This window comes from Leptopilina heterotoma, unplaced genomic scaffold (genome assembly GCF_015476425.1).
Source record: "Leptopilina heterotoma isolate Lh14 unplaced genomic scaffold, ASM1547642v1 Lhet_159, whole genome shotgun sequence".
NCBI classification, from domain to species: domain Eukaryota; kingdom Metazoa; phylum Arthropoda; class Insecta; order Hymenoptera; family Figitidae; genus Leptopilina; species Leptopilina heterotoma.
In genome coordinates this window covers 239498-383676 of record NW_025110873.1, presented here as the reverse complement: position 1 = coordinate 383676, position 144179 = coordinate 239498, and the positions used below count along the sequence as shown (strand labels likewise).

The 144179-nt window shown below is 27.1% G+C and overlaps 2 protein-coding genes across 5 annotated transcripts; both read right to left on the bottom strand.

Moving 5' to 3' along the window:
* Positions 1-47157: 47157 nt before the first annotated feature.
* On the bottom strand, positions 47158-63020 carry LOC122498764 (venom metalloproteinase 3-like). The gene is made up of 8 exons (XM_043606676.1): positions 62895-63020; positions 62644-62795; positions 62381-62430; positions 61492-61630; positions 61133-61279; positions 60792-60921; positions 60583-60696; positions 47158-47319 (listed from the first exon to the last, which is right to left on the bottom strand). Exons 1-8 carry the CDS (start codon positions 63018-63020, stop codon positions 47158-47160), a joined length of 1020 nt encoding a protein of 339 aa, XP_043462611.1.
* Positions 63021-68672: 5652 nt separating this feature from the next.
* Positions 68673-102480, bottom strand: LOC122498756 (A disintegrin and metalloproteinase with thrombospondin motifs 16-like). 4 transcript variants are annotated; one of them, XM_043606663.1, is made up of 16 exons: positions 102425-102478; positions 95462-95532; positions 93710-93921; positions 93375-93464; positions 90013-90214; positions 89357-89486; positions 86671-86800; positions 86129-86271; positions 85722-85774; positions 81150-81276; positions 77818-77982; positions 77110-77236; positions 74727-74831; positions 74435-74583; positions 72918-73321; positions 68673-69702 (listed from the first exon to the last, which is right to left on the bottom strand). In XM_043606663.1, the coding sequence occupies exons 2-16, from the start codon at positions 95466-95468 to the stop codon at positions 69566-69568; spliced, it is 2181 nt and encodes a 726-aa protein (XP_043462598.1). In that variant the 5' UTR covers positions 95469-95532; positions 102425-102478; the 3' UTR covers positions 68673-69565. The 4 variants fall into 4 exon arrangements, with proteins under 4 accessions (XP_043462598.1, XP_043462599.1, XP_043462597.1 ...); XM_043606664.1 differs by lacking the exon at positions 85722-85774 and adding an exon at positions 83056-83111 and having other exon boundaries at positions 72924-73321; XM_043606662.1 differs by lacking the exon at positions 85722-85774 and adding an exon at positions 83056-83111 and having other exon boundaries at positions 102425-102477.
* Between the last annotated feature and the right edge of the window lie 41699 nt (positions 102481-144179).

Genomic DNA, 144179 nt, shown 5'->3' with positions numbered 1-144179 from the left:
TCCACTTTCTACCTTCCACTTCCGCTTTCCACTCTCACTTCCCACATTCACTTCCTATTTCCACTTTCCTCTACCACTTCCCACCTTCCACTTTCTACTCCCACTTTCCACTCTCACTTCCCACATTCACTTCTAATTCCACTTTCTACTCCTACTTTCCACTCTCACTTCCCACATTCACTTCTATTTCCACTATCACTTCCCACATTCACATCATATTTCCACTTTACACTTTCTACTACCACTTTCCACTCCCACATTCACATTCCACTTTCTACCTTCCACTTCCGCTTTCCACTCTCACTTCCCACATTCACTTCCTATTTCCACTTTCCTCTACCACTTCCCACCTTCCACTTTCTACTCCCACTTTCCACTCTCACTTCCCACATTCACTTCTAATTCCACTTTCTACTCCTACTTTCCACTTTCACTTCCCACATTCACTTCTATTTCCACTATCACTTCCCACATTCACATCATATTTCCACTTTACACTTTCTACTACCACTTTCCACTCCCACTTCCCACATTCACATCCCACCTTCCACTTTCTACCTTCCATTTCCGCATTCCACTCTGTCTTCCCCCACATTCACTTCCTATTTCCACATTCCACTACCACTTTCCACATTCACATCCCACCTTCCACTTTCTACCTTCTATTTCCGCATTCCACTCTGTCTTCCCACATTCACTTCCTATTTCCATTTTCCACTACCACTTCCCACTCGTACTTTACAGATTCAGATCCCAACTTCCATTTTCCACTCCCACTTCCAACATTCACATCCAACCTTCCACTTTCTACTTCCACTTTTCTCACCTACTTTAAACTCTCACTTCACACTTTCCACCTTCCACTCCCATTTCCCACTCTTACTTCCCATATTCACTTCCTATTTCCACTTCCAACTCTAACATACCACATTCACTTCATAGTTGCCACTTCCCACTTTCGCTTTCCACCTTCCACTTTCTAATTCCCACTCGTACTTACCACATTCACATCCCTCACTTTCCCCTCTCACTTTTCATATTCACTACCTATTTCCACTTTTGACTACCACTTCCAACGCTAACCTCCCACATACACTTCATAGTTTCAACTTCCCACTACCACTTCCCACTCGTACTTTCCACATTTAGATCCCAACTTCCACTGTCATTTTCCATTCGAACTTTCCACATTCACATCCAACCGTCCACTTTCTACTCCCACTTTTCACTCCTACTTCAAACTCTCACTTCAAACTTTATACTCTCACTTCCCATATTCACTTCCTATTTCCACTTCCCGCTCCCCACATTCACGTCCCAATGTACATTTTCCACTATCACTTCCTACATTCACGTCCCAATGTACATTTTCCACTATCACTTCCTACATTCACTTTCTACTTTCCACTTCCCACTCTCACTATCCACTACACCTTCCAACCTTACACTTTACACTGTTACTTCTCACTTTCTCCTCCTAATGATGGAAAAGTTAAAAGTTGGAATAGGAAGTAAGCGTGGGAGTTGGAAGTGTAAGTTGGGATGTGAATGTGGAAAGTGAGAGTGGGAAGTGGGAGTGTAAAGTGGAAGGTGGAAAGTAAAAAATGGAAGGTGGGAAGCGGTAGTGGAAAGTGGAGGTGGGAAGTGTAAGTTGGGATGTGAATGTGGAAAGTGAGAATGGAAAGTTGAAAAGTGGAAGGTGGGAAGTGAAAGTAGAAAGTGAATGTGGACAGTGAGTGTGGAAAGTGGGAAAGTTACAGAATTGACCCCCTGGAATATAAACACTCCACCACTGCCACCTATGGGAGTTCCACCTTTAGTTGCATTATCGTAAAACCTTCCACCAACGACGTTAAATGAATTCCACACGTTACCTCCTTAATGTCATTCTCAACTCCTAATACTCATGAAATTGAATTATACAACAAATAAAATTTAATAAAAAACCACCTTCCGTCAGGCGTCATATATCAAGTTATGAATCATCATTTTGTCTCGCATTTATGTGTGAGGACCATTTCTCTCAACAAAGTACTAAAACATCCGCAAAAGTAACTATTATGGATAAATCTAGTTCGCAGTATTCTTTTTTTTTATGGACTGCTTGTCGAAAGGACGAAACACCATTACTTCAATGTGAAATTGTTTCTCGCGTGTCCAAGAAAAATAAAGTCGATATCACTCTCTTAGTGGCAAAAGAAGAAAAAAAGAAAAGGTTTATTACCGATATTAAATTGTGACCTAGCCCATCCGGAATCTTAAGCTTTAGACCATTTCGAATTGGACCAGATGGTTCCCCCTTGTTTTTCTCTGATAAAAGGTATAAAGCTCAATTTCCAAGAAAAAGAGACACAAAAAGGGAGAAAAAAAAATCCGTACCACACGGAAGACAATGAGAAAGGAGGGAGAGAGAGAGAGAGGGGTCGATTTGATGGGCACTATGGGGAGTATGAGAGAGAGTAGGTTTGTACCCTTTTAGCTGTTAGGCCACCAAAGGGATCAACCACAGAAGATGCAATAAAATGAAATTAGCAAAGCTCTTCCACACCCTGAGATCGCGAACTCAAGGGAACGTTGTTGAACAAAAAGAAAAAAAAAGGAAAATAAATAAAGGAAAAGGTCCCCAAGGTACAAAGGGTAAGACCGTCCTTGACTTGGCACATCGTTTGATTAAGATTCAAACTACTATTGCCATTCTCAAGCATCGAAGTACTTTGAAATGACCCCTACCACTGGCTATACTACCCAGCATTAAGTCCCAAGTCGTAGAATGAACTTACTCTGCTTTTTTTTGTCTACTTTCAAAACATGCTATTGACATCGTAAATGCTACTACTCACATTTTCGCCTCCTAAAGGGAATTACATTTCCCGACTTAAATACTTCGATTCGTTTCCTTTCATGACCCGTCATGACCCCAATTTCTTTTTTTCAACTCTCAAGTCTAATTAATTTAAAATCGATTACCGTCATCTCATGGAATATAAATAATAATTACTGATAAAAAGATTTATCAGCCTGATGCAAATTAAATGTAAAGGGGGGTTTTTTTTTGTTGGAATGATCCGGTCATCGGGCAGAAAGTAACCTTTCGCAATGGGCGCGCTGAACAACGCTTTGCACTTACGGTTGGTTTCGATTAAAGTCATTTCAGAGAGGGGGCCGACGCGACCAAACGGACCATCGCGAAAAGGTCGAAATAAGAGTGAGGCAAAAAAAAAAAAAAACTTCCACTATGCTACTTTCATACGTTTACTTCGACAAAAATTGCTTTTCAAAATCTTATATACTCGAGAAACTGGATTTTTCTATTACACCATATTTTCACACCCTTACTCCGCAAAAAAATCAAATGACTTTTTATCACATTACATTCAATGTTAGTTGGATAACTTTAAGATTCTATCACAGATATAAGCAGTCTCGAAAATACGTGTGCCTGTTTACTTTTCGAAAAAGGGAGAAATTTCATCTGATATCCAATATTGTAATGCAATAAAGGTGAATGAATGTAATTTTAATTTAAGGTTATGTTCTTGTTTCAAATACAGTTGCGCAGTTTCTTAATGGCGAAAAAATGAATTTAAATTAATATTTTATAATTAAATGTTGTATAAAAGGAAATTTTGTTTCAATTTGATGGTTTTAATCCCGCTGATGACGAGTGCCACCTTCGGGAGTAAGAAATCCCAGAAGATGACAATTAGTCAAATAGATAAGAAATTGCATTCCATTTGCTGATTCTAATTCCGTTGATGCTAATTGTCACCTTAAAAAAAATGTAGATGATAATAAGCATCAAGAGAATTTTAATTATTACTTTTTTTTGGTATCAACTTAAGAATCGGAGTCCTACTTCCACTGATGGAGATTATAATCTTCGGGTGTAAAAACTCCTGAAGTTGACGGAAAAAAATCTTTGGGGGTACTTAACATCTACAAAGGACTGTAGTCCCAATGTTAACTTGGAAGTAAATTTAAAAGCAAATATCTACTTTCTAGAGAAAACACCACACTACATAGAGAAATATCATCGATTTATCAAGTCCCGAAGGTGTCAATTGGCATCAACTAAATTCTCATTACTTACCAGCATAAAAATTTTCCCAATCGCAATTAATTATTTCCTAATAAAAAATATTCCCGCTATGAAAAAACCTTTTATAGATTCTGTCTCCTACTTTTTTTTTTAATCCCGTCTTCCTCAAACGATACAAATGAGCTGGCAATTTTCTCAGACCTTGTAGATGGCTGAGGCATTTTACAATATCGTGGCAGACGCGATAAGTGTAGACAAGACCTGAGATTAATTCGATTACAATCTTTTCTTCTCTTTCTATTTTCGAAACGAGACATTTCCTCCCTCTCTCACTCTCTTGTCTTTTCCTTTTCATTGTTGCTTGATACTTGGAAGGCGGTATACCTCTTACCATTTCATATCCAACCCAAGGAGAGAGAGAGAGAGAGAGAGAGAGACTCTCTCAGACATAGAAGGCAATAGATACATATATAGCAGCAAAGTGGAGTGCTTTCTATGTAAATCGAAAACATTTAACGTTCCTCAACGGTTATTTAAAAGCAAATACCCATGGCCTCCCGTCCGTTTATATTCGCCTTTCCATACACTAACCGATACGTATGATACCCGTTAAAAATAATACACCTAAAATTAGCCATACCATTTATTCTATACATATCGTTTTTCTCTATCGTCTCCTTTATCGCAAAATCCTGAAATTCATTTTGTTATATCGCAAGTGATAGAATGTTCTCAAAAGAGAAAAATTAAATTAACAAAATGTAGGATATCCCAGTTGTCATCGATAGAAATTTTTGGATGAATCATGGCAAGAGAAAATAAACCGCAAATGGTGCCCCCCTCCCCCCTACCGTCTCGATATCATAGAAGTATGAAAAAAAGGGATATAGGATTAGAATGAATCCAAAAAGAACGAGCATAATTTAATTTGTTCATTTGCCGGAAGCCCTCGAACCACACTCCTCCCTACGGTTAATTAATAAAAGTAATCGAATGAAATGCTCTGTAGCAGTGCCGGCATAGCATAGGCATTGGCTGCCAGCGGCAGGTGAGCAGCTGCTCTGAGTGGATTAAAGTGAGGTAATCAACGCAAATTGATAATCCTACTTTCAAGCTTCGTACTAACCCTCCTTCCAATGGGCTTTTCTCGAATCCTCCCACTCGACCATCGGTAGGAACGTGAAAGCTGCAAACTACTCCATGATATAAGTTTTCTCCCTTAGCCGCTTTCTTCTTCCAATCTGATATTTTCTTTTCTTTTTCTACTTCTTATTTTTTTTTCTCTTTTCTTCTTTTTTCTGCCTCTTCTTCTACTTTTTCCCACTACTTTCACCTTTTTTTTTTAAATCATGTACTTTTTCCAACACTGCTTTTAAACTTTCAACATCGAAAACGATCGTCTTCGCACTAAATCCCACTACGTTTTGTGATCCAGGTTTGAATTTCTTTCGATCTCAACTAACGAGCGTTTCTATCGATTTTTCGGGTCCCTGGAGTCTAACCTGAAGGTGGGGTTTTGTACAAGAAGGATGATTCGAGGGCATTTGGTTCTGTTTGATACTTCATCATGATACCTTGGATTCCGCACTCAAAGGTTGTGTGGGGTTAGTAGAATAAAAAAGAAAATATAAAATAATAAATTTAAAAAACTGGTGACCCACTGAAACCCGTAACCCTTTCCTTGAAAATCTGTAAAGATACGATTCCGTAGGTGCCAACTGTCACCTTCGGAAGTTTTACTACGTAAATACTATCCCGGACCCAGAATTCTAGAATCGATGGTGATTTGAACAATAAACGAACCACAGAATTGTGTTTTGGTTTACTAACCCAAGAATTCATCATCACTAAATTAGTATTTGATGTGAGGTATAAAAATGATGATTGAATATAGAAACCCAAAGATGAAGGGGTCGAATGAGAAGTTGGAAAGGGTTGTGCCAGTGAGAGACGAGGGGAAGAAAGGGTGTCAAGAGTAGATGGGGAAAAGGCACGTGTAACTTAAGAGAACCACATGTTGCCTCGTTTATGTTCTACCTCCATATCACTCACAGTTTCTCTCTTTCTCTTCTCTCCTCCATTTTCCTCCATCACTGTCCTTTATTTCTCTTCATGTTGTGCTGTATAATTTTCTCCCTCTCTCTTTCTCTTTCCATAAATTCTTATATACACACATTCGTATAGCTGTCTCTCTTTCTTTTTCCACTTGTACATTAGTTCTCTTGCCGAGCCAACTTAGTAGAGCAGTGATGCAGTAATGCAACAACGCCAGCAATGACAGGCAAAGAGATTGGTATGTCAAGTCGTTTCCAGAAGAGCTTCATCTCTTCCTCTTTTACTCACTTCTACCACCCACAAATTACTTTCTTCTCGTGTTAACTATTTTACCCCTGAGCCCTTGGATTTTAGCTTGAGCATTCCACTATACTATTCTGATTTTTCAAAAAAAAGTTTTTGCTTCTCCCCTCTCAAAAACTTTTTAATATTTTGAAAATACCACTTATATTCAAGTATTTCTCAATTTCTAAAATGTATCAAGTAGTTTTTTCGTTTTAATTAGTATTTCGCATTAACGTTAAATGTACACATTATGGGTGAAAATTTTAACAGCAGAATATAAATCTTGGTTGAAATTGATGATGCAATCGATTTTTAGGCTCGGGGAAAATTTACAAATTGGTATTTCCATGTGAATTAACGTTTTCCAAAGCCGCGCCATTACGTTCAAACCATCGGTCCACGGCAACATACTTGAATATAGTTCACTAACGGCGTAAGCACCGTGGTGTTTCCAGTTTAGGTAACCGGATTAGTGCAAACCGATTCTGATCCTAGTCCATTACCAACTCAAATATAACCACTAAAATCCTCGTACCACGCAGATTTGCCTCACCATAATTTAACGGATGAAAAACTTCTATCCGTGAGTAGAGTAGATATCTTTTGAGAAAAAAAAACGATTTTCTTTCTGTATAATTTCATTCTGTGCCAATTTGAATTATCTTCTTTTAGCAAAAAAAGCTGCTAAACATTTAAATTTTTTTTAATCGCGAGCCATAGTTTTATTTAAAAACGTTTTTCTTTTTAAAGGGGCAGTCACGAGATGTGCCCACAATATGAATTTTCAAAAACTAACGTCAGATTCGTAATCAGTGAACCAAAAAACCCCCTTCGAAAAATTTACAAGCGAATTGCATCAGGTTTTCAAAAAGTCGTCCGCCATATTGAATCCGCCATTTTGAATTTTGATAATCTGAGTTTAGATTCGTAATCAGCGGTCCGAAAACCCTCGAGTAACAAGAATGTCTTCCTTTACCTAATTTGCATATCTACTCTTTTCATAAAAGAAAATAATCAGTATTATTTTATTAAATAAATGTATTTTTAAATGTTGTTAATATTGAGGTTTTAAAAAAATATACAAACAAAAGAGTATCTGAGAGACTTTTGTTTACATCACGTGCGGCAGTGTGTTAACATTCGAGTGAGAACAAAAGAGACCCAAATATAGCAGGTCATAACCGGTGAAAATTGAAATTCAGAAATATAATATTATTGGGAAAATACATTTTGAACTCAGCAGTTTAAATTTGTGAATCGTCCTGTTAACATGAACATAAATTCTCTCGATGAAAATAAATTCATGTCGTGTGTGTGTGTGGACGCACGTTGAAATTTCACATTAGCTTGCGCTATGTCGATAAATACACACATTGTCGTAAACATAAAATTTTTCCAAACGCGACACATTCGCGTCACACGTGTCGCAAAAATGTTTTCCTGGAATTAAAAATTTAATAATCAAAATTGTTTTTCAAAATTCAATATTGTAACTTTATCTTCGGGAGTTCTCTTTTTTAAAATCTAACATTTGTATTCTAACTTCTAGTCCCAACTCACGCATGAATTCATCGAAATCTTGTTCAGGTTCTTATTTCAAATTCTAATAATGTATGGAACCTTTTTTGGTTTTACTGCAAAATTAGAGAAAACTAGAGGTAAAAAAAATTTTACCCCCACGGTTGCCTTGTGAATATTGATGAATTTATAATTACTTGATCGTTGTTCCTCTTTCGCCTCTTGATTATATATCTATATAGAGGGAAACTTTTCCTTTTTTCGGGGGAGGGGGAGGATTTTAACTCGTACCGTTGTCTTTATACCTACACGACGATCCTGATTCGAAGGGACTAGGAAAGTTTTGAACATTATTCGTGAATGTTTTACGGAAGTGTCCCGGAACCATTACAAATTTTGCAATTGATGTTCGCAAAGTTCGAACTTCCGTAGGGAGCTGATGATAGGTAACGAGCTGGCAGAAGAGCGAGAAGGAGAGCAAATTTGCATAGAGCGCGTCCTAGCTGTGCTTTTCCCATTGTCACAGACAAGCGTCGCGACGCCTCGTGTTACCCAAGACATAAAAAGTGGACGACGAGTAATTTTAACGCTCATGCCTAAACCTCTTATTGGGAGTCAATTTTCAAAAAAATTATTAAGGGACATTTTTTAAAAAAGAGTAACTGTTAGATTGAAATTAAATGATTTATTTGAATCCTTTACAATTAGAATCAGAGAGAAAGAGTAGATCCAGATGTCTTCAGGAACACTGAAAGAAGTTAGAAGCAAAGTTAAATTATTGAATTCCAGACGGTATTAATGAAACCAATTTACACTTTAATATTAATTTTTCTTACTGATTGGGGTACTAATTGCTAATTTGAAGAATCAATCGAGAATTAAATTGGGGACAGAATTAAAAGTATTAGTTACTTAGCTTTTAAAACTATTCTTAGAGTTTTAGACCCAACAAGCGATACCTCCTTCAGTGTAAGAACTGAGAAATGACGTTGTCTAGCGGAAACAGAGAATGCAGTAGATTTTCCTCCAATTGTTTTCAGGATATCTAAATATCTAATAAAAGAAAATAACATTTCTTTCTGAAAAATAAATAATCACAATCATATAAAGAAAAATGTAATTTTTCCCTTCCTTATTAAAAACAGAATGGTTCAATTCATTTCGAAAAAGGATTTTTATTTGTACTTCGACGGAAAGCAATATTAAAATGAATGTTGCAGAAGTTGCAAGAAATAGGGGAACGAAAGCAGAGATATTAATAAAAAAAAAAATTTTTTTGGCATCGAGGGAAACAATAATAAAAAAAGAAAGCAACAGCAGAAGAAGAAGAAGAAGAAGAAGAAGAAATTCTATTTCGAAGTAGATATTCGCGTACCAATGTCGTATGCACATGGCATCAGTGGTGGGAGAGCGACATTTTCATTGGGGTTATGAAACTTTTGCATCATACACTCTCGTCGCGTCGCACCGCCTCTCTCGCATCTCATCTTGAGGCGTGGGCTTGATGCCAAGTGGGTGCTCCTATAACGGCTGTAACCTTAGTTTGTCTTTTAGTGGCTTTACAGGAGTCTCGTGCGAGTTTGCCCAAGTTACGCATGCAGTTATAATTGGTCTACACTCCCAACCATAATGCTCCACAATTGCCCCTAGCTTCTGTGAATTCTCACCCATAATGCCACAGACGTGAAATGATGGAAGCGGTTTTCTGGTGCATATAAAGTAAGGTTATCTCGCGATGCAAGGTACTTCTCCGAAGGAACTTTATGAAAACTATCGTCATGAGAACGTTAACGACAAGAGCGTTAAGGTCCCTTGCTTTAAAATCTGCCAGATGTCAAACTTTTTAACTACCCCTTTCAACATTCACATATATTTTCAGAAAATTTCACATCTAATCATAAATCTACTTTACAACTTCTTTTTTTTTTTTTTTGATGCAAAAACAAAATTTTACATAAAAAAAAATTTGTTTAAATGAAAAACCGTGAAAGGGGTTTGTTAAGTCAAGTCGATGGGAATGAACTCCCGACGAGGGGATATAACAAAATACTCGAGTTTTCGATTACAGGGGAATAAGAATCTGGAGTGAGAAAGCAAATAGAAAAGAAGAAAGATTGCGAATGAGATGAAGAAAGGAAGGGAGACAGAAAGAGAGATCGAAGGTGCCTCCTGAGGTTATGCGGATGTAGACGGTCTCACCATTCAGTTGCATTCTCCATTGGTCCACGGAATCAAGATTAATGGTTGAGACGCGTGTCCCTGTGGGTCTCAAGAAAGGAAAGTCACAGAAATCGCACTTGCATTCTGAAGAGTAGAGAGAACCGACGTAATGTCGTGCATACTTCCTTTTTTGAAAACGACTTTCAAGCCGTTGTAAGCAAAAGTATGTTCTCTCTCGGTTCCTCGAACTCTCAATGTATGCAGACACATCGTCAACGTTCATCCATCTAAACGAGGAAAATGTATCTTTCACTGATAACGTCTTCACCTACGAAAACGAGAAGTTCAAAAAGCCCCCTATAAAATGATAGCAATGCTTTTTTCCAATATGCTGATAAATTGCCATTTGACGTCTCGTTAAAATACAAAAAAAAAAGGAGAACCATGAAAAGGAAAAATTTTCCACATATTCTTGTTGGAATATTGCCAAAAAAAAACTAAATCTGTTTTCTGCTCACGACTTCTTTTTCTATTCTCTTGTGTAATGGCGGATTTTTATTTTACTTTTCGGAGTTGAATATTTTTATTTTGAATTTTATTTTTATTACGAAAAGAGGGAAGAAATCCTTAGTTTGCTAAAGATTAATGTTTAAATTCTCATCAGTCTATCCTACCAAAGATTAGGAAAACGCGAATTGTCCATTTTAGCAATCCTTTTCTATTGAATTTTCTTCCTCTTTATTAATTTTTGAATCTGCATTAACCCCATCTGAATTAGATTTCGATGTTTTCTGCGTGTTTGGATCTTTTTCTTTATGCTCAACCATTTTTGTTTTCTAAAGACGTTCTAAAGATAATTTGAAGGAAAAATTAGTCATTGATTTTCAGAATTGTAGTTTGCATATGTCTAAAGTGAGAAACATGGTCCAGTGATCGATTAGGAATTCAGAATATCTTATCAGAAATGCATTCCACAGAAACAAGTACACCTGGTCGCTCATCTCACCCCTTACTTATTTTTTTTTTACTTCTCTTACTCTAGCGGCCCTTCAACGTTATTACGTTGATTTATGGCGAAATTCGAATAGCGTCGTGTCTCGAAACGTATTAACGACGTGCCTCTGCTCCAAGGAGACGAGTGCTGCATATCGAGACGAAGCGACGCTACTACCGACATTACTATTCGGTGCGACCAAGTTAAAATGGCGTTAGTATGGCTCGACGTGAAAATAAGAGAACCTCGTAATTTCGCTTATTACACCAGTTCGTTATTTATTTAGGAACGATATTTCAAGTGAACGACTCCCGCACGCGCCGTCTCTTCCTATATTTGCATTTTCCCGCCACTGCCTCTGCAAAAAAAAAGAAAAGAAAGAGAGAGAGAAAGTTACCATCTCTCCTACTCAAGGAAGATGGTTGGAAAGGGGTTTTGAGGCAGATGCAAAGTTATAGATGCAACAAAGACAGAAAAAAGGAGCAGGGAGTAAATTGGAAGAGGGGGAGAAAGTGAGTGGTGTGGACGAGAGAGAAAAAGGGCTGAAAACGAGAAAGACTGGAGGAGAGGAGAACTAGAAGAAAAGTCGGAAGGCGAAGGACGAAACGATAGCGCCTTCTGGTGTCCAAGAGGGACAGCTGGAGGGTTGATTTAGTAGCATTTTCCCGGGAATGCTCGTGCGATAATTCAGGAGGACGCGCGGCGAATACTTACCACCCACTTCTTACCTTCAAGCTTCCTTTACCTTCTCAGTCTTCTCTTTTCTTTTATTTTCCCTCTCCTTCTTCCTCAACACAACTCACCCTTCTCCACTGCTATTATTTTTCTTTCGCGCTCGCTTTGCATTTTCTTAGGGCAAAATAAGGTCTCCTACCAAGCAAGAGTTTTTTTTACTGCCATTTTATTACCAGATACCTGCGACCCTTGGAGGTTAGGCGAGTTTACTTCTCTCAGGGATGTAAACTTTTCACCTCGTGACTGCTCCAGTTTTTTTTCTGGATATTTTAAGAGTAACGTGAGGGTTGTAATCTCTTGATGATTTGTAGATGATGTCTGAAAAAATACTTCTTCAAGTGATCATAAAAAAGGAAAAATATATTTCCGTATGCTGTGGATAAAATAGTTTTGCAAATCTAAATTTACTAGGTATGTTCTTGTTGGGAAAAAAAAACCTTAGAAAGATTGCCATTTCGTAGAAGTTGAGAAAGGATTAAAGTTGTAAGTTTAGAGGTGGGAAAAGAGAAGTAAAACTAAATGTGTGGGTGAGATAGATCAGAAACAGGTGGATCATTTGAAATGCGATAGCCAACGGTTACAATCGTTCTCTCATGTAAATATAACATCTCGACACAATTTTACTTGAAAAGCTTGCACACTTTGATGCCGGAAACTGGCCGGGTTTTACAAACCCACAAAGTAATCCTCTTAAAACCGAGCTTCCAATGGTAGTTGAACGTTTGACTGGTCTTCTAGTCAGCAAACCAACGTAAGCCATACATTTCTCCGCAAAACAGTATTCCCTCCACACAGAGGATATACACACACACACAAAAAACCACTTCAAAACTTTTTAATACTGTACCCATTTTCAAAGCTAATTACAAAAAAAGCTAACATACTGTCTCATTCAGACTTTCAAAATTGTATAATAAATCTAAAATCTTATTTTATAACAATACTTCACTTTATAACAATTTCAAATTAATAATAATTTGAAGTATAAAAGATTTGTCTAATCAAGTGAGCGGAAACTTTTTTAATCTCCATGAGAAACTTGATACATTTGTAAAAAAGTTTGGTTATCTTTTCAAAAAAATGTAAACTTTAATCAACATTTTTCTTTTCCAGAGCTTTAATTCAGTTTGTGAAGTGCTACTGAATATAAAACGTTAAACATTTTAAAATTATATTAAATCCATTATTCTACTATTATTATTATTAGAATGTCTCTAATTATTAAAAACTAATTAAGACACAGTATTTGACAACCGACTAAAGGAACTTTCGGCAAAACTCAACTATAATTATTAAACCAATATTAAGATTCCCGAAACTTTAGTTTTGCAAGAAAAAAAAATAGAGAACCCAGAGTTTCAAACTTGATTACTATTTGATTAGTATGCCAATCAGTGATAAAATTTTCTCTCGAAGAAAAGATTTGAATTTCTTAAATGAACAATTGAAAATTTGTTTCAGTAAAGCGGAAGTTAACTCAGAGTTTGCATGCATATTGTATCGTTTGCACAAAGTTAAAATGATCCTTATTATTATATAATACGCTATTCAGACAGCTTTTACAGGACTATAAAGTTAGTGGAATGCTTAATAAGCTACTTGATGGACACAAAAGCACTTCTCCGTCTGAAATCCAAGTTATGCGCGCTATAATTAATAATCTTCCCATTGCTAGAGAGTGAAAATTTATTTTCATCTTTTGTTTGTCTCGAAAATTCCCAGTCTAGTATTATATTTATTTCACCAGCCTAACGTTAGTTTTTTTTATTTTCATCTTGTGGAGAATAGTTTTTCCAGAAAGTGAGCACATGCCTTGACATCATGTCATGAAAAAAAAACGAAATGCGAATACAAAAAAGTTAAACTGGTCAAAAATTAAAAACATCTAGAATTGAAGAGATGTAGAATCTGGAGGCAGAAAAGAAATTATTTCCAAAAAGGGCTAAAGACACCAGTAATTATTTACAACTAAATTCCCTTGTATTCTTGTTGTTCTAACTAGTTCGATCCTTTGGCGCGTGTGGCATCCGAGAGTTAAGGCTTCGATCAAAGGTTGGCATTGTCAACCGAAAGCTATTATGCCCCTCTCCCCTTCTCCACGACAATGAACGACTTGTTGATCGGATACTGATGACAAAGTTTTCTACATAGTTTAGACTTGTATTTTAATTGACAAACATAATTTTTAATTTTTTTTCCAAAAAAAACTTTTAAATAACTGGAGAATTAAATTTTCAAGGTAGAAGTTCAATTTTATTTACGATCTATAAAGAAAATTGTTTAAATTAATAAAATAAAAAGCAAAACTTCTTCGTTTCTTTAAAGATAAAGTTAAAGCAATATTGTTTTGCATAATATGCAGCTTGTGGAGTTGAAAATTTTTTTTCCTGACACCACTGCGCATAGCATCGCAGTGCTGAATATCATTTATTAACGCCTGGTGTTTTGTCGCAGTTGAACAGGACGTGCCACGCTGCTGTAATGAGAACAAAACCTGCTCATGATATTACTACGAATCTCAATTTTATTTTCTCATAAATTTTCATTTCCAGTTTTATATACAAAACGCTTTTTGACACAAGTGAGTAAAAATGCTGCTGGGTTAAAATCAACTTGAATGGGGAATAAATTTTATTTCAAAGAATAGGAGGTGAATTTTTTTTGCAAAAGTACTTCTAGAAGTAGATTAGAAGTTTCTTTTTCTACACTATTTTTTTTTAATAATATATTCTATTGATTGAAAATTAATTTAAACAGAATTTTAGGATTCAGTTTCGGTAGAATTAAAATTTTAGAGTAATTTCATGTTAGTTTAGAGTAGTAGTAGTGTAGGGAGAAAATAAATATTTTAAATTTATAATTGTCTATTTTGTGAATTTGCGAACATTCCTGCTGAAGATGATAATTATCATGGAATGAGAAAACAACTTTGTCAATTTATCAAGAGACACTTAGTTCGTGAAAATTTAATAAAGCCTTTTCGTGTTACTTGATAAAGAACGGCAGTTATTGATCATTATTTTACTGTTCTGCACTTGAATTTTTCTCAATTACTTCGAAAACAAGAGGGGAATAACTGTTTCGAAATAAAAGTTAACAAATGTTTTAATTTTACAACAAAGGTCATACTTCGAACTTTTACATTCCTAAAAACCTTTTAAATTCTAAAAGTAATTTCTAAATTATTTGGATTATCGGATTGAAATAAATTTGAAATGAAAGGCACAATTAATGTAGCGATGATTGTTTTTTTTCGTTCAATTGTTTCCATTTTGTGAATTGTGGGGAGAAGAGGGAAGAAAAATTGAAAAATATTTTTTTTTCAATGCACTAGACTGAAACAGATTTGGATTATACAATTTTGGCCTGGCTGGCGATTGTTTGACATGAAACGATGGGTGACTATGTCTGACGCTCGCTAGCGACGTCTGACGGCTGAACAGATGTCATTTGGCCAACGTCCAAGTAGTGTTCAGTTTCGAGTTTGCTTTGGAATTTGGATTCCAACGGGACGAAGCGACAAATTTACACAGATCTTTTTTTTCATTTCCCCCTCTTTTATTTTTTTTTGCAACTTTTCTTTATACCTTACTCTAAAATACTCTTTTTTCATCAAACGTTTTCAATTTGAATAGTTGTAAGATAAATTTTTGAAAAAAGAAATAGATGGGAGAATATGTTTCAAAAAAATATGTTTTCGGAAATAGTAGAATAATGGTCTTAATATAATTTCTCAAAAGATTTGTATATATCTGGATTAAAAGTTGTTATGATACAGTTGGACTTAAATTAGAAAAAGTCCTCACGCAGATATTTGTTGCAAAAAATATATTTTCGGCTGAAATAGTAGAATAATGGTTTTAATATAATTTCTCAAAAGATCTTCATTTGTAAATCTGGATTAAGAGTTGTTTTTTAAACTCGCACTCACGATCATGTGGTTGCTGTGCCACAGGCGTCTTACAAATGAGACGTGGAGTAAGTTTCAATTATTTCTTCTTCTTTTATCTAAGTAGGAAAAAAACGTAAAATTTATTGATCAATTTGCCTGAAATGTAACCAAAGTGATAAAGTTGGTGTAAAATTCAAATTTTCCCCGAATGACATCAGAGGAGATAAAAAAAAATTTAATTACAATCCACCACTAAACCAATAAAATGATAAATGAAGCCATTATAGAAATGAGCAATGGAGATTTTCATGAGGGAATTCGTATTCACAACAGTGTGTTAGAGAGAGGTAAGAGCCATATTGTGGTATTCAGGCATAGGTGCCTTAACTTACTGAAAACGTTTTCCAGACAATAAAGCCGAAACAGAAATTTTCTGAAGCGTTTTATAATGTGAAAGCATATTTCCCGGCTAAGCGGAACTCATCGTATTCACCATCCTTACCACCACCACCACCACCAGCAACATTTTCCCCTTCTATACCCTTATCTTACCCGGCGTTTGTGTTCAGAGGGTGTGTTTCTCCAGGCTGGCAAGGAGAATGAAAAGGGTTTTGCAGCAGCGGCACATTGCTATAGTTATATATATCTAACAGCGTGTACACTCGCTCAACTCTACACATATAGTTTACCCACTAGCGACATCGGCATAATCTGGGAATTCATCCAAGTAGGTTATACAATTCTCTGCGATTTTGGATTTATCTTTGTGCTTGATGTTTTATCAGTATTCATATCTGATTTACATTCTCTTAGTTTTCTAGTATTCTGTTTTAAAAATTGTACACAATTTCCCTTTATCAACAGTTACATATTTTAATTACACTTATCACTTTGACGTTTAATTATTCCCCTTGAAATTTTTTTCTAGGAAACATGTGTCCTTTTTGGTGACCAATGCAGTGGGATGATAACGGATACTGTCCAGCTTCACTAAACATATGGCTGACAATTTTTTTTCGATCCAGGGAAAAAATTAACGACTAGGGACTCAAAAGACTATTTATAGTCGTACTCCTATTAAGGACAATTATTCACAATTGTCAAGAATCGTAACAGATTATAATTTATCGTCAATTCCAAAGGTTGTTAAATGAGGAAAGGATGCAACTAACAAACCCAAACTGGTATTGTTTACAAATTTAATTGTAATAATTGGTCTGACACTTACATCGATTAATCAGAACGTAGTAGGTCGCCAGCTTGTTAAGCTTAATATTTTATTTATTTTATATTATTTTTTATTTTACAAACTCCACATAACCTTGGAGTGCGGATTCCAAGGTATCTGCATGCAGATTTCCAAAAAATCCCTAAGCAAAAAATCTATGAGTTAAAGTCTAGGAAGTAACTATATTCCTATTTGGAATATTTTCCACTTTCTAAACTTGAGCGATGATTATAATTCCCGTATCGAAAAATATAATTCGTTTTTGAAAATAGTAGAATAATGGCTTTGATACACTTTTCTTTTGCATTCACAACATTTCATTAAATCGGAGATGTATTTCCCGAGTTCAGGATCAAAGGAAGGGATTATAGTTGAGGGATGTTTTAAGATAAACCGATAAGTGTCAATGTTTAATCATCAGCGTATAGTGTGTTACATTTCGTGTGAAGTCTGTATACAAATGCATGAGCTTTCGTTGTACTGTCAGAATTAGAACTATATAGCATTGTATTTCCCTAGAGGGGCTTACGTCGTTTCCATGTATCGTTACTGATCAGGATTACGCGTGGTTATCGGTTTAGTTGGTGGTTGTTTCTGACCATATTCTGACCATAGTCCCAATTCTCCAAGCTCGTGCGGACCCTGATAATTTCCACCCGATTTCGCAAAGGAATTTCGAAATTCAGCTTGTTTCAAATTATGCACACCCACATGTGGTACAATAATTTTGATAGGGAGGTCAACCTATTACGGGAACCTCACACACACACACACTGCTCTCTCGTCTCTCAGCTTGGCAAATTATCTCGCATTCCTTTAATATATTATTTCAAATTGAATGTCTGGAAATGTTTAAAAATTTAAATAGAGAATCTACTATATTTGATGTTAAATGATAAAAATTAGTTGTAGGAGAGTTTGCTATTTTATTAGAACAAATTTCGTCAGTCGTTGTTGGATGTTATTTTAATGGAAAGAAATTTTCTTTTTTTTCTACTTGGGTGTTGGAATTTTTTTTCTTCGACAGAAAAGAGGAGAAGAGTCAGTTAAGACGGAGCCCAGCGGGCTTTTAGGCGGTCGTAAATTCTGATAAAGTGAAAATTGGGGCCGACCTAACGAACTTATGTGGCCGCGTGCAGGGGATCCAAGCCAGCCACATATTTTCCTCTTCTTCTCGGGGCAAAGAAAACTGCTTTTGTTGCGATTTTCAACTGCGCATTCGGGACTTGGGAAGTTAGTATCGTGGAAAAAGTCGTATAGAATCACCTCTTGGAAAATGTATTGGAAGTGTATGTACACCTAAAGGCATTACCAACATCAAACTCTTTAATTATTCATCTTGTACCACTGTAATTGACTGCGCCGTTTCTAGAGGCTAATTGGGTAATCAATTAAGTGAATTGCAAAAGTTCTCAACACGATTTCACATTTTACTTTGGCAATAAGACGAAAGCAACTTTTCTCAAACAAAGTTACCTATTTATGGTACATTTTTCTTTGGCCTTTGATTAGCAAAAATTCAATTGAAAATTCGTCACAATGTTTTTGAATTTCATTTCCAGTAATTTTTGATTTTCTTGCTCGCGAGGGAAGTATGTTTGTTATAAAATAATTAGAATATAATTCAACACTCTCGACTATTGTCTACCGGGAATAAGTCATTGACAAACTCTCCGAGGGCGCTCTCGACAGATGTGCGGCATTTATTTCTCATTCTCGTTTTGGCTTTCATTATCGCTCGACCTGCCGCTGGAAATAGTTCTAAGGATCTATTATTATTTAATTAGTGCAAACAAGCCGAATAGCCATAAAGAGACGTCGAATAAAAAAAATTATTATTAGTGTGTTTCTTTCCTTACTTTTAATTAATCTATCACGAATATTTCAAAATGAAATAAAACCATACATTTTTTTATAAAATACATAAATATACGGTTCTAATAAATACAACAAACATTTGTACATTCATATCGTTAAAAATGCAGAAAGCTTTTAGTAAAGTTAAAAGAAAATGAATTGCTTTTGTTTTACGGATATGATATATTTTTGTTTTAAACCATTCGTTACGCTGAAACAAATCGGAAATAGAAGAATTTGAAAAAAACAAAACAAGTCGTAAATTTTAATTGCAATTTGCGTGAAATACACTTTTCTGTTTTCAATTTTCAGTGAATTTAATATGCAAATCTAAATAGTAAAAAGTAAATCTATAAAATGCTGAATAGCAGTTTTTAAGTATTTAATAATTAAATATCTAAAGGTAGAAAGTTTTTTAATTATCAATGTTTATTTTCACATATTATGGAATAAAATTGAATTCGTATGAAGTTTGCGCCCTAAAGTACAGTAACTTGGGAGAAATTTACCACTTTACTTGATTATAAAATTGTTAATAAATTTCTTTGATCTCTTTTTGGAATTTAAACAAGCATCTCGGAATATTCAAGCACAAGTCAAAGTTAACTCAAGCATAATGAACAAGTTTGAACCACTCGACACATCAGTGGAAGCTTGTTAATTGTGTCCGCTTTTGCTTTGCTTGAGAAATAAGCTACATGCTTGTGTATCTATCTGTGGATAAGCTTCCTGTGCTCTAGGGATGCTTTAGTGTTTTAGTACTTTGCAGCTTTACATGTACTATGTCGATGTTGATTCGAAGTCAGATGCTTCCTCTTAAATCAACATAGATGTTAATTTTCTCTGTCGTCGCGAAATTTTCATGAAATCGCAATAAAAAGGAGAGAAATATTCTCGATTGGAGGTAGCCAGCATTTGGGACGGGAAATAAATTTCTCAAAAGAAATTCGATGTGGAAAAATTGATTTGCGATAAGTTTACTTGTATCTTTTTGTTTATTTTTTCGCCGGAGGGATTTCCTCTTATTTATATGAGTGTTGAAACCAAAGAGGGAAGTAATTTGGAAAAGTTGATAGCGACACTAATGAAAATTACGGCACAGAAAGACGTGTCTGTCGCAATTAGAATTAGAAAATCGTTCGATGCTCTAGGACGAAACTTTGAAAAGTTACAACTACTGACAATGAATACGCATTTCATTATCAAGTACGCTGTGGGTTTTCCGAGAATTTCAAATACGTAAAACCTAAATTTCATTTGTTTCACGAACTTAACAGTTTGGGAAATTCAATTCCTATCCCGGCAAGTTGTCGATTAAAAATTGAAATTCCACTCGAATGTTAAAATTTGCAAGTGAAATTTTTAGATTATTTTTTTCCATTTCTATTTAAATAATTATTTTTTATAGTAAAGATAGTAGAATAATGGTTTTAATATACTTGTACCTGTGTACTATTAAAATTAATAATTTCCACTTAGAAAAGTATTCAATTGAAAACTATTTCCAATTTTCTCTTCTCTTCTCTAAGTACACTATTTTTTTCTAAATTCCCTCTTATTTCTAAAATGGGAATAGAAATTGTCTGACGGATTTCATCAATATGCAGGGATCCACCCTCTTGAAAAAAAAGGTAAATCTGGTAGAAGTTCATTGAATCAGTTTTTCTTTTCCCCCTTCCCATCAAATAGCGAAATTGGCGTCGAATCGTCTCTTAAATGTTTACCTGGAAACGTATTACTATATCAGTGTGTTCAAGACAAGCAATAATTCCTCGTCTGCGATTCCCAGGCGGGTATTTCTTTGGCTAGACTAAAGAAGCAATCGAGAGAAGGTTACGTCGAAATTAAGTTTTTTGTTAGGGGGCAAAAGTCGATGTTGAACATTAAAGTAAAACCTGATGTTATTTTTTTATCAGATATTTTTTTTCCTGAAATAGAATTCCACTTTTGTTATACACACAAATTAGATACAATAAATGAGAATAATAATTCTTGTTAGCCTCTTTAAAAAAAATTTTGTTAGCTTCTATATAATTTGGAAATAATAAATTTTGTTTTAGTGTGTTTATTTGTAGAAAAAATTTTTAAACTTAATTAAAATGATAACAAATGTAGAAATGAAAAAAAGGCTAGTGCCACTTGATGTGAGACTTAAGACTCGCGGCTTTATAAAACAGAGATAAATTTTCAAAGCGTCGAGAAGTTTGCGACATTATTTTTCTAAATAGTATTTTGTGTAATAAAAAGTTTGAAGTAACTACCAAACTTTAGTCTCGTTTAGGGAATTTATTTCCTCATTCTATAGCTTGTTACCTAGGTGCGTTCGAATTTTCCTCTTTACCTTTCCCCTTGTCTCGTTTGCCCTCCCACTTTTCCTATCTCATATTTTGTCTCTCTCTCTCTTTCTCTCATTTTACATAATTTTCTCTCATTCACGCCTCTCACTCTTACTATCTAATTCTTCCAGTCATCCACACGGCCCATCCCCTTGAGTCCTTTGCTCGTAATTTTCACACTTCAAATCTTAACTTACAGTCTTAACTCTAGTGTTCTTATAATTAAGCATTAGTTTTAAAAAGATTCTTCAAGATTTCTCCCTTCCAAACTTGTTGGAAAATACTTCTTTTAGGAAAAATTAATTTGTAATCGCAAAAAAATTAATTTTATCTTAGAGTTAAATCCTAATAGAAAAACAGCTCATTTTTCTGGCCGGATTTGATAAGATGACGGTCATTATTGGTCAGAAATCATAGCGATGACGCTTGCTATTGGTTCATTTTCCGTGTTCAAATGTTTTGGTTCTATTAATTTTTAATAGTAATAATAAAAATACCACTTAAAAATTTCTTTCGCAAATACTTCAGAAACTAAGTATGTTGCGATTTTAATATTCTACAGAAACAAATTTTTAAGTTTTCATTTGAAAACTTCTTTAAAAAACTAGGTTAGTGGTCTTTGGAGAAAAAAGCGAAACAAAATTTTAGTTCCTGTTACAGAAAACAAGTTATTTAAAGTAAATTTTTGAAAAGAATTCACAAAAGTTAGAGAATAAATTAGTCTCAGTTCCTATTGGTACAGAAAAATTTTTTTTTATAATAATTGTTGACCACTTACTAATTTTTTCATTAGGGGGAAAATTTTTTATTTTCTAAAGTTTTAATTTTGAGGAAAACTTTCTTTTTTAATTATGAATTGTGTTCCATTAGGAATAAATAAAAAAAGGGCTTCTAAACGGAAGCACAACCGTTGACCCAAAATGAAAATAAAGATAAAGAAAAATTTTTTTCGTAATCTTAACTATTTCCACTAGTGAGATTCTGAAGACTTTGCGGCAGCCGGATGGAATTCTTTATAATCCAGGAAGTCGGCTGGTATTTTCACGCGGCACACCGCACACTTGGCTTTTCACTGAAATAAATGAACATTTTGATAATGAGAAAACTGTCACGTGTACCCATTTTAATAAAAAATAAAATAGAAGAGGATTAGAATTATGAGCTAGAAATTTCTGCTTATTAAATAAAAAATTAAAATTTTATAACAATTCTCAATTGTTTTACCCTTTAATGGAACACAATACATAAGTATTTAATTATAAAAAACTATATTTAAAATCAAGAAGTAAATAAAAAATTGCCTTAGCCTAAAATCTTAAGTACCAAGAGGCATGTCATCTTTTTTAATTTAAATAATTAAAAATATTTCAAAATATCTTGTCGTGGTGGCGGGGCTTTTCACTAAAGAACAGAAAAAAACAAAATCAGTTTGTCAAGTAATTAATGACAAAAAAGCAGTAAACAACTTGTCCAACAAGATGACCTTATTCAATGCCCCTAATTGATCTGATAAACCCTCAAATTTGTAGTTTTAATTTTTTATTGAAAAATCTAGATAATTTATCATGCAATTGTTGGAGAAGATTTAAATATGTTATTACTTTTCAAATTGTGATATTTGCATCATTTTCTGACACATTTATCATTTGAAAAGCAGACACAGTACGTTGACTGTAAGAGAAGCTGGAGATTTTGAAATATTACTCTCTTGTTGAAGAGAATAGACTTCTTTCAACTTTTTTTTTTCTGTTGACTCTGAAGATATTTTGATTCGAGGTAAAATAAGATAAATAAAGAGAGGGGAAAATTCAGATACCACTCTTCTCTTTTATGCCATAGCGAGACTTTCGGATGACGAGGATAATGTTCCGCCCTGCTTCTTCCGACATGGTCGTTTATCATCCACAGGGAATGAGAGCCTCTCTATAGAGAAGAAAAGGAAAAAAAGTGAGTTGCTTGAAACGATAGATGCGATCTGTTGCTTTTAAAAAAAAGTCACAAAAATGTCTTTTCCAATTCGATTATTAAACGAAAAGGTGTTTATTAAAAAGAGATCAGATTTTTTTTATTTTGAAAAAACTATTTTAATTTTGACTAAAAAATTATTTTCCCATTGTCAGTTGGGGTTTAAATTGAATATTGTTATTACAACTCAACTGGGGTAACAAATCTTGACATAAAAACAAAAACCACTTGCCCTAGGATGAAGAAGTTCCTTTGATTATATTAGAGGAGCAAAAAAAAGAGCGAGATTTTCTACTTTCAACGGGAAAATTGCAAGAAGATATTCCAGAGTGTTGGTGGAGACCCTTCTTCGAGTTGTTGCCGAAAGCGGTCGGGGTGGAATTTGAATTAATTACGAGAGGAAAGAGAAGAGGGGGGAAAGGGTGAGTGAACAAGCTAAGACCGCGTGCCAGCAATGCGGATGAAGAGAGAGTAAAGAGAAAGAGGGTGAGTGCATAGAGATGGAGAAATAAATATATATATGTGAGTTGAGAAAGAGAGAAACTAAATTGGAAGCAGGGAAGAAATGAAGGCTTCGTAAGAACAGGGTTTGGGTCTGGAAAGAGAGAGAGAGAGAGAGACAGAGTCACAAGAGGGATGGAAGAGCACAAGAAAGAGAGGTTGGAACTGTGGGAAACGATGAGGGCGGATGTTGTGAAATTGTTCTTCCGTTAGCAAGTCAGACGCCTCCCAACTTTCACACCTCAAGTACCTTGAGGTAAGTACGGAACTAATTCGGAATTCCGTCCTGAGTGGCCTCTCATTTCGCGGAACCTTGTGCTCATTCGGATATCCTGATATTAAATAAAGTTTTTGCAAATTAAGTTACTTAATGGTTGAAATAACCGTCTAGACCCTCCCTTCTTTTATGGAATTTGAAACATACTCTTTCTCTTCTCATTCAAAAATTTATTTGCGGTTGAATACTGGGCTTGAAAAAATATTTTTTTTTTGGAAAAATTTGATTAGATGATTGTGTAGACGTTGAAACCTCGTTAATATACAATTAACGAAAACATTTCGCAGAAAGTCGTACGTTCTAGACAGAATGGAATATAAACGCGTGAAAACGGGATTTGGGTGGAGTTCTCTTGAATTTGAATGGGTGAGTTTCTTCCATTTGCGCGGTGTAATCGTAGAGTGTTAATCGTGTCGACCTGGCAGATACGGCATGCTTTTGCTAAGAGAATAAGAGAGGTAAGGGGGGTTTTGTTGGAGAAATAGGATGGACAGACAATGAAAGAGGCAGGAGAGCATCACCTCATGTTGTACGGGTTTGGGTTATAGTGAGCAACCCCTTGCTATTTGGCGTATCAACGTGTAGGTGGTCTGCTAGTTAAAGCTGACTAGAGCTACTTGCCAGGGGTTGGGTTAGTCTTCTCGGCAGTAAATGTTCAACCGGGTACAACTTCACGATACGGGACGTAATGCACACCAACGACGACAATTTCACTTCCGTTTCTATACTATCCTTATAGAATTTTAGCCAGAGTTATTACTCTCCACCACTGGGACTTTCATGATTCCAAATTGACTAACAGTATTTCACGTCAGAAAAAAATTACAGCACTTCTCCTTCCCTACATCAACGATAAAAAAATTTATCAATTAACCTTATTGTCAACTAGAACTCCTATCTTACCACCCACAAATAAAAATCGCTCCCTCCCTATATCAACAGCAAAAAAAAAGTTTATCAATTAACCTTATTGTCAATTAAAACCATAGCTAACTTACTGCTCATAACTTAACCCACAATTTAAAATTGCTCTTTCCCCATATCAACGGTAAAAAATTTATCAATTAACCTTATTGTCAACTAGAACACCTATCTTACCTCCCACAAATAAAAATCGCTCCCTCCTCATATCAACAGCAAAAAAATTTATCAATTAACCTAATTGTCAATTAAAACCATAGTCAACTTACTGCTCATAACTTAACCCACAATTTAAAATTGCTCCTTCCCCATATCAACGGTAAAAAATTTATCAATTAAGCTTATTGTCAACTAGAACACCTATCTTACCTCCCACAAATAAAAATCGCTCCCTCCTCATATCAACAGCAAAAAAATTTATCAATTAACCTAATTGTCAATTAAAACCATAGTCAACTTACTGCTCATAACTTAACCCACAATTTAAAATTGCTCCTTCCCCATATCAACGGTAAAAAATTTATCAATTAAGCTTATTGTCAACTAGAACACCTATCTTTACCACCCACAAATAAAAATCGCTCCCTCCCCATATCAACAGAAAAAAAATTTATCAATTAACCTTATTGTCAATTAAAACCATAGCCAACTTAATGCTGATAACTTAACGCACAATTTAAAATCAATACGTGTGAAAGTGATTCGCAAACCTTTCCGTCTTTAAAAATTCTCGTTAAATGAGAGTGGATAGTGGAAAAAAGCATTGAGAAGGGCAAACGACTTTTACCACGACAGAATATAATGTTAAGCGCTACCAATAAAGTTGATAGTTTACTTGCGAGTCTTCTTGCAAAGAAGGAGGGTAGTTGTCGCGTCTGGAGCCCAGGAGACTTTATGCTAATAGAAGTTGTTGCAGAATGTTGTCCCTAGCCACCCACTAGATCCCTCTTTCCATTCCTGGTAGTCATTTGACTATGTGTACACACACAGAGCAATAGGAAACCTATTCTTGGAAAGGGCAAATAGTTTTCCGGTGGGGTGCTAAAGGGTGGAGAAACGAGTAGAGGAACTCATACTCAGTTTAGAACACCGATTACTTGGTTCTAAGTGCAACTGAAACATCACAAGTGGGAGACTTACACGCAACACTTGTGCTCGCTAACCAATCTCTTAATCGCTTCCATCTGATTACTATCTTTGTTTATTTTGACAACCCTATCAAATTTGTTTCTTAAGCAATATTTCGTATTACTCGAGTTGATCCTTAATGAAATAGGATCATCTGACAGTAACTGAAAAACAAATGCCCAAAACGAAAAATATTATTGTTTTTCTTTCCTATTCTATTTTTGATGTCGGACAAATATACTACTAACGACGTTAGGATTATGACTACAAATATTTAAAGTCAGTGTGGTTAAAGAAACACCTAACCTTAATTTGTCACCCCTCTGCGTGTTGAATCTTCAGTGCCAAGAACCGTGTAAATTCTTAACAAGTCTTGTCTTGCGGTGCTTTTCCCTAAAGAACATTCAAAGAACAAATTGTAAGAAAAGTAGTATTATAAAAATTATAAATAGTATAAAGAGGTTTTTTTTTGCTTTCTAAAAATTTTATTTACGATCGTCTTTACGAAAGAAGTTAATGCGTAGAAGGTATTTTTTGTGGAGTTTTAAAGTAAAATCCAAGAAGAAACATTGCAAGTAACCTGGACAGTTTTAACGACGGATATCGTCCTTTCTGCGGACTCTTGGTCAACAACGGGATTTTGCGAGGAGGTATCTCGTTAAAAATCCTTAAAAAATATCCGGAATCCTCTTATTCGCAAGCCCGTAGCTTTTATTAAAGCTGCAAACCCACGGTATAAAAGCGTTATGGGCAGTTGTTTCTGATGTCGCAAGGAAGAGATTACAGACTTTCACCCTTGTAAAGGATTATGCAGTTTTATTCCGTTTTTAATTTTTGACAATTTACTTATATTTAGTAGTTGATAATTTGTTTCTATAGATTACTATATTAATTTTTAAAAATAGAATTCCTTTTTTTACAGATTGAACTTAGTTCGATATTGTCGGGAATCGTTGGTAAATACTTCCTCTTATTTTCTTGATAGAAATTATTTATTTTGCTGTGGGAAACGTGATAGTTTAATAAAATAACTCAATTAGAAGTTACGGATTGTAAAGAAAAAAAAATCTTTTTGTTGATACGAATGAAGCAATTCAGACGACATTAATCGATTTTCACCGCGAATTTCTATCTATTCTTCGGGTATAGGTGTTACTGTCGATTTCGATTCGGAGACTCGATTTCACATGGAGTTCGATATTAACACAAACAACATACAAACCTCTCTCTTTCTCTATCTCTCTTTTAAAAGTAATTCTTCGCTTCTCGTTTGGATATACACTCTCATGGTTTTTTGTTTCTCTGGGGTTTTTTTTCGTATTATTCTCATTTTATTTCACGCGCCATCCTCTCCACCTACTCTATCGTTGACGGTAGTCGAGCTTCGCTGGAAAACGGTATGAATGTATATTGCGTTATATACAACCAACGTGCATATACATAACGTAATTTGTCCAGTTTTTTTTCCAGCTACGTTCGAGCTCGTAAAAGCTTGGCAGTTTATTACGAGTCGTCGCCTCTTCATCCACTTATCAAAACCCAGTCTTGCGGCCACCGGAGAAATTAACCAGACGACGCCAGGGACTGTGAATATTCACTACATTGTGTTAAGACACGCGACTCCTTTTACATTCAGTGTTGATTTGTCACTTGAATTAAAGTTAATTTTTTGTTTTCCTGCGCAGTACATTTTAGAATAATTCTATTTTAAACACCGGACAGAAATAAATACTTTTTAATCCCTTCTCCCTTCCTCACAAAAAAAATTTATTTGCGGTTGAATACTGGGCTAAAAAAATCGCTTTAAAAAATTAAAACAAAAGTGTTAATTAAACACGAGGTCAATAAATATTTTTCTCGCTAAATTTGAGTTAAAATGAGACAAGAGAAAAATATTAGAGTGCTCCTGGCAAAAAAGAGAAAAATAAGAGAGAAAACAAGACCGAGATTTAAGATCGTTAGAACGTGATACTAGGGGGTAATTCTTTTCCAGAAGTTTAATACCAAGGTAGAAGCTTAGTTGTACACTCTAAAAGCTATGGGTGCAGGGTGTAAAGAAGTACGCTTGAAAAAATCTCGTAATCCTTGAGAATCGTCTCGAGGGATATTTTACACGGCTCTCGTCTCTTCCCTGACCACTAGTTTGTCAAGCAGGGTTTCATATCCTGCGGGCTTGAAGTTACGCGGTTACCGCCAACTTTTGTTGATACGACGACGTGCCATTTTGTAACGATGCGAGGAAACACGTTCTTTAACAAAAAAAAGTCTCTCTCTCTCTCTCTTTTTCTTTTTTAACTTGAACAAGAAAACAACTTTAGGATTGAAGATGACACACATATTAACAAACTTTTTTAAAAAATAAACCCCAACAAAGTGTGCACGATATTGCGTTTCAGGAACAGCTTAAAACTAGAAAAGTTCCTATAATCGATTTTCAATTTCTTGACAAACGATATCGTAATATTGCTTATCTATATCTTTGTTTCAAAAAAACAAAAAAGAAAGAAAATAAAATTAACTTAAAATTAACTTTTTTTCTCGTTTCTATAATTAAAATAATTTCTCATCTTTTTTTTTTCGTATATGAAAAATATTCGAACGTATCCAAGTGGGATTTTCGAGACGTTGCGATATAATCACTGCAAACAAAAAAGTGGAAAAATTTCCATAATTTCCAAGGGGGTGGTTCGAGATCAAAGCTTGCGAAATCGAGCAGGAACCTTTGAGAGTTAATGCTTTTTCGCTATATATTTCAAACACTTGAGAGTTTCGAGTGCCATCTGGGATTAAGAAACGGAACGAATCGATAGCAGTGGGATATTGAGAATCGGAATTTTATCTATATTAAGTCGTTTGGATAAAAAAAAGAAGCTCTATTAGATAAGAGAAAGAATACGACAATTTTGAGAATAAACGAGTTACGTGCTCTTATTATCGTACAACTAGCTCGAATTGTTATTATTGCAAAAATCATGCATTAAATTAACATTTACAATTATTATTTCCTTCTCTTATAAAATATAATCGAAGTTTATGTAAAGTTTTATGGGTTTTATAATCAAATTTTTAAATCTTTATCTTTTTTAAAAGGAGAAAAAGTAGAAATGATTTTAGGAAACAAAAATTTTTAAATCGAACTAGGAAATTGATATTTAGAAATCAAAGTTTATGTGAATTGTGAATAGAAATTCAGATTGAAAATTAGCCCAGTATTCAACCGCAAATAAATTTAGAGTGGGGTCCAACTTTAGGAGGCCTAACAGTAGCGCTCTTTAAATAAAAATTTGCAGGATTCTTTCTAGAACTAATGGTTGACTTTGAATGAATTTTCCTTTTGCCTGTTTGTAAATTTTTTCTAATAAATATAACGTAGCGGACGAATATTTAAATTCAGTCATAACTCGTACAATGTTTTTGTTCCTTTGAATTTTCCCATATTCTTTTCTCTTTTATATCACTTAGAATTGATGCTGCATTCGGCTCAGTTACTACCACGGCTGCCAGTAAAAAAATATCTATAATAAAGGATTCCAATCTCGATCAGCGAATTTCCGGGATTTTCGATATGAAGGTAAAGCCCGAGTAATTGTTTCTTGATGAAGATAGAGACTACAGAGCACAGAGAGAATAGTCTGCTCTAGAGAGAGAGAGAGAGAGAGAGAGAGAGAGAGAGAGAGAGAGAGAGAGAGAGAGAGAGAGAGAGAGAGAGAGAGAGAGAGAGAGAGAGAGAGAGAGAGAGAGAGAGAGAGAGAGAGAGAGAGAGAGAGAGAGAGAGAGAGAGAGAGAGAGAGAGAGAGAGAGAGAGAGAGAGAGAGAGAGAGAGAGAGAGAGAGAGAGAGAGAGAGAGAGAGAGAGAGAGAGAGAGAGAGAGAGAGAGAGAGAGAGAGAGAGAGAGAGAGAGAGAGAGAAAGATAGAAAAAGAGCAAGTGAGGAAGATAGAGAACAGGGGAGAGAGAAAGAGCACAAGTTAAAAGAAGGAGAGAAGATTTGGCAAAAGGTACTTCCAACTAATAAGATATTCAAAGTGAAAACTCTTCGGGAAGTAATTAATTTTAATTGATTGCTTCTAATTGTCGCTATTTATCAGTGAAAGTAATTTTTATAACGTAATAAGTTTATTAAGATTCATTAAACGTGGAATGGAAGTATAATCGTTGGGGTAAAAAATTTTTTTTACACAAAAGAATTAATTTTCAAATCCCTCTCTCTCTTATTTCTTTGAAGGAATTACAAATTCTCGTGAGGTTTCGTTGTTGTCAGCATTATGTCTGACGAAACACGTACATTTACTACTTGTCTTGCTGAATGCCACCTGGCGAACAGCCAACAATTCTAACGTAAAATATTTCCAGTAAAAATTTCTTCCAAATATTATTTCTATTTCGAATGTAAATCAATATTTGTGGGGTAGTATTAATCGCATGGATTTTTAGAGACAAAATTTCCATTTACTGAAACTATGAATAATTGACGCAATTAATGACGACATTTGACTCCTGGCTCCACCTTCCGTAGGCGTCAGGGAATTACTCGATTCGGCTTGCTCAATTTTTGATAAGTTTAAATTAAACTTTATTCAATTTTTTCTTAATGGTATTACAAAAAAATTTTAGTGTAATTTAATAGTTTTTATCTATAACTTCAAGTTAGTTTTAAATTGACAAAAAAATTGAAAAAAAAAAATAAAAAAAATAAAAAAAAAAGGAAAGGAAAGCAAAGCTAGTAATTCCCTGACGCCTACAGAAGGTGGCGCAAGGGGTAAACTATGCCAGGGGCGTAGTGCGCTCCAAGGAACCCGGACCTAAGCAGAAAAAATGTTAGGTTACCTTTTAAAGATTGTTTTAGCTTTATTAAAGTAGTCACCAAAATATTTTTGAATACAAAGTCTGTTATTTATTGAAACTATAAAAATAAATACTATTACGTAAAATGGTCACTACAATTTTGAAGTTTGTTACCCTAATTAAAGGTTTAAATTTAAAAAGAAGAAAATTAAAAAAATTTAAACTTTCCAAAACTAAAAGAATTTGAACCAAGTAGTTGCCTGACGCCTCCGGTAGGTGGCGCTGGGAACTAAAGGGAACCAGGAGCGTAGTGTGCTTCATGGCACCCTAAGCAATAAATTTAAGAATAAAAATCATTAATGATTTTATTAAACCAAGTGATTCTCAGACGCCTGCGGAAGGTGGCGCCAGGAACTTAAGGGTACCAGGAGCGTAGCATATTCCAAAGAACCCGGAACCAAGTAGAAACAATTTTAGTTTACCTTTCAGATAGTTTTAACATTAATAAATAATCTTTTTTGATATTTACACCTTTTTCAATTGTCATAAACCAAAAATTATGCTCTCGAGACTTAATCATCTTTTTTCGTTTTCATTACAATTTCACAGTTATTTAGTGCGTCGAATGCATTGGAAGCAAAACAGTGTCATAAACACATTGCTTCGACAATCAAATGACTATTTATTATAGCCCACACTGATTGAATTTTCCAAAATTAATAATACGATGAAACAATTTAGAAATAAAATTCGGAATTTTTTACTTCTAGACCAATTTCAAAAAGTATTTTCCACAGTAAAATATATACAAGTAAACTGATATGTATACAAGTAAACTGAGAGTAAATGAACAATAATTCTACGAAATGTTTCTTATACCGTTTTTTTAAATTTCTTTCGCCTCTAAAATTAAGCTTTCAACTGTAATTTCAATGTTTATAGTTCTTTAGTGTAATATAAGGCGTGAGTAATGGAGGTGAAGTTTTAATTAATTGGAAATTATTGCCTATAAATTTTGTCACTCCCCTATCATATATATATATATACGTAAAGGAAAATTCAATTTGAAAATGAGTTTAGAGTTCCGAATGTACACATAAAAAGTATGAATGTCTGTGTTTGTATGTTGGGGTTGAAATGTATATATATATGTGAAAAACGTGATATGATATTTGGAATCAATTTATCCCTCGGTGGAGTAAAAGAAGTAGCTTGTTGTGGTTGTTGTACCATTGCTGTCAGGGTGATAAAAAAATACACCTATGCGAGTGCAAATAAAAGTGACAGTATAAGAGTAGGCAAAGACTGGTATCAAGAAAGCTCGCTATAAGGCTAGCTTATGTTCTCTCGAGCTATTACCAACCCTCCACATAAAAATAAAGTCGTAGTACACCGCATCGTCTAGTCAAAGTCTCATTTTATCACTTTCTCTCTTTCTCTGTTCTTTGTTTTCTTCATCCTTATATATCCAATGCCTTTTCACTTTTCCCGCCTTTCAAAAGCTATCAAAAGCAAAAAAAAAGGAAGGAAAGAAAGAAAAAATGAAATGAAACATCTAATTTGAGGGATAAGACGTCGAGTTATTGGTCATTCGGTAGAAGCCAAACTACCTACTGTGAAAATGGACCAAGAAATGTCAGGAATGATAGAATATTGTCTTGGATATATATATGGATGTTTCATTCCATTCTCAAGAATACAAGACGAATATGAACTCGTGTATTGATTTTATTTATGAAAAACGTATTTTTTATTATAAATTCAAAATGAGGTGGATTTTTATTTTTTTTTTAATATTAAATTATCAGAGTTGCCACAAATCAGGGAAGTCAGGAAAAAGTCAGGGAAATTAGAATTGGTTAGGGTAATCAGGGAACAGTCAGAATATTCTTTTGTGTCAGGAAAAAACAAAATTAAATTTTTGTGGAAACTCTCAATTACGTTTTCTTCTAAACTTTTAAGCTATTAATTTCAGGGTTTGGTTCAATTTTATTTACTGTTTCAAAGTAAAATTTAAAAAAGAAAAATTAAAGAGTAAATGAAAGTTATTTTCAAATTCATTTTTACTGTAGAAAAAATATATAAAAAAGTAAAAAAAAAATTTAAATAAAAGTATACATAATTTTCCTTCTGTGTATTTAAATTCAAGTTATAAACTCTTTCATTTCAAGCATGGAGAGAAAGAGAATCGAGAAGGAGAGAGAGAGAGAGAAATGGTGATAAAATTTTGAAAATTGAGAGAAAAGAAGAGAAACAAGACTTTATAGTTGAGTACATATATGAGAACATATTGTAAATGGTGTAGAGACTCGTAATTCGTAAACTCGTAATGGACACAGGAATACACTCATACGAAGTCTGAATTCAATTCAATGCATAGCAAATGTATAGCACTGGGCCATTCTGTAACGCGTTTTGGAGAGATAAAAGTGCAAATAAAACTTGTAGCGTGGACTACTACTCTCTCTTTCTTTCTCTCACTCTCTCACTCTCTCTCTCTTTCGCCCAAGGTAAGGTCCCCTAAATAATGCATTTTTATTGCAGTCCGGTACTAGTCTACTTTTACCTAAGGCAACATTTAGGGGGTTTTTCACATTTACACAAAACTCAGTTTATACTACAAGCTTGAAAAATTACTACAGTCAAGGAGACATCAGTTTCTGCATTTTTTATAATGATTATTTCGATTTTTTCATTTTCTTTTATAGTTCCACTATAGTCGGTTGTGTGAAAATAAGGTAAATTTATAATTTATCCGGTACGAAAAGTTTTCAATTTTTGTATCTCGATTTGTTTTTCTTTGTTTTTTTTGTTTTAAGTAAGATAAGAGGAGTGAGATTAGTTTTGAGCGATGGTGGCGCCATCTTTCGCAGGCGTCATTGAACTAAAAATGGTTTTTATCACACTTCCTTGGCTCAAAAATCCTCCAAAAATTCCTTGGCGCTCAAAAATATTTTTTGATTAACTTAATAAATTTGCTAGAAAATTTTGGAAAGTATTTAAATTTCAGAGAAAAATTTTACTAGTTATAAAGCTAATTGGAAGTTTGATTAGATTTTTTCTCACCTACAAAATTTTTTTTTGTCGAATAAAAATAGAGGGAAAAAGTTTAAGCGCTAGTGGCGCCTCTTCCGAAGGCGTCATGGAACTAGAGTCCGTTTTTTTACACACCACTTGCGATAAAAAATTATTCAAAAAAAAAAAAAAAATTGTTATAAAAAAGAAATACTCTCGTTTGGTACTGTGAACGTGCTTTTAAATGAACTACAAAGTATAATGAAGATGTTACTTCATTATTTTAAATTTTGAGTTCACGCGTGACGCTGCATTTATTATTTTATTTCCAGAATTCACGACACGAGTAACAAAACGGAAAATATATTTTTTTTTTATCGATTCACAGAATAGAGAAAAAGAGTCAATAAATAGAAAATTTTTTTTGATTAAAAATTTAAATAAAAATTTAATTTTCTTATTAAATTTTTATTAAATTGTCTAATAAATATACAAGAGTGGGAGAAATTTGAGTTTTTTTTTTCTTGAAAATTCAGATGGATAGTGAAAGAAGCGAGAAGGTTTTAATGCCATGTAAATGTTATGGTTTCCACAAAAAGATAAATGTAATTAGCACAATGTTGGGAAGTGTGTTCTGTACAGATAAATTTTACAGATTGAATGGCACTAGAGAACAAGACTCAGAAGTTTCTAGGGTCCTTATGGTTGAGGGGAAATTACACAGAGTAACGCTCGCCCATATTAAACGGCTTTCATCAGCAAAGTTGGAACAATTTATCAGACTTAGGGTAAAGGTATGACTAATTAGTTACCTCGCCTCATCATTATACTGCCCCGTTGCCAACGTTCTATCTCCGTTATCCGACCTCGATTATTTCTAGTTGAACAATTTTCTTGACAATTCAGGTGACAATATTTTCTTTAACAACTTCAATATATATATATATAACTTTATTGACAAAAACATACATGTCTGCTACCGTGTTTCTCCAAAATTATTTCCAACTACATTATCTTTATTATTTTTAATTTTTTTAAAAACTATTTTAACGCATTTTCCCCGCTAAAAAATAGAATTTAGACTCGGACATAAAATATATGTACATAAGTAGAAAAGGCTTTTTCTGTTTTTAATTTTTTGTGCGACCTCGCGAGTACTTTAACGGGAAAAGTTTTACACAAGTTTTGAAAAAAACACATTAACTTGTGCACTTTTAGGGTTAAAAGTTATCTCCGCTCATTTTTGTTAGACTGTCAGAAAAAAGCAAAGTACAATTCATTTTCCTCAAAATTTCTTTCATTTTTTTTTTTTTTTATGAAGTCGTTATCTGACGTTGGACAATCAAGAAGTAAGTAACTTGTTGTTAGTTTTGCAGGTACCACAGTGTAAAAATACGTGATATCGAAACGAGAAAAAAAAATTTCAAGAGAATAACAAAGTTTGTAGAAAAAAAAAAAGAAGGAGGAGAAGAAAATCTCGTGGTGGTAGAGTCGTAAAAGTACGTAATCAAAGGTGACGAAAGCTTTTCCGGGAGTCCTGTTCGTGCTGCGGACGCGGTCGCGTTTCATGACATTTATAGTGTTTATCGTGTTTATGGGATATAACGCTGCGGGTAGTTGCTCTTTTTTTCCACTGGAAATTACTTGTCGACACTCATCTAAAAATCAAGAGAGAAAAAGAGAGAAAGAGAGAGAGAGAGTGAAAGCCAACGATTAGTAAATTTCTTCCTAATCCATTCTTCCAATTTCGTTTGTTTTCAAAATGGAACCAAAAAATCGAAATTTAGTTAAGCGATTTTTCTCGGAACCACCTGGCGAAATTCTATTCTTCTAGGTCTTTCTCTAGAGCTACTGAAGCAGAAAAGAAAGACCCATATTTTCAAAAACTTTATGTTACCTAGTTTTAAAACAAAAATAGAGCTAAAACAAATTATTCCAAAAGCTAATTTTAAATAAAAAGTATAACCCAGTTATCAGCACCCTATATAATTAAAAATTAGTAAAATTTTGAAAAATTAAGTAGGTGCTTCATAACTGAATAATAAAATTCGTGTCAAAATTTCAATTATTTTCAAAAATTATCTTCAATTCAATGTTTTTTTTTAATATCTATTTTAATAAAATTTTCCAAAAGAATTCAATTATTTAAATGATTTAAATGATTTAAATAATTTAACTATTTTCATAAATAATAAAAATTTTACAGGGATTCAATTATTTTCGTGCATAATAAAATTCCATTAAGGAACTCAATTATTTTCATAAATTATAATAAAACTCGTTGCAGAATTTCAATTATTTTTAATAAAATTTTAATCGAATTCCTAAAGAAACGTAATTTTAAAATTTTATTAAAATTCGTAGAAAGAATTCAATTATTTAAAAATTTGTTGATAAAGTCTTTTATGAGAATTGAATTTTAAGAAACAGTAAAATATTCAATAATTATTTTTTTGTATTTAAATAATTGAATTCTAGTAGAATTTTCTAATAAAAATTGATATAAAAATGAATTTCAGTTAAAAACAAATGAATTTGAAAATTCTCAAAAAACTTTTTCATAAATTATTAAAAATAATGGATTTCTAGAAAAATTTTAGTTAAAAACACTAAAAAAAATTTAATTTTGAAGAATTTAGAAATAATTGCCAGAAATTTAATTATTATTTTCAAATTAATAAAATTCTTCTCAGAAATTCAATTATTCAAAAAAAATTTTAATAAAATTTTAAATTATAAATTATAAATTTAAAAAATTATAATAAAATTGACCATAGAATAGAATTATTTTCGTAAAACATAATATTCTTCCTAGGAATACAATTATTGTCAAAAATGTTTGTAAAAATCTTCCAAACAATTCAATTATTTTCGTAAAAATAAAATTCTTCGAAGCAATTCAATTATTCAAGAAATTTGAATAAAATTCTTACCAAAAATTCAATTCTTTTCAAAAATAAACACTTACACAGGAATTCAATTATTTAAAAAGAAATTAATAAAATTCTTTGACAGATTTCAATTATTTTTAATTTTTTAATGAAATTTCTCGGTGGAATTTAATTATTTTCAAAAATGTTTTAAAAAATTCTGAAAAATTCAATTATTTAGAAAAATTTGAATAAAATTCTTCACAAGAATTCAATTCTATTCAAAAATAAAATTTTTCACAGGAATTCAATTATTTAAAACAAAAATTTAATAAAATTTTTGGTCAGATTTCAATTACTTTTAATTTTTTAATGAAATTTCTCGATGGAATTTAATTATTTTGAAAATTTTTTAAAAATTCTGAGAAATTCAATTATTATTTCAAAAAATTTGAATAAAACTCTTCACAAGAAATTAATTATTTTCATAAAGAATAATATTTTTCTCTGGAATCCAATTATTTCCACAAATTAAAGTCTTCATAGGAATTCAATTATTTAAAAAAATTTTGATGAAATTCGTTGCAAAAATTCAATTATTTTCATAAAAAACAAAACTTATTTTAGAATTTCAATTATTTTTTATAGAATAGTAAATAATAATATGATAGAAAATTGCATTTTTTCAGAAAATTCTTTTTAAAATTCGCCGAAAGAATTCAATTATTTAAAAATTTGTTGATAAAATTCTTTATTAGAATTGAATTTTAACAAACATTGAATTATTTATAAAATTATTTATACTTTTGTATTTAAATAATTGAATTCTCGTAGAATTTCTTGAATTTTGAAATTAATTTTTTTGAAAATGTTTAATTGAATTTTTTTATATTATTTGAAGTTTTTATCTTCTAATATATATTTAATTAAAGAATTTACGAATAATTGAAATTCGTAAAATTGAATATTGTAAACAAATGGATTTAAAAATTGTCAGAGAACTTTTTCGAAAATTAATTGATTTCGAGAAGAATTTTAATTAAAAATTCTTGAAAATAATAATTGAATTGAAATGATAAAAATAATTTTGAAGAATATTCTTATAGTATAAAATAATAATTTTATCAATTTCCCATCTTTAATTATTATAAAACATGAAGATAACGATCACTCCGATTCGAAGACTCGGAGTTATCGATATCTTCATGTTTTATAGTTTTGAAAAGATTTAATTTTTATATTAAGTATAAAATGTTTTCTTATTTGACTCGGACTGGTTATATTTTCGTCAGAAATAGGTCCGTAATTTTTCATTTTTGCTCCGTAAAGAATTTCTTTGAAAAGTTTCTAGTTTTACTTAAAATTAATAATTTAGCCTAAGTTGGGTTAATTTAAGGTACTTTCTTGTAATATTTTGTTTTCCTACTAAATAATTCTTAATAACAGCTTTTTTTTACATTTTTTTTTTTTATTTTTGAAGAAAGATAACCTTAATGTCATATAAAAAAAATGAATGTCCACATAGTTAAAAATACATCTTCATAAAAACGCAACTTAATGATCATTGAAGTAAGTGTCATAAAAACTTAATTTGAACGCAATATGTTAGCCAAACCCTAAACCTCATACAATCTTATATACGCAAAAAAAAAGAAAAAAATATGTCCCTTCACTCATAAAAATTTTTATATCCTTTTTTTGCGACAATTTTAGTTAGTTTTCTCCCTGCCATCATCATAACACAACTAAAATGTGTGGAAAAAAGTTTTTTCTAAATAAAAAAAGAAGTGTGTATATAAAAAATGCAATTGACAAGTTTGACTTAGTTCAGCTGAGTACGTCAGTGAAGATTGTAAATGATTGTAAAAATTTAAATTGGGAAAAAATAAAATATTTTTATTGAAAAAAAATGTGTTAATAAATTTAGTAACATCTCTACTTTTCTAAAATTTCGAATTTGATAAGAAAAAATTAGAATATTAAGGGCAGGGGTAAAATTGGTAAATTAGAAAATAGTGTCGAATGGATAAACTTTAAGGGTGAAATGTATTTTCGAAGTGATACTGAAAGTACAACTGGCACGTACGAGTGTAAGCGGGTAGCTTTGCCTGAGAAAAAGTTTTTCTTTTCTTTTTTTTTTCTTTTTGCTTCTTTTTTTCGCCACAAGAAGGTAAAGGAACGTATCGCACTATATGACGACTACGTCTCATTCTTTTCCTCTTTTAGAAATTCTGTTTACGAATTTGATTCTTTTTGTTCTCTTTCAATTCACATTCACCTTTTCACAACACACTGCGGATCAAAAGAGTTCATTCTCCAAATGCTTAAGGAAATATTTCAACTTATTTCTATTTTCATTATTTCAATTTTTAACCCAACGCTATTTTTTTATATGCAAAAAAAATATTTAAATTCAAAATATAATAGTTTTAAATGTATAAATATATAATAATATATAACAATAAATATATAATAATAAATATATAATAATAAATATATAATAAAAAATATAGAAAAAAATTCTTTTTTAATTAAATGTTTATTTTTAATTACAATTTTTCCCTTTCTAATAATAATTTTTTCAATACCTTCGACATATTATTTTCCAGTTTTTAAAAAAAAAATACTTTTCATATTATAAATTGTGAAAAGCTTCGTTACATATGTACATTTCAAGTTCCATTGTCGTCTACCTTCCGCTGTACGTAATTTCCTCTGGAAAATTTCATTTCAATTAAGATTCTCTTCCATCAGATTATACACGTTTGCGCATGTATACCATATTTGAGCGCCGCACGAGAGTAAAGTGTAAAATGAGGCGAGAAAAGCAAAAAACGTTTTTATTAAAGAAAAAAACAAAAAAAGAATATTAGAAATAAAATGTTTCTCTATTTTTAACATTTTAAAAATTCAAATGCTACACTGTTTAAAGAAAAGTTGGTGAAATTATAAACGTGATTTAAAAAAAAAACAATATTCACACAGAGACTCAACTTTGAATTCAAATTTTTAAAAACTTTATCTTAAATTATTGATAAGAATTTTGTGGAAAAAGTTTTTTTTGCAATTTGTATAAAGTTCTTTCATATTTAATATTTTAGAGAAAGAGAGAGAGAGGAAGAGAGAAAAATCGTTAATAATTCAGTTCCGTGAGGAGAATACTTTATGCAGTGAAATAGTCTTGCTATGGTCAGACGAGAAAGTAAAGTCAGGACACGGGAAACATTTTTCGTTCACAAAAGAATTTCGGCTTATATCAAAAAAAAATTTAGAAAATAAAAATTTTTAATTAAAAAGAAATTGGAATACATTTTGGAAATTGAATACATTTTTTTTAAAAATAAAGAGCTCTATTCTTTTATACATATATATATGAGTATTTCAATAATTTCTAAATACCAGGGAGGCTTAAAGAAAATTTAAAATTATTTTTTGATATAAATTAGATGCAGATATGAAAATGCTTAAAAGAAAATTCAGGAGGAAAAGTCGTTTGAAAATCTAAAGCCACGAGTCGTTAACCGAAAGCGTTTTATCGATCACAACGAGGAGAATATCCATAAAGAGAGCTAATGGAATATTTCTATGTTGCAATTTCCTTCCGACGTTTAGAAATTCCGTCTACGTCCTTGAGAAGGAGCATCCTGCGATAACGGCGGTACGCTTTAGCGAGGACAACCACGTAAATTCTTGGGTGGCTGTAATTATAGATTTTCCATTTTCCTTATGCGAAAGCGTTTTGGCAATGGAATGTTACTGCACCTGCACTGTGTATAACGTTCAACTTCACTTTGTACACCTTCAAAACTGAGTTTGCACTATTATCAAACACTTGCTTAAATTTAACCCAGTGTGTTGTTTTTCTTTAAATTTATCATTTCAAACATAATCATTGTTGCGCTATCAGTACGCCTACATAATGTTACGATATTTCTTCATTATTATTAAGCAATAATATTAATATCATTATACGCTATTGATGCGCTATAATTTCTATATGCTATAAATTTAGTATCATTACGATTTAACAGTCTAGAAATTCTTCTAAAGTCTTTGGGCCCAGTTTGGCAATAATCAAGGATATAAGAAAATAGTAGAATTAAAAATAATATAATTTAAATTATTTCTTAATGCAATTTTGGTTGTCTGATAGCGTACAGATGAACCTGCTACTACTTTTGAAATACAAAAAATTTTTCTCACCTTCAGGAAATTGTTCAGCAACGTCCCAACTGCAACCTAGGTAAATAATTGTCCACAGAAAGTATTCGAATTGATAAGATTTTAACATAAGCGTACTTTTATGCCAATTTTAATTGTCTGATACCTGTTACTTCTTTAAAGTCACAATAAAATTTTCTAACCTTCAGAATGTTGTTTAACAACGACCCAGCAACAATCCAGGTTATTAGCAGTGTGCAAAAAAAATTATATTAAATACATTTAAAATTAAACGTCTTTTTATTACAAATATGACCTTCTGCTAGTGTTCGGCTGTGGTTACTTTTTTTTTAAAGCGCTTAAAAATTACAACAAAATTTTCTATCCTTCAGGATGTTGTTCAGCAACATCCCAGCAACAATCTAGGTTGCTAGCAGTCCATTAAAAATAATAAAATTCAAAAGAATTTGATTAAAACGTCTTTTTATGACAATTATAATCTTCTGCTGGTTGGCGGCTGTGGTTACTTTTATTTAAAAGCGCTTAAAAAATAACATCAATATTTTCTATCCTTCAGGATGTTGTTCAGCAACATCCCAGCAACAATCTAGGTTGCTAGCAGTCCATTAAAAATAATAAAATTCAAAAGAATTTGATTAAAACGTCTTTTTATGACAATTATAATCTTCTGCTGGTTGGCGGCTGTGGTTACTTTTATTTAAAAGCGCTTAAAAAATAACATCAATATTTTCTATCCTTCAGGATGTTGTTCAGCAACATCCCAGCAACAATCTAGGTTGCTAACAGTCCATAAAAAATAATAAAATTCAAAAGAATTTGATTAAAACGTCTTTTTATGACAATTATAATCTTCTGCTGGTTGGCGGCTGTGGTTACTTTTATTTAAAAGCGCTTAAAAAATAACATCAATATTTTCTATCCTTCAGGATGTTGTTCAGCAACATCCCAGCAACAATCTAGGTTGCTAACAGTCCATAAAAAAGAATAAAATTCAAAAGAATTTGATTAAAACGTCTTTTTATGACAATTATGATTTTCTGCTGGTCGGCGGCTGTGGTTACTTTTTGTTTAAAGCGCTTAAAAATTACAACAAAATTTTCTATCCTTCAGGATGTTGTTCAGCAACATCCCAGCAACAATCTAGGTTGCTAGCAGTCCATTAAAAATAATGAAATTCAAAAGAATTTGATTAAAACGTCTTTTTATGACAATTATGATCTTCTGCTAGTGTTCGGCTGTGGTTACTTTTCTTAAAAGCGTTTAAAAATTACAACAAAATTTTCTATCGTCTAGGATGTTGTTCAGCAACATCCCAGCATCAATCTAGGTTGTTAACAGTCTATAAGAAATAATAAAATTCAAAAGAATTTGATTAAAACGTCTTTTTATGGCAATTATGATCTTCTGCTGGTCGGCGGCTGTGGTTACTTTTCTTAAAAGCGCTTACAAATTACAACAAAATTTTCTATCGTCCAGAATGTTGTTCAGCAACATCCCAGCAACAATTTAGGTTGTAAACAGTCCATAAAAAATAATAAAACTTAAAAGAATTTGATTAAAACGTCTTTTTATGACAATTATAACCTTCTGCTGGTCTGCGGCTGTGGTTACTTTTCTTAAAAGCGCTTAAAAACTACAACAAAATTTTCTATCCTTCAGGATGTTGTTCAGCAACATCCCAGCAACAATCTAGATTGTCATCAGTCTACAAAAAATAATTATATTGAATAGAATTAAATTTAAACGTCTTTTTTTGACAATTATGATCTTCTGCTAGTGTTCGGCTGTGGTTACTTTAATTTAAAAGCTCCTTAAAGTTAAAATAATATTTTTATTTTGTATGGTGTCGTTTAGCAACATTCTAGCAACAATCTAGGTTATTAACAGTTTATAAAAAATACTAGAATTGAAAATAATTTAATTTAGACGTCTTCTTATGATAATTATAATGTTCCGCTAGAATTCGGCTGTTGTTACTTTTATTAAAATGCTCCTAAAAGTTACAATAAAATTTTAAATACTTGTAGATGTTGTTTAGCAATGTCCCAGCAATAATGTATGTGATTACCAGTACACAGAAAATAATAAAATTGATAGCAAATTAATTTATGCTTCATTTTATGCCAATTTTAATTGTCTGATATGGTTCGGTTGTAGGTGCTACTAATTTAAAGCAACAGTTAAATTTTTTTAATTTTTAGGATGATGTTTAGCAACGTCTCAGCAACAATCTAGGTGAATACCGTTTCACAAAAAATAATAAATTTGATAGGAAATTAATATAAGCCTTCTGTTATGCTTACTACGATTGTCTGATGGGTTTCAGGTGGAGGTGCTACTATTTTAAATCTACAATTTAATTTTCTTATTGTCAGGATGTTGTTTAGCAACGTCCCAGCATCAGTCTAGGTTAATATCGTTCCACAGAAAATAATGTAATTGATAGGAATTTAATTTAAACGTTTTTTATGCTAATTTTGATTGTTTGATAGCGTTCGGTCGGACCTCTTACTGCTTTAAATTTATTAAGTTTGACTATATTTTGAAATTTTTTGTTTTGAGTTTTTTCATTTATTTTTATGTTTATTTGCATTTTTATATTAACAATTTTTTATTGTCACTTTTGAAGTGGAAATAAATGTAAAATCGATAGTGAACAAACGTTCATTTTAAGGTCGTTTGTTATGTAGATATATTTTTCTAAAGAGTTCGTCAGATTTAGATTTTATAAATTTAGTATTTACCCGAAAAAATTACTTTAAACCATAAAAATAGTTAATTTAAGAAAAAAGATTTTGAAAAAAGAAAGAAGAAGTGTCATTGCTTTTGTCTATAATTTTGTCACTGAGATATAATTCAGAATTAGATTGTTCGTTTAACGATTGGTTTTCTTTCTTTCCTGTCGGAATGATTCGAAACCAAAAGCTGAAGGAACAATTAACATCCAATGATTGGAGGTAGCCGATAGGTCGTTAGATTCGGGCTGACCGGGCAATACTCCTCTTCATTGTTCTTCTTTTCTCTTCATGTTCCCTTCTAACTGTACGTGAGCAATTATGCTACCACATAGGAGAAAACGTGAAATAAACCCAGAGAGAAGAGAGCAAAAAAAAAGATGTATATAGATATAGAAAAGTTATTTTGTAGACGTAAGCGTCCGCTTTCACTCTTGTTAGTATGCTCGCCAGACGATAAAAATATTATCTTGGAAAAAAAAATTATTTTTCCATCCTAATAACAGAATCCAATTTATTTGACTTATGACTCCCTCTATATATATATATATATATTTGTACCTATAATGGTAAATTATGAAGAAAAAAAATGAGATTTAACTGTAGTATTAAATTTTGAAAAGAGAATAACTTTCCGTTATTATTATTATTATATAATATAAAAATAGTGACAAAATGTAGACTAAAAGGGAAAATTATATTGAAAATTTGTTAAAATACCTTTTTTTAAGTCTTACTCCCACTTTTCTCAAAATCTCGAAGCGCTAAGCAATTTTGGGACCCGGATTTATGCTCAGAGGACAATAATACGTTGAAAACGACTACAATGATCAAAATACGTGAAAAAAAAATTTTTTTGGTTCCTTACCCCCACTTTTCTCAAAATTTTGATTATATTAAAATCCAAGATCCTGATCAGAGGACAAAAATTAGTAACTACTATCAAAAATAAGAAAAAATTTATTCCACCGCAATCAACTTTCTTGAAATAAAGAATTCAGCGACAAACTCAATTGTTAAGTTTGCAATAATCGTAAAATGTGTTTCCTTGTTTTTTAATGGTTTCGAAATAAAGTTTAAGTGTTCAACTTGGGACGGGTAAATGTCAGTGAATTACATGATTGTCCGTCGTGTAGCGCTAGGTGGAGGAGGAAAAAGTTTACGCGAAATAATTGATAAATGTCCATGGTCCTCGAGGGGTCAGCAAGGTTTTTCAGAGAGTGGGGTTGAAGAGGTGGAGGAGGCGAAAGGGGGGGAGGGGGGTTTGGTGGAGTGATTTACTGCGAAGTAGGGGAGTGAAAACTGTTGTCAGAGAGTACCGCCTGTGCGAACCGTTACAGTCGAGTGGGAATAAAAATTGTTTTGCTCGGGGTAGGTAAAAAAAAAAAAAGTGAAAAAAAATAGTTTTACCACAGCCGAGTTCGCATGTCGTGCATGTCTATTAGACTGCATTTATGCGACATCGTCGACGCCAGGAAATGTCACTCCAAGTTCGATATTTTGCGGTTTCTATCAATGACACAAAAAAAAACTTTCCTTCTTTTTCACCCCCATTTGAAAAAGGATTTTCGAAATTATTTATTGTCCTTTTATATATATATATATATAAACAATTTCTCGACAAAAATTTATCTAAATGATTAAATTTTAATTCTTAAATGAAATTTTAATTTTTAAATGAAATTTAGAATTTTTAAATTAAACATCTAATATTTAATCTAAATTAACTAGATTTATTATTTTTTCTTTTGTTTCCTTTTTTTTAACAATTTCGGTAGGTACATTGTTTCCTTTATTTTAATGATTCTGAATAGAAAGGAATTTTGATATGTAAATGGAAGCATGAAAAGAATATAGCATTTTGCATTATATGAAACTGATTTGGCTTTTAGTATAGATCATGTATAATCGTTGTGGACATAAAAGCGAATGCCTGCGTTACCGACTTTATAGACGGCAGCACTTTCTCGTACTTGAAAATCTTGTCGCACATGGTTGCAGTTGAACAGGGGTTTCCCAACACTTGCATTTAGGTCGTTAATTTTAACGATCATTTAAATGGTAATTGACCAATCTGGTGGGTTTGCTTTGTCTTTTAACGATCATTAAAACCTATTATTTGAATACAAATGAAAATTCAAAAGGAAACCATATTCTAGTTTTAATATCTTTATTTACTAACCTTAAAAGTATTATCACCCATACAACTTTCATAATTTTTTTCTAACATTATAATTTTAATACTAATAAAAATAATAATAATAATTATAATATATTTTAATTTAAATTTAAAATAATTAATTTTAATAATAATAAAAAACATAATAATAATAATAATAATAATAATAATATTAATAATAAAAGCAATAATAATTTTAGGGAAAAATTGTCCTGTTAGAAGAGAAAAATTTAATTTACAAAAAGTTTAAGAGTCAGACATGAGTCTACGACTGACCATAGACAAATTTTTCTACTTCGCAGTGAAAGAAATAAGTTTCGACCAACTAGTAAGCAGGGGAGCATTAATTTTCACTTTTATTTCCAATATTATTTTCAATTTAATAGACTTCAATTTGCACTGTTTAAAATTTTAGTTTACATTTTACATTTAAAAATTTTTTTTTTTAAATAATTGATTTTTTCGAGGAATTGAAATTAAAATTTTAAGAATAATTCCATATTTTGAGCAATTCGAGTAAAATTGTATTTAAAATAATTTAAATCCTGCGATGAATTATATAAAATTATCTTAAATAAAAAAATGTAATTATTCTTAAAAATTTAATTTCAATTCCTCGAAAAAATCAATTATTTAAAAAAAATAATTTTTTAATATTTTAATTTTGATTTTAGGCTTTGCACTCATTTACTATTTCTGATTTTTTTTAGAATTCGCTAATACTAGAAATCAAAAAAATCAAAAGGCTCTTCAAATATGTTTTTTCGGGGCCTTATTTCCCAGTTTTATCAAAATTCTGACGTGCTAGGTAAATTGTGGACCCGGGATTGTATTCAGAAGGCGAAAATACATTGAAAACCATTACCATGTCAATTTTAAGCAAAAAAATTTATTTTTGGGTATTTACCCCCACTTTTTTCAAAAATATCTATTTTTTATCTTGCGCAAATGGTGTTTTAAAGTGCACGTTTCAAAATTTAATTTCAGACATTAATACGCGGGCTAAACATCAGAGTTATCTTGAAAAATACCAAAAACATCTTTTTTTGGGGGTGTTACCCACTCTTTTTAAAAATTTGACTGTTTGAATCATGTCAATATTTAATTTTTAAAGTAAAATTAAAGGTAAAATAAAGGTAAAATTAAAAGTAAAAGAGAAAGCCGAAATGAAATATTCCCCCACCACTTCTGGGTGGGCAAAGTTAATAAGTGTAATTATAAACTTCGGTCAGATGGCAAAGTTCGTAAATTCCAGTGCAAGAGGTACGACATATAATAAAGTTGATGAAATTGTTTGAAATTTGATTACAAGAATAAATGTTGAAGGGACAAGGTGAATATAAAATTAATCTGTGACAGAGGGAGAGATAGAGAGAGAGTGGGAGGTGGGAGGATATCTGTGTGTCGAAGGAAAGCAGTAAAGCCCTTTCTATGGAAAGCTAGGGCAGTCTTTTGGGTTAATGGCGACGGTAGCTGCAGTGAAGTGGCTTGATATGCTGTTTTATTGGCCAACCGCGCCAGTTAGTCTTCGCTTAGGGGTCGGAGTTCGTCCGTAAACGTCTGGGAACCTGACTGCCGCGGTGAGGAATACGTACAGTCTGCTCGCAATCGTAAATCTAGTTGCCGGCCTCTTCGACTTACCGCATTTCTCCTTGCCCTGACCCTACAAAACGACCTGCAATTCTCATGCGCTAAATAACGAAACTTCATTTTCTTTCTAAAATATAATTTCATTTATTTCACATGCCAGGACTGCTGACTGTTACATTTTATTTTATTGTACAATTGATTTAATTTCTAAGTAAAAAATAAACAATTCGTGAATAAATTTTTATTTAAAATTCTCTCTGAATCTCTACTGATAAAAAAATACTCTTTGAAACTATAGTGATAAAAAACTAGAAAAAGAAGAGAAAGTTTACTAATTATTAGTCAGGATGTTAAGACAAGTGGCGCCTTTACCCCCACTTTTTTCAAAATCCTGACGTGCTAGGCAATTTACGGACCCGGGATTGTACTCAGAACACGAAAATATATTGAAAACCACTACCATGTCAAATTTAAGCAAAAAAATTTATTTTTGCGAATTTACCCCCACTTTTTTCAAAAATCTCGATTTTTTTATCTTGCGCAAATGGGTCTTAGAGTGCACGATATAAAAATTAAAATCAAACACTAATACGCAGGCTAAACATAAAAATTATCTTGAAAAACTACCAAAAATATCTTTTTTTGGGTCTTACCCCCACTATTTTCAAAATTTTGACGTGCTAGACAATATTAAAACCCGGGATTGTGTTCAGAGGACAAAAAAAATAGGAAACCACTACAATATCAAAAATAACAAGAAAAAAATATTTTATTTTGGGTCTTATCTCAAAAACATCTTTTTTTCGGTCTTACCTCCACGTTTCTCAAAATATTGACATTCTAGTCTATATCAAAACTGTGGACAAAAATATTCAGAGGACAAAAATATATTGGAAACCACTACAATATAAAAAATAATCCAACCAAAAATTTATTTTGGGACTTTACCCCCACTTAACTTATTGTTCTCTATTTTTTGGTATTACATACGCGGATGTTGAAGTTCACGTTTCAAAATTTAATTTAAGATACTAAGACGTAGGATAAATGAAAAAATTATTTTTAAAAAAACCTGTTTTTGTTTCCTACTCCAACTTTTTTGAAATTTTTGAAGCCATAGACAATTTTGTAACCTTGGATCGTGCTCAAAAGACAAAAATACATTAAAAACCACTACAATCACAAAAATAACGAAAAAAATAGTATATTTCGTAACGAGTGCGAGCAGTAACTCGTAACTTCGTAACTGCTCGCACTAGTTACGAACGATATTTTTCATAACAAGGTGCAAAAAAGTGCCCTTTTTTGCACCGCGTTATGAAAATGTTTTATTTTGGATCTTAATCCCTTTTTTTCTCAAAAATCTCTATTTTTTTATCTTGTGCAAAAGGGTCTTAAAGCGAACGTTTCAAAATTTAATATTAGATACTAAAATGTAGGCTAAACATCAAAATTATTTTGAAAAAGTACCAAAAACATTTTTTTTTGGTCTTACCTCACTTTTCTCAAAATTTGGACGTGTTAGATTATATTAAGGCCCTGGATCGTGTTTAGAGGACAAAAGTATATTGAAAACCAGTACAATATCAAAAATAACAAAAAAAAATTTTATTTTGGGTCTCTACCCCCACTTTTTTTTAAATTTTCAATTTTTTTGGTGAACAAGGTCGCAGTGACATTTAGTCTTTACCTCCACTTTTTCGAAAATTTTCAATTTTTTTTAGGTCTAGCACACATGGTTCCCAAAGTGCACACTTCAAAATTTACTTATAGACCTTATGGAAGTTACTTAAATACAGGCTAAAAAGAAAATTTATATTAAAAACTTGTTAAAACACCTTTTTTTGGGTCTTACTCTCACTTTTTTCAAAATCTCGAAGCGTTAAGCAATTTTGGAATCCGGATTCGTGTTCAGAGGTCAAAAATTCATTGAAAACGACTACAATGATAAAAATAAGGGAAAAAAAAGTTTTTTTTGTGTCTTTACCCCCACTTTTCTCAAAATTCTGACTTGATATGCAATTATAACAGTTGTGCTTGTCTTTAGCGGACGAAAAATGCATTGTAAACAACTCGGATATCAAAAGGAAATATAACTCGTCGTTCTGCGTTAGTTTTTGGTATTTTGTAACCCAAATTTTTAATTTAAAAAAAAAAATTTCTTTTCATTCTTAATTTGAAATAACTTATGAGTCCAAAGCATATTGACTATTTGGTAACAATTTACAAGCAAATTATGTATTGAAAAGTATTTTCCTCATTAGATCGCGTTATCTTTTTACTTCTTCAAAAAAAAATATTTGATAATACGATTTTTTTTCTTTCTATCAGGTCCACTATAATACGATGCCGAAGAAAATCTGTTTAATTGCAGAAAATAAAATAAAGGGTTAGCGTAAGCGTTCGTCTCAATTTTATAGCGTGAAAATGAAATTCGAATGGCGTGAAGAAGATATATTGCGATTTAACACAAAGCCCCATCGTCACATGAAAGAGTAATAAAAATACGGTCATAAATGTCCCTCAGCAAAAGATCTTTTATGGGTTGTAAGAATAGGTCTTGGATATTACATAAAAAGTGCTATTCTGTTAAAATGCAGGGTTAGTTAATTGAAAACTGATTATTTAAGTTTTTTTTTTTTTTGATGCAAAGGATTTCTACTTTTAGGGGTGTTATCTTTATTCTTTAAGGATGCAGTTTCCATATTTATGGAGAGTGCATCAAGAATGGAACCTTCCCCCTCTAGAAGAAAATAGAAAAATAAAAACTTTTTTCAAAGAAGAAAATTTTTTGAAAGGAGATTAGAAGGTAAATTTCAATTTCTTTTGGTGTATTAAAAATATGACATAGTAAATTTATTTACAACTCCCGAGTGAGAGTGGAGTGTATTGCGTTCTTATACATCATGAAAGCGATGGATGGTTTGTATTGCTTTCTCTCTCTCTCTCTCTCTTTTTCTCTATATATAGAGGGTATTACTGGTTTACTGCGTTGCCATATAAGTATTTCGTGCCAGAATATATAGAGAGGAAATAAATTTACCACCTCTGGGCTTAGGAAGATGCTATGCGCAGAGACACGAAAGGTACCCACTGGGGAATACATGCAACAGCAAACCGAAATAAAAGTTAGGCGAGAGCAAGTCAAGTGGCGATATTCTGTGGTGGTGGTATAGCAGTAGTTCCATTGCTGAATGCTACTACTGCTTTTTCCAAAGGCAAGTGGAAAAGCTGGAAAGGTGAAAATAGAGAAAAGGTGGGAAAGATACGTGAAAACGTAATGCAACCTACTACGGCTTTCCACTCGAGAGCTCCATACACCTTTTCTTCAGTATATATGTATATGCTCTGTATATGCACTGAGCTTGTATTTTTCAAAATGTAAAAAGGAATTACCCGAAAGAACTTATTTCGACATCCTGACCAGCATCGACGAATGAATATATACTCGGGGAATTTAACATCAGATTTTCGTCTATTTACACACTGCATTTCAAATGAACGTGACTTTTATTGCTGAGAAGTGGGTGAAAAAAATATCGACATATAACTTATTTGAAATTTAGCCTGCATTTTTTAGATTCATAACAAATGTCTAATATTTACAGTAAAAATCAAATGATTAGTGAATTTATTTTTTATGGGCTGTTTTGTACCCCAGCTGAAAAAATTCAATAGAATTTCACTAGAAACATTCTATAGAATCATTCTATAAGAATTCTAGTGAATATTCTATAGAATTTCACTAGAACGATTCTATAGAATTTCTACATGAATTCTACTAAATTTTAGTGACTAAAAATTATATTATTGTATGGTTACTACAGGGCTTCAACTAGGTTCCTAAATTTGTTTCAAGTCCGTAAAAGTCAGTTTTTTTAAAAAAAAAGGTCCGTAATTTGATTAAAAAATGAGGAGAAATTACAATAGATAATTGCAAAATTCAATTATTTTCAAAAGTAATAAAATTCTTCGCAGAAATTCAATTATTTTCAAAAAATTTCCTCAATTCAATGATTTTCATTTTTTAATTCAATATTTTAAATTTTTATTTTAATAAAATTTTCCAAAAGAAATTCAATTATTTAAAGAAATTTTTAAAAAATTCTACGCAAACATTTAATTATTTTTATAAAATAATAAAAATTTCACAAAAAATTCAATTATTTACAAATTTTTTTATAAATTTCTTCGCAATACAATTCAATTATTTTTATAAATAATAATATTTTTATAGAAATTCAATTATTTTTCTAACTAATAAAATTCTTTTTTAAAAATTCAATTATCTTTGATAAGTAAAACTCATGGCAAAATTTCAATAATTTTTAATACAAATCAGGCCTGATACAAATTTTAATGTAATTTTTGTAAAAATGTATTATTCTTAGAAATTTTATTAAAATTCATCAAAGAAATTCAATTATTTTAAAAAGCCTTCGTATAATTTATTTATTAGAATTGACGTATTATTGTCAAATACATTTTTAATTAAATTTCTTGAAAGAATTAAATTATTTTCAAAAATTTCAATGAAAATCATCTTAACAATTCAATATTTTTAAAAAAATACTTTTTAATAAAATTTTTCGTAGAAATTTAATTTAATTGAAATAAAATTTCACAAAAAAATTCAATTAGGTAATTAAAAGGAAATATTCTTAAAAAATTCGTCTCAAGAATTCAATTATTTTTAAAAGCAATAAAATTCTTGGCAGAAAGTCAATTATGGTAAAAATTTTAAAAAAATTATTTTCAAAGTTTCAATTATCTATAAAGATAATTGAAATTTCAATTATTTTCAAAAACTTTTCTTAATTCAATAAATTTTTTTACAGAGATTCAATTACTTTTAATACAATTTGAATCTAATTTCTTGAAAAATTAAATTATTCTTGAAAGTTTTATTAAAAACCGTAGAAAGAATTCAATTATTTAAAAAATTGTTTATCAAATTCTTTATGAGAATTAAATTTTAAGAAACATTCAAATATTAAATAGAGTATTTTTTTGTATTTAAATAATTGAATTCTAGTAGCGAATTTTCTAATAAAAATTGATTTAAAAATTAATTTCAATTAAAAACAAATGTATTTAAAAATTCTCTTTATAAAAGTATTTTAAAAATTTATCGTCCGGGCGAAAATTATTTTTACCACTGATATATAATTTTATGAATATAAGAAACTCCCGTCTGACTAAAATCTATTTAAACTACTGATTTTGCAGTGAAAAGAATGAAAATAAAGATGTCTGACTAAAACTAAATTTTACTACTATTTTTCTTAGAACAAGTGGTAAAAAATACCTTGTCTGACTAAAAATAAATTAAACTACTGTTTCTCACTAAAAATAAAATTTTATTTTTTTCGCCGATAATTTACTGAAATTAGTGATTTTCTCATGACAAATATTCAATAATAAATTGTCTGACTAAAATTTACTTTAACTACTTATTTCCTCTAAGAAAATATTCAATAATATTTTACCGGATTTGAAAAACTATACAGGTTGACTAAAACTTGTTTAAACTACTTTTTTCTATTTAAAAAAAAACTATGAAAAGTTTTGTCTGGCTAAAACTGAATTTTACTACTGATAATTTAATCATTACTCTTGTCTGATTAAAATCTGTTTAAACTACTGATTTTACAGTGAATTTAAAAACTTTAAATACTCTCATCGGACTAAAAACTATTTAAACTACTAATTTTACAAAGAAAAGAATTTAAAAAATGGTGATAATTATAATTATAATTATAATTATAATTATAATTATAATTATAATTATAATTATAATTATAATTATCAGACTAAAATCTACTTTGAATATTGAATTCCTAAAGAGAATTCCTAAATTCGGTAATGAATGCTTTGTCTGACTAAAAATAACTTAAACTACTGGTTCGGACTATAAAACAATTTTTACTTTTTTAAATGGTAAATTACTATAATTATTGGAAAATAAATAATTTAACGTAAATTAGTGACTATTTTTTAGGGGATTTTTCTGTTGTCTGACTAAAATTTACTTGAACTACTATTTTTTAAGAATATTTACTAGGTACTTATTTTTAAATTCTAATGATTTAAATACTTTCGGTCTAACCATAACCTATGTAAACTACTGATTTACCAATGTAATGAACTGAAAGTAATTTCGTCTGACTAGAAATGACATTTACTACTGATATACTAACTTTAAGGACTTAAATTACGCCCGTCTGACTAAAAACTTTTTAAACTACTGATTTTCTAAAATAATTTACATTGTGTTTTCTTACTGAACTGTACTTAAAAAACTGTATTCCTAAAGATAATTGATAAAAAAATACTTGGTCTGACAAAAAATAAATTTACCACTGATATTTAAATATTTAAGTTTTAAAAAACTATCCATATCTATGCAAACTATAAAAAATCAATAGAAACTGTAAATATACTGTTTTACAGTAAGAAACAGTAGTTAAAATTCTTTTTAGTCAGACCAAGTATTTTTTACTACTATTTTCATATTTTTAAAAAATTTTTTTTAAGGAAAATAGTAGTCAAATTTAGCATTAATTCTCTATTAAAATACTTTTCACTGAAAAATCAGTAGTATAAACAGATTTTAGTCAGACAAGAGTAATTTTTTAATTATCAGTAGTAAAATTCAGTTTTAGCCAGACAAAACTTTTCATACTTTTTTTAAAGAGAAAAAACAGTAGTTTAAACAAGTTTTAGTCAACCTGTACAGTTTTTCAAATCCGGTAAAACTTGAATATTTTCTTAGAGGAAATTAGTGGTTAAAGTAAGTTTTAGTCAGACAATAAATTATTGAATATTTATCATGAGAAAGTCACTAATTTGAGTAAATTATTATCGTCGAAAAAAATAAAAATTTGATTTATAGTGAGAAACAGTAGTTTAATTAATTTTTAGCTAGACAAGGTATTTTTTACCACTTGTTCTAAGAAAAATAGTAGTAAAATTTAGTTTTAGTCAGACATCTTTATTTTCATTCTTTTCACTGCAAAATCAGTAGTTTAAATAAATTTATGTCAGACGGGAATTTTTTATATTTTTAAAATTAGTATATCAGTGGTAAAAATAATTTTTAGATCGAACTCGAGCCACAGTTAAAAGTATATTAATATTTCCAAATATTTATTATAAGAAAGATATTGAATATTTATAAGTAATGTAAAAAATAATCAATTAAAAAAATAAACTTTTAATTTAAAAAAAATTTTTAAATTTGTCTGGTTTATATATTACATATTTATTGCATATTAATTAATACATTTATAAACATAAATCTTGAATTACTAAGACAAATATTCATCTTTATTTGAATCAAAGAAATTATTTTTGATTGAACTAAAAAATTTTCTCTTATTGAAGGGAGGAGTGGTGTAGGCCTATGCCACATAGTCTCAATCACAAATTCAAATGCATTAAAATTGTAAACGTGTTTTGCTATAAATTTGTGATTGAAAGTACTGTGTAAATGGGGAAACCATATAAAAACGTGTCTAATGTTCAACCTCCAGGGTGACGCGGAATAGAACATAAAATTTTATATTTTTTTGAAAAACCATCATTAAAATTACAAAAAATTAAATTCTATTATTATTATAGATTTATTACTGCCATATATTTTAGGACTAAACATTTTCTATTTTAGTTCAACGCTTTTCTGTTGCAGTTTAACAACATTTTTTTCTGTTTGCTGTTTAACAATCTTTTTCTCATGTTTGTCGAAATATTTGTTTTTGTTTCAGGTCAACATGTTTCTTTTATGTTCTATCAAGAAAATATTTTTTACTTTGGTTCAGGTTTTTTGCTGTTTTATTGTAAAATATTATTGTGTCATGTGGAAATATTCTCTTCTGTTTCAGTTCAACAGTTTTGTTGTTGCATGGCATATTTTGTTCACGAACAAACATTTTTGCATGGCAAAATATTTGACATTTTTTTCAAAATTCAATATTTATTTTCTATAAATAAATGTTGAATTACTGAGATAAATATTTATTTTTATTTGATTCATAAAAAAAAACTTTCGACTGCTGATTATGATTGATTCATTACAGCGAATCAATGAGTAATGTACTTTATATCCAGACAATAGGGTTTGGAAAAGAAAACGTAATATATCGACGGTCGGTAACAAAGGGCAGACACCAACAAAACTTATTTTCCGCACTAGTGCCGCAAAAAAAAGCACTTCATACACAATAATCACTGATTCATCATTGTTTCGAAACAATGAATAAAGTGATTCGACTTCAGACAATAACAAGAAATGAATAATTGAAAAACAGAATGTAATAAATTACCAGAATATGCAAATAAGTGGATGATAAAATGGCTATTACGGGCAGATTCTTCAGTCCATAATCTTGACGTTAGTAGTGCTTTTATACTGTAGAGTAGAGAATGAAAAGGGGGATGGTTACTTGGTAAAGCTGACTCGCGGAATCGAGTAGCGAGAGAGTGCACTGAATATTGTATGTGGCATTCCCGTCCATCATTTGCAGAAGAAGAAGAAGAAGAAGAATAAGAAGAAGGAGGTGGAGGATGAGGAGGAGGTGGAAAAAAAAGAGTGGCATATTCCGTTGGCAGCATTGTAATCAGACATTCTCTTGAAATATATCCACCTCGTGTTCGCCTTTGGTTATGGGCATCATCAGCTAACTCTATATGCCAGACCCAACCAAGCACATACATCCAGTTCCCTCAAAATAGAAAAAGAACAACCTAAATTTCACCACCTGCCAATAAATTTTCATAATTCTAATCATTCTGGCTGTATTTTCCAGATTCTAATCATCAGATTTTACAGATTCTTGATAGTATCTAACTTGAAATTCTATATACTAAATTGGATCAAATTTAATTTATAATTTTAAGTAAAATGTTTTTTCATTTGCCTCGGGTTTGTTTATATTTTTGTCAGTAATAATTGGTCGGCAATTTTTCATTTTTGCTCCGTAAAGTCCGTATAACTTTAAATACTTTCACTGATTCGAGCCCTACACATACTTATTTTTTTTATGTACAAGAAATAACAGATTGATAAACGATGACAAGGTGTTCTCGTTCCCTTTTTTTTTCTTTTTTTTTTTTTTTGTTATATATATAAGCGTCTTTCTCACTCTTTTGAGAAGAGGAGAAGGGTCGTCGTGGTGCTCTTGTCAGCCGTCGGTTGCATTATTGAATTTCTCTAACAAACGATCGACTTTCGCCCCTTTTGGTTCCCTGTGCAGCCCCATCGAACTGATGCTTAGTCTACTCTACACATATACATACACCCACACCTTTTGGCACCGCTGCCGTGCCATGCCCCGCGACTTTCTTAACTCGTGCCGACCCCACTGATCCTTTTTTTTTTTTCTTGCCTTTTTTTATCAGAGACTTATCGTCCTTCCGCGCCTCACTCGCGAATACCGCGCACGTACGCATCTGTCGGCAAATGAAAATTGAGAATATCGCTTGAAACGAGGCGTAAGGTTCGTATACATATATATACATACTTATACGTAAAAAAATATACATATACACATAAATATATATTTTTCTCTCTCTCTCTACACAAAAAAATATATATACATATCGTGTCGTTGATAAGATAAGGGAAATGTAAAGTGAAAGAAATAGGAAGGATCGCTTTTCATTCGTGGAAAAAAAGGGGGATTTTTACCTTCATCCTGAGATATAATGTAAAAAATAAGTCTTCTTTTAAGCCTGATTTTGACTACAACAACTTACATTAGTCAAGGTTGGGCCTGATAGTCAGGGTTGGACCCTTACTTTTAAGTTGAAAACAAATAAAAAAAATGTAGTCAAGGTTGGGCCTGACAGTCAGGGTTGGACCCCTTACTTTTAAGTTGTAAACATTTTTAAAAAATGTAGTCAAGGTTGGGCCTGACAGTCAGGGTTGGACCCCTTACTTTTAATTTATAAACATTTTTAAAAAGTGTAGTCAAGGTTGAACCTTATAGTCAGGATTGATGTTATATATTTATTTAGTCCAAGTATTGACTAAATTTCTTATTAAAAAAACAGATTTTAAGACCTAATATATTGTCTCATTTTCAGTTTAAGCCCAAATAAGATAATAGTAAATATAAATAAAGTTACAAATAATAATTATAAAATATAAAAATAGTAATAAAAATAACAAAGTTGATCAAAAGAATATTGATAATAATGCTGTAGCAAAAAAAAAAGTTCTTCTTTAATCTATAAAAAAAAAAAGTTTTTCTTTTTTCAATGTTGACATTTACTTTTTTGTATTCGCGGTATCGCCTCCGTGAACACATTATCCATTTTCCCGTGTCTTCGCCTCTGTTAGTCGACGTGTTATACTAGAAAGGTCGAGTATAAAAATGTAAAGGATGTTCCGACGACGCGTCGCAACGAACCCCTCGGCAGATGTCACCTCGTCTGACTCATTTTCCATGGGGTTTCTCTTCTCTTCTAATAATTTAGCTTTCCTTCCGCGGACACTTCCTTGTCTTTCTATTATATTCATCCCTTTTATTTCGCCTTCCTCTTTTTTTTTTATTTTTTTTTTTTTGAAGAAGAACCCATTTGCATGTGTTTATAGCATATCTTTAAAAGACTGAAAGGTTGTCACGCTCCACACCCCCAACGATTTATGAAGCAAGTCAATGTATGGAGATTTCAAAAAATTGAACCCCTGTGTTGTTGATTATTTTTGGAATATAAAAAATTAAGGAACGTGTAACGCTTTTTTTGTTTGACAGTTTTCATGCGGTTTAAAGAAGAAATAATGATATTTTTTTTACTGATCAGTATAAAGGATTAATTAACAATCCTCCAATCAAACACAGGAGGATAATCTTCCTTTGTTGGAGGATTGATAATTAACGCTTTAGATCTTATTATAATTTTTTTTTTTTTTAATTTGATAATTAAAATTTGATGCCCTTTCAAGAAATCAAGTCCTCTAATGATACTAAATACTCGTAATTATCATCAACGGAAATATCGTCTGATGATGGACGGGTCCCGCGATGCTTTCGTAAGTTCACGAGCGTTACTAAATTATTATTAAACGGAAACTTAGAACGACACTTAATTACTTAACAAGTTGCTCCTGTCTCTCGAGATTTTCTGGTTGGGAGTCTGTGAGAATGGGTTTGGTTGAAGATGGAAAAAGGGGTTTGGGGGACATTGCAGGAGGAATGGATGTTTGCTCAGAGTAGAAGAGAGAATAGTCCAATGGTGGGGGGGGCTTGGAAAGTAAGAGAGAGGGGGAAGGGGGTGAAGAAAGGGTGAGAAATAAGAGAAAGAAAATGGTTGAGAAGAAGAAGAAGAAGAAGAGAGTGCCAGCAGCGGTCCTCGGCAGGCATACGTTTCCCTATCTACGCCATTAAAAGTTAATTGGAGTAGAAGCCCTCTTCTCGCGAAACGCGCGCGAATGTATAGGTGAGAAAATGAGAATCCGTTGGAAGGCATGGTAGGGAATAGTGTAAATCAGAAGTTATCACCTCCAGGCCAGCCCTCTATGCGACATCCCGCATTCCAGTTTTCCACTTCCTTCCTTCCTATGCCATTTCCCATGCACGACGACAACGACGACGACGACGACCAAAAGTCTTCATTACGTATTCACTATATAACAAATGTAAATCGCCCAACGACTTAAAAACCTCAAACACAGATACTTTATAGTTTATAACAAACTTGAGTCGGGAAGATTCAAAACATTTCCCTCTGATCACAAAAACTTTCGAAAACTGAGCTATTTCTACTAATCCAAATCTTTTCTAATCCTATCTCCTACTTTGATAATTCCATAAGTTTCAGGGCTCGAACCAGTGATAGTTTTTTAAAATACCCACTTTACGGAACAAAAATGAAAAATTGCGGACCAATTAAACAAATTTTAGATCATGGCATGTTAGAAAATTTTTAACACAATGACGTATGGAAATTTAAACTTTATAAATTACTACAATAGTAAACGTGAAATATGTCAAAATTCGTCAAAATATGATGAACAAAATATTTTCAAACAAACTTATTGTTTTTTTACTATAAGCAATTCACACTCTGAATTGTTGTTTTTTTTAATTCCTCCTCTTTTTCTTGTTTTTTAGAAAAATTTATATTGTATTGTTATCATTATTAAAAAAAAATATTAAAAACTGGTCGATAGTATAAAATAGTGTTAATAATAATAATTTTTTATTTATTCATGTAATAATAATTAATAAATAATTAGTTTTTTAACAAATTTAATTATTTTAAAAAGTAATTTTTTCTTCTATTCATTATTCACTTTAGTTTCAACTCAATTTTCATTTTAACAAAATTTCAATTTAATTTAAGAATTCAAAAAATTGTAAAATTATAATTTAAAAATTAAAATTAATTAAATTATTTATTAAAACTTTTTAAAAAATTAACTATCTTTAAAAAATTGAATGAAAATTTCTCAGAAATAGAATTTTCTCTGAATTATAAATAATATTATTTAAAACTTAAGTTATTTGTTTGAATAAATTAATATTGAATAGAATAAATTTGTTAGCAGAAATTGATGTTTTCAAAAATTTTAATTTAAAACCTTATGAATTTAAATTATATCTGAAAATTTCAACAAGGATACTGAAATTTTATAATTTGACTTTGGAATCGATTTTGAATTGAACTTGACTATTACTTTGAATTCGACTTTGACATTAACTTTCACTAAAATCTTATCTAAATTATAATTATATAATTAATAACTTTTAAAAAGTTATTTTAGAATTTAATTATTAAAAATAAATTCGATTACAAAAATAAGAAAAATCAGAATTAGAATTGAAAAGTTTTTAAAAGGAAAAAAGTTATTAAGAAATGTTTTTTGACACCAAATACCAAAATATTTCTGGTAATACTAAAAATTTCATAACTTTTTCAGTACTTTTAATGAAATTTACATTGAAATGTGAAAAACGTAGACAATTTACTCAAAATTTTTGAAAATTTTTATTTTTTTTTATTTGTTTCGTAATTTTATATAAAAGTATTGTACAATTAATTACATATAATTAATACAACAATAAAAAACTTTATGAAATTCATCATCCATCTAAAATTTTATAATGATAATAGTCATCATACGACGATATGCATTTTCCATTAAGACAAATCTAAAATAAAAATATATTTAACATATTAAAAATTTGTATTTAAAGATTAAAGAAATTTTAAATTTTACAAAACTAATATAATTTTATCTATATTTAGAATATATTTTATATATTTATTTATATATAGAAGTATATTTATTTATATACAGAAGTAATAAAATTAAAAAAAAAATATTTACTGAATTAAGACCACAAGGTGATCCTTCCGCTGCAGGTACAGTTCTTACACACTCGTTAGTAAATGGTAAAATACAATTTAATTCCAAACAAATATTCCGAAGAAATGTCCCTTCCTAGAAAAAAATGATTATTTTACATTCATTTTTTAATTTAATATGAATACAAAAAGAAATCATCTCTCAAATTTTTAAAATATTATCTTATCTACTTTGCATGGTCTCGATCCTGGATAATGTTTTTCACATTGATGTTCCAATGAGTAAAGTTGTCCAGGTAGAAAATTATTTATTTTATTACCAATTATTGGTTTATTTCTTAGGCACGTCGCATTACCGTGGCTAAAAAATTTATTTTAGAATCATTTTCTTTGTTGGTTAAATCGACTTTTTTAATTCATATTTTTACTAATTATATAAATATAAATTAATATTTATTAATTATAATATGAATTAATTATTAATAAATTATCGTTTATATTTATTTATTAATTTATTACTTAAATATAAATTATCGTTTATATTTTTTTTTATATTTTGAGAATATTTATACTTTAAGAAAATACTGAAATTCCGCAGACTGCAAGGTGACCAATCAAATGAATTGTCAGAAAATGCGAGTTGATTTTCCATAATGTAACCATCTTCAATGCCATAACGATATTTGCAATTACCAACTTCATCGTGTTCCACACCCAAGCTAAAAAATTTTAAAGAGGTAAAATTGTAAATACTAAAATTCAAAGATAAAAATACAAAAATAAAAATACAATTATAAAAATTATAATAAATATAACACAAAAATAGAAATATTTATAAAATAAGAAAGTAAAAATTTATAATCTCAATAAACTATATAATTTGGAATGCATTTGATATATAATAATAATTAGTAATTGCGTATGTACATACATGTGACCGAGTTCATGAGCAGCGAGCATAATTCCTTTAAACCCCCCATTGTCCTCAACCATTCCTACACCCTCTACCATTTTGTATGAATTATCCTCAGACTTTATTACTGAACAAGCGCTCGAAACGTAGGCGTAACCTATCGTATAAAATTATAAGATATCTAGCATTCGATAGTCCGAAATTTTTCTACAATTTTTAGAAATAGTTATAAAAATATATACCTATTTTTAAAAACAGTCGAAAACTTAACTTAGTAAAAAAAAATTACATTATTTTTGCATGCCACGAGTTAAAATATATTTTGTTAGGACAGTGGAGTAATTTTTGAGATACTTATAAAAATGCAAAATAATAGTTTCTGAAGAGGATAGTTTTGCGGTTTAAAACGTTAGAAAAATTATTTTAATTTCTTCGATACTTAATTAAATAAAAAAAAGTTTAGGAGCAAGAAAAGAAGCAAAAACAAGAAACAGTTCCTGAATAGTTGAGATGAATGCAAAGTTCAGATGTGCCTCGAGTGAAGACAGCAGGTGAAATGGTGAATCCGTGAGCGAGCGGCTTATATATAACCGGACCGCTCGGAGTGGGAGAGGGCGAGTCGGTGGGGGAAGCGACGCGCGCCACTAGCCTCCTCTCTCTCTCGCTCCCACCTCCCCACTCTTTTCTGCGTTTGCTTTTATGAATCATTATGAAGCCACCGTGGTAAAGGAGCATTATTGAAATTTGTAACCTTCAAATTCTTCTAGGAATTTAAACATCAAGATCTTCAAAATTAATCCACTATCCTCTTTGTCCTATTCCGTAAATATTAGTGAATTTGTATTTATTTGCGTCTTCAAAAATTCTCAAAAAAAAAAAATTTAATTTTTAGAATAATTTTGCATACCCATCGTAGAACAGTCATCGCCATTTGTGTCTATAGTGCACATGTTGCGACTATAAAAAGTAAAAAAATACTTATACTAAATATAAATACTTTATAAATACTTTATACTAAATATAAATTGAACTAAAAAATAGCCTCTGAATATTATCACTAAATACTAAAATAAAAATATATTCTCCATAGAAACAATTTTAGACATATTTCTCTTAAATAATTGCCAATTTCCATGAAATGGTATTATGTATTAATTTTAAAAAATGTACCTTGTCATTGTTAAGGACAAATCAAAATTGTCACGAAATCGAAATATTTTATTTGACAATAAATATTTTCCAGTTTCAATTAATACCTTATCGGCATCAATTTTAATACGATCGTATATACTACTCTGTATAAATGGCACTTCCTGTCTCCCCTAATTAATCAAAATATATAATTATTTACTCTGAATTTTTCATAATTTGAAAAAAATACATATAAAGAAGAAAATTTTAAAAAGAATCTGGATACTTACCGTTGATAAAATAACAGCAGCAATATTTAATCTCACGGCTGGATTTGATAATTGTCTGTATCTTAAATCTACTGCACTCCAATAGGTCGCAATGTATTTCTTGATAGCTTCTACATCTCGATACATTTTACTATAGACAATTTATAAAAAAAATTCTTCAAATTAATAATAATTTAATTTAAATTACCATAATAATAATAATATTTAAAAAAAAATAATAAATAGAATTTAAAAAGTTTTAAATAATAAAAATAATAAATCTGATATTTAAATTCAAAAATTAATAAACATACAGCATAAACATATTTATTATATTAAAAATATAATAAATAGTCTTTTTAGTTACTTGTATAATCCATTGTCGATAATGAGTAAAATTTCTGGATAGACGGTATTAATTGTGGAAATTATCGGTTCAGTTTCAACCCAAGAAGACTTTTGACGTCTACTTGACCCTTTTGCTAAAAATTTTTTTTAAGTTTTCTTATGATAATAGAAATAAGTAATTTTGGATATATTTGCAGCAAGCTTACAGTGTAAGTTTCCCCCAAGCTTAATATTTAATTGAGTGCAAATAATTCCTTATACCTTCATTATAATTTACAGGCGGTAGTTTGTGAATAATATGCGGACTTGTGTTACTGTTAAAATTATATTTCAGTTTCTTATAATTATTACTTTGAGAGAAATTATTTTTATCCTGAAAAGCAAGAAGGGATTTGTTTTAAAAAATTATTTTTTTAAATATTTAATACAAAATTGTCAAATTTTTTTCTTTACAAAAATAAAAATACAATTGTACATACCGAGGATTGATAGTAAAAAGTGTCTCTCAGATGTCGTATTTTTCTTGCATTATACATTGTTTTAATTCTTTCTGGAAGGGGTTGTATGACTAAATCCTCTCCGATTTGACCGTACTTTAAAGACGGAATTTAAATTTAATTTATTAAAATTATTAATTTTAATAAGTTATTAAAATATTAACTTAGTGCTTTAATTATATTTCTATTTGTGATTTTCATTTTAATTATGTATTTAAAATTTTCAATTTACCAATTCAACATTTCCATTATCGTCTTTCTCTAAAGCTATTGCTGCCATATTTGTGACATCTTGCAACATTTGAAAATTTAGATTTTTGAACTAAAAATAACAAAAATTTTTTTTTAATAATTTCCATATGAAAACAAATTTTGTTTCCTTTGTAATTAATTCAATAATTTTCATTCTCTTATCGTGTTATTCTTAGGATTTTTATAAGATGATTATACACTTACATTGGAAATCACTTTGTACCCAACTCCTTCTGCTGATTTAGAATTTGGTTTAGCACTCCAAATTTCTGTTTTTTCACCAAATAAAACACTGTCTATTGGTTCTAAATAAAGTGTTAAATTCCTATTAAAAGTATTTAAAAAAACATGACCGTAATATTTTTCTAGACTTCTTTTTTGAATTTTATGCGATACTTCAACGATTTCATAATCGGGAGCTGAAATATATTTGTTCATTAAAAAAAATGATTTTAAAAAATGAAATAAAATAAAAAGTTAAAGTAAAAAAATAAGAGAATTGAATAAAATTATAATTTTTGAATATTTACCAATATTTGATTGAAAGAGAAATTCGTTTTCTTCTTTCGTGAAGAAATGAGTATTCTATCAAAAGAATGATGTTTTATTAAAAATTATTCAGTAATAATCTTTGAAGTAACTAACACTTAAATATAAAAACAATAGATAACGATAAAAATAATGGAAAATTAAATTTTTTTTAAATCTTACCTCCTGACACTGTACATTTAAAGCAAAAAACAATAAAATTATTACAAAACGAATCATTTTAGTCGAAAATAAAAAAATTAAAATATTATTTCAGCAATTTTTTAAATATTAAATTTCAACATTTATAAAAAATTGAAAAGTAAATTAAAACTATGAAAAAAATGAGGGACTAACTACTCTGATGAAGATCGAATCTTTTTAAACGGAAGTTTTAAACTAAAGGAACTAAAAATTAAACTAAAGGAAAAAGGTGTTTTTAAATCAAGTGTAAGAGAATTTAAAAAAACTATTATCAGAGTCGAGTCATTACGCACTTATTTAAAAAAGTTGTCAAATATTAAAAATCATTTTTTTAAATTATTGACGCATTTTTCAACTTGCGGAAATGATATAAACACCTGTTTAATCGAATAGTAATTACAATGTTGATATCATTATTAATATATTCGTACCGTACACTTGAATATTCAAGGTTAAAACTTCGATATTTAGACGAAGGTTAAAAAACTTTTTTTTAAATATGCGCCACGAATTTTAATCTCTATTGTTTTTATAAAAAATACGCACTTATGAAACGTATCTAAAAGTTAAAAAAAAATTTTTTTTGCTTTAAATAATTTCTAATAATTAATAATTAAAAATAATAAAACATTTTTCCAATAAACATATTTGGTTTTTCGTAGTTCGCGCTTCCGTCGCACAGTGTACCTTTTTCTGAAAATGTGTTCAAAACCTAGTATCTCTTTAAGGAATTAACAAAATTAAATGGTTCTTGGACGAAAATAAAGCTTAATAAATGCAAAATACATTTTAAGGAGCAATAATCCCCCTTTAATTTGTGACCAAGAAATAAAAATTTAGTCTAAAATTTTTCGAGTTATGAATTTTTTTTCGATTTTTTTCCAATCATCGTTTTTCTGATACGGGCGGACAGGGACGCTGACTATGAAAAATTTTAAAAAAAAATTCTCATTAGTCCAATAAAAAGAAGCACTAATCCCTCTGTAATTTGCGACCAAGAAACAAAAAATTAGTCAAAAATTGTTCAAGTTATGAATATTTTTCGATTTTTTTTCCAATTTTCGTTTTTCTGATACGGGCGGGTGGGGACGCTGGCTATCAAAAATTGTTTTAAAAAATTCCTATTGGTCCAGTGAAAAGGAGCATTAATCCCCCTTTAATTTGTGATCAAGAAATAAAAATTTAGTCTTAAATTTTTCGAGTTATAAATTTTTTTTAAACTTTTTTTTCAATTTTCGTTTTTCTGATACGGGCGGGTGGGGACGCTGGCTATCAAAAATTTTTTAAAAATATTCTTATTGGTCCAGTGACAAGAAGCATTAATCCCTCTTTAATTTGCGACCAAGAAACAAGAATTTGGTCGAAAATTGTTCGAGTTATGAATTTTTTTTGAACTTATTTCCAATTTTCGTTTTTCTGATACGGGCGGGTGGGGACGCTGGCTATCAAAAATTTTTTAAAAATATTCTTATTGGTCCAGTGACAAGAAGCATTAATCCCCCTTTAATTTGTGATCAAGAAATAAAAATTTAGTCTTAAATTTTTCGAGTTATGAATTTTTTTTAAACTTTTTTTTCAATTTTCGTTTTTCTGATACGGGCGGGTGGGGACGCTGGCTATCAAAAATATTTTAAACATATTCTCATTAGTCCAGTGACAAAAAGCATTAATCCCTCTTTAATTTGCGACCAAGAAACAAGAATTTGGTCGAAAATTGTTCGAGTTATGAATTTTTTTTGAACTTATTTCCAATTTTCGTTTTTCTGATACGGGCGGGTGGGGACGCTGGCTATCAAAAATTTTTTAAAAATATTCTTATTGGTACAGTGACAAAAAGCATTAATCCCCCTTTAATTTGTGATCAAGAAATAAAAATTTAGTCTTAAATTTTTCGAGTTATAAATTTTTTTTAAACTTTTTTTTCAATTTTCGTTTTTCTGATACGGGCGGGTGGGGACGCTGGCTATCAAAAATATTTTAAACATATTCTCATTAGTCCAGTGACAAAAAGCATTAATCCCTCTTTAATTTGCGACCAAGAAACAAGAATTTGGTCGAAAATTGTTCGAGTTATGAATTTTTTTTGAACTTATTTCCAATTTTCGTTTTTCTGATACGGGCGGGTGGGGACGCTGGCTATCAAAAATATTTTAAACATATTCTTATTGGTCCAGTGACAAGAAGCATTAATCCCTCTTTAATTTGCGACCAAGAAACAAGAATTTGGTCGAAAATTGTTCGAGTTATGAATTTTTTTTGAACTTATTTTCAATTTTCGTTTTTCTGATACGGGCGGGTGGGGACGCTGGCTATCAAAAATTTTTTAAAAATATTCTTATTGGTACAGTGACAAAAAGCATTAATCCCCCTTTAATTTGTGATCAAGAAATAAAAATTTAGTCTTAAATTTTTCGAGTTATAAATTTTTTTTAAACTTTTTTTTCAATTTTCGTTTTTCTGATACGGGCGGGTGGGGACGCTGGCTATCAAAAATTTTTTAAAAATATTCTTATTGGTCCAGTGACAAGAAGCATTAATCCCTCTTTAATTTGCGACCAAGAAACAAGAATTTGGTCGAAAATTGTTCGAGTTATGAATTTTTTTTGAACTTATTTTCAATTTTCGTTTTTCTGATACGGGCGGGTGGGGACGCTGGCTATCAAAAATTTTTTAAAAATATTCTTATTGGTACAGTGACAAAAAGCATTAATCCCCCTTTAATTTGTGATCAAGAAATAAAAATTTAGTCTTAAATTTTTCGAGTTATAAATTTTTTTTAAACTTTTTTTTCAATTTTCGTTTTTCTGATACGGGCGGGTGGGGACGCTGGCTATCAAAAATATTTTAAACATATTCTCATTAGTCCAGTGACAAAAAGCATTAATCCCTCTTTAATTTGCGACCAAGAAACAAGAATTTGGTCGAAAATTGTTCGAGTTATGAATTTTTTTTGAACTTATTTCCAATTTTCGTTTTTCTGATACGGGCGGGTGGGGACGCTGGCTATCAAAAATTTATTTAAAAATCTTTCAATCATCACATTTTAAGGAGCAATAATGCAGGTAGGACAAAAAATTATTTTTTGATCGAATTTTATTATTTGTTTATTTACAATTGTTGGTAAATAATTTTTTAATGATCCTAAACTGTTACTAGAACAATTTCAAAAATTATCTAAATCGTTAGAAATGATTTAATTCAAATTTAAGGAAAAGTAGCCACAGCCGATAATCAGCAGAAGATAAAAAATTATTATTTTCAATTGAAGGGCTAGCTGCAATAAGGGGACGAATGCGTGGTTGAAAGGGATAATATCTGTCAGGTAGCAGCGAGCGACTGGTAGTATCCCTTCCAAGTCTCGCGTTCGTCCCCTTATTGCAGCCAGCCCTTAAATTCAATTTTTCTTGAGAGTTCAATTATTTTGAATACAATTCTTCTTAAGAATTCAATTATATTAAATAAAATGTTTTTTAAGAATTCAATTATTTTCACAAATAATACATTTTTTATGAGAATTTAATTATTTAAAAAAAATTTGAATTAAATTCTTCACAAGAAATTAATTATTTTCAAAAATAATAATATTTTTCTCCGGAATTCTATTACTTTAAAAATAAAATTCTTCAGAGGAATTCAATTCTTTAAAAAAAATTTTAATAAAATTCGTTTCAAGAATTCAATTATTTTCTTAAATAAAAAAACTTTTCGCAGATTTTCAATTATTTTGAAATTTTGAGAAAGGTTCATATTAAAATCTTTGAAATGTTTTTGAATAATTTTATAATTAAAAAAATTCGTAAATAAATGTAATAGAACATTTTTTTGAGTATCTAATAATTTTTGGAGTGAATCAGAATATTCTGCAGAGTCAGGGAAAAAGTAAAAATTTTGTCTGGAAATTAGGAAAAAGTTATGGAAAAAACAAAATTTCTAATTAAATTCACCAATTAAATAAAAAAATAACACTACATTATAATTAATAACTATTATATTTATTGTTACGCTACAAAAAGTGTTTTTCATTTTTTTGAAAAAAAAATTTCTTTCGTCGATAAAATTGAACTGAAGACATTCTTTCCAGAAACGCTTCAATAATATTGGTTTTGCCAATGTCACAATTTTTTTTTTATAATATCAGGGCTATTGAACAAAAAACGTTCTTGCGCCATGTCGTCAATCGAAAACTTAAATAAAAGAATAATTAAGTGATACACAAAAAAAACAACAATTAGAATGAATAATACACAAGGATATTTAGAAACAAAACGAAAAAAATGAAAGACGACTCGTGTTTTTTCAGACAAAAGTCAATTTAATAGATTCTCTAATTTAAAAAGAAGAATCTTTATTAAATCTACATACATTCTAACATGATAGAAAATGAAAAAAAAAAATAAAAATAAAACAGCACTTGTACACACAACGTTTGAACTTCATTTTTCGAGGATCGTTCTTTTTTTACACAATTTTTTTCCATCAGATTATTTCTGATTTGCAGATCAATGTGTCCTTAATTTATTTTCTTTAAAAAATAGATTTTTTTATTTTAAACGAAACCCGATTCGTATTGGTGTACCGAATTTTTTTTGGGATGGGGGAATTGTTGCGAGGCATTCAAATGTTCCTTGCACTTTTTTTTTGTTTGGTTAAAATTAATTAAAAAAAAAAAGAAAAAAAAAGAAAACTTTCATTCTTTTTCACTAGTGCACAAAAGAGAGAAATAAAGTTCTTGTCGAATTTTTAAAAATCGACAATTTTTTTTTTTTATACAAAAATCGACATTTGCACAGGTTAGCGCCCTTAGTGAGCACCAGCTTCTCTGTTCCTTGTTTTTTTCGTGTTCTTCTCGGTTTCTGTCTCTTTCTAACTATTGCAGATTCCCTTGAGGGACGCGCAACAACGGCTTTTCACTGATTGCAGATGACACAGCCATGTTCCCATCCTGCTGATCAGCCCTGCGCAATCAATTGCCTCGTCCTTGCATTCATCGGCCTCTGTTTCTAAAATAAGGAAATTTATTTTTTTTTTTAATTTTATAAATAGTTATTTTTATTTTAAATTTAATTATTTTTATTTTATTTTGCAATTATAACGCAAAGTAAATATCCAAAAATTATTTTTTTTTCGTATTTCGATAAAGCCTCGATTCGTAATCATGAAAAAATTCTAATCGACTGTTTATTTAAAAAAAAGCAGTTGATCAACTCTTTGAGCCTTAATTTCAGCTCCGTAGAAAAAATAAAGTTTAAAGTAAAATAATATTAAAATAAAGAGAAAATATTTAATTAAAAAAAAGTAAATACCTAATCCAAAGAAAATCTTTTCTCTAAATAATCTGGAGCGAAATTATCATAAAAATATTTAAAATATTAAATAATACCTAATTAAATCATTAAAATATTTATTAAGAAAAAAATATAAAAATCAAAATTAAAATAGTAAATATTTACTTGAATCATATCATTTTTATTTACGTAAATTAAATTGTATTTGAACCAATAATTTGATTATTAATTGAATAATTTTTAAAATTTTCTCAGTGAATAATTCAGTGCAATTTTTTAACAACAAAAATTGGTATAAGACAATAAATAATTAAAAATACTCATAAAAAAAATTCTATACATAATCTGCTGGATTTAACATAGAGAAACAATATTTAAATACAAAAATTAAAAAAACGAAAATAGCAATTTTTATATGGCTCGTATTTTTATTAAATAAAATAATAAACCATTAAAAAAAATATATAAATAAAAAAAGGAAAACAAAAATAGAAATTTATACAGTGCTCATATTTTTAGTAAATAAAATAATAAATATTTAAACCAACGATAAATTATTATTAATAAAAGTGTTTGAATAAGAAAATTAAAAGATTTAATCAAAAAATGAAAATAATAATAAAAAATAAACTAAAAAAAGAATATTTGACTTTAGCACTCGGTTGTTTTATTAAAAAATAATCTACTACACTACTTAAATAAATAAATAAAAAATACTTTGCGTGGAAGGAAAAAAGGAGAAAGGGAAAAAAAGGAAGGAAAAAAGGAAAAACTATTTGTATTAAAACAAAATTTAAAACGAAACGTAAAATTAATGAATAGAAAGGAATTTTTTATAAACAATATGTTGTAATATTTATCAAAGATAAAAGTATTTAAATAAAAAAGATTCAAATTATAAAAATAGTAAATCACAAAAGTTTTTAAATTGATCATATTTTTAGTAAATAAAGTAATAAATAATTTCAAATAATAAGAAATAATATAAAAAATTTAATTACAAAATTCACAATCACAATTAAAAAATTGTTTCGTGTCAGTTGTAAAAGGGAATTATTATTAATTTATAATAATTACTAATAATAATAAGATTGATAAATTCCTTTTATTTTCGAATTAAAAAAATAAATTGTAAATAATTCCATTGAATGGATAAAATTAGATAAAATAAGGTGGGGGAGAAAATAGATTATTTTATTTATATTAATCTATTTCTCCTTTACTTTTATTTATTCCTAGACATAACTTTTCCTCATTCTATTTTCTCTAATTTTATCTCTAATTTTATCTTTAATTTTATTTCTAATTTTATTTTTAATTTTATTAATTAAAATTATTTACAATTTATTTATTATTATAATTTATAATATTATTAATTTTATAGCTGAAACATCTTTTTTTTTTCTTCTAAATAACTTTTAGCGATGTTTCATTTCGTTTGTGAGCGAATTTTCATGCCATCTAGGCGGCAATTTAAAGAACTTGGCGCGAAATTAAAAAAAAAGAAAAATTGAATTAATAATGTATTAATATTAATAATATATAATTAACTATATAGAATATAATTTAGAAATTCTATTGACTGGAAAAACAAATAATTTAAACAAAATAGAAATAAAAATAAAAAAATATTCAAGTTTTTATATCGATCATATTTTCAAATTCCACAAATCTGACAAGTTTTATCGAAATTCAGATAATTTATAAAAATCATATTTAAAATTTATCATATTAAGTAGAAAAATACTAAAATTACTTTTTTTTAAGAATAGATGAATAAAATTAACAGTATGATAATAGAATATCAGTAGACGTTTTAGAAGAATAAAGAATAATATAAATTATAGAGTGCGTAATAATTTTCACAAAATTTTTGCATTCACAAACGCTGCTCTTTAGTATATTATTAGAAATGTAAATGTAAAAATTAGTTTTTAGACTTTTTTCCAAAAAAAAAGTGAGCTACCGCTCATTTTTACACCTGATAAGACCTTAAAAATAAAATAGTACATGAAAAATGGGTGAAATTAAAATTAACGCCATCACTGTCTGGAAGTGAGCTGGCTGAAACAGAGAAGATTATTATTATCAGTGTAGAGGTGAAAAAGAGTCACATTTTAACCCTCTAAAGCCCAAATTATTTCAACTGACTAAATTTTTATTTTATTTAATAAAATAAATTTTTAAATACATTTTTATTATTGTATTTAAGGGTTTTTTTTTCAATGTCTGATGATAAATTTCAAGTCGATAATCAAAATTCAAAATGGCGGCTTCAATATGGCGGACAAAAATTTAAAAAATCAATTAAATTTGTTAACACTTATTACTCCAGGGTTTTTAGGTTTTGGCCGCCATATTGCATCCGCCATTTTTAATTTTGAAATTTCGACTTAAGATTCGTAATCAACTCCCAAATAACAAGATTTTTTCGCCGCCATATTGGATCCGCCATTTTGAATTTTATACTTATCAGATCCACCGCGATTTTAACTGGGCGTTAAAAGGTTAAGAAAAAAATAATAGAAAGTGTTATGATAGTGTTCTGTTATTGATGTAGTCAGAATATTTTTTTCATGTTTTTAATACACATCCACTTAGTCCTGAATTTTTTTTTTTTTTTGTTGACTCAGTAAGACTACAAAATGTAGCGGAAGGAAAAAAATGAGAATACAATTTTTTTTCTCTTTCCTGAAAGGAAAATTTCCAGGAAAAAAATTACAGAATTTCTTGGACCCACTTGACTTAAGTAGGCGCAATGAGAGAGAAAAAAAGAGACAGAGAGAATTTTTTTTTTTGATGAATTAAAAAACCACCTGCGTTGATAATAAAATGCGTATGTGAGGAGAAAAAAAGACGCAAGAATGAACATATACAATAGTATAGACAGAGAGAAATTACTTTTCACAGTGCGACAACATTATCCTTACCATTACCATCGTCTGTGCCATTTCCATCGGACGCTGACGAATATGACATCGAACTGGCTGAACTCTTATATTTGTAGGGATAAGTTTTTTGATATGTCACTTTACTCTGGGGATAATTTGCCTTTGAATAACCAGTCGAGCGATAATGTGTTTTCACATAATTATGAATAATATAAGATTTCGCCGTGGTTGTTATTAATGGTGGACTACGATAAATTTTATTTGTGTTTACATAACGTGTTGTTTTAATTTGTGGCTGCTTTTTCCAAGCTGTGCTTTGTGTTTTTTTAAAAACAGGCGTTGTATATTGTGAAACAACTCTATAGGGACTAACTGTTGGTGTATAGGGTGTTGTGTATTTATATCTATTATCGAAGTTGCTGCGAGTTGTAACCCATGGATACCTGTATATCAAATACAATATTAATGAAAAATTAGGTTCATGCAAAAAAAAGAAAAATATATGTATTTATATCCTAATAGGATTTGATTTTTCAATGTCAATATCAAAATTAATGTCATAGTGAAAGAATAAATTTTATTATTTCTATTTCTAAAGATAATTGAAATTAAGGGTGTTCAATAGTTTCTTTTTTTTAAATTTACACCCATAGGTTTTAGTTTTTAGTACCTAATATAATTAATTGCGTATAGTTATGGTTATTCATTACTAATGAAATCCCAATTCACTATTTTACTAATTTCCGATAATTACTGTTTTCTCAATTGCGAGAGGATTCTCCGTCGAGACCAAAACCGAGCGATGCGAAACGATGGAGAAAAGGGAGAGGAAATTTCAATCGACATACAAACTCGCACTAACGCTGATAATTTAGCAGAGAATTCGATGACTAGTTGCTGTTTGAATTCTCCAATGATTCCGCGTATTATCGAATTCGTAATTCTAAAAAAGTCTCCAGAAGAAAATTTTACTTTTCATCCGCATTTATTATTTTAAATTCTGTATTTCTATAACTCAAATTGAACTAAATTTTACTCAGTGGTTTATTAGCTTTCCAATTGACTTTTTGAACACCCTTAAGGGTTCTTATAAATTATAATTAACCCTAGGCTTTGAAAATTTTTTACATAAATTTAAATACTTTAGACAATGTAGGATTAAAAATCCTTTTTTAAAAATTAAAAAATATTTTTTTGAATTAAAAACTCTTAAAATCGACTATAGGGGTTTTTAAAATTAACCCTTGACTTCTAAAGAATAAAAAAAAATTACTAGGGTACTTAAGGGAATCTGGGATTAAAAATCCCTGTTTAAAAATAGAAACTCCTTTTTAAAATTAAAAGAATCTTCAAAATCAACTAGGGTGATTATTTTAATTGTCGAAAGACAATATCAAAATCTGCGGAATTATTGAAATGACCAAAAAAATACGTGAATGAAGAAAATTATTTACGAGCAATTCGAGAGAATTTTTCAGATAAATTGCTTATTTCTTATTGCAAGACTCTGGACGAGGTATTATATAGAATAAAAGTAAAAAAAATAACAAATTTACCTGTATTCCGTCGTATTTCCGTATTGCGAGTAATATGGCCGACTTTGTGTGACAGAATTATAATCTCGTCTTATGTAGGTGGGAACATTTTGAGTGTAATCTGGAATGATGTTCTCGTGCTCCGCAACGCACTTTCCATTTAAGCAATACTGCCAAGAAGAAAAAAAAATATACAATAATCAACGATTCAGAAATTATTTATTTATAATAATAATAAAGAATATATTGACTAATTTGTAATTTATTGTACAAATATTCTTTATTTAAAAAAAAAATTATATCGACTACTAACCTGACCATCACCACAAGGAGAACCTTCAGCTGCTGGTCTGTAAGCCACACAGTAACCTGAACCAGCATCGAAACAAAATAGCTGAGCACAAACTCGATCGTCTTTCTGTAATAGCAAATAAATTACAATTTGTGTCGAAATTTTGTATTTTTAGTGATAAAGAGTGTTTTCAATAATTAAGAATATTTATAGTAAGGAAAAGTATTTTTTTTATAAAGGAAAGTATTTTAATTCAGGAAAATTATGGGTATTTTGAGTAAAGAAGAATAATTTTCGCAGAGAAAAGTATTTTGAGTAAAGAAAAGTATTTTCTGGAAGGAAAAGTATTTTAAATAAAGAAAAGCATACAGGTATTTTGAATAACATAGAATATTTTGAGTAAAGAAAAGTATTTTCGAAAAAAAGGTATTTTGAATAAAGAAAAGTATTTTTAATAAAGAAAAATAAGTATTTTTAAGTAAAAAAGAATATTTAGATTAAAGAAAAGTATTTTAAGTAAAGAAAAGTATTTTTTAAATAAACAAAAGTATATTTAGAATGAAAAGTAATTATTTTAAGTAAAATTGAATATTTTGAATAAAGAAAAGTATTTTTGGTAAAGAAAAGTAAGTATTTTCAAGTAAAAATGAATATTTTAATTAAACAAAGGTATTTTTAGTGAAGTAAAGAAAAGTAGGTATTTTTGAGTGAAGAAGCATATTTTGAGTAACGAAAAGTATTTTAAATAAAGAAAAGTAGGTATTTTTAATAGAATAGAATATTTTGAGTTAGGAAAAGTATTTTCGAAAAAAATAAGGTATTTTGAATAAAGAAAAGTATTTTGAGTGAAGAAGAATATTTTGAGCCAAAAAAAGTATTTTTAGTAAAGAACAATAAGTATTTTTAAGTAAAAAAGAATTTTTTTGGATTAAAGAAAAGTATTTTAAGTAAAGAAAATGAGGTATTTTTAGCAAAGAAAAGTATATTTTTGAAGGAAAAGTATTTTAAATAAAGAAAAGTATTTTTAGTGAAGAAAAGTATTTTTAGTAAAGAACAATAGATATTTTTGAGTGAAGAAGAATATTTTGAGTAACGAAAAGTATTTTAAATAAAGAAACATTGATATTTTGAGCAAAATAGAATATTGTTAGTACAGAAAAGTAAGAATTTTTAAGTAAAAATGAATATTTGGATTAAAGAAAAGTATTTCGAGTAAAGAAAAATATTTTGGCTAAAGAAACTTATTTTTATTAAAGAAAATTTTTTTAAGTAAATAACATAAGGTATTTTGAATAAAGAAAAGTATTTTAAATAAAAAAACAGTAGATATTTCGAGTAAAGAAAGGTATTTTTTCGAAAGAAAAGTAAGTTTTTTGAGTAAAATCGAATATTTTGAGTAAAGAAAAGTAAGTATTTTTGAACGAAGAAGAATATTTTGAGTAAAGAAAAGTAGGTATTTTTGAGCGAAGAAGAATATTTTGAGTAATAAATAGTATTTTTACTAAAGAAAAGTATTTTTTCAAAGTAAAAGTAGGTATTTTTAGTAAAATAGAATATTTTGAGTAAAGAAAAGTATTTAGAGTAAAGAAAAGTATCTCCAGAAAAGAAAAGTAGGTATTTCGAGTTAAGAAAAATATTTTGACTAAAGAAAGTTATTTTTATTGAAGAAAAATTTTTTAAGTAAATAAAATTAGGTATTTTGAATAAAGAAAAGTATTTTAAATAAAGAAAAGTAGATATTTCGAGTCAAGAAAGGTATTTTTAGTAAAGAAAAGTATTTTTTCGAAAGAAAAGCAGCTTTTTTGAGTAAAGAAAAGTAATTATTTTTAAGCAAAGAAGAATGTTTTTATTAATGAAAAGTATTTTTTCGAAATAAAAGTAAGTTTTTTGAGAAAATAGAATAATTTGAGTAAAGAAAGGTATTTTGACTATGAGTAAAGAAAAGTAGGTATTTTTGAACGAAGAAGAATATTTTGAGTAATAAATAGTATTTGTACTAAAGAAAAGTATTTTTTCTAGGTAAAAGTAGGTTTTTTGAGTAAAATAAATTATTTTGAGTAAAGAAAATTATTTTGAGAAAAGAAAAGTAGATATTTTTGAACGAAGAAAAATATTTTGTGTAAAGAAAAGTATTTTGAGCCAAAAGAAGAAAGAATACTTTGACTATTCCAAATTCCACAATTATGGAAATGTTTACTAAACTAAAATCACCATTTGGGGAAAAATGTAAAAAAAATATCCTTCCCCCATTTTTTATAGACCTGATGACGTTTGACATTTATTACAGTTATTATCCTCTCATCTGTTTAAAAAAAAAGAAGAAGGTTCGTGCATCGAACTCAAGCAAGTTTCTCTCAGGGTCAAGAAATGAAAGTGAAAAGGACGAATTATTAAAATTTCTTACAAAGCAAGCGCTCGTTCCACGATCCTTTCGACATTGTGCATCAAGCGATAATAATTTTCCTGGTAAAACTCTCGGCAGTGCTTCATCCTCGTGTGGTGCATTGTACAGACAAGTTGCTGTATCCCCACTGAGAAAAAATTGAAATTAATTCAAACCTCGTTACAATTTATTTCACACGCATTTCACGATTTACAATGTCAATTTTAAAATTTTCATAAATGATAAAACTCTGAAAAATAAGACTCTGAAAAATTCAATCACGTTTGGTTCAATATTATACTTTAATAAAATTTCTCAAAGTCAATTATTATTTTTAATTTAATTTTCTAGTTAGCCTGTAAGCTTGCAGGAAACTAAGAAAACTTACGAAACTGGAGGGGGGGGAGGCAACAGACTTTTATTGTAGAGTCAGCCTAAACGACTAAGAAATTTCTCAGATGGCGAAATTAATTTATATTAAGAGTAATTATTCTCAAAACTATTATTATTTTTAATTATTCTTAAAATGGAATAAAAATTGAAATTATATAAATACAGAAATGAAACTAATTGTGAAATAAATTTTCTAATTACACTTGGCAAAGTAAGCAAGAAAATTATTGCGCCTTTAAGATTTCGTTTCTTCGAATATTGCACACTTTTTTTACTTAAAAATATTTCATATATATATATTTATTTATAAATGTTTCAATTTCTACGGAAACGTACTTTAAAAAATGATGGAAAGACGATACGCTGCAATGGGACCACTTAAATCCCTTTTCAGTATGCCTGAGGTCACTCATGATGTAACCGTCTTCCCAGCGGCATTTTTCAGCTCCAGGTCCACCAAGGTAACTTGGTGGTGGCGAACCATCATGCACAGCTCCTAATCTAAAACAAAAGGAAAATTAATTCCTCTATAATTATAAATAAACATAAACTTTATCCTCTTACTTTAAAATACTTATGCAATTCATTTACTATATTTGTATTTTACTGAATCTCTCAAACTGATTTCTTTACAAAAAATAATAATTCAGCTAATTATTGACAATTTATATAATAATTATGATATTAATTAAGCAATTCCACGTGAATTGATCCAATAAAAAAAAGATGTTCTAATAAATACTTGAGTATTCCTATTTTTTTTCACAGGAAATAAAATGATTTTAAATCATTTCAATGTAAAGCTTTTTTGAAATTTAACTATTTCTAAAATTACAAATGTAATTCTTCGAAAATTCAATCATTTTTTGTTAAAATTTTCAAATAAAATTATTCAAAACTTTAATCATTTTATATTGTGATGTTATTTTGTTTGGATTTATAATTTTAATAGAAATTTTAAAATAAAAGTTTTAATATTTTTATTTTTTTATATTTTTATTTTTTAATACTTTTACAATAATTAAAATTTTGAAAGATTTCAATTTAAAAATCATTCAATTACTTCTAAAAATTACCACTATATCGCATTTAATATTCAATTATTATCTAAAATTTTAACTGACATTCAATTTTAAATCAATTTTTATTAAAAAGTTCTACGAGAATTCAATTAGTTAAATTTTAAATACAAAAATAATTAATTGAATTATTGAATATTTCTTAAAATTGAATTCTAATGCAAAAAATTTATCAAAATTTTTGAAAATAATTGAATTTTCATGAAGGATTTTATTAAAATTTTTAAAAATAATTGAATTCTTAAGAAGATTTTTATTATTTATAAAAATAATTGAATCGTTTCAAAAAATGTTATTAAAATTTTAACTGAAATGCAATTTAAAATCAATTCTTCTGAAAAAGTTCAACAAAAATTCAATTATTTAAATACAAAAATTAATAATTTATTGAGTAATTATGAATATTTCTTAAACTTTAATTCTTATAAAGAGATTTATCGAAATTTTATAAAATAATTGAATTGCTGTGAAGGATTTTTCATATAATTAAATTCATATGGGAAATTTTTTATTAAATATTGAAAATAATTGAATTTTGATAAATTTTTAAAAATAATTGAATCGTTTCAAAAAATTATATTGATTTTTAACTGAATTGCAATGTAAAATTAATTCTTATTAGAAAGTTCTACAAGAATTCAATTATTTAAATGCAAAAATAAATGATTTAGTAAGTAATTGAATATTTCTTAAAATTGAATTCTTATAAAGAGCTTTATCAAAATTTTTGAAAATAATTGAATTGTTATGAAGAATTTCATGAAAATTTTTGAAAATAATTAAATTCATTCAAGAATTTCACTTAAAAATGTATTGAAAATAATTATTAAATTCTACCAAACAAATTATACCGAAATGTTTTTATATAATTCAATTCTTTTAAAGATTTTTAATAAAAATTTTATGAATAATTGCATTTTTTTCGTGGAATTCATTTAAAATTGTACTAAAAATAATTGAAATCCTGCGATAAATTTTATTATTTATGAAAATAATTGAATTCTTGCAACGAATTTTATTAAAATTTTTAAAAATAATTGAATTCTTGCGATGCATTTTATGAAAATCTATTTAAATTTTAAATAATTGAATTTCTGTGAAAAATTGATTATTTATAAAAGTCATCGAATGTTTGCAAAGAATTTTATAAATTTCTTTCTAAATAATTGAATTCTTTTGAGAAATTGGTTATTAAAATAGTAGATATTGAAAATAATTGAATTACGAAAAATTTTTGAAATTAATTGAATCATTTCAAAAAGTGTTATTGAAATTTTTTTTAATAATTTAATTCTTTTAAAGATTTTTAATAAAAATTTTAAGAATAATTGAATTTTTTCGTGTAATTCAATTAAAATTGTACTAAAAATAATTGAAATCCTGCGTTAAATTTTATTATTAATATAAATAATTGAAATCCTGCGATAGATCTTATTATTTATGAAAATAATTGAATTCTTGCAACGAATTTTATTAAATCTTTAAAAATAATTGAATTCCTGAGAAGAATTTTATGTATAATTGAAACAAAATTGACAAAGCAGGTGTATAAAAATTTTTAATTTTCTTTTACACTTATAAAGATTACTTTTAAAAATAAAAGAAGAAAAACAAAAAAAGGATAGAAAAAAGAATAGAAAAAAAAACATGAAAGTAGTTTGAAATTGAATTCGTGTGAAAATTAGTTTTCTAAACCAAAATAATACTTTCTCCTATCTCAAAATAATACTTCTTCAATATACAATTTTCTAACCGATTTGTATAATATCTGGTAACAAGGTGCAATCTTGTTTCCTTCATTTCTGATGATTGAAAGGCAAAGTCTTTAATGAAAAAAAAAAGTTAAGGTCACTGTCAAATTACATTGGTGTGAGCAAACATATAATCATTTCTTATTTTTAGTATATAAAACAGCAGCTTTAACCAAAAAAAAATGTAATAAATATTTCTCGCTTTCAAACGAAATAAAAATGCCGACTTTTATAATTCTGTAAATTGTTCTTTCCCGTATAAAGAAGAATAAAAATGCCGTCTTTATAATTCTGTAAATTTTTCTCTTTCAGCAAAGAAGAAGAAGAAGAAGAAAGAGAAAAAAGGTGTAAAAATGAAACAAAATAAAGAGGGTTTTCAGCAGTCTGGCAGATATTAAGAAGCATTTACAGAATCAAGTATGTACTTTAAAATTTAGAATACAAAATGAAAATTTCTTTCATCTGTCTTACAAGTTGCAGATTAAAAATAAATAATACACATGGTAAAAAAAGTCTTAGTTTAAAATTTAAATTCATCCAATTTAGACCAGAAGTTTTTTCAACTTTTTATTCTAATTTTGTAGAATTTTTTTTTATTTTTAATGCAAACTTTGTATCGTGGGTGCGATTTTGTAATTTGACTTTGAATTTCGATTCAATATTGACTCTCATTTTAACTCTGACTTTCACTTTGGCTTTGACAATTTTAATTTTTTAAGAATAATTGAATTGATAAATAAAATTTTCAAAATCGTATTTTTTCAAAAATAAGTTGAAACTTTTTTCTTTGACTGACTTTTTTTTTAAATATATATAATTAAGAATAGAAAATACTTACAAGTGACCAACTTCATGAGCAGCAACAATAATGCCACTAAAGCCGCCAGTGTCCTCGATTATAGCGACAGAATTAACTTTTTCGAGTCGCTTGTTAACGACACAAGCTCCACCAACATACGCGAATCCTGCATTAAAAAACTTTATCAATGTCTCTTTCAAAAATATTCAATTCTTGTTAAAATTATACTAAATTTTTCTTTTGTCTATTACTTCAAATATTAATAAAATTCACAATTACTCCTTATTATTAAAAATTTTCCTATTATACTTAAATCAACAGTTAATATAGTTACTTTAAAAACTAACCCTCCTTTATTCATTCTTTCTAATTTCATACAAAAATAAAATACCAGAGAGCAAAATAATTGCCCCCTTGAAGCAAAAAATGAAATTGATTTTTTTGTTAATTTCGAGTTAATATTTTCGATTAAAGAGTAAAATATTAGGTAAATATTAATAAGATCACGGCTTTTAATTTTTTTTCGTCAGTCGAAGCGAGCCTAGCTTTTCTTTTTTTAAGCGACATGCATCTATATGGTGTTAATTTTGTAGTTAGAGTTGTTAAACAATTGTTTTTTTTAGAATGAAGAAGACTATGTCAAGTATCAATTTTAATTGATATGTGACAATTTGAAATTATTTTCTTTGTTTTATTTTTCAAAGACTTACCGACCGCGGTCCATATCAGAAATGCGTCCGAAAGAAAAGAAAGAATATGATAGACATAAAGATACTGAGATAACGCATTTTTTATCTACAAAAAGGAGGTACATCTCAAAATTATTTTCTAAAATTCGATTCCTTTTTGGAATTTTTTTTTTTATATAATCCTGAGAAGACCTTATTCTCTCCATGAGATTTTTGAATTATTACAAATACTGAAAGTGGAAAATGAAAACGAGAATTGAAATTGTAATTTGACTTTAAGTCTTAATTCGATTTTGAATTTGACTTTGACTTTCATTTTGACTTTTGATTTTGATTTTCACTCTGACTTTGATTTGGAAAGTAAAAGTGAAAATGAAAATAAATGTCAAAGCCAAAATCAAATTCAAAATGATAATGAAAGTCAAAGTCAAAAACGAATCGATATAGTAAAATTAAAATTTCAAAATCGAACACCAGAAAATGTTTTTTTTTTCACAAAATGAAAACAAATATCTTCTCAATAAACGAAATTTCTTTTTACAACCACCACTGTGAAAAAATCGAACATCACAAAAAATGAACTAAAAATAAGAAATAGATTTGAGAAAAGTTTTCCTTTTCCAAAAAATACTGCTTTATTCCCAAATAAAAAAGAAATGAAAACAGTGAATGCTGAAGAAGAAGTAAAGAAACGAAAAATAATTTCCCTAAATGAAAAATGTTATTTTAGTCACAAATTTTAGCAAAAAAGAAATTTTTCTATTTTTGTGTGTGGCGAAAAATCAAAAGGGAGAAAAAAAAGAGAGGAGGAAAATTAACACAAATTTTTGATACAATGAAGAATAATAGAATGTGAGAAATAAACTTATTTTCGTTATTTACAAAAAAAATATAAATGCTAAAGAGAGACCTAACCAAAAATGAATGATTTCTCCATTTGTACTAGAGATGATTTTTTTTTTTTTTTTTTTGAAAGAGAAAAAGGTGAAAAAATTTGAGAAAAAGAAACCAAAAATAGGAAGAACCCCGTAGAAGAATAAGAAGACGTTTTCCACCATTTCTTCGGAAAATTTTATTTTAAAAATAGCTGCATTGAACATTTAAATAAAATATTAAAAAACTGAGAGAAAAAAAAGAAATTAAAAAAAACATGTTTTTAATTTAATATTTTTGATTTTTCTATTTTTAAATTAGAACATTTTGTTCTTTCCTATTTCGATAAAAAAAGTGCATTTTTTTTTGAGTGAGAAACGTACCTGCAGTTCCTCTATTGCACACGTCATTCGCATATTGCCTCCTGCACATATCTAATCTGCAACGCAATAACAGAAAACATTTTTTTTATCATCGTTAATTAATGGACGATGACGTATTGACCACGTCACGAGACAAAATTTCGACACAAATCAACACTCTAATGGAGAATTAATGTAATCAATACTGAAAAACACTGTTGTCAAAATGAAAAAAAAAATAACACAGTTTGTCCACCCTATTGGAAATTTTTATTCAATTCATAAAAATGTAATTAAATCATCAAACGACGTGTTTACACGTTTCGTTTTATGAGCCCGCTTGGTCGCAGTCCTCCTCAATTCTGGGAAGTTAGAACGTTAATAAAAATTTTATATTCTTTACATTTTGTAACATATATACTATATATATATATATATATAAATTGTATAAACAATTCGGCTAATAAAAAAAAACACTAACAGCCAAGCAAATACTTCCTAGAAGCTTTTTCCTAATGCATGCAGACAAGCCAAACACAAACACAAATTTTTTTTTTAATAAAAAAATAAAATATCAAAATTCAAAATTGACAAATATGAAAAATAATTATGTGGATAAAATATTTAAAGAAAAATATTTTAATAAATTTATTTTTAATTGGTAAATGTTCGAATGTAGTCATTCTGGATATCATGCCATTTTATTTAAACCTCAAATCTCGATCTTTTCCTCTTGTTTTCATTTGTTAGTTTATTTGGAAAAAATATCTTGAAGCAACAATTTTTTATTTTCGATTAAATATATGAGGTTTTTTAAATTTTTATTTTTCGAGATTTAGAAGTATATTACTAAACCGCAAATTTCACAAAAAAAAAATGTTCATCCAAAGCGAGTCCTCTGTTAGAAATATTGTAAATTTCTTTCTCGAATGATTAATAATTTATTAATTAACTTCTTTCACATTTAATAATTTATTAAGTTGATAATTAGAAATCTTCAATAAAAAAAAGGCTTTAATTTTTTCCCACCAATTTCCTTGGGACTAAGCAAACATTCATTTATTTTCATAAATAATAAAAGTTTTCGTAGGAATTCAATTATTTAAAACAAAATTTTCAAAAAATTTTTTGAAAAAATAACCAATTATTTACAAATTTGTTAGCAAACATTCAATTATTTTCATAAATAATAAATTTTTTTATAGGCATTCAATTATTTTCGTACAAAATAATAATTCAATTATTTAAAACACAATTCTTATAAAATTTTTCTAAAACAAAAATATTTAAACAATTTTTTATAAAATTCTTCGCAAGAATTCAATTATTTTTATAAATAATAAAATTCTTCTCAAAAATTCAATTCTTTTTAAAAATTTGAATAAAATTCGTAGCAAGAATTGAATTATTTTCATAAATAATAAAACTTATCGCATGATTTCAATTATTTTTAGTGAAATTTTAAATGAATTCCACGAAAAAAATTCAATTATTCATAAAATTTTTATTAAAAACCTTCAAAAGAATTGAATTATATAAAAACATTTTGGTATAATTTGTTTATTAAAATTTAATAATTATTTTCAAAAATTTTCATAAAATTCTTCATTACAATTCAATTATTTTCTAAAATTTTGATAAAGCTCTTTATAAGAATTCAATTTTAAGAAATATTCAATTATTTACTAAATTATTTATTTTTGTATTTAAATAATTGAATTCTTGTAGAACTTTCTGATAGAAATTGATTTAAAATTGAATTTCATTTAAAATTTGAATAAAATATTTTGAAACGATTCAATTATTTTTATAAATAATAAAATTCTTCTTAGGAATTCAATTATTTTAAAAAAATTTAATAAAATCTAAAAATTTTTCGAAAAAAACAATTATTAAAAATAATTTTTATAAAATTCTTCTCAAGAATTCAATTATTTTTAAAAATTTGAATAAAATTCGTTGCAAGAATTGAATTATTTTCATAAATCATTAAACTCATTGCAGAATTTCAATTATTTTCTAAACAATTTTAATTGAATTCCGTGAAAAAATTCAATTATTCTTAAAATTTTTATTAAAAATCGTTGGAAGAATTCAATTATTTAAAAATTTGTTGATAAAATTCTTTATGAGAATTGAATTTTAAGTAACTTTTAACTATTCAATAAATTATTTATTTTTGTATTTAAATAATTGAGTTCTAGTAGAATTTTGTATTAAAAATTGATTTAAAAATGAATTTCACTTAAAATTATAGATAATAATTGAATTTTAAAAGCAATATAGAGTGAATTTCTAGAAATAATTAAATTTTGAAATTAATGTTTTTGAAAAAGTTTAATTGAATTTTTGTTTATATATTTTTTCGCAGTAATTATTAATTAGAAAAAATCGTAATTACCAATAAAAATTAATTGCAACTATTAGTAAAAAAATGAATCGTATTTTATTAATAAAAAAAAGGTAATTAAAAGAATAGTAAAAAATTGAAATAAATCGAGAAAGAAATTTACTTTATATACCTTGAACGAAATTAATAAAAATACCTATACTCCCGTTTAGAATAAACAGACGTGTGAATTACGTAAGGTCAACGTTAATTTTGTAATTACGTTTTCTCGACAAGCACAACATACCTAAATAGGAAATTAATAAAAAATGCATTATCAGTGTATAATAAACCATACCGGCAGTTCCCTTAGTGCAGCGACCGCCTTTCCTACGACGGCACATATCATACCTGTTTGTCGAAATAAAAATTTGACATTGAAAAATTAATATTTCAAAATTTTATTACCTCTGTTGATTAAAAAAAAAAAGTCAGTTTCTTTTCCCTCTGTATAAAATAAAAAATAAAATGAAAAATTCCATAAAATTCCTCTCTATCATTTCTAGGAAGTATTTTCAAATAAAATTAAACTGTAAAAATTTAATATAAACACTAGAGTAAAAAATTAGCATTAGTTTTTTTTCCCTACTGGATAAATTTTAATAATTAATGAAATATTTTGAGGTATTTTTGATAGTGAAAATTGTGCGTAATTTTTTTATTTTCTGTATTAATTATTAACCCTAAAGAAAAGACACTCCTTACTTTGTGACGGCAACAGCAATGTCGTAGACCGGAAGTCTCCTCTCGCGGAAAAGATATTTGCCCATATCGGTTAGGGCAGCCGCTGAATCGATGGCATCGCGTCCAACGCGATTTCTTTCTAAATAAGGTGTCGCGTCCCTACCCTAATAAAAAAAATATTTTCAATGTGCAAAATTTTTTTTTTTAACAATATTTTGAAATAAAATTTTTCAAAGATTGAAATATTAGAAAATTAAAATTTTCAATTTATTCCCATTAAAGGCTGATTTTATTAACTTCTAAAAGGCATTTGAATTATTCAGAAAGAAAAATGTCGACGTAAATTTACATAATTTGAAAATTCAAAAATTAAATATTAAACTATTCTGATTGTGTACAGATTTTTTTTGAATGTTAAAATAATTATTAACGTTAAAATTCTATTTGTGAAAAAAAAATTTTTTACGAATCAAAAGAATATTTAATTTATTTATAAAAATAATGAATATATGTAAATTGTAAATGTAAATATTAATTATTGTATAATTGTAAATTTTACTCACGCGTGATATTATAATTCCAGCGATGCTGATTCTAATTTTAGGACCTTTTAGTAATTTGTACCTAAGATCCACTCCATTCCAAAATGAAACAAAGTAACGCTTAATTTGCACATTGTCACCGCCGTGCAATCTAAAAGCATTTTAAAAAATCTTACATTTTCTTCTTTTTTTTAAATATAAAGAAACACTTAACAGAGATGATAATAATTTTACCAGGAAACTATTTATTGCATCTACTAAAACTAAATTTACTAATTTTTTTACGATTTGATACTATTTGGATAATTTTTTTTTTTTACATTTCTAGTATAAAAAAATTAAAAATTGAATCAAGTTCTTCGTAAGAGTTCAATTATTTTTATAAATAATAAAATTCATCTCAGGAATTCAATTATTTTTAAGAATTTTAATAAAATTCATCACAAGAATTCAATTATTTTCAAAAATTTTTAAAAACCCCTTTATAAGAATTCAATTTTAAAAAATATTCAATTATTCATTAAATTATGTATTTTTGAATTTAAATAATTGAATTCTTGTAGAAGTTTCTAAGAAGAATTTATTTTAAATTGCATTTTAGTTAAAATTTCAATTTTATGTTTTTAAACGATTCAACTATTTACAACAATTTTTCTAAATTCAATTATTTTCAATATCTACTATTTTAATAAAAAAAATTCCTAAAAGAATTCAATTATTTAAAAAGAAATTTATAAAATTCTTTGCAAACATTCAATGATTTTTACAAATAAAAAAATTTTTATAGAAATTCAATTATTTAAACATCATTTTCATAAAATTTTTTCAAAAAAAAATCAATTATTTAAAAAGATTTCTTGAATTCAAATTAATTCTTCGCAAGAATTCAATTATTTTTTAAAAATAATAAAATTCTGGTCAGGAATTCAATTATTTTTTATAAATAACAAAATTCTTGTCAGGAATTCAATTATTTTTTATAAATAATAAAATTCTTTGCAAAAATTCAATTATTTTCATAAATAATAAAATTTTTCGAATGATTTCAATTATTTTTAGTACAATTTTAAATGAATTCCACGAAAAAAATTCAATTATTCTTCAAAATTTTATTCAAATTCTTCAAAAGAATTGAATTCTATAAAAACATTTTGGTATAATTTTTTTATTCGAATTTAATTATTATTTTCGATACATTTTCAATTAGCTTCCTTGAAAAAAATTCAATTATTTTTAAAATTTTTATTAAAAATCGTTGGAAGAATTCAATTATTTTCAAAAATTTTGATAAAGCTCTTTAGAAGAATTGAATTTTAAGAAACATTCAATTATTCAATATGTTATTTATTTTTGTATTTAAATAATTGAATTCTCGTAAAACTTTCTAATGAGAATTGATTTAGAGTTAAAATTCAATTAAAATGTGAGATAATATTTGAATATAAAATGCGTTAAGGTGTGAATTTTTAGAAATTTTAAAATTAATTATCGAGTACGAAGCCTGATATCGATTTTTAGAAATTTTTAAGGAAAAAAATAAAGTTTATTTTTTTAAAAAATGAAAGAATAAAATCAACAAATTTTTTTTATTAATTTTACAATAATAACTATAATTTTAATAATTTTTCTGGGAAATATTGTATTAAATGAGAAGTTGCAATAAAGCTGTATATAATAAATAAAAAAAGTAAATTGTCTTTTCTTTAAAAAAAACTCCTTCGCTGAATTTTTTATTGCGCATGCGCCAAAAGAAACATATGATTATTTTAAAATGGCGACCACCTTTCTTCGGAGGGCGTCACATATTAATTTTTATTTAATTGAAAATAATAATCCAATTTTTCTTTATGAACAAAAATAAAAATATTTTTTTGTTAAATAAAGGATGAGTTGTTAATGAGAACTATACAACATTTTTTTTTTTGTGGACATAGCCACGAATGCGAGAGGACACCAGGTATATATTTAAGTTTAGAAACTTGCAATTCAAAGTCAAGTCGGTCAATCTTTGTTCCCCTGTTCCTATAGCCAAACATTTGCTCTCGAGTGTAAACAGAAGCTCAGTTTATCTTAAAATAAAATCTATATAAGATGAATAAAATATTTAAATTAGCAGCCCCTCTCGTGCTTTTACGTCAGTTTCTAAAAGGGGTTTGAAATAAATAAATAAAGAGGCAAATTTTTTGAAAATAATTTCTGAAAATTACTTCTATTCCAAATTTTCATTTACTATTCTCTATTATTTTATTTATTCTTTTTGTAAAACACTTTTATTTTTCAGGTGAATTTAAATTTTCAATCTTAAATTAAAGTTCACATTTTAATTATAAATTTGGTATCAATTGAAAATTTTTATGAATATAAATAGGCCATTCATAAAAGTTTTATAACGTTTATAAATTTAATATAATTAAAAAAATATTATACAGTAAAGAATTTTTTTTTTTTTTTTTTTTTTTTTTTTTTTAATATAAAAAGTATAACATTAATAAAATCAGCAATTTTAGGGGGTGGGGGTCTATAAATAATGAAAAATTGTTAACGTAGTTTTTGGACGCCCCCTAATTTAGGTGTGACATTCAAAAAGTGAAAAATTTGATTTTCTTTTTGCAACTTCTCAGTTTTTTTCAGAATAGAAGAAAAATGATTAATTTTTTTAATAAAGTAAAATTAATGGAAGAAATTAGTAAAAGTAAAAATAAATTACCTGTAACCATCATAATCTACTATACAAAGAATTTCAGGATAAATAACATATGGCGCATCACGTTTCGATCTAACGCTGACCGATCTTTTCTTCCTGAATCTCTTTGACAAATGATCTGGCTCCATAAAAGCTATAAAAATAAAATAGCAAATTTTACTACTCAAGTGAAATTTTATTTTTATTTATTTATTTTTTATTTATATTTTCAAAATAAAAAATTAATATACAATTTTGTATGAACCTCAAAGTAAAAAAATTGCTCTAAAAAACTCTTCCAGATTACCAATTCAAAACATCATTAATATTTCATTACCGCTCCTTACTCAGAACGAAAATGATTTCACATAATAAGATAACTGGAATAAAATTGAATATCAAAGCACCTCATTATATTACAAAAGAACTAACAGGCCAAAGACCTCAAAAAAAAAAAAAAAAAAAAAAAAAAAAAACATAAAAATCAGAAAAAGGGTTTAAAAATGATTCATTTAACCATAATTTTTGTTCTTCCTTATTATCTCTTTCCTTTTCTTCTAAAACATTGATTATAAAATCATCGAATGATAAACATAAACCTAATGTTTGAAAAAAAAAAAATTTGTCGACATTTTATTAAAAGTGATTTATAGAATTTTTCTTAGAATTGAAGAACTTACCAAAGTCACTAAACTCGTCGTTTAAAGGACGTTCTGATATTTTAAATACAACATGATGATGTGTGTTCTTCAGGTTTCTTTTCACCCTCGTGACATTGGGCAACAGGTGTGGTTCGTGAAGATTTTTAATTTGACTCACGACTTCTTTTATCACACGCTCTGGAAGTGGACGAATCACATAGTCCGATCCAATATTCCCATGCTGAATTAGAAAGAAAAATCAAAGGCGGTCATTTAAAAAAAAAAAAAAAAAAACTATGCCAACTTTTTTTTTACGACTCAAATATTTTCTTATGAATATTTAACATATCTTATTATTAATTGCTTCCTTCCTTCATTTCAAAAATTATATATCAACCTTCCAAGAAGTCACATTGCACGATATTATGCTAAGCATGTTTTTATTTTAGACGAAATGTTATAAAATTTAATGCAGAGTTTGTGAATTCTTTTTATACTATTCACGTTGCACATAATTCATAGAGAACTGAAAATTTAAATATTTTTCGGAAATGTTTCTATATAGATTATTATAATAAATTCCCTAGGGAGTAAAATAGATCATTTTTACCCTGGGGTATAAATACTCCGCCTAGGGTCTAAAGTAAATCGTTTTCCCCTGGCAAAGCGAAAGTATCACTAGAATAAAACAACATTATTTTTTAGATATTTTCCAATAATAAAAAAAAAAGGTCCTAGGGTCTAAAATAGATCATAATTCCCCTGCTGAACTCTACGAGAGTATAGCTAGAAAGAAATAAAATTATTTTTCTTTTTTTCAATGAAGTAAGTAGGACAAAAAAAAACCACTCGTCGAGTTTGAAAAAGAAACAGAAAATTAATGAGAGTTTCAGGGGGGCGGTACATTAAAATTTATTGGACATAAATGTTATAGGATGGAAATGATTAGATCACCATAAAGTGTCATGCACTTGTTGATGGAATTGGCAATTTCGAGTTTTATCTCAAAATGCATTGCATCGGTCAGATTGAAGAAGAAAGAGAGAGTGAAAGCTTAAAAGGTCAAAACAACATGGGGTCACTAAAAGAAAAAAAAAAGGAAAAGAAAAAACAACGCTTTTGCGATTCATTACATAAGTGCAAAAACCTAAAACATTACGTGTTTCATTTAAAAGGTTTTCGATCTTAAATGTCCTAATCGCTATATAGAAACACACCGCGGCAAAAGCATCTTCGAAGTCATTTAATAAAAACGGACTTTAATTTAATGCAATAGACTGGAAAATTCAATTATTTTTAACCTTTGCTTATACATTCAAAAGAGACGCACTTTTTACGTAATGTTATTTATTTCCATGGTATTACTTTTTTTTTTATCTGAAATTCGTTATTTTATTCATAGTAAAAATTGAATTTTTGGATCCAAAATTCAATTCAATTATTGAAATACAAAAATTAACAATTTATTGAATAATTCAATGTTTTTGAAAATTCAATTCTCATAAAGTATTTTATTAACAAATTTTTAAATAATTGAATTCTTCCTACAATTTTTAATAAAATTTTTAAGAATAATTACATTTTTCAAGAAATTTGATTAAAATTGTTTAAAAAATAATTGAAATTCTGCGATGAGTTTTATGATTTATGGAAATTCAATTCTTGCAAAGAATTTTATTAAATTCCTTTTTAAATAATTGAATTTTTTGGGAATTTTTTTATTAAAATAGTAGATATTGAAAATAATTGAATTCTTATAAAGGAGATTTATCAAAATTTTATAAAATACTTGAATTGTTATGAAGATTTTTATTAAAATTTTTAAAAATAATTAAATTCCTTAAAGAAATTTAATTAAAAATGCATTGAAAATAATTATTAAATTCTAATGAACAAATTATAGCGAAATTTTTTTAAATAATTCAACATTTTCTACGATTTTTAATAATATTTTAAAAAATAATTACATTTTTTGAGGAATTCATTCAAAATTTGCATTAAAAATAATTTAAATCTTGCGATGAGTTTTATTATTAATGAAAATAATTGAATTTTTGCAACGAATTATATTAAACTTTTTAAAAAGAATTGAATTCCTGAGATGAATTTTATTATTTATAAAAAATAATTCAATTCATGCAAAGAATTTAATAGAAATAAAGATATCTTCTTAAAGAATTGATTTTTTTCGAAAAATTTTATGAAAATTGTGTTTTAATTTTTAAATAATTGAATTCCTGTGAAAATTTTATTATTTATGAAAATAATTGAATGTTTGCAAATGATTTTATAAAATTTTTGAAAAAAAAAAAATAAATTCTTTCAAGGAAGCTAATGAAAAATTTATTGAAAATCATTATTAAATTCTAATAAACAAAATAGACCAAATGTTTTTAAAAATAATTAAATTCTTTTGAAGAATTTTCTAAAAATCTTTTTAAATAATTGTTTTTTTCGAAAAATTTTATGAAAATTATGTTTTAAATAATTGAATTTCTGTGAAAATTTTATTATTTTTAAAAATTATTAAATGTTTGCGAAGAATTTTATAAATTTCTTTTTAAATAATTGAATTCTTTTTGGCAATTTTTTATTAAAATAGTAGATATTAAAAATAATTGAATTTAGAAAAATTGTTGTAAATAGTTGAATCGTTTAAAAAAATAATATTGAAATGTTAACTAAAATGCAATTTAAAATAAATTCTTCTTAGAAAGTTCTACAAGAATTCAATTATTTGATTATAAAAATAAATAATTGAATATTTCTTAAAATGTAATTCTTATAAAAATATTTATCTAAATTTTATAAAATAATTGAATTCTTATAAAGAGCTTTATAAAAAATTTTGAAAATAATTATTAAATTCTTAAAAAAAAAATTATGCCAAAATGTTTCTATTTAATTAAATTCTTTTGAAGTATTTTAATAAAATTTTTAAAAATAATTACATTTCTCCTGTGGAATTCATAATTTTACCAAAAATAATTGAAATCATGCGATAAATTTTATTATTTACGAAAATCATTGAATTCAGGAAAATTTTGAAATTTTGCCAAGAATTTTATTAAAATTTTCGAAAATAATAATAAAAAGAATGATAGTACTAATAATAATAATGAAAGCAATAATAGTAAGAAAATAAATTCGCAACATTTTTGAACAAATTGGAAGGATACATAAATAAATTTGAATCTCTTATTTCGAGCAAAGGAAGAGCAAATGCCAACGCCTTTAATTGTCAATTGTGTTGAGGTGAGTGCACGTGCACAATAAATTGCAACCGGTATTGCTATAATTATAACATCAGAGGCCGGGGCTAAGTTGGCGAAAGATTGTTTGTAATAATAGACATACACACAGTTTCGAAAGAAATGTTAAGAAAGAACAAGGCTTCTTACAACGAGCACTTTCTCATCCTCGTTCCGGTGCAGCACAATTGATGCCATATTCTCCTCGTCCTGGTAGGCGTCACCAATATCTGTACTCGTCTAAAGAAAATACAAATAATTATTATTCATTACAACTCTTTTTTTTTTAAACCCAATTTTTATTATTTACAATAGAAATTATTCTTATTTACAATAAATATACTCTAATTCTTTAAAATTGAATAAATAAAGTAGTTACATTATTCATTTTTCTACTTTTACATTCTCATCAGAAATATGGTGAAAAAGTGAAGAAGGTTTAAATTAAGATTTCTTTTTGGTAACACAAAAAAAAATATCCTTACTTCCGGTACTATCTCATAATCCAATCCATTTGGTTGCGAATCATTTCTAGTGACTGTCCACATGGATAAATGATCTCCGGACCACAATATTTCTGTTGGCTCCAGGGACAAATGGAAATCTTTTCCGAACGCCTTGAGATGCACTTCCTGTTTTGCATCTTGACTTCTCTTGTGCACCGAATGTAATACTGGTACCACTTGGTATATTGGTACTGAAAATTAATATTTCCCAATGAAATTTAATTTTTCAATTCACAATCAAAATTATTATCATGTAAATTGAATAATTTCATGGACATGTAAATTTAAAAAAAAATCGATGCATTTCTCGAACCACAATTTATATTTTTTTTTTGAAAATATTTTGTTTTTATATTTTTATTTAAAAAAAATGAATATATTTACAGTTAAGATAAAAATAACTGAATGTGGAAAAGTGGACATGAAAATTTTACTGATTCACATTTAGAGTGAATTTATTTTTTAAAAAAGAAATTTATTTTTTTCCTTTTATATAAAAACAAACACTTCATTTAAATATTGTTCATTTTAGCATATAATATTTTGTTTATTCGCAAAATATTTTCAAAAAAACAATAATCCGCAAAAACCTTAATGCAAATGAGTGAAATAGATTAACATGAAATTAGAAAAATTACACTGGATGGCGAAAGAAATGATTCACAATTTTAATTATAAATTTATAATAAATAAAATTTAGAGAAATTTCATTTTATATAATAGATTAATTATTTACTATTTGGTATTAAATATATATTAATTAATGGTTTACAAAAATAAAAATTTCAATCTAACGCCATAACTACAAGGGTAAAATTGTAAAAATTTTTTTTAACATTCGGTTTTAAAATAACACTATAAAGGTAAAATTTGTATTTCTTAACATTCGGTGTTAAAAGAAAACTATATTTTTAATATAAATAAATTATAAATATTTAAATACCAAATAATAATAATATTATCAATAACCAAAATAATCAATGCACGTGCTTAACCCAAAGCCAGACACAGACAAGTGAGTGATAATTTTTCAAAAAAAAAAAAAAAAAAAAAAATCTGGTTAGTTTTGAACGAGGTTTTGAAAAAGAAGAAGAAAAAGAGGAAAAGATGAGGTCACGTATGAAACAACACATCCATTCGCGACAATTTGTCGAATATAAAGAAATTTTAAATATTCATAGAAATGATTCACGGCAATAAATAAGGATTTAAAAGTTTTTTGGACAAGAGAAAAATACACGATCATTGACGTAATCTTCTACCATGGTGGATTATTATTCTTTGAATCATTAAGTCAATGACCCAATCTAATGTCTTCTTCTTCTTTTTTTTCTTATGAGAACTTTCGTAGGTAAAAAAACCAACGAAGAAAAATGTTACAAAAAAAGTAATTTAATTCTAACAATTCTAAATTTTTGTAGAAAAATTGTAAATAATTTTTATTACAGTAAAACAAAACATAAAGAAAAGGAATTAAATGAAAGTATGAAATAAAAGTAAGAAATAAAAGTAAGAAATAAAAGTAAGAAATAATAATAAAAAGAATAAATAATAACAATACGGAAGTAAAAATAAACAGTTCAGCGATCAAATGTGCACAAAAGCTCGAAAATGTATTATAATTAAAGTAAAGAAAAGACAAGAGAAGAGAAGAAGAAAAAGTTTTTAAAAAAAAAAGAAGAAGAAATCAGCGCCTGAACGTCTGCAGTGGTGATAAACAGTTCTTTTTACTTTTCATTACCGGATTCGTGGTCCGTCTGGAACACCGACATCAGCTCCTCCCTCGTCATATGTTGATGGATCTGAAAAATCAATTGTTCCACAGATCAGAAAAAAATTGAAATTCTCAAAAAATGATTATTCATTGTTTAAATAGAATTAATAAATCAAATAAAACCGAAAATAAATAAAATAAACAAAAACGTAAATCAAAAAATTAAAAATTAAATAAAAAATTAAATAAAAAAGTAGATAAATAACTAAATAAATAAATAAATAATTAAATAAATAAATAAAATTAATTTTATACAAAATGGAAAAAATCGAAGACTACAAAACTAATCTCAAGGACATGTTCTCTATGTTTCACACCCAAGTATTAGCGAAAGTTGTTCAGATAAAGTGCCACATCTAAAACGGAAATTTTCATGTAATTTGACGTTATTACGATTAGAGACGAGAAAAAAATTGAAAAAGAAGAAATTGTATCTCCCTTTTTTCCCTCGTAAATGGTATATTGTATTTTCTTCCTGCTATGAAAAAAAAAACAAAATTCTTCATACAAATTTTTAAAAAATGTTTCTGCTTATTTTTAGAAACTTACACTTTAAATTAAAGTATATCACTTTCACGAATTATGAATTTATTTATTTTTTACTTAAAAAAAATACGAATTAAGAAACAAGGAAAATTTTAATAGATTTATAATATCATATTAGTGCAACGACCTAATTTGCCCTTTATTAACATTTTTTATACTTTTTTTGCCTCAATTTAAAATTTTTAGAAAAACTATGATTTATATGGTTTATTATTATTATTATTATTATTATTATTATTATTATTATTATTATTATTATTATTATTATTATTAAAATCGTAGTTAATAACTAATTATAAGAATATTGTACTTCTTCAAAATTATTTTCATAATTTATTATTGAATTATTATTTTCAAGAATTTTTAATTAAAATTCTTCTTTAAATCAATTAATTTTCGAAAAAGTTCTCTGACAATTTTCAAATCCATTTGTTTACAATATTCAATTTTTCAAATTTCAATTATTCGTAATTTCTTCAATGAAATATATATATATATATATATATATTAGAAAAATAAAAACTTCAAATAAAATAAAAAAAAAATCCAATTAAAATTTTTCAGAAAAATTAATTTCAAAATTTAATTATTTCTAAAAATTTACGCTATATTGCTTTTAATTTGAAAATTTGTTTTAATTTTGAAACATATTTAAATTTCTGCGAAGAATTTTATTACTTTTAAAAATAATTGAATTTCTGCAATTATTTGTAATTTCTCTAAATTCGTTTAATTTATGATTTATAGTAACGACAAAAAAAAAATTTATTGTATAGCTACTTTTTTAATAAAAAAAAAATTTAATTTTTTTTAAATTATAGAAAATTAAAATTAAAAAAAAATTTGTTACAATAATACCTACTTTTTAAAAAAAAATTTTTGTCTGCCATATTTTTAATTTCAAAAATCAGACGTTATATTCATAATTATCAACTCTAAAAACCCTGAAGTAATAAGTTTCAATCAAATCCGATTGATTTTTACTTTTTGTCTGCCATATTGAAGCCGCCATTTTGAATTTTGATCGAAATTCATAAACAGGCCTTGAAAAACCCTTAAAAACGAAGTGTATAGTAAAAATTTAGTCAATGATTTTAGATTCACTATAGATTTCAGTTTATATATTGAATTTTATTTTTATTATTACATTTTTTTCTTTTTAAAAACTTTTTAAAAACTTTTTAAAAACTTTTAAAAAAAAAACTTCATGCTATCTTGACTTAAACTGAGTATAAAAATAAATCTCGTGCGCGTAAATTGTATGCTAAATTGTGTGTGGCAAAGATATTACAGATACGTTTGTATAATGTAATTCGCGAATGTGGATCCTTGTTTTCCTCTTTCTAGAGCAGAAGGATGGAAGGGGGGGGGAAGGGGGGTTTGGAAGCATTTTGTCATTTTATTTGATTTCACTTGAGAAACAATAGTTAACTCGTAAAAAGGAGAGCCTATTGCTTAAATTCTGGTTTCGCCAACATTATAAAACCGTGTATACATTGTGGAAGTGTAGTTACACGATTCGCGGCCATTATGGAGGCATTGACCAACAGTTCTCTGAGAAAGTTTCATCACTGGGATGCCCGTATATCCGATTTACCTCCTCTGACAATGTTAACAATTTGCAGCAAAGTTACATTGACGGGGCAAATTTACTCTTGTCACACCGCAAGCAACAAACAAGTCTAATAAACTAAATTCTTCACTTTTAAATTTTAACATATGGTCACTTGACCGTATTTCAAAAAAAAAGAAAATATAATGTAACTTTTTTTATTCATCATCGAAGAAAAATTCATCGACTTTTTTTTCTCATTCACGATCATTTGCAAGTCGGAGAAAAATTTTAAATTATAATTTGACAAAGCGGTTTTCAATTCTAGTTAGTTAAGCTGAAAGTCATTCGTAACAGCTGTCTACTTAGGATTTAAACAGATTATTCTCTGTGGCTGAAATACTTGCGGGTCGCGTTTTATATAGCGAAAAGTCTAATATGGTGCTGCTAAAAAAAAGAAATCCCGATTGGAGAAGGGATGCGGAGAGAGACTTAACTATATATTTTCTTTTCACTCAATAAAGTAATGTAATCATTACATTGTAAATTGTTTGACATTTAGTGTTTTTCGAATATAAAAGATTCATTTTACGGTTCAAAGGAAATCATGCATAACCGGTTATGTATTCTAAACAATAAGAGTAAAGTGTTATCCAATTTTAAAGTGCAAAATCTAATTTATAATTTCTTAATACTTTAATGTTTATAAATATAAAATTATTTTCAAGTGTGAAAAAAAAGTCGATTTCTATTATAACATAAATAAACAAATTGAAAGTGGATATTGAGTAATTTATTTGTTATAAACCGCATTTATTTTTATTTTCATTTAAATTGTAAAGTAAAATATTAATGTGCAATTTAAACCATACTGTAGAAGAAAAGTCTTTACTCTTTAGAAAACGTAATTTCAAATCTCATTTGCACTATTTTATTGTAATTTCCTCGTTTATCACTTTCATTACATAATTAATGAGTAATATACATAGCGTGTGAATTTAAAAATGTCTCAGACTGTTGTAATTTTTTTTTTTTTTTTTTAGAGATTTACTATTTTTTCGAACCTTAAGGTCGTTTATTGCTTTCTCGACAGTTACTTTCACAATTTTTATTTTATTTTTATTTTTGCAATTCAAATAAATGAAACAGATTTTATAAATTAAGATTGTCGTAATGTGTGAGACTATAAAATTTTATTTAATATTAAATTTTTATTTTAAATCCGAACTAAAATACTAGTCAGGGGGTCGATTATGTAATTTCGCTGTAACTCTCACTTTCTTTTTTGGTTCCATTTTGACTTTCACTTTCATTTTCAATTTCATTTTAACTTTGACTTTCATTTTCAGTTCCATTTTTGCATTTCACTTTCATTTTCACTTATATTTTGATTTTAACTTCAATTGAAATTAAAGAAAATTGAAATTGAAAATCAAAATCGCACCCCTCCCCCCCATTAGCGCTCACATTTTTTTTGCGAAAAACTAGAAATTTTTTTTTTAAAAAGTGTGTACCCCCCCTCCTTGGTTTTCACAGTTCTTTGCCTATTGGACTGCAAATAATTTATTAAATAATTAAATATTTCTTAAAATTGAATTTTTATAAAAAAATTTTATGAAAACTTTTTAAAATAATTGAATTTTTCCAGCGAATTTTAAAAAACATTTTAAGAATCAATGCAATTTTCTTATAATTTTGTTTTTAAATTCTATAAAAAATGATTTCAATTCTACGATAAATTTTGTTATTTATGAAAATAATTAAATTCCTGCAACGAATTTTATTAAAAATTTTTTTAAATAATTGAATTCCGGAGAAAAATATTATTTATGAAAATAATTAATTTCTTGTGAAGAATTTTATTTCAATTCTTTTAAATAATTGAATTCCCATAAAAAAATGTATTATATTTGAAAATAAAATAATTTAATTGGTTAAATAATTACATTTTCCGAGAAATTCGATTCGATTCACAAATCGTAAATTATTTATGAAAATAATTAAAGTATGTTGCTTAGAAATTTTTTAAAAAAATTGTAAATAATTGAATTCCTGAGGAATTTTTTTATTTTTTGAAAATAATTAAATGTTTGCGTAGAATTTTATTAAAAACTTTTTTAAATAATTGAAATCTTTTAGAAAATTTTTGAAAATAATTTAAATTTTGCCAAGAATTTTATTATTTCTAAAGATAATTGAAATTTTAAAGAGAATTTTCAAAAAATTTTCAACATAATTAAATTTTGGCGAAGAATTTTATTCCTTTTAAAAATAATTGAATTTCTGCAATCATTTGTAATTTATCTAAAATTTTCCAAATTATATCGTACAATTTACAAACTTTTCTTCCTTTTTCAATCAAATTAAGGGTTTTTTTTTTTAAACTGACTTTCACTGACTTGAAACAAATTTACGAACCTTTACAGTATTTACAGACCTAGTTCGAGCCCTGCAAATGGTTAATAATTTAAACATAAAGTAAAAATGAAAATGAAAATGAAAATGAAAATCAGTTATTAAAGTAAAAATAAAGTGAAAATGAAAATGAAAGTTGTAATAAAATTACACAACTGGCCGATAAATAAATTTTTGAAGCAGTATTCCTTAAACTCTGCGCGATCATTTTATCTTTTTAATTTATAGTTATTAGGTTTCGAAACGCGAATCAGGAAGGAAAACATCCTATGAGATAGTTTCAAATAAGCAAAGAAGTATAATATTGACTGGCATGGACCATTCGAATATGGACTGACAGGCCATTAAGAGTAGTCCTATAGACTAAAGCAAGTTGCATTTATATCATAATGATTGGAAATTATACTTATTTCCTGCTTTTACATCGATCCCTTATGGTTTCACCAAATATCCAATTTCCATTAAAAGTTTGTTTGCAACACAAAATTTCATCCATAAGAAACACTTTCCCGCTAATATATTTTTATACACACTTGTATATATATATATAATAGTCTTGATGATATTAAATCTCATATACATTTCAACAAAATTATATTTATCACATAATACTGCATAGAATTTAATTTTAAATTTAGTACATACTACATTCCTTTTTATGACTCTCAATTTATTTTCAATTTCAATTTATTTATTTTATTGTAATGTTGAAACACTATAAAAAATATAAAAATTAAAAATTGATAAGGGTCCTTCACAAACTTTTACTCTTTAGCTTAAACTTAAAATTTATTAAGTTGAAATTTAAATTTTAGAAAAAGAATATAAAAATCGTTATTTAGTTTCAATTTAGATTTACTTCTTAGTTATATAATTTTAATTTTCAAATTCTTATAATCTTAAATTTTTAACTTAATTTTTAATCATAAAATATAGAAAATAATAATAGTGGTGAAAATCGAAAGAAAACATTTCACGGAAAATGATTCGAAATCTTTAAATTTCATGCTTAAGAAAGAGAAAAAAAAGTTAAATATTATTTGTATAAGCATAAATCGTTATCTAAATAGAACAAATTTATTTAAATCAATTATCGAATGGTTGATATTTAGTTTTTTATAACTGGATAATTTAAAATACGCGTAACTGAAAATTTCAAAGATAAGAGGCAAATTCGTATTAATTTTCATAGGAATAAAATTATTTCATATCTTTATTAATAACACCGCAAAAGTATTATACAAACTCTACTGCGTTTTATTAGAGAGATATCGCAAAAACTATTTTACTAATTAATTAATTAAATTTTTTTTTAAATTAAAAATCCAATTTTTGAGATCAACTCCTGTTAATTTAAAAAAAAGAAAATGTTTTTTTGGAAAATATCCCCCAAATTACAATTACAAAAAAAAGTTTTCAAAAACAAAAGAATATCAACTACCAATTTTAGATTGAAAATTAAAAACTTAAAAATACATTAATTTTGTTTGATAATTATTTAATCATTAATATTGAAAATATATTCTTTGTAATTTACGGTAGAAATTCAAAACGTCAAATTAAATGATAAATGCGATAAAAATTCTTTTTGAATTTCTATTTATCTTTTCTTTTTTTTTAATCTTTAAATGAACATTTCCGTTTTATTTTCTATTTCAACAAAATATATATATATAATTTTTTTTTTCATTGTGGTACTTAAGGAGCGTTAGTTGTTAGCAGTGAAACGCTCGGATGAGCGCGAATGATCTGTCTATATAGTAATTTACGGAAGTGGCTTTGATATTCAAGCAGAAACATAGTGATTATTCGAGTTACTTCCTAATTACAAAGTAATTTACATAAGAAGGTTCAATGCTTTGATTCCAAATAAGATCAAGCCGCGCGTTCGTATCAATTACGAATGAACTAAGCGAAGGACTGTTTGAAAGTTCATGGGCACTCACTCTCGAATAATAAAAATAATAGAATTAAAAATAAAAAAAAATTTAAATAAAAAAAAATTAAAATAAAATTAAAAATAAAATTAAAAATGAAAATAAGAAAATAATTACCCATCTTCCAAAAATCAATATTCACAATTATAATATACTAGTAACTAACTTTTTACTTACTTTTTTCAATAAAATTAGCAATTTTAAAAATAATAGAATTTACAAATTTTTTAAACTTTTTCTTAAAAAGACTAAAAAAAATACTTAAATGAACAGAATAACCGATTTAATTATTATTTATTTAAAAATTTATTTAAAAATTTTTTTTTATTACCTATGTATTTTTTTATTTAAAAAAAAATTAATAAAATTATACGTAAACATTTAATTATTTTCATAAATAATTTTATAAAAATAATTAATTTATTATTCTATTTAAAAAAAACTAGGAATAATAAAAAATATAAACTCACTCCGTAGCATCGTGTAAACAGTTGAACGACCACGAATAGGAGGAAAGTGACGCGAATCATCTTGTGAAGAAAAATTCCTGATTGGCTGCGCCACATCGCTAAAACAGTAAAAAAATTAAATTTATAAATAAAATTGTATAGTATCCAACCTCTTAGCACTAGATTACAGTCGAACATGTCTGAATGCAACTCTATTTAAAAAAAAAAATTTTCGCAAAATCAAAAACACCCAACAAAAATTATCCCTCAATTACCAGAATTATTGCAAAAATATTACAAAATTAAATAATCAAACAATTTTTAAAGCATTGTTTATTAATTTACAGTAATAAATTTAAAAAATCGAGACAGGTTTCACTGTACCCCGCATAATATAAATCCTCCTAACGATGGTTAATAACGAAAGGTAATTAAAACTAATTAATTAAATTGAAAAAACAATTAAATAAGACCCTGAATTTACAATATAATTATACTTAAAAAATTAGAAATAGTTTTTCCTGTTTGATTTTATGACATTAATAGATAGGATACATAATTATTATTTAAAAAAAAAAGAAGTGTCATTTTTAATAGCGCAGTAATTAGAAATAACAGTGCTTTTATTTCACTGTATTTCTTTCTTTTTTTTTGCACGAAAGGTAGAAAAATACATAAATAAACGTTAAAACCAACCTTCATTGACACTTCATGAATATTCTGAAACACGGGAATTATGTTCGCGGAACTATAAAGCAAATTAAGTGCGTGCGCACATATACATATAAAAGTAAACTCACACTCACATACAGACACATTGGTAAAGATTGCGGAAGGAAAGTTTATAGCAATGAATTAAAACTTCTAACGCGCCTGAAAACGTCAGAGTTGAAAGCTCACAATGTGAACGAACAAGAGCAATTAATTTGAATCATGTGAAGTTGGCTAACATCTTTACTTTTCATCATCACTTAGTTTTTTTTTTTTTTTGCTTTTTAATTCTTTAATGTTAATTACAACTGATTAATAATATGTTCATGTGTGCATATACCAATATGCAAACGTACAACCAAATTTTTATTTTTTTATATTTTATTATAAAAAGAAAAAAAAATTATATATAATCATATACATTGGATAGGATCTATATAATATAAAAAAATTAAAAAAACATATTATTAAAAAAATAAAAATATAAAACAGAAAAAAAGAATATATTATATAAAATTATATACATATATATATAGTATAGGATGTATATAAATATATATATAATCGCAAATTTTATTTAGTCATAGATTAGTCAAGAAAAAAAATAATAAGAATATATTTTATACACCTACATACTTAAAGTCGCAAATCTTATTTAGTCATAGATTTTTTTCGATAGAAATAAACTTTTATTATCTGAAATAAGGGAATTATAATAATTTCATAATGATAAAAAATGACTAATAATTCCTTTCGTCAGAAATATTAATTATTTCATCAGAAATCAATTAATTTTATGTGAAAAAAGAATTTAAATCATGAAATAAAAGAATTTTTTTTTTTTTTTTTTTTTTTTTTTTTTTTTTTTTAATAATGACAAGCGAAATGTATTTTTATCATTGACTTATAAAATAAACTTCGTTTGTAATTACTAATTAGGGGCAATTATAAATTTATATTGTTGAATAATAATGATATTTATAAAAAAAAAATATATATCCTTCTAATAATTGATTGTAATTAATTTTGAAATTAAGAATTTGTTTCCTTAAATGCTAACTAAATTTGAATTACATATGCTAAGATGATGATCAAATTAAAAAAGAAAAACAAAATACAAACAGAAAAAAAAGTTTTTGTTTAATTTAAAGAAATCAGTTTCTTAGACTCGTTTTTCTTTCATTGAAAATAATTTTTTTCTTTAAAAAAAAAATCATGAATTTATAGCGAAATTTTAGTTCAAAACATAAAAAAAAATTGATTAAATATTTATTTGAAAATTTAATAAAAAAAAATTTATTTTTGATCTAAAAATTTTTCAGAATTACATATCAGCATAATCAGGGATTTCCCCTTAAAATACAGCAGGTGTACCAACCGTTTAAAAGTAGCCAGTTAGAAATGGCGCGAAATTCAAAACTGGGATAACAGCATTTTTAATTAAAACCACAAATAAATGATAAAATAATAATGATAAATAATAATAATAATAATAATAATAATAAATAATAAAATAACAAATAAAAAATAAACATTTACAACATCTGATAATTTTCACATAAACTTCTAAAAAATAATCTATCTCTCAATTCGAAGGACAATGATTAGAATCAATTTTTAATTATGCTTCCTGTCTGAATTCGACAAAATTTACGCTCAATCACAGTTGTAGGCAAACGTGTGCTTATTGATTGAGTTGCAAGTGTTTTTTTTCTTTTCTCTCTTTGAAAAAAAAAAAAAAAAAAAAAAAACATTGAAGATAATAATTTCTTTTCTTCGTCAAGAATTTATCAGATGACTGTAAATTTACTATTACGTCTGAATTTGAATCTTTTATCAGATAACAATCACTGAAATGAAAAAACAGAAATTTACAGCAGGAGCATTAGAGGGAATTTTGCAATAAGTAATTAGTATATCGACAGCTTTTGGCGTAAAATGCGATGGTACTATATATTGTTGTGACTGAAGCACTTCTACGTGCAGATAATCGAAAGTCATTCATCGCCATTAATTGTGACTTTATGAGCTTCTCAAAGAGAGAAGCAATCGCATTGTTATTTTACAATCAGCCAAACGTAATCTTTTTAGCATTTTTCTTCATTCCTTTTCTTCATTAAAATATGTATTAACTTTTTTCTTTTTTTTTTTAAATTATCGTAAAATGAAAATTTGTTTTAAAATAAATTATTTATAGACGTGATATTGATTTTTATGAATAAGGAAAAGAAAAAAGAAAAAAAGAAGAAAAAGAAGAAAGAGAAAAAGAAGAAGAAGAAAAGAAAGAAGAAAGAGAAGAAGAAGAAAGAGAAAGAAAAAAGAAGAAGAAAGTGGAAAAGAAGAAGAAAAAGAGAAAAAAAAGAAGAAGAAAGTGGAAAAGAAGATAAAGGGAAAAAAACGAAAAAAAAGAAGAAGTAGAAGAAGAAATTGCAGCAGTGATGTAATTATAAGAAAACAGCGAGAAAATGTCTCACTTTCATTTACTATCAATTCAAAGATGATATTCATTATGTAACTCTATATTTTAGTTACACATTGTGCATAAATTATGTAAAATTATTCCTCATCCAAAGAACTTTCATGTAATTCATTCTTCACAGCTCACTAGATTTTAGTTAATAGCCTAAAGAATTTTTTATTCCTCCATTTGGATAGTTTCATTTTTTTTCCATTCTTTCTTTCACACCTCTTTATAAATAGATGGGAAAAAAAATTACAGAAATTATAAAATGATTGATCAAAATATAATTAATGAAATACAATTACTCAATTACAACAGTGAGATTTAATACTATTATAAAGGAACGATTGAGAGATAATTTCTAATAATAGTCTTTATCACTTTGTAGCCAGTACTAATAATTCTTGCGCAACACAATAAAGACCAATTTTTTTTTTTCATTTTTGGGTTTATAATACTAAAATTGCTTTCATGGGATCATTTCATTTTCACCGCGTGTGAAATTATCTCGAAATTAATAATATTATTTTGATAATTTGTGAAATAATTATTTGGAAAGTTAATCAGTTTCTAGAGGTAGAAATCATACCGGAAATAAAAAAAAGACAAACGGATAAATGCAATTATAGAAAAATTTAAACTTGACTTTGAATTCGATTTAAATTTCGCGCCTATTTTTTGGCAACAGTGGCGCGCGCTCGAAAATTAAAAGGAATCCAGAGTGAAATGGTTTATTTATAAAAAAGAGCTAAAAAAGAAATTTTAGAATCAAAAATTGACTTTAAAATTTTCAGAGAAATTTTAAAAATAAAAAAAAATATTAAAAACTAAGTTAAAATCCGTTATTTTCAAAAATATCAGTAATTGAATGTACTCTAATCTCTAAATCGTAATAAATATATTATAGAATTTATTCTACTCAATTTCATTCATAATGTTGTTATTGCATTATAAATTAATTTCATTCATGGATCTTTTTAATTTTTTTTCTGAAATTCAACATTCAGGTGAATTGTCCAATTCTTCAGGAGTATTTAACCTGACAATGATTAATGTCCATAATTTAATAGCGATTAACCGTGATACAAAAAAAAAAAAGAAAAAAAGAACTCTCTAATAAATTACATTTTTAGCAAAAGCGAGACCTCCTCATGAATGTTGCGAAATCTAACGAAATGTAACTTGATGCCGGAATAAACGTTGAATGAATCATTTATAAATGCTTTTAAAGAGCTGAAAACTTTTACTCTCTCACGGTGAATCTGCTCGGGATTTGTTGCGATCTTTATTGCTTGTTTCACAAAATAACGATTGCAATAATGTTTGATCTTTGAATCGTGTATTGGACATTTTTTTTTCTCTTCTTTCTCATTTTAAACTCTTTGAATTAGAAGTTATGGGGGGTTTCTTCTTTTTCTTTTTACGCTAAATTATAGACTACATTTTCTAATTAGCATTAGAGGAGGGAGTGGGGGGGGGAAGAGTGATTCTCTGTATTATAAATGTCGCGTTATGTTATCCTTGTCGACTTTTCATCTCTTCTACATATAAACGCGAGAAGAGTGAATAGCCCACACCGATATTCACGCACACTCAACAATGATGGAGATTGACTACTAGATTTAAAGGGCAACAGGTTTCGATGCAATCGTGTATATAAGGCGAGTTGACTTGCTCAATAACTTTTAAACACTTGAGCATGTAAATAATTATTCTTAACTTGAGGAAAATTCTTTATCGTTGGAGGGAAATTTTTGTTTTTTTTTTATTTTTGACAAACAAAGTCTTTGGGATTTTTAAAATTTTCAATTTAAAATCAAATTTATAAAAAGTAGATATTTTTTATGTATTGTTTGTTACAAAACTTTCGTCAATTTTTCATAGAAAGCTCGTGGCAATATTTTCTTGCAAACTTGCAGATACCTTGCAGCAACCTTTCACAAAAATCTCCCTATAGGCATAATTTAATTAAAATAATATTTTTTCAAAAATTATACTCTTCGAACAACTTATTAATTAATATTAAAAACAAAATATTAAAATATATATATAAATAAAAAAATATAATAAAACTTAAAAATATTAACAAAATATTATTAAGTTATTAAATATAAATAAAAATATTAACAACAACTACTCCAGGGATCGAACTAGGTCCGTAAATCCCGTAAAGGTCCGTAAAATTGCTTCAAGTCCGTAAAAGTAAGTTTTTTTAAAAAAAAAGGTCCGTAATGTCCATAATTTGATTAAAAAAGGACGAAAAGTTCGTAAATTATACGATATAATAAAATTCTTTTTAGGAATTCAATTATCTTCATAAATTTATAATAAAACTCATTGCAGAATTCAAAATTTCATTAAAATTCGTCAAAATAATTCAATTATTAAAAAATTTCTTGATAAACTTCTTTTTAAGAATTTAATTTCATAAGAAACATTGAATTATTCAATAAATTATTTATTTTTGAATTAAAAAATTGAATTCTAGAAGAATTTTCTACTAAAAATTGTTTTAAAAATGAATTTCAGTTAAAAACAAATGAATTTGAAAAGTCTCAAAAAACTTTTTAAAAAATTATTAAAAATAATGGATTTAAAGAAAAATTTTAGTTAAAAACACTAAAAAAATTTAATTTTGTAGAAATTTAAAATTATTGCAGAAATTCAATTATTTTCAAGAGTAAAATAAAATCCTTCACAGAAATTTAATTATGTTCAAAAATAATAAAATTCTTCGAAATATGTAATTATTTTCAAAACATTTTTTGCAAGAATTCAATTATTTAAGAAATTTTAATAAAATTATTCTTCTCAAGAATTCAATTCTTTTCAAAAATAATATTTTTCTCCGGAATTCAATTATTTTCACAATTAAAATTCTTCACAGGAATTCAATTCGTTAAAAAAAATTTTTAATGTAATTCAAATGATTGCAAGAATTCAATTATTTTTATAAATAACAAAATTTATCGCAGAATTTTAATTATTTTTTGTAGAATTTAAAAAATAAAATGATAGAAAATTGCATTTATTTATATTTTTATTTAAATTCGTCAAAAGAATTCAATTATTTAAAAATTTGTTGATAAAATTCTTTGTGAGAATTGAATTTTAAAAAACATTGAATTATTCAATAAATTATTTATTTGCATTTTATTTGTATTTAAATAATTGAATTCTAGTAGAATTTTCGAATAAAAATTGATTTTCATTTCATAAAAATGAATTTCAGTTAAAATTTTGTAGATAATAATTGAATATTAAAAGCAATATAGCGTGGATTTTTAGAAATAATTAAATTTTGATATTAATTTTTTTGAAAAAGTTTAATTGAATTTTTTTTATATTATTTGAAGTTTTTATTTTCTAATATATATTTAATTGAAGAATTTACGAAAATAATTGAAATTCGTAAAAATGAATATTGTAAACGAATAGATTTGAATAATGTCAGAGAACTTTTTCAAAACTTATTAAAATTAATTGATTTAAAGAAGAATTTTAGTAAAAAATTTTTGAAAATAATAATTGAATTGAAATGATGAAAATAATTTTGAAGAAGTACAATATTCTTATAATATAAAATAATGATTTTATCACTCGGACATCTTTAATTATTAGAAAACATGAAGAAATCGTTTATCTTCTTAATAAAAAATTACTACACGTACAATAATTCCGTTATAAATTTTTGTCAAGATTTTTAATAAAATTGACAGATTTTCAATAAAATTGCCACTATCGTAAGAATTATAGTATAATACATATCGAGAATGTATTCCTTATACGAAGAATAATATTTATTACTCGAAATTAATTAAACGATTTTCGTGTGTAATTGACTTGATTCATAAATAACGGACAAAATTAAATATTCCAATGAACTCTGGGCGGTAAACAAAAAAAAAGAAAGAAGGAAGGAAAGAAAAAACACCGTGCAAACTTAAAAGACATCCGAAAGATTTTGCTTTGCTCCAAGGATGAAATAATTATTGTGTGCCAATATGTTGAAGGATAAGGTCAATTCCTTGAAAATATATAATACTTTTTTAATAAACGACACGAAAATCAATTTTTACGTCCCTTATTTTTTTTTTTAAAGGAAATATATAAAATACAAACGTCGTCCCTTATATACTACTCCTATTCATATGTAAAATTCGCCGCATATACATATAAATATATAAATTGTGAGACGAAAAATAACGTCAATAAGATACTTCCGAAAGGTCAGAAAACAGGAAAAGAGACTCACATGGAATTTCATGAAATTATTATTCTTTCGTATTTTAATTAGGTTATTTTAAAGCGGTAAATAATATGTTGGAATTTTGATGATATTTAATTAATTTTCGATATTAATTTGAAAAGTAGAAATTTCGATCCAAAGGAAACGAAAATTTAATATATATAATTCAGAAAGAAGAAAAAAAACTCTTCTATTTTTAGAAAAAGAAATTTTTTAATTTTTAATGAATGAAAGAAGTGAAATTCATAACTTATCTTCTTTTAAGGCCTCAATTATTTCCACCAATTAAATATTTACTCCACTTATTGTTATAGTATTTAAAATTTTTCAACATCTGATTATACGAATTTGAAGTCGAAATTCAAAATTCAAAAATCAAAATTGCGACCCCGAAAATCCCCGATGAGTTTCAAGCGAATTTGAGAAAATTTTGAAAAAAATACCCGCCATATTGGATCCGCCATTTTGAATTTTAAAAATCTGTCTTTAGATTCGTAATCAACGATTCTGAAAATACAATTTTATTTTTGTTTCGAATATATTTCCGAAAAATAGAAGAAATTTCTCATATACAGTAAGAAAAGCTATCCGTCAGTCATAGGAAAGTATGGGAATCGCATAAGTCTGTCTCACTCCCACTCATGGGACATGACTGACGTGGTAGGTTTTCGTACTGTATGTACGTAGTTTCAGTGAAAGTATAAAATTGATGATTAATAATATTATCGAGAGTGGAGTGTGATTTTGTTATTAATGCTCAGTGAGAAATATCATATGAATCAGTACACACATAATAATTCACACTTCACGTATCATTGCATATATCATTGCACACATGCGTTTCTTTGACATATGCCCGAGCGACATTTGCATTGCGCAGCTATATACATATATATATGTTTGTATCTGCAAATACGAACTGCAACTTTTGTTCGCCCGAAGCGAGAAGCTTGAAAAGACATCTGATTCAAAGGGAATCGATAGAATCGCGTATTGATATTGAAGGAACGTGATATTTTGCTTCTTACAAGCTCTCTTATATGCTAATGTCATTCGTCTATACTTTCAAACATTGATGTGCCTCTATATGTCTCTTTTTTTTGTTTTCATATTGAAATAATTTCTCCTTCATTATCTACTTTACTTTTACTCACATTCCACCACTTTTTTTTTCAATTTTATTATTTTTATATGAAAAAATATATTTATGTAGGTATCTATTCAATATCTCTAAATAAATAAAAACATACTCTCAGTCTATCTCCAAATTTGAATTAATAAAAATGCTTACACCAGGGTTTTGCGACAAAAATTTAATTTTGTTCTTCCCTGACTTTTCCCTGACCTAAAAGAATATTCTGATTTACTCAAAAAATTATTGGATACTCAAAAAAATAAAAAATGTATTTGAATAATTGATAATTGAATTTTTAAGAAGAATTGTATTAAAAATTTTATTAACTAAATTTGAAGTTTGAAGCAAATTTGCAGATTTTTATCTCAGTGGAATATTGGATTTAGTTGTGTGTATGTGTGTATATAAAGAAATGGTAGAAATAAAAAGCGTATAATTACTATTCATATAATGATCGCTAAAGATCGTAATTAATTTTTTGTCCCTCTTTTTTTTCAATAATACAAATCGAAAGACTATGTTCGGTAACAAAAAGTATTAACAATATTCCTGAGGTCAGTGGTTTTTAAAAAGATAAATAAAAAACTATAAAAATAATCTATCTATTGAGCAATGAAAAGTGGATGTCCTTGATCAGCAATGCAGATGCTATTCCGCTATTTAGAATTACATCTCTAAGACCCATAGTACTTTGAATGCCTCAATAGTGTCAACTCTACTTTCTCTAAATGTATTTTTACATTATCTCAGCTATATTTAAAATACACATGTACAAATGCGTGTTTCGAATCGAATATCATTCAATGAAGTTAATAATTAACTCTCTGCATTGGAAATCATCAAAATAAATGAATCAAGTTTCTCGAGGAATCTTTTTATTATTGTAATTAATTTCTTAGAATGAAATCTCATGCATTTCTTGAGGAAGATTAATTTTAAAAAAAGTTTAATTTACAATTAAAATTCAATTCAATTCGAGAATTTAATAGAATTTAATTTGAAAATTTAATTGCAATTAATTTACAATTCGAAAATTTAATTGAAACTGATTGAATTCAATTCAAAAATTTAATTGCAATTACTTGAATTCAACTCTATAATTTAATTACAATTAATTGAATTCGATTCGAAAATTTAATTACCACTAATTTACAATTCGAAAATTTAATTGAAACTGATTGAATTCAATTCAAAAATTTAATTGCAATTACTTGAATTCAACTCTATAATTTAATTACAATTAATTGAATTCGATTCGAAAATTTAATTACCACTAATTTACAATTCGAACAAATTAAATTAAGGTTAAATTAATATTAATTTAAAAATTAATAAATTACGGCAAGAGTGAATGATTTTCTTCTTGTTAGTCGAGACTGTTCAAGAATGCTGCGCGCGCAGTGTGAGAAAAGAGGGGGGACGCTATCCCCTCCCTTCCATGCGCGCGCACTTAATTCTCAACTTTCAATTCACAAAAACTGGTTTCTACTACTTTTTTCCAAATAGTTTTTTATATATCTAAATTCTTTACTTGTGATAATAAATAAATAAAAATGAAAAAATAAACAAAAAAGATAATAAAAAAATGAAATAGAAAACAAAATAGGTTTAAGGCGCCATTAAACATATATATTGTGAGAATAGTCTTAGAATTGTTTGCAATGGTGAAGAACATTTGTAATGCGTGACACTGTAATTCCCATGCTTTGTATGTCAGGGAGATGATACGTCACATGGTAAATGATCGATTAGTTACAGGTTTTCTCATTATAAATAAAAAAGAAATTTAATCGTACTAATTAATGGTTGTTACTATTTCAATATATTTGTTTTTCCCTTATTATTTATCCATTTCTCCAGCGTCAATATTCTTCCAAATGGCAATTAACATCCTTTTAGAAAATCTCCAACGAATTATCAACTTTAAAAATAAGAAAATCTAAAAAATTAACCTCATACATTTATATATTCCCGGTCATTTCTCTGAATAAAATTTTTCTATTTACTATTTTTTTATAATAATGTTTTTAATAAATTTTTTCAAAAAAATTATTTATTTAAACATTTATTTAACAATCAATAATTCAACTCTTTTCCGGATGGGAGAATTTTATAATTCACAGAAAAAATTTGATTAATTTTTCACACAAACGTGAAAATATTAATTTCTAATTTATTTAATCTAAAAATCTCCGGTAGGGGGTCTTGTAAGTATTAATTATTTCTAATCGTCTATGACCAATAATTAGTGGTTTATGGTACCACTGATTATACAATTATAATTACACAGTGAATATATATATATATATATATATATATATATATATATATATGTAGAGGTAATCATATAGATATAAAACCCATAAAATATTTGCAATCGATTTCTCTAGTGATTTTCAATGGATCAAAAAATTTATAAAATTTATAAAATTAAAACTTTAAATTGTAACATGGTGCATTATACTTCCTGTGTAAAAAGTTAGAATTAATTTAATCATGCGTTAGAAAGTCACGTAACTTTCGATTCAAATTAATTAACGAATGCCACTTTCATTCCATTATTTTCAATATTTCTTTTTTCTTCTTGTTCCCTCCTATATATATATATATATATATATATAATATTATCGAATTCGATAGATCTTTTCATGCAGTCAAAGTAGAAAAAAGTTTTAAATTGTTTTAGATCATGAGATCTGATATTTCTTTAAAACTAATAATATCATCAAAAAGCCTATTATTATTATAATACTGCGTTTGTGTGTTGATATAATGACTGTATTTATAGAAAAGTTGATAATCTGTATAAATTAGAACAAATTTCTATATGTACGTTATTTAAAATAAAGGAGAGAAAAGAAAAAAGAAAGAAAATTTAGTAAAAAAAAAAGTTGACCTTAATTTTCACCTTGAATAAAAATGTTTTGGCATATCGATATTAAAATCTTAAGGCGATTATAGCACACACTTGTCTAATGTATTATATTAAATTTTTTTTTCACAAGGTCAATATTTTTATTTGTTTTTGTTAAATTAATTTATTTTACGATTTGGAGAAGGGAAAAAAAAGAAATCTATCATACATAGATTTGAATACTAGAAGGTCGTTCTTTTGTTTACTGCCGGATGTAATATTGATTCCATAAGAATGCGTTCGAATAACTCAGAATAATTGCAATCTTTTTATTTAAAAAATACAAAGAAAACAGTATAGAAATGAATTATAATTTTATTAAAAAACGGATTAATTAGTGATGCAATAAAAAAAATGGTAAATTGAAAGAAAGATGTTTAGAAATAAAAAAAATTGAATTCTTAATTATAAAAGATACAACGGACTGTCAAGAAAGCTAAAAATAATAAAACACATGAATGAATATTTATAAATGCGGATTAAAAAGATACAAATCGAATTCATATTGTAATTATTAATTAAAAAATTTTTAAAAAAACACATAATAAAAATTATTATAAATAGAAAAAGGAAATGAAAAATTGTAATATATTATATTTAATATACAATTTAAATAAGACCTTCGTAAAATGTTCGAGATCGAAATATATAAAATTCATTTCTTTTAAATCGAAAGATATAAATCTACTTTCAAAATTCATCATCTATTCAAATTGTGACCACAATATCAGATGTTAATATCAGTATTGTATTTTAATTACCTTTATAGAGACAGAGACAGATACACACCTTTTGCAAAAAAAAAAAGTACATCATCACTGGCCGTGACACGTAAATTCCATTTCACTCACAAAGTGTGAAATTAATACGCTCAGACAATGTATTATTATTCAAACAACGACATCATCGCGTCAAAGAAATTAACAAATCAGCTTCCCATCTTTTTTCAACGTATAGAGGAGCATCTTGACACGAACGTTATTCAAAAACATTTTCTAATTATTTCCTGTTTGAAATAGTTCATTTTTTTATTTTGTAGAATACATTAACATCTTTCCAATGCAGTAAAAATAACGATTTTTTGCCAAGAATTTATAAAAAAAAAATGCTTGCATTAAAAAGGCGTAAATTGTACGATATAATTTGCAGAATTTTAGAAAAATTCCAAATGATTGGAGAAATTCAATTAATTTTTAAAAATAATAACATTCTTCGCAAAAACTTGATTATGTTCAAAAATTTTTTAAAAATTCTCGTCAAAATTTCAATTATCTTTAGAAATAAATAAAATTCTTCTTCGAAATTCAATTATTTTCAAAAATTTGAATAATATTATTGGCACAAAATTTCAATTATTTTCGAAAAATTTCCTCAATTCAATGATTTTCTATATCAACTATTTTAAGAAAATTTTCCAATAGAAATTCAATTATTTAAACAAAATTTTAATAAAATTCTACGCAAACATTTAATTATTTTCATAAAATAATAAAAATTTAACAGGAATTCAATTATTTACAAACTTTTTAAAAAAATTTCTTTGCAATAATTCAATTATTTTGATAAATAATAAAATTTTTACAGGCATTTAATTATTTTCGTACAGAATAAAATTCTTTTTAGGAACTCAATTATTTTTTTTATAAATAATAAAACTCATTGCAGAATTTCAATTGTTTTTAATAAAATTTTAATCGAACTCCTGTAAAAATTTAATTATTCTCGAAAACTTTATAAAAATTCGTCAAAAAAATTCAATTATTTAAAAAATTTTTATAAAATTTTCAAATTCTTTATGAGAATTGAATTTTAAGAAACATTCAATTATTCAATACGTTGTTATTTTTGAATTTAAATAATTGAATTCTAGTAGAATTTATTAATAAAAATTGCTTTAAAAATGAATTTCAGTTAAAATTTGAAATAATAATTGAATATTAAAAGCAATATAGCCCTGAAAAATTCAAAATGTCGGCTTCAAAATGGCGACAGAAAAGTTTTGGTCTAGTTGAGGTTAGGTTAAGTTTAGTCTATAAGTTGGGTCAATAAAAGCAGTTAGTCCATTAGGTTAGGTTAATTAGTTGTATTTTTAAATGGAAAAATTAATTTTGCCTTAATTTCCAAGCAATTTAGAAATTTATGCGCAATTAGGCATTATAGTTATCTCTGCGGTAATTCTGTAATGATTTATAAATTACTTCCTCATAGAGGAAGTTATTATTTAATTACAATTATCACTTTAATTACGATTACTTTTTGCTATTAAATACTTAAATTGACATTTTTATTATAAAAGCAATAAAATTTAAGTATGTTTTCTCGAATTCTAAATTTATAATTATGCTCGGGTAAAAAAAATTGTTATTTAATATTTATAAACATTTAAAGAAAAACATATATTTATGTTTAAACACAAGAGATGCAATAAATAGCTGCGGTTTTTAAAAATAAAGAAATAATATATTTGTCCTCCGAGTGAAACGTGTTTTTATCACACGACAATAATGAATGCATAATCAAGGTTTAAAATGTAGTATATAGTGCAATTATATTGCAAACGTAATGTACTTAATTGAGTCAAAGAATGTTTTTCTTTTTGCTTCTTAGCGAATAGTTTTGCTTTTTTAATATTCAATATAAATAGTCGAATACTCGGTAGAATTTTTAAAATTCATTTTTAAACGATACATGTTATCGCTAGAGAAGGATCTAATGAATATAACAAATCTTAAACTCAATTCTATTACATTTACCAAACAATGTTAATTGTGACATAATTATGTGATAATTGGGTTATAATTTCTAAACTATATACAATTTGAAGAAAAAAAATCTCTTTTTCTCCTAATTAAGAGAATAATAAATGAAACTAAATGAAACTAAATGAAACTAAACAGTAATGTAAACCAAAATATTGTGTTTTCTAATAATTCGAACATTTCCGTATTATAAAATATAAAACGAAGAAATTTTATGAATATTTTTCAAGAATATTTTTTAAGGATACTTTTTTAAGAATATTTTTAAGAATACTTTTTTAAGAATACTTTTTAAGAATACTTTTTTAAGAATACTTTTTGAAGGAACACTTATTTTTCGAAATATAGGATTCTGAATTTCTTCTTGGCTATTAATTACAGTAGCAGTAGTTCTCTTTAAATGTGTTACGATTGTATTGCGACAGGCGTAAATGGCACTTAATGCCACTTGAAAATGCCATATAATTGTTGACAAAAAAAAGGGAAAAAAATTACATACATAGAAATGAAGAGTGTGTTTTTAAATACCAGTTAGAGAAATATAGAATTAATTCCCATGAAACCACTAAGTGTTTGTTTAAAAGCCACAAAGTCAGAGAAACAATCGAGAGTGACTTAATTGTCTTAAAAACGTTGGTAAGATATCGTATTAAGCAATATTATGCAGATGTCAAATGGCGTTACAACAATCCATCAGTTTCATTGTATAAACAATTCAGAAAAAAGGAAAAGGAATAAAAAGAAACTATCCAAACACTTGACATAAATTCATATAAATTCCTGTGAACCATGTTTGACCCATAATTCCCTAGATAAAAATAAATTTTAATTGTCCACCAACCGTCCAATTCACTAATAATGAATTTTAATTTAGTTTTCCTTTGTTTTTGTACTGTTTTTGTATTTTTTTTTTTGTATTTCACCTAAATTACTTGAGATAAAACTCAACTTGATGTAAATTTAACTTCCATTGATCGTACTTGACCTGAACGTTAACATAACAATTCTCACTATAGTCATAATAACTTGGAATTAACATAAATTTTATTTTCCCTTAATCATATTTGACCTAAAAACATCATTTGTGATTTGTATCAAATTTTTTTTAACTCTAGTTAAACCTATTAGTCACCTGAAATGTCTCATTTGTCCTAAAGGTCAAATGAGCCATTTCAGGTGACTATTAGGTCAATTGAGTTTTATCGCGAAAAAATCCCAAAAATTTCGATATTTTTATTTTGATAACAAATCGAAAAAGCACTTTAAAAGAAAGATACTTGATTTTTCAATTTGCATTCAATTTCAATTTGATTTTTCATTTGGCACTTTTTATTTTATTTTATTTTTTTTTTTTTGACTGCTTTGAAAAATTTTTTACAGTCAATCTCTTCTCTTTTTCTCAGGGTCATCTTCGGAGCTGCAAATAAGTCTGTATATACACTGCAAAGGAACCATGTAACCATATATGTATAAACACACATTCCATTGCAAACTCACATAAAGCTTGCGACTCCACGTAGCACATAAATTCCAGCACCAGGTCAGCAACTTCATCACCTTGATGCATTTTTCCGGTTAGACCAGTCAATGCTTATTGCTCACATCTCAAGGAGTCCGGAAATTGTGTTTACCTTACACAGAAATCACATGTGAGTTTGTATGTTTATATATATATAGTTTGTTCATTACATACTTTATACATGGACTATTATACAAAACTTGTGCAGAATATCTTCAATATGCCAACTCTCATTTCACAAGTTTAATCTAGCCTTTCTTCTTTTATGTAAGGCACTTGTTTTTCATGAAAGTTGTCCCATCCATTTCTATGCGGCATTTCCTTTATTTCTTTCCTTATTGTTGGTTGTACTTTTCTCGTCGTTTTTTTTGGGCTTCTTTTTTTTATCATAATCATTTAAATAAATTAGCTCCGTATTAAGAATATTGTAGGGAAATTGTCAGTCATTTTAATTATTATGTAATATTTTCTTTTATCACCAGAAAAAGTCTGGCAAAGTATGCACAGTAGCTATAGGCACAATTTTTCGGAAATATTTTACTTTTATTGAAAAGATGTTAAAAACTTTTTAATTCTTCTGATCAATTACGAATTGACTGATCAACACTTTTAAATCTTTTTTTTTTATTAAATTTTACTTATAAATTCAATTTTTAATTTACCAAAATATTCCTTTGAAGGAATTTAATTAAAAATGCATTGAAAATAATTCTTAAATTCTAATGAACAATTTTTCAGAATTTGTTAAAACTTTTTGACAATAATTAAATTCCATCGAGAAATTTCATTATAAATTGAAAATAATTGTAATCTGACGAAGAATGTTATTAAATTTTTTTTTTAATTAATTGAATTAATGTGAAAAATTTTATTTTTGAAAAGAATTGAAAGAAAGAATATTATTAAAATTTATTAAATAATTGATTTTTTTCGAAGAATTTTATTTTTTAAGAAAATAATTGAATTGTTTCGGATATTTTTACAAAAATTTTTGACAATAATTCTATTCCTAGGAAGAATGTTATATTTTACGAAAATAATTGTATTCTATGATCAATTTTATTGTAATTTTTCAAAGTTATAAAGCATTTTATGATTTTTAAAATAATTGAATTCTGAAAAAAAATTTTATCAACAAATTTTTAAATAATTGAGTTCTTATTAAAATTTTTAACAAAAATTTTAAGAATAATCACATTTTTCGAGAAATTTTACTAAAATTGTTTTAAAAATAATTGAAATTCTGCGATGAGTTTTATGATTTATGAAAATAATTGAATTTCTTCAATAATTTGTAACTTCTTCAAAATTAAATTTTTTTAAGTGTTTTTAACCAGAATTTTTCTATAAATCCATTATTTTTAATAATTTTGAAAAAAGTTTTTTTGAGAATTTTCAAATTTATTTGTTTTTAACTGAAATTTATTTTTAAATCAATTTTTATTTGAAAATTTTACTAGAATTCAATTATTTAAATACAAAAGAAAATAATTTATTGAATAATTCATGTTTCGTAAAATACAATTCTCATAAAGAATTTCCCCAACAAAATTTTTAAATAATTGAATACTTTTGACGAATTTTAATAAAATTTTTAAGAATTATTACATTTTGCGAGAATTCAATCAAAATTTTATTTAAAATAATTGAAATTCTGCAATGAGTTTTATTAATTTATGAAAATAATTGCATTATTGCGAAGAAATTTATAAAAAAAATTTGTAAATAATTGAATTACTTTGAAATTTTTATTATTTTATGAAAATAATTAAATGTTTGCGTAGTTTATTAAAAATTTTTTTAAATTCTTTTGGAAAATTTTATTAAAATAGTAGGTATTAAATATCATTGAATTGAGGAAAATTTTTGAAAATAATTGAAATTTTGACAAGAATTTTATTAAAATTTTTGAAAATAATTGAATTTTGGAGAAGAATTTTATTATTTCTAAAGATAATTAAAATTTTGACGAGAATTTTTACAGACGAACTAATTGAATGAATAGCAAATGGTACAATTTAAAAAAAATACTTTTTTGAAGCAAAGGAGAAGGGGACGCTGGTTTGATGAAAATTCAAAAATTTTAAGACAATAATAAAAAATGAAATTAATAAACAGAATTTTTTTAGGATTAAAAAGAATTTCTCTTTCATGTCAAGAACGTAACAATCAAATAAACACACACGTTATGTTTACAGACACGCAAGCGTTTTGAGTAACGACTGAAGAGACTTCAATGAGAGATAAACTCTATAGTCTCGGGGACATTGCGTACGCGAATGTGACTTCAACGAACGCATTGTAGAATAATAATGACTCGCAAAAGTCCATCAGAGATTTCAATTAACATACATAAATATATATATACTCATAAACTTGAATTTTTCTGTAATTGATTTTTTCCACATATTTTATTATTATTATTATTATTATTATTATTATTATTATTATTATTATTATTATTATTATTATTATTATTATTATTATTATTATTATTATTATTATTATTATTATTATTATTATTATTATTATTATTATTATTATTATTATTATTATTATTATTATTATTATTATTATTACTATTATTATTATTATTTTTATTATTTTTATTATTATTGTTCGAAAGAAGGGGTTCTTTTCTTCACTTTTTAATCGAATGCAAATACAAATCAATTGAAAAATATTTTCTTGAGTAATATTTTCATTGTTTATCGATATAAAGTGAAATATCTACCAGTGGAATGACATTTTTTTTCGAATGAGAATATATTGTGAAAAGGTAAAATAAACAATGAATAATTTATTTGACGTTTTGACGTAACGATAATAAAATGTGTATATATACTTGTTACAAAATTCGTATCTTGTACGTAATTTTTGGACAATTGTTTTTCACAGCTCAAGACAGTCAGACACACAGAGAGAAATTATAAATTGATTTTTTGCTTCAGTTACGCGTATAAAATATTATTTTTCGTTTGATTTTTAAGTGTTTTTGTATTTTTGCAATTGATTTTTCTAATTCTAAATTGACCTAAAAAATCAGTTGATATAAATCACAATGGTCCTAATTTCTAAATTGACCCAAAAAATTACTTTTTATAAATCTCAATTTTTCTAATTCAAAATTGACCTAAAAAATGTCAACGCGTAAAAATTTTGATTTTAATTCGATCGAGAAATCATCAACGCACGCACGTGTCTCAAAATGAATAATGAATTCATTACAACTACTGACTCATAAAATTAGCAAAAGATTCTTCGATCAATCAACTGTTGCATATATTATGTAATTAATATTATACCCATAAAGAGAGAGAGAGAAAGAGAGAAAAACGTGAAATTGCATAATGATAATCATATTTCATTATTTAAAGAAAAAAATGCTCGTGTATTATTAGTTGGCTTTTTTAATCAAAAAATTTTTCCCAATAGAACGCACAATGAGACATGATAGCCTTGAGGAAAAAAAAATTGATTTCCCCATATTTATAAGAGATCGAGAAAATAAAAAATTGTTCTCTGTGCCAAAATTTGTAAATATATTTCAAATATATTTCATTAATTTTCATTTGAAATTAAGAAAAAAAAATTTTTAAATTTTAATTTTTTTTTAAAAGTTTATAGTAATATTTTAGACAGTAGTTATATTTAGGTTTTTTTTTCCTGAAATGTTTAAAACGATTTAAAATAAATCTGAATTTTTATAAGAGTGGCAAATTATAATTTTTTTTTTCTTTCATGGTTATTTGGGAGCAATTTGTCATTTTTATTTTATTAAACGAGTTTATTTATTTATTTTCCTTTTTTATGAGGCTAGTCTTTTCGAATAAAATATATAATGTCCTTCTTTGACAGTTTATTGTAAAATGCGCGTCTTTTTTCGTATAATCAAAGGAGTAATAAAAATGATTATCTCACAGGTTTTTATTTACGATTCGGGCTATTCAAACAACCGTGCTGATTATTTTGACACTCCACGTGTCAAGTTGACCGCTTAATTGCCTTATTCACATTTCAGTTAATAACTATATATAAACATTTAAAAAAAACAGTGGCTTTCAATTTAATCGAAATCGAAAATTTATTTCTAAAACCAAACTTCCCATTATTTTAAATATTTCATTTTTATTACAAACTTATTATTATTACAGATTTTTATTTTTATTTTAAATGTAGTTTTTTTTTATTGTTATTAATTAAAGTTAACGTAAAAAAAATTTTCTAAACTATATTTTAATCCTATTAAAGAAAAAAAAAGAAAAAAGATGTGAAGGTAAAAATAAAAGTTTAAAAACGAGAAGAACAATATAGAAAGGACTTCAGAGATTTTCAGTAAAGACAAAAAGATCGTTTCAATCACTTTTGTTGAGTTTGTAATGTTCGAGCGTAAAAATAATATTTGTCACTCGTAAATTACATTGTTACAATCCTTTCATAACGAAACATGTATAAGAGAAAGAGTGTGCGACTTATTCCCATGAAAATATTTACTACCGGTCACAAACAAGAATTCCAAGAGACACTTTTCAGTTTGAATAATTTTACCTTCAAAAACTCATACGTTTTTCGCTTAAAAGCTACTTTGAATTTAAAATTTTTTTTATGTATATTTAAATTTTTCCCTGAACCGGAACTTTGGGTTTAATTAAAAAAAAAAAAAATTTTCCACTCCTTTTTTGTTTTTTTAATTTCCCTACTTCTTTTCTCAGTAATTTTAATACGATACATCTTTATATAAATAACTAATAATAATATTATAAAACAACAATTTTTTTTCTTTTTTAATAATATAAAACATTTCTTTATAACATTTAATAAAAATAAAATTTTTAATTAGTGGAAATAAATTTTTAGAAATGCTATAAGAATTTTCCATTTAGAAAAAAGAAGGGGAATAAGGTCTCAAATTTGCAATAATTAATCGTTCCAATCTCTCGTTCTTCTAAGCTATGAAAAATATGAAAAAAAGAAGATAAAAATTAATTTGAAACAGGTGTTCGCTCTGCAAGGGATTTGTGTAAAAAATTATTTATTTAACCTCAGAGGTGATATCTTACGCTTATTAAAATATTATATATGGTCATATTCAAATAAATGACTCTGGATCTTAGAAAAGGTAGTGGCAGACCAGAATTTTTTCTTTTTTTTTATTTATTACGGTTCAACCTCATTTAAAGAATCCGAAGTCGTCTACCTTGAACGACTATCGAATCATTTCAATTTTTTTGTCATTGATGCAAGTTTAGTTTATTTCCAAAAACAAAAAAAAAAACATTTTGCTCTAGACGCAAAATAACACAAAATTCCCTTTTTTTGGAAATTAGAAGAAAATTTCGGATTTAAATAATTTTATTGTTTAGTGTAGGTATTTAGCTTAGAAAAGAAAAAAAATAAAAGAAAGGAGAAATAATGTAGGAAAATAAATACAAGAAGCAAATAAATAAAGAACTGGATAAAACAGAGAAAAAAGTATCAATAAAAAAGAAATAATTAATAATTTAAAAAATAAACAAAAATCTTCCATTTTCATTAAAATTAAAAAAATTAATTTCTTTCCTTATACATTAATATGTAAAATATTGTCACATTGAATGCCGGAATAATAAACATATCTCTGCGTCATGGCGAACAATTTTCAGGTATAAAAAAAAAAGAAAAGAAAAAAAATTTATTGAAATTAAAAAAAGGTCCGTAACGGAGAAATCAACGAAAAATTTTCAATTGAGTGCCAATAAAATATTCAAAAATGTTTCAAAACCGTTAAGAATCAATAATCAAAGAACATAAAATCATACATTATCAAATTAGTCTCATCTTTATTTACAATATGCCCTCGAATATAGATTCCTGATGTTACCATCTCCGAAAAAAGATAGTAAATTATAAAAGAAAAATTATATTTAAATATTATATCCCCAAGCGAATTTTTAATCCCGCTTTGACATGCACACGCGTGTTTCAAAAAAAAAAAAAAAAAAAAAAAAAAAACAAGAAGCAAAAAAAAAAAATAAAGAAGAAGAAGAAACGAAACATTCTCACACGGCAGTCATTTTAGTTCGAATCAAGCAAAAATATTCTAATTTTTAGCCTGAGTCATTTCTTGTTTCGTGATTTCTGAAAAACTCGTTCTCTCACTTGGGTCATTAATAGATAAAAGAAGGTTGAAAAAAAATTGAACAAACTGGTCTTTTATTCCAATATTATAGTCACGAAAATTACTCTCTTAACGGGGAGATTAATTATGTAAATTTTTCTTTAAAAAATAACAGAAAAAACAAAAAAAAAAGTAAACAAAAAGCAAAAAAAGGAAAAAAAAGTTATTAAAAGGACTTTCCTTAGTTCCTTTTTTGCAAACTTAGGAAAATTTAGAATTTTAAGCAAATTTTAAATTTAAGGAAACAAGGAGGTAGGTTTAAAACTTTTTCATATTTTTCAAAGTAAGCAAATGTTTTTTTTTTTATTTATTTTTATTTTATTTTTTTATTTTTACATTTATGGATTTTATTCCATTTATTAACTTACTTTTTATAATAGAACTTTGGAAGAATTTTAATGAATGGAAAAAAACTATTTTGTCTCTTTAATTAAATGATCGGATAATTTTTGTTACGCCATTTTTTTCTTCTTCTTCTCTCTGGATAAAATCATATAATGTCTCTTACTCATAAAAAAGAATGTTAATTTTCCATGTATGAAAAATACAGTTAAATTTTTGAATTTTTAATCGACCTTATCTTTCCGGACCTGATGGCGGTTTTTACTATTACATTAATATGGCATATACTAAAAAGACAAATTAGAGAAATAAAAATCTGATAAATTAGCGTAGCTGAGAATGATATGTATTCATTTTGTATTAATCATTAGATTTTTTTTTTTTTTTTTTTTTTTTTTTGAACGAAAATTTATGAGATTCTTTTTCTAATGGTACGGATGTCGTCATGAGAAACATTTGTTTTCAACTCACTGCTTTTTAAAGAAGTAATTATTTTTTTTCCACTTTTGGGGGGTCTTTTACTATTTCTTTATTTTCTGTGTCAATAATGAATTTTTTTTTTATTTTTTTCTTCTTTGTAGGCAAAACTTGTTTTGAACTCAAATTTTTTTTTTTTATGATCAAGTCATAATTAAAGATATAAAATGTTTGGAAAATTCAAAAATGTTTGTTTTTAAATATGAAGAAAAATATTTATAAAAATAAATTTTTTTTAAATTTCTTATAATTATTCGTTTTTGTATTCTACCGAAAATATTATTTCTTTTTCAAAAAAATGTCCAAGTGGACAGAAGAAAAGAAGGAGAAAAAACTTGTTAGTCACTACACTTGTTAGTAATGAAAAAAAAAGTCGTTAAGTTTCTTCAGCAAAAATTATAAAGAGATCGAGACTTTCTGTATTGAAGTGTCACTATGAAAGTTAATATCCTTGCAAAACAAAGAAAACAAAATCACATATAGAAAGTTGATAGTAACCTTATCTTTATTTTAAAAACAAAAGGCGTATTTCACTTTTGATAAAATAAATTTCAAATCACTGAATAAATATAAAATAATTGAATGAATAATAAATTTCTATTGATAGTCGTAGATTAAATCCTACAATATTTTTAAAAATATAAAAATCAATTAAGAAATTAAAGAATCAATTTGTGAATGAGAAAATAATAAAAAATCAAGACAAAAGATTTACGAACGCAATTGTATTTTAATTACGTGAGTCTGTATATGAATAATTATTATCCTACTGTTTTTAATTGAGTAGGCAACATTTAAATTCCTTCAATTAAACAAATCGATAATAAGACAAAGATGATAAAAAAAAAAAAAAAAAAAAAAAAAAAAAAAAAAAAAAAAAAAAAAATTAGTAATGAAAATTAAAAATAAAAAAATAATAAAGAATAATAAAGAATAATAAACAAATAATAAAAAATAATAAAATAAATAACAGAATAATTAAATGCGAAGAAATATTTGCAATTAATAAAAAAATGGATTAAAGAAATAAGAAATTTTTATTTCATTAACTTTACTCGCTTATAATGAAGAATAAAATTTTAATTAAAAAAAAAAAATTGACGTGTGTATGTAAGTAAAAGTGACATGAGTCACGATTCAAATCGCATTAACAATAATGTAACACTTGTTCTCGGAAGAATAAAACGATCGAGAGTAAATTTATCCATAAAAAAAGAAAAAATTGGCAGAATATATATATCTCAGACTCGAATCACCTGTGGTATACGATCTTGATATTTAACCGACTCATTAATCATTTAGCAAGGAAGAAATCGATCTTTGTTGATCTCTTCCAGTCTATAAATACACACACGCGATTCTCCCCAAGTTATAATACACCTATATGTACACATTATTAATTATTACACTTAAATAACATATATCTAGATATTTTTAACGTATAAATCGATATTTATTTTTTAAAAAAAATTGCAATTTAATAATTCAAATATTTCATGAAATGTTGCTTTTACAAAAAAATATTACAGTTTATTTTATTTTTTTCATAAAATTATTTTATAATAAAGTTTTTCGTTTATATAGTTTTTTAATAGATTTATATATATATATATATATATATATATATATATATATATATATTTATATTTATATTTATTAAAATAATTAAATAAAAGAAAAAATAAAAGGAGAGGAAATATATTTCCTCTCCTTTTGTAGATGGCAAACAAAAGCTTTATTAAATTCTTTTTTATATTCTAGAGACGATAAAAAACTTTCATAGAGGTTATGTTATGTAACAATATAATCGAGAGTCAACATTGAACCCAGAAAAGAAGGGGGGAATGCTCCAATTTCAAAATTCCTGACAGGTCGCAGATTAAGGAAAGGCAACAAGAATTTATCCCACAAAACACATAGGATACATAATGTAATCTTGCGTACATACATGTATGTATAAATGTAGCAGAATTGCAGAACTAGACATTAGAGATACTTTCTATATGCTCGAAATTGACTTCTGAAATAAGGTATTTACCCCTCTGGCATATGACGTTGAATGGCGTAATGCTCCATATAATGACTTTTTATTTTCCCATCGTCATGTACTTTTTTTGCGTCACGTCCATATACCACGTGGACAATTTTTTTTTTCAATTTCTGACTCACCCCTCCTCTAATTTTTATGGAAAATCCTCCCCCCCCCACCAACCAACCTTCAATTTTTAAATATTTTTAAAATATTAAACCTTAGGGCCCTCTACCCTAATTAATTAAATTAATAAAACAACTTGAAAGTAGCTAATTAACAAAATATTAATTAGCTTTTCGACAAGAAAATCTTGCACTACAAAAAGCTTTGCCCAAGGTATTAAAATTCCGATCGACATACTCTTACTCTTTTGTAAATGGATCATCACCTCAATGTACATAAACAAAGTTCAATTTACACTTGATCGACAATAGATATATATTGAGAGAATAAAAACAAATGCAAGGTAACATTAGCACTCAAGTCATGGTCGAAGTGAAATTGGTGCTGGAACCGGGGAATTACGAAATATATACCATATACAACACACTCACTTGGCTTAGGAATCGAACCAGTTCGATGCAGGTCAAGGTTGAGCATCGCAAGACACAACCTGTAACACGGTACAGTAATCAACCACTCGCGAGAGAGTACATTATGTCGGTGGCAACAAAGACGGAACGGACATGTCTGCAAAAATGATTTAAGACAGATAAGCCTCCAGCTACTTGTAATGTGTATATATAATCTCAAACATTCATATGATTATTAAAATGAAAGGATGCTCATTTTGCACTTAAAACTTTTTTTTCTAACTCTTAGTCCTTATATACATTTCGCCAAACACTTTTCTGTCCAATATACACTCTTCTATAACCTATAAGAGTCAAAAAGGTGATGAAAAAAATTGTCCACGTGGATGACCCCTAAGCTTACATGGATGTAAAAAACATTGGGTCAATTTTCAAAAATGAGAAGTGATTTTTTGTTTAGAATTAAAAAATTACTTGACAAAAATCGTGCTTGGCTTTAAGCCAAGCACAATTTTTGTCAAGTAATTTTTCGGATAAGTTTTCTAGTGACTCAGGTCAAGAATACGAAATTAAGTAATTTTTAGATCAAATGATACCAGCATCTAATGATTTTTGTCAAGTAATGTTTCGGATAAGTTTTGTAGTGACTTTTAGGTCAAGAATACGAAATTAAGAGAAGTAAGTTTTAGATCAAATGATACCAGCATCTAATGATGATGATTTACCTAAAACAATTGTCCCCCAATAAAAATGAGTTCATCAAAGTCACAAAAAACAGAAAATTGACTTAATTGGAAACAAATTAAACAATGCAAGTGAATTAATTTATTTTGTATTCAGACACGTTTTAAAAAAGCAACTCTGCATGTTTAGTACCAGTGGTTCTCAACCTTGACCCGAATAATTTGCTCCTAACCCCTATAGGAGTCTCTCTCTCTCTCTTTCTCTCACACTTTAATGGCAAATCGAAAGAAAGAAATTTCGTTGACACACGAAACGGACGTGAATTGCAATGAGACGAAGGACGTGTTTTGGAAGACAAAATGTGTCGACGATCAATGTTATTAGAGAAGTAGCAAAAAAAAAAGAAAACGTTCCTCACAATCATACAAAAGAAGAAAATCAACAAAAATGATTTTTTAATGTACGAATCTAAAAAAATGATTTTTTTTTCTATAAAATATTATAAAATATTATACTAAATGTCATATTGTTACTCTAGTGCGGTAAAAAAATAAAGTAGCGTCTGTAGGCTATAAATTTTAAGTTTTAACACACATAAAAATTGTACAAGTGCTGAAGATAAAAGGATGATCGTTATTCGTTTTTCGGCCTTGGAAAATCTGATAAATATTTTGAGCCATTGTACAACGTTTTCAGTGAATTGACAATTATTTTTATTATTATTTCTGTGTCACTGACCCTTTATGTCGCGATGATGATATTTTACATACGAAATTAACATCGCACAGTTGGAAACCAACTATAAAATTTTGGAAGAAAAAAATATCAGATTCGATCATTTTAATTATCACTTTAGTCATACTTTTAAACTTACGTAAATTTCAATTCATCTCAGCAAAACTTAGAAGAACTTTTATATAGAAATCAGATCTAATAATTTTAACTTTTTCGTCATTATATCGATTCAAAAAACGAAATAATTCGAAAATGACAAAAATTTAATGGTCAGTCCATGTAAATGTTAAAAATTGCAAAAAAAAATGCGAGAGTATAATTACTAGGGGGTAGAAAATGATTGATTAAAAGTAAACCAATTTACGTAACGCAATAAGGACATCCCAGGCGCGAAAGACCAATGCTGACGATAGATTAAAGGTTGATTGAGTCTTGAACGCTCAGTGTGGGTAACTCACAGTAGAAGCAGTCTTTACATCACTGTCAATCAATATTAGTTCAATATTGGTTCAACATTGGACCCAATGCTCGTCCCATGCTCGATTCAAGACTCGGTCAGTCTTTATGAGTGAAGCTCGAACATCTAATCTTGATTCAAGCTTGAATCAATCTTTACTCAATATTCAGTTTATCTTTATTTATTACCGTGTTCACTTAATTAAATAATATTATAATAATTATAATTATAATAATTGTTTCAAATAATAATAATAATAATTAACATTAAGTTATCAATTGATAAATAAATATATTATTAATTGTAACATTCATATTTAAAGAAAGTTAAATGGAAAATTTTTTTTTATAATATTTAACATTATAATTCATTATTATTCCAAATTATATTTATTTACATAATATATTATTAATATATCTAATAATAAATGTTAATAATTTTGTTACTGAATAATAAAAAATATCAATTATTTATCGATGTTTATTAAATTATCTATTAAATATTTTTAATTGTAAAATGTTTTAAAAGTTGAATTTTGTAATGATTACAATTTTATTATGAATTATTTAATATTCATTTTTAATAATTAAAATAATTCAGGATTAGTATGTGTAAAATTTTTAGTCATAGTTTTCACTTTGCCCTTATAAGTAACAAAGTATACGGCACTGGCATTAATATATTACATTAGCCCGAGGTCTCATCGAGACTCAGTGGCCGTGCGGATTAAGTGGTTGCGTCTAGGACTTCCGGAATGCGTTTGGGGCGGGGGGACGTGAGTTCGATCCCACATGCGAGCGGATTTTTTCATTATAAGCGGTTACATAAAATAATAAAATTACTATTTAATCTGTATAATTAATAAGTGTTGTGAATAAAAACTTGTGAACTTGTTTGTAAATAATATTAAAAGTCTGTCAAAAATGATGTTAAAAAATGTACAAATTATCACAAATTGTGTTTTTTTTTTGCTAAAATTATTTTTCAATATTATTATGTTAAATGACATTTATTGTTAGTCATATAATATTTATATGAAAATAATATAATTATTATAATAATAACTTATTGTCATTAAATATGTAAATACATATATATTAATAACAATACTGTTTATTATTAATAATAATAATTAATATATTCACGTTATATTGAATGAACGCGTGAGAAGCGTGTAAATTTGGGAACAGTGGAAGCAGTCTTGTTCAGTCCTGCTTTCGGTTTCCGCAGCATTGATTGAAGATTGAACGCCAGTCTTCAACAAAGACTGAGCGTCAGGTTTACATCGATGTTACTATTCCGGACTCAAGTAGCCTTGCTTTCGCTGTCCCACCAATCTTCAACCAATACTGACCAAGTCTCAATCAAGCTTCGTAAAGCCTGAACTCACTGTCAGCTCGCGCCTGGGATGTATCAATTGTCAATGGATTTTTAAATTACCGTGTAGTAATTATCGACTCGTAAAAACGGCGAATGATTGAAAAATCATAAAAATTCATAAAAATTCATAATTCCTACAATCAAATGATGACTGAATTTTACAAGTGACTTTTTAGTTTTGCGTAATGAAAAAGTGGAGAAAAAATAGAAAAAGGTTCCGAAACACCTAATAATTAGAGATAACATTGTTATTAAAGTCACTATTATGACGCGTAAAAGCAAGTATTCTGCGCGAGACACTACATTTACAGTGAGCCTATTAAATAATAATGCCAGCCAAGTTACTCGTGAAAGTGCCCATTATAAATTGTGTTTTATATATATATAGCAATGCAACAGAAACTTATTTCCTTTTTCACATATTTACGAAATATGGAAAATAGTTGTATATCAAGAATCTGCTCCAATCTTTTACAATCGAATATTTTTCACTTTATGTATACAATATTTTATAGATTGGAATTTTTATATACGTTACGCTTTATGATGTTTGTTTTTCAATTTTTCTTTTTCTTTTTTTTTTATTCTTTTTATAATTAAATAAATAGGTTTCGCTTCATGGCGTTGGATATGAAGAAAAAGAAAAACTTCCTGGGCATTATACAATATTCGATCTTAATTTATTTTATACAGTTTTCATTAAGTGTGCAGTACACTAAATTAATATTGTTTCTTGTTGAAACGGAGAAAACAAAGATGGTAGGTATTATTTTTTTCAGATTATTTTAAACTGGTGCTAATTCACCAATATATTCTCATCTTGGATAAAATTTGTCAATTTCCCCTCCAATTTTTCCAATTTTTTTTTTTTTTTGTTCACTTGGACATTTTTTGGTGAAATCAACACTTTTGGTAGAATATAAAAATTATGAAGAATTATGAAGTTAATTAAATTATGAATATTTTAGTTAAAAACACTAAAAAAAATTGAATTTTAGAGAAGTTAGAATTGGTCAGGGAAATCAGGGAAAAGTCGCAAGGATTATTATTAAAGTACTGGAAAAAATTAAATTTGCAGGATTCATAATTAGTTTTATTTAATTTTTTTAATATATATTTAATTAATTATTAAAAATCATGAACTTATAGAAGAATTTTAGTTAAAATCACTAAAAAAATTGAATTTTAGAGAAGTTACAAATGTTTACAGAAATTCAATTATGTATGTAAAAAATTTTTTAAAAATTCTTATCAAAATTTCAATTAACTTTAAAAATAATAAAATTCTTCTCCAAAATTCAATTATTTTCATAATTAATAAAAATTTTACAGAAATTCAACTATTTACAAATTTTTTATAAATTTCTTCGCAATAATTCAATTATTTTCATAAATAATAAAAATTTTTACAGAAATTCAATTATTTTCATGAATAATATAACTCATCGCAAAATTTCAATTATTTTTCATACAATTCTAACCAAATTTCTCGAAATTATAATTATTATTAAAAATTTTATTAAAAGTCTTCGAAAAAATTCAATTATTTAAAAATTCTTTGATAAAATTCTTTATGAGAATTCAAATTTTGAGAAGCATTCATTTATTCAATAATTTTTCATTTTTGTATTTCAATAATTCAATTCTCGTAGAATTTTCTAATGAAAATTGTTTTAAAAATGAATTTCAGTTAAAATTGTAGATAATAATTGAATATTAAAAGTATTATAGCATGAATTTTTAAAAATAATTGTATTTTGAAAAAGATTTTTTGAATTTTTTTTAAAAATTATTTCAAGCCTTTATTTTCTAAATATTTAACTGGAGAATTTCTAAATAATCAAAATTTCATAAAATTGAATTGTAAACAAATAGATTTAAAAATTCGCTACAAAAGTTTTAAGTTTTTTTTAAATTATTAAAAATAATTGATAATATTGTTCATTTATTTCTTTCGAAGAATTTTAATAAAATTTTTGCAATTAATTACATTTTTCGAAGCTAATTTACTTAAAATTATATTTAAAAAAAAGAATTTCATTATTTATAACATGTAATTGAACTGTTGCAAAAAATGTTTGAAAATTACATTTTTCGAGAAATTCATTTAAAATTGTATGAATGTATTATTGATAATAATTGAATTCTTACAACGAATTTTATTGTTTTTTTTTTTTTTAATAATTCAATTGATGTTAAAAATGGTATTACTTATAAAAATAATTGAATTTTTGCGAAGGATTTTAACAAAATTTTTTTAAAATCTTAATTCTAATAATTTTTATAGTGAACCAGAATATTCTTTAGGGTTAGGGAAAAAGCCAAAATTTTTTCTGAAAATCAGGGAACAGTTAGGGAAAAAAAATAAAATTTTTGTGCCAATCATGATTAATCATTTTAAAATAGGTTTTATTAAAAAGTTGTTCAAATGAACATAGTTATTGGAGGGGGGAGGGCATTGTTGACGATAGGGAGGGGGGAGTCAAAAAGGGTTAAGAAGAGAAATCCCTTTTTTTTGGGGGGGGGAAGAATATTATAATGAGAAAAATGTCAGTGGTGAATTTAAAGAAAATCCAAGTTATATTATCTGAAAATTCTCTTTCAATATTTAATTACAATCAGTTTCCGGACGATTGTCTTATATTGTGCCATAGTAGTTTATTCCAACGTCTTATAACATTATTCGAATTCTTTTATAGAAGATAAAATCTCGGTATTGTGTGTATAGCTATATATATACATATATATATATATAGAGTGAAATATATACACCGAACCAATTGAAATCGGCTCCAGTTACGTTGCAAATTTATTAATGCAATTTCGTACGGAACATGCTCTGTCTTTGGATAGTTATTGCTTAGATTTTGAAATATGATTTCTCAGGTTTTATTGCCTCAGAAAACGAAAGCTTCCACATGGTATATATTCACTATTTCACTTTCTTCAATATAATAATAATTACATATATATACAACGTGCTGTAATTCAGTTATATTTCGGACTTTAAATCTTTTAATGGCGACATGCATAAAAGTGTGCAAAATTCAAAAACAATATAAAAGGCAAAAGAAAAAAATAATTTTCAGAATGAGGAAGTTATTTGTTAAACTAGTTTTCATCTTAAATATACACTTTTCACTTTCATTCTTAGCGTGTTTAATCGTTTCGTTTGATGATCATTAGAACCATAATTGTCGATTTTGTAAAACTATCGTGAAATTAATAATTGACCAGTGAACAATGTATCTTTTTTCTTTCCTCGAAATTGCATATATATATATATATATATATCTGTAAAATTGCAAATATTTCCCTGTTATTTTATATGCGAAAATCATGATGTTTATTTTTAAGAGAGAGAAAAAAAAATGGAAAAATTGCGTCACTTGAAAGCAGACAACCTAGAAAGTTAGTGAGCTTAAGCAGAAATGAACCTGAAACACATCACTATCCGCTCCATCGAACTTAAACGCAAAAATGTGTAATTTCTTAACAAGTGGGACACTGATGGCATCGCCCACACACATCAAATAATTATCTCCGGATGTCGTTTGCAATTTATTGCCATAAGACAAAAAAAAACAACTGAAAATGTCTCAATAAACTTAAAATTTTCCATATTTTTTACTTTTCTTAAAACTAGAAAACAAGAGTGTTGAAATATAAATGAAATTTTCTATCCCTAGAAAAATACAGAATCTCGAAAAAATATTTGACTTTGATTTCAGTTTAGCGATAATACGCACACTGCGTATCAAGTACTTTAAAAACGATCATTAACGAAATTCCACAAAATGAAATAAGAGAAAAAAATATGTGAAATTCACGTCACATATAACACTTTTTTTTTCATCATTATTATATGGTACGCATCTAATCAATTAAGAGTTAACTGGTTCTCAAAAGAACTGCAAATTGGTCGTCATTGAATCTCTTGCAAGAGTTTTTATATATATATATATATATATATTTAAGGTCGGGACGAACTTGTTAACACACTGTATCTAATAAATCCTTTGAATCTATGTCGAAAGTATATAAGTCCTTCGAGAGATTTCTTGCAGGGGGAGAGAAAGAAAAACTTGACTCTTGCAAAATACCGGGAATCTAGCCGTTGTATCTAATGCAACTGACCTGGTAATGATAAATAACGAAGTTTACGACCTTCAATGTGACTTTGTCAAAGGCGCGAATTTTCTCCTTTTACCACACTTATATACATAAATTATAGTGCCCTGTTTTTTCCCATTGTCTTTTCGGATAATTTCACACATTTATTTTCGTTCATTATGTTTATGTGCGTAAAATAAAAATTGTCGGTAAAATAAAAAATCTTTTAAATTTTAGAAATTGGTCTACTCCTGTCAATAGGTAGCATAGGTAAAAAGAATCATCAGCAAGATTATTATACAAAAAAATATAGTCAAGGTTGGACCTTATAGTCAGTGTTGGATCATCACTTTTTAATCGATAAACATTTCCACGTGGACATTTTATAGTGAAACATAATATTTTTGATGGGATATGAAAACTTTAGGGCTCGAACCAATGAACTAGAAATTAAATTTTTTCATAAATAAACCACGAATATATCAATCACTCTGAGTCTTCGACTCGGAGGGATCGATTTGTTTTATAATAATTATTAATAATTATTTTTATAATAATTAAAGATAGAAAATTGATAAAATCATTATTTTATATTTTAAGAATATTGTATTCAAAATTATTTTCATCATTTCAATTCAATTATTATTTTCAAGAATTTTTAACTAAAATTCTTCTTTAAATCAATTAATTTTCGAAAAATTTCTCTGAATAATTTTCAAATCCATTTATTTACAATATTCGATTTTACACATTTCAATTATTCGTAAATTTTTCAATTAAATATATATTAGAAAATAAAAACTTCAAGTAATATACAAAAAAAATTCTATTAAACTTTTTCAAAAAAATTCATTTCAAAATTTAATTATTTCTAAAAATTCACGTTATATTGCTTTTAATATACAATTATTATTATCTAAAATTTTAACTGCAATTCATTTTTAAATGAATTTTTATCAGAAAATTCCACTAGAATTCAATTATTTAAATTCAAAAATAAAATGTTTATTGAATTATTCAATGTTTCTTAAACTTCAATTCTGATAAAGAATTTTATCAACAAAACTTTTAAATAATTGAATTCTTCCTACAATTTTTGATAGAATTTTTAAGAATAATTGCATTTTCCGAGAAATTCGATTAAAATTGTTTTAAAAACAATTGAAATTCTGTAATGAGTTTTATAATTTAGAAAAACTTAATGAAAATTGTGTTATAAATAATTGAATATCTGTGAAAATTTTAATATTTACAAAAATCATTGAATGTTTGCAAAGAATTTTATTAATTTCTTTTTAAATAATTGAATTCTTTTGGGAGATTTTTTATTAAAATAGTAATTATTGAAAATAATTGAATTAAGAAAAATTTTTTTTAAATAATTGAATCGTTTCAAAAAATTTTGTTAAAATTTTAAATGAAATGCAATTTAAAATCAATTTATATTAGAAAGTTCTACAAGAATTGAATTATTTAAATACAAAAAAATAATTTATTGAATATTTTAATGTTTCTTAAAATTGAATTCTTAAAAAGAAGTTAATCAACAAATTTTTAAATAATTGAATTCTTTTGGAAAATTTTATTATAATAGTAGATATTAAGAATTATTGAATTGAGGAAAATTTTTGAAAATAATTGAAATTTTGCCAATAATTTTATAAAAATTTTTCTAAATAATTGAATTTCGGTGAAGAATTTTATTAGCTCTAAAGATAATTAAAATTTTTACGAGAATTTTTTTTTATTTTTGAACATAATTAAATTTTTGCGAAGAATTTTATTACTTTTAAAAATAAGATACTATATGGAAATAATTAATTTAAAAATTGTAAGGGTGTCTACCTATTTAAAAAACAAAATTATTCAAAAAAAATCCATGACTTCTAATAAAATTTTAACTTTTACCCCAAAATTGAGATAAAAAGTATACATTTCTTTTGGTTTTTTTTTTTTTTTTGTTTCTTTTTAGTTTCAAAAAAAGTTCTTTTTAATTATACAATTTAAAAGAATCCTACAGAGTGAAACTCATATGAAAGGATTTAGCGGAAAAAAATGTTGAATGAGAATAATGTTGCCTTTGATGATGAGTATGTCAGAGTTAGATTTCATTAAACTGTATACATATAAAAATTCTTAGTGCTACTAAAATGAAATAAAATTATATAATTTGGTCCAGATGTATAGAATATACTAGTAACATTATTATATTTAACGCGAGTAAGAAAAGTAAGAAACATCGCATAATTAAATCACTATCAGAATAACGAAGTGTCTTTCAAAAAAAACAGCAAATACTTTTTACCCTTTTTCTTTTAAACACGATAAAACTTTTAACTGAAAAAGGAATTAATTTTTTCAAATTGGAAAGTAAGAGATAAAAGGTCATTTTTGCAATTCTCTTGCCTGTAGTTTTTACATCACAACATATTCGCCTTTTATGTATACGAATTGCGTAGGCGTTTTATATATATGTACGCGTACGCTTGAAAAAAAGTTGGAAAAAAAGTTTTTTATATGAAAGTGAAATTTATTATCGGAAAATATAAATAAATTAATCACCGAAAAATAAACAAAAAAAAGCTAATATTGTCAAAAATAATTAGGGGCCTAAACTAAAGGCCCCTAATTTTACTATAAAATTTACTTTACTAAAGAAAAAATATTTATATTTTTTAAGAATAATTAAGAACGGGGAAATTGGAATGTAGATTTTTTTCCAATTTCGTCTAATTCTCTAATTAGAAAAGTTATTGTCCTATTTTCAATCAATATAGCCAGTTGTTATGTTGTAAATATATCAATTTGTTAAGTAATTTTCTGGTTATGACCACATGCAGGTGTTAAAAAATTGTTTCGAGTTATATTATATGCAGAAGGTAACTATTATATTATTTTTCACAGCTTAGGCAGAAAATATAAGTATTAGACAGACACTTACACACTCGCATAGACTATGTGTTTAATTCTCAAATGAAGGGAATTGAGAAACAGACATGACAATGCTTTGTGGGCGCGCCCAAGATTTTTTCTCACTCCTTTTGCCCTCGATTATAAAAACTAGTGCAAATGCCAGGATTTCCTATCTCAATAGTATAGGTAAAGAATTGTTGAATGAATTTATGGATTATGATATCAATATTGGAAAAAAAAGCAATGTAAGCCAAGGAATGACTTTTACAGCGGAAATAAATTCTCGTTTTATAGGATAATAATAATGTCCCTGAATATAAGAAAGGCTTTTATATAATAATGTATGATATACAAATATTCATTATAGGAATCCGAAAGAAGATCAAATTCTTTCTATAGTCTTGATTATTTCAATGTTTATTTTTTTACTCTATTGTATACCAAACAAGACAAAAACTGAAACCGTCTTGGATCTTAATATATAAAAGAAAAAAAATAATTGCGAAGAACATATAAAAAAAAATAATAGAAAAGTTACATTTATCAAAAAGTTTTCTTCGATTTTTCTTCCATTTTCAAAGGTGTTGAGAAAAATTTAGCTAATGGAATATAACGCTTGAGGGCTTGAATACATTATACAATTCGCAGAGTGTAGTCGGAAAAATGTGTTCGACCTTGACATGCAATTCTATTTCACTGTTTGACATTTTTAACAAAAATTCACACTCAACAAGCGTGGGCAGTTATGTTTTTCTGGCCATTACACACTTGGCGGAAGCATCCATTTCAGTAAAGTACTAATTAGTTAAGAGTGTGCATTTACAATTATCAGATAACAACATGGAGACAAGGAAATTAAGTGATTTGAATAATATTATACCTCTTTTTCGTATTATAACGTAATATATACCAGATTTTTTTTTATTTTGGTTCTTTTTTGTTGAAAAGTTTTAATTATTGTAAATTTAATCATTATATATTTAATTACTTTATGTGTTTAATTATATTAATAATCATAATGATAATAATAGTTTTTAGTGACGTTATAAATGTTATTTGACTTTGGGATCGTTATTTAATATAAAAATAATAAAATTCTTCGAAAAAATTTAATTATGATTAAAAATTAAAAAAAAAATTCTCGTCAAAATTTCAATTAACTTTAGAAATAATAAAATTCTTCTCCCAAATTCAATTATTTTCAAAAATTTTAAACAAAATTCTTGGCGAAATTTCAAAAATTCTCAAAAATTTTCCTCAATTCAATGATATTTAATATTTAATATTTTAATAAAATTTTCCAAAAGAATTCAATTATTTAAAAAATTTTTTAATAAAATTCTACGCAAACATTTAATTATTTTCATAAAATAATAAAAATTTCAAAGGTATTCAATTATTTACAAATTTTTTTATAAATTTCTTCGCAATAATTCAATTATTTTCATAAATAATAAAATTTTTACAGGGATTCAATTATTTTCGTACATATATTAAATTCTTTTTAGGAACTCAATTATTTTAAAAAAGAATAAAACTCATCGCAGAATTTCAATTATTTTTAATAAAATTTTAATTGAAGCCTTGGATCCCATAACTCGCCAGACGCTCGGAGGAACGCGCAACTGCCAGTCAGTGAGCAGTGAGCGCCTCTGGGCCACTCACTGCTACCCGATTGGTATTAGCGCGTGCCTTCGAGCGTCGGGCGAGTTATTGGATCCAAGGCCTCAATTGAATTCCTCGAAAAATGTAATTATTCTGAAAAATGTTATTAAAATTCATCAAAAGAATTCAATTATTCAAGTTCTTAAAATTCTTTATGAGAATTGAATTTTAAAAAACATGAATCATTCAATAAATTATTTATTTTTATACTTAAAGAATTGAATTTTAGTAAAATTATCTAATAAAAATTGATTTGAATTTAATTTTTTTCATAAATAATAGAAATTTTACAGGAATTCAATTATTTGAAATACAAATTTTCAAGTTAATTTTTGGAAAGAAATGAATTGTTTAAAGTATTTTAATAAAATTCTATGAAAGAAATTTATTATTCTCTAAAATTTTGATTTCATTTGTTTATAAGAATTCAATTATTTTTATAAATAAATAAATTTTTTATAGGGATTTAATTATTTTCATAAATAATAAAACTCTTCGTCAAAAGAATACAATTATTTAATAAAATTTAAATAAAATTCTTAGCAGAAAATCAATTATTTTCATAAATAATAAAATTTTTCTCGATAATTCAATGTTTGCGTAGAATTTTAATAAAATTCTTGTCAAGATTTTAATTCTTTTCAAAAATTTTCCTCAATTTAATGATTTTCAATATCTACTATTTTAATAAAATTTTCCAAAAGAAATTCAAATATTTAAACAAATTTTAATAAAATTCTACGCAAACATTTAATTATTTTTATAAAATAATAAAAATTTCACAGGAATTCAATTATTTACAAATTTTTTATAAATTTCTTCGCAATAATTCAATTAATTTCATAAATAATAAAATTTTTAAAGGGATTCAATTATTTTCACGCGAATAAAATTCTTCTTAAGAATTCAATTATTTTCATAAATCATAAAACTCATCTCGGAAAATGTAATGATTTTAAGAAATTTTATTAAAATTCGCCAAAAGAATCTAATTATTAAAAAATTTGTTGATAAAATTCTTTATAAGAATTGAATTTTAAAAAATATTGAATTAATCAATATGTAAATGTTAAAAAATTTAATTTATTATTTTAAGTAAAATGTTCTCTTATTTGACTCGGCCTTTTTTTTTCATCTCAAAGTCAGGAAAAAATTAAAAATTTTTTTTTTTTTTTTGTTACAATTCTGTATTAAGAGCTATTATGTACAGGAAAATACCTAAAATTCCCTCTAAATCAAAGGTTAGATTCTCCTAAATGTTTCTAAACATATAATATCTTCTCCTTTAATGCTTTATAAAATGATGTAACATTACGAGAGTATAAAATGCTAATTACAAAACTGGAATTTTATTTATTCTTCCACACCTTTATTGCTTCTAACAATATGTTATGCTCTGATTGCAGACGTATATTATACTTTTTGACTTTGAACTTGTGAGAACCTGATACCCCCACCCTCTTTACCCCCCCCACCCGTTTTTTATTGCCACGCGAGTTTTATAAATCGAGAGTCATTGAGAGGGACAACAAGAAGAGAGTGAAAAGAATGAAAAATTGTTTAAAGTAAGTAGGTGCGCCTACTAGTGAACGTTCGATATTTATGTTTTGCACAGCGAGTATATGTATGATGCAAAGTTTATGTTCCTCGTTCTCTCAATTTATAATATTAAAAGCAAACAAAACACATATAACTGGTTTTAAGAAACAATGTATACTTAAAAAAAAAATCCTATCTTTATTGTACGATTATTTTGCACTTTGAATCTCATTTTTATTTTAATATTTACGAGTTTAAAATAGTTCACATTTTTATCACATTATTTATACACTTTAATGATGTGAAAAAAAAGTTGTAAAAACTATTAATAGAAAAAGAAAAAAATCTATATTTATCCCAATAACTTGAAAACAAAAAAAAAAACATAATTTTTTCCTTTAAAAATAACGAAGTACGTATTTATTATTTGTCAATCAAAGAAGGAATTTTATATATTAATTAATTTAGTCAGTTAAAAATATTCGAGAATGATTTTAAGTTTTTCTCAAAGTTTTAATTATAGAAAAAATGAATAACTTATTTTAGTTGAAAATTTATTTGGTATTTTGAATTCAAATTTTTTATTTTAATATATAAGACATGCCTGCAAATCATTGTATAATTATGTTTATAAGTCATAAACGTATAATTACGATGATATTTATAAAAATGAGCTACCTAATAAGGAATATAATATATACAAGAGTAAAATAAGACGAAATAGAATGTTTAAAATTAAAAATAAAAACACATACGAACTAACTTAAAGGCATTAATTTGGATGAATATTAAAGTCAGACGTCACTAGTTTTTATAATTTAAAATTTAACTCGAAATTTCAATTTCTTTTGCGTATTTCCTTTTTTTTCCCCTGTAAAATATATACCGTACATGAAAGCGCAGATGTAAATTTCTTAAAGAGAATCATAAAGACCATTTTATTTAAGAGCAATAAATTTCCTCGCCATCTATCGAACGGTACGGAAAATTCAAATTAATTCTGTATTTTTAATTTCTATATATAACTGCTGGAATTAAGTAATTAAATTTTAAGATTTAAAATCATTTCCCGAAGGCTAAACTTCATATAGTCAAAAATGGTTTTTAAGCTGTAAACGTTTAGAGTCAAAAAAGTGGGGTATGGCTGAATTTTTTTTTTTTTTTTTAATTTTTACCATTCATTTTAAAGTATAAATATTGGATACGAGACGAACTCAAGTTGCAACGGGCAATACCATGAAATGAAATGGAACTGAACGGAATGGCAGGAGTGTTACAAAATATCAGCTTTCACCATATCAGCACTAAGTTGTATCTATACGTATATATAAGTATAAGCCGCGGCGGCGCTTGGCGTCGCGCGGCATTATACCGTACCAGCCTGTGCGGAATAGCATAATGCAAAACTCGAGCGAACCTCGATCGTCTGTCAAGTCCGTCCAGAATCAATGAGAATATTTCATTTCCTGCTTGTACAACATTTTCTCCCACATGTGTGACACTCGCTCGCATAATGCTGATCAAATTGGATTAGAAAAAGGGAATAATGCATATTTCTTGAGGCCTACCGTAGTGTCTACATATATAGTTAACAATATCTTACTATTATTATTATCATTATCATTATATTTATCACTAATATTATTATTATTGCTCCTTATTTATTCCACAACAATTGCTTATATTATTTATTATAAGCAGGGCTCGAACCAGTGAAAGTATATTTAAAAATACGGACTTTACGGACTAAAAATGAAAAATTACGGACCAACTGACAAAATTATAACCAGTCCGAGTCAAATAAGAGAACATTTTACATAAAATTATAAATTAATTATTAAAATTAATTAGTTATAAATTAAAAATTTTTTTTTTTTTTTTTGCTTTTGGGAACTTTTGGGAAATCTGCCTACAGATACCTTGGATTCCGCACTCCAAGGTTATGTGGGGTTGGTAAAATGAAACAAAAGGAAGTATTAAAAAACAAAGATAAATAAATAAATGTTATAATAAATTTAATAAACTGGCGACCTACTACCAGCCCGTTATCTTCATGTTTTATAATAATTAACGATGACCCAGTGATAAAATAATTTTTATATATTATAAGAATATTGTGCTTCTTTAAAATTATTTACATCATTTCAATTATTGAATAATAATAATAATTGTTATTTTCAAGAATTTTTAACTAAAATTCTTCTTTAAAGAAGAATTTTAGTTAAAAATTCTTAAAAATTGATTTAAATCAATTAATTTTCGAAAAAGTTCTCTAACAATTTTCAATACCATTTTTTTACAATATTCAATTTTTTTTTTTTTTTTTTTTTTTTTTTTTTTATTTATTTATTTATTATTTATTTTTTATTATTTTTTATTATTTTTTATTATTTTTTTTTATTTTTATTTTTTTATTATTTATTTTTTAATTATTCTTCAATTAAATATATATTAGAAAATAAAAACTTCAAATAATATACAAAAAAATTCATTTCAAAATTTAATTATTTCTAAAAATTCACACTATATTGGTTTGAAAATTCAATTATTATCTAAAATTTTAACTGAAATTCATTTTTATAAAATGAAAATCAATTTTTATTAGAAAATTCTACTAGAATTCAATTATTTAAATACAAAAATAAATAATTTATTGAATTATTCAATTTAAAATTTTAACTGAAATACATTTTTAAGTAAATTTTTATTATAAAATTCTACGAGAACTATTAAATTCTATTAAACAAATTATACTAAAATGTTTTTATATAAATTCAATTCTTTTGAACAGTTTTAATAAAATTTTCAAGAATAATTGAATATTTTTTGTGGAATTCATTTAAAATTGAACTAAAAATAATTGAAATCCTAGGATAAGTTATATTATTTATGGAAATAATTGAATTATTTCGAAAAAATTTATAAAAAAATTTGTAAATAATTGAATTTCTTTGAAATTTTTATTATTTTATGAAAATAATTCAATGTTTGCGTAGAATTT

Bases quoted from the DNA above. Each gene is read 5' to 3' on its own strand.
- LOC122498764 (XM_043606676.1), bottom strand. From the start codon at position 63,020: ATGTATCGAGATGTAGAAGCTATCAAGAAATACATTGCGACCTATTGG. The intron at 62,431-62,643 runs GTACATTTTTTA...TACTTTTTATAG, and splicing joins TTGTCCTTAACAATGACAAG to TCGCAACATGTGCACTATAG. The intron at 61,631-62,380 runs GTATGCAAAATT...TTTATACGATAG, and splicing joins CGATGACTGTTCTACGATGG to GTTACGCCTACGTTTCGAGC.
- LOC122498756 (XM_043606662.1), bottom strand. The intron at 86,801-89,356 runs GTAATTTATTTT...AAATGCTTTTAG, and splicing joins GTAGATTATGATGGTTACAG to ATTGCACGGCGGTGACAATG. The intron at 83,112-86,128 runs GTAAGGAGTGTC...ATTGCGTTGCAG, and splicing joins ATTGCTGTTGCCGTCACAAA to ATTAGATATGTGCAGGAGGC.